This window comes from Perognathus longimembris, chromosome 12, assembly GCF_023159225.1.
Source record: "Perognathus longimembris pacificus isolate PPM17 chromosome 12, ASM2315922v1, whole genome shotgun sequence".
Classification (NCBI taxonomy): Eukaryota; Metazoa; Chordata; class Mammalia; order Rodentia; family Heteromyidae; genus Perognathus; species Perognathus longimembris.
The window spans coordinates 13151106-13283205 of record NC_063172.1 but is presented as its reverse complement, the minus strand read 5'-3'; the positions used below and the strand labels follow the sequence as shown (position 1 = coordinate 13283205).

The 132100-nt window shown below is 41.0% G+C and overlaps 3 protein-coding genes across 5 annotated transcripts; 1 reads left to right on the top strand and 2 right to left on the bottom strand.

Moving 5' to 3' along the window:
* Window positions 1–5299: 5299 nt before the first annotated feature.
* Window positions 5300–26746, bottom strand: Zhx1 (zinc fingers and homeoboxes 1). Its single transcript, XM_048358716.1, is given in 6 exon segments — window positions 5300–7033; window positions 10561–11528; window positions 11530–11852; window positions 11985–13555; window positions 19296–19406; window positions 26299–26746. Coding segments are annotated over 3 exon segments (2694 nt in total). The 5' UTR covers window positions 13393–13555; window positions 19296–19406; window positions 26299–26746; the 3' UTR covers window positions 5300–7033; window positions 10561–10565.
* A 19707-nt stretch (window positions 26747–46453) lies between these two features.
* Window positions 46454–93667, bottom strand: Atad2 (ATPase family AAA domain containing 2). 3 transcript variants are annotated; one of them, XM_048358780.1, is made up of 28 exons: window positions 93385–93667; window positions 88645–88793; window positions 85492–85538; window positions 83904–84066; window positions 83576–83678; window positions 83254–83341; window positions 81440–81598; window positions 80437–80554; window positions 76386–76493; window positions 74980–75088; window positions 74419–74534; window positions 73816–73990; window positions 72806–72894; window positions 71276–71435; window positions 70445–70535; window positions 69171–69485; window positions 68714–68846; window positions 68224–68410; window positions 67124–67309; window positions 59381–59516; window positions 56163–56359; window positions 55046–55205; window positions 53608–53730; window positions 53344–53487; window positions 52322–52714; window positions 51090–51223; window positions 48156–48284; window positions 46454–47143 (listed from the first exon to the last, which is right to left on the bottom strand). In XM_048358780.1, the coding sequence occupies exons 1-28, from the start codon at window positions 93556–93558 to the stop codon at window positions 47099–47101; spliced, it is 4131 nt and encodes a 1376-aa protein (XP_048214737.1). In that variant the 5' UTR covers window positions 93559–93667; the 3' UTR covers window positions 46454–47098. The 3 variants fall into 3 exon arrangements, with proteins under 3 accessions (XP_048214737.1, XP_048214738.1, XP_048214739.1); XM_048358781.1 differs by having other exon boundaries at window positions 83597–83678; XM_048358782.1 differs by lacking the exon at window positions 93385–93667 and adding an exon at window positions 92761–92894 and having other exon boundaries at window positions 46456–47143.
* A 15351-nt stretch (window positions 93668–109018) lies between these two features.
* Window positions 109019–124373, top strand: Ntaq1 (N-terminal glutamine amidase 1). Its single transcript, XM_048358948.1, has 6 exons — window positions 109019–109210; window positions 115463–115562; window positions 116050–116100; window positions 118469–118617; window positions 119354–119478; window positions 123726–124373. The coding sequence occupies exons 1-6, from the start codon at window positions 109104–109106 to the stop codon at window positions 123833–123835; spliced, it is 642 nt and encodes a 213-aa protein (XP_048214905.1). The 5' UTR covers window positions 109019–109103; the 3' UTR covers window positions 123836–124373.
* The last annotated feature ends 7727 nt before the right edge of the window (window positions 124374–132100 follow it).

Sequence of the window (132100 nt, the reverse complement as noted above, 5' to 3'; positions counted from 1 at the left end):
TTCAAAGCCGGGTAAGCATTTTAGTTTTTGTGCCTGTACTGAGGCTTTGAACTCAGGGCCTGGGAGATGTCCTTGAGCTTTGTCACTTGGCTGCTTGAGCCACAGCTCCACTTGTGGCTTCTCCGTGGTTGATGGGAGATGAGCCGCATGGACTTTTCCTGCGCAGGTTGGCTTCGAACCGTGATCCTCAGATCTCAGCCTCCTGAGTAGCTGGGGATTGCAAGCCTGAGCCGCGCGCGCCTGGCAGCATTTTATTTTATTTTTCATTTTTTGTCATAACAACGACCTTCTGAAAGGCACGACCATTCCTGCTTTGCAAATGAAGATACTGGGCTAAGAGGTTAAATGACCTCCCCTTCCCCCCACCCCCCCCCCGCCCCCCAATCCCCAAGCAGTTATCACGTGACTGCAGAGCTGGGAAATACCAGAGTTGGAGTCTGGAAGAAGAGACCTGGCGCCTGTAACAGGAACCAGACTCACACATGCAATTATAAAACATAAGACATGGAAATTTAGGGGCTTGATCAGGGAGGATTCCTTCTGCCTGGAGGAAAACATCAGATCTCAAAATTGTAGGATTGATATTAACTGGAATTTTTAGACTTTAAAGGCATTCCTTGCCTCTAGAAAGTAAGAGATGGTGGACAAAATACTGTCCACAATACAGTATTATTGGACCATATTTCACATTAGGTCATAGTTTCCCCCTCATTTTACTATTTTTTCCTGACCCCCATCAGGTCTCAAGCCACCTCTTTCAAGATTCCTGAAGAGGGGCTGGGAATATGGCCTAGTGGTAGAGTGAGCGCCTCGTATACATGAAGCCCTGGGTTCGATTCCTTAGCACCACATATACAGATAAAAGCCAGAAGTGTTGCTGTGGCTCAAGTGGCAGAGTGCTGGCCTTGAGCAAAAAGAAGCCAGGGACAATGCTCAGGCCCTCAGTTCAAGGTCCAGGACTGGCAACAAAAACAAAACAAATAAACAAAAAGTCAGACTGATCTTGGAATTTCCACCCTCTCTCACTCCAAGGTCTTCTTTCTTTTCTTTTTTGCCAGTTCAGGACCTGAGCACTGTCCCTGGCTTCTTTTGGGTGAGGGCTACACTCTGCCACCTGAGCCACAGCGCCCCTTCTGGCCGTTTTCCATATATGTGGTGCTGGGGAATCGAACCAAGAGCTTCATGTGTAGGAGGCAAGCACTCTTGCCACTAGGCCATATTCCCAGCCCCAAGCCTATTTCTTTAGGCTTTATTATTTAGTGCTGGTGCTGGGGCTTGAACTCAGAGCCTGGGTGCTGTTCCTTAAGCTTAATTTTATTATTATTATTATTATTATTATTATTATTATTATTGTGATGTCTAGAGGGGCTGCAGTTACATAGTCAGGTAATGAGAACATTTCTTTTAGGACTGTATCACCTCCTCCCTCACTCTCTCCCAGTTTTCCCTCCCATCCCCTCCCCCCAACAATTGTATAGCTCATTTTCTACATGGCATCTAGTAAATACCACTCCTGCATTTGTTCACCCTTTGTCCTTCCATTTCTGTACCACCCCCCCAAAAAAAAGACAAAAGAACAAGCAAGACAAGAGAAAAACAGCAACAAAGAAAAATCATCTATTCCCATTTCCTGGAGCCCTTAAGCTTCCTTGCTTAAGGTTAGTACCCTACCAGCTGAGTCACACCTTCACTTATGGCTTTTTGAAGGTTAATTGGAGATAAGAGTCTCTAGGATTTGTCTGCCTGGTCTGGTTCTGAACCTCAGTTCTCCAATCTCAGCCTCCTGAGTAGCTAGGGGTTCAAGCATGAGCCACTAGCACCCAGCTTAGACAAGGATGCTAAGGCTCATTTGATGCGGGGTAGTGGGGAAAGATAGTTACTTCAACAGAGGTAACACATGTGGAATTATGAAGTTGGATTCCTACCGTGTGTTACATACAAAAACAACTTGAACAACCTAAAAACCTACAGACAGGAACAGAAAAAGAAAAGGGAAATACTCAGGGAACTCTTCCAGATTTTGGATTTGGCAATGACTTCTTAGATATGACATCAAAAGCATAAGCAAGAAGAAAAATAAATTAGATCTCAGCAAATTAGTGTTTTGTGTACCAAAGGATATTATCAAGAAAGCAAAAATATACAACCAATTTTCACTGCTCACAGTGATTGTCACAGAGCGGCTCTGTGAACACTGAATTCAAAAATAATAAATATGCCCAGAGCTATTCTGGGTAGCCTCTGATCACCATATTTTTCCATCAGCCAATCAATGTATAACCTTGTTTTGTGTTTCTGTATAAAGTTAACATATACTGTTGATTAATTAACATAATGCTTGTGGCCAACAGCACTATGTAACCCCTATCTGACATCTATTTTCTGAATATGATGCATAATAGACTTCTTGTATTTAGGAACACTAAATAGCACTTCAGCACAATTTGGGATGAAATCACCAGCAAGAAGCACAACTACAGAAAACATGATATGAAGACAATGGCATAGCATGGAAGCCGGAACAAGAAAGGCAGAGATCATGGCCCACGCCTGGAATCCTAGCTACTCAGGAGGCTGAGATTTGAGGCTTGTGGTTCGAAGCCAGCCAGAGAAGGAAAGTCCCCATGAGATTCTTATCTCCAATTAACCACAAGAAAACCAGAAGTGGCACTGTGACTCAAGTGGTAGAATGTTAGCCTTGAGCTGAAGAGCTCAGAGACAGCACCCAGGCCCAGAGTTCAAGCCCCATGACTGACAAAAAAAAAAAATAATAATAAGAAAAAGAAAAAAGAAAAGAAAAAGGCAGAGCGTCACTGGGCCTGACCACAGCCAGATAGTGCATATTGGCAAATTTGGCCATTTTGCCCAAGGGCAGGAATGACTCAGATGGCCAAGAGCAATAACATAAGGATGAGTAATGTACAGTAATGTAGCACATCTGAAATATTAGACAGGCGCTGGTGGATCATGACTGTAGTCCTAGTTACTCAAGATGCTAAGATCTGAGGATCGCTGTTCAAAGCCAACCAGGGCAGGAAAGTCTGTGAGACTCTTATCTCCAATTAACCACCAGAAAACTGAAGTGGCATTGTGGCTCAAAGTAGCAGAGTGCTACCCTTGATAAAAAATGCTCAGGGACAGTGCTCAGGCCCTGAGTTCAAGCCCCCAGACCAACAATGATAACAAAAAAGGAATAGGCGAATTCATAAACACAGAATATAGGCTAGAGGCCACAAAAAAGTTTAACAAGAAGGAAAATTTGCATATGCAGAATCAAAAAATAATGATTATATTCACAAGTCATCTGATAAATCTGTAATATTCCAAATATATAAAATACTCCTAAAACTCAACAAGACGCAGAGGATGTGAACAAACACTTCTAAAAAAAAAAAAAAAGACTGACAAATGGTCAGTAACCACCTGAAAAGATGAAGGAAGAAATAAAAATCAAAAACCATCGTGAGCTGGGCGCCACTGGCTCACACCTGTAATCCTAGCCACTCAGGAGGCTGAGATATGCAGATTATGGTTCAACGCCAGCCCAGGCAGGAAAGAAATGTCCATGGCATTCTTATCTCCACATAACTACCAAAAAGCCAGAAGTGGAGATGTGGCTCAAGTAGTAGAGTGCTAGCCTGGAGCACAAAAGCTCTGGTGACAAACCCCAAGACAAGAGCATACACACATATGCACACACACACACACACAATGAAATACCACCTTCACTTACTTAGGAGGCTATTTTTGCCTCCCACGTTGTTGATCTACACTATATTATAACTATTTAAAACAGAAAATATAAGGTTTGGACAAGGATGTGAAAAAACTATACATTGCTGGTGAAATGCAAAATGTTGACGCTGCAACACTGTGGCAGTTTAGTGAAACTTCAAAATGTTCCACATAGGGGTTGGGAATATGGCCTAGTGGCAAGAGTGCTTGCCTGGTATACAGGAAGCCCTGGGTTCAATTCCCCAGCACCACATACATAGAAAAAAGCCGGAAGTGGTGCTGTGGCTCAAGTGGTAGAGTGCTAGCCTTGAGCAAAAAGAAGCCAGGGACAGTGCTCAGGCCCTGAGTCCAAGGCCCAGGACTGGCCAAAAAAAAAAAAAACAAAAAAAAAAAGTTCCACATAGAATTACCATACGACTCAAGAGTTCCACTCCCTGGGCTGGGAATATGGCCTAGTGGCAAGAGTGCTTGCCTCATATACATGAAGCCCTGGGTTCGATTCCCCAGCACCACATATATAGAAAACAGCCAGAAGTGGCATTGTGGCTCAAGTGGCAGAGTGCTAGCCTTGAGCAAAGAGAAGCCAGGGTCAGTGCTCAGGCCCTGAGTCCAAGGCCCAGGACTGGCAAAAAAAAAAAAAAAAAAAAAAGAGTTCCACTCCTATATATATCCAAAAGAACTGAAAACATGGGCTACATAGATAACTACATGTCTCTGAATATTGCTGCAGCAATATTCATAGTAAGGTGGAAACACGCTGAGTGTGGATGGATAAACAAAATGTGGTCTCTCTCCCTTCCCTCATATATATATATATATAAATAAATTCATATACATATATGTGTATATATATTTATGGATGGATGAATTTGAAAGCATTTGTGCTAAGTAAGATACAAGTAGGACAAATACTATTTGATCCCACTTATTTGAAATATCAATAACAGGCATATTCATAGAGACAAAAAGCAGATTCAAGTTTTGCAGGAGCTAAAGGAAATGGGGAGTTATTGCTTCATGGACACAATTTTCTGTTTGGGGTGTTGCAACTTTTTGAAAAGTGATGGTTGTGCAACATTGTGAATATAATTTAAAGCCATTAAACTGTACACATTTTTGGTGAGTGCTGGTCCTGGGGCTTGAACACTGTCCCTGAGCTATTTTGCTCACAGCTAGAGCTCTACCACTTTAGCCACAGCCCCGCTTCTAGTTTTTTGGTGGCTAGTTAAAGAGTCCCACAGACTTTCTTGCCTAGGCTGGCTTTGAACCACATCTTCACATCACAGGCTCCTGAGTTGTGAGGATTACAAGCACAGGTTACTAGCGCCCTGCTTAAATAGCACACTTTTCAAAATGGGTGTGACTGCCAATTCCATGTATATTTTACCACCATTTTTAAAAAATTGACTCAGTTAAAGATGAAAACAAATCACTGAAAACTACTTATCACTGCTTTTATTTTGTATTCAAGGTCACAGTCAACCAGGAGAGAAAGGTTCTGTTGCTCTGTCAAATAAATATATTTAAAGCTAGCGAACATCAGAGCAGAATTTCATCAAGCCTATAAAAGTGATGGGAAATCTTATTAATAGTTGTTTACAGCTATACAGTTAACATAGTACAAGGGAAACATAATATAAATATATTCAAAGGTTTCATTTCTAATACTTGACATTTCAAATTTTGAAAACATTAAAATTACTGCCAAACAAAATTCAGACCATATCAGCAATGGTTTAAAAAAGGGAGCAATTTAATCATTATAATACAGAGTGCTTTAAGAAGTTTTGAATATATAAAAGAAAAAAACAGTTTAGTGCATTCGATTGTTACAGTCTTTACATTGCTTCTTTTAAAAAAGTTCCCAGTAGTATGAAAAAAGCCACCCACAAAGCCAGCTGTCTGAGGGACGAATCAGCTAAATTGCAGCATTTGGAGTTACTAATAAAGCTATAGTTAAAAAATAAAAAGTTTATAGAAATGAAAGCAGCATGCATATTCAAGGCTTTTTCATAACATTTTCATTAGCTGACAACATTTAGCCAAGAGCTTAATGTTTATTACTCATTAAATTAGATAAACTGGCCAAGCCCACTACAGGTGATCATTCAGAAATACATTTTTTAAAATTCAAAGCTAATTAAACTGAACATTTCCTCTATGAAGAAAGCCCATTTTGAAAAGTGGTCCTATGAAAAGAAATGGTCCTTCTCAGCACGAATGAACAGCACTGGTCTTTCCAGAGTTTGTAAGTTCCTGTGAACCTTCAGCCTCTTGAGATGGCAAGAGTTAACAGCACTCTCTTCATTTCTAAGTAAGAAGCTAACTTTTAACTCAATGGGATCAGTTTATAATTTTTTTCCTCTAATCACTGAAATTGTTACAGAAGGTGGAATTCCACTAAAAGGTAATTCTTGAAAATTCTGATCCGATGCCTGTATGAACATTTCTGACTTCCATATGATTGTAAAACAAAACAAATCCCACTAAGTATATTTCACTACATGATTCTTTTTCACATTTTTTTGGCATGGTATTTCACTGTATTCAACTTACACCAGTTTCTTTTCCCTCTTCGGCATTATTTTTAGCTCAGTACAAAGCAAATTAGCATCTAATGAAAAAAGTCACATATTCTAAGTAGAAACAGTGGTATCCATAAGTGTGTTTAATGAAAGAGCTAATCATTAAGGGCCAGTGATACCACAAATCTTCCTCATTCAGGATGTGTATATTTTTACACTTGAAAAATTTTAAGCCCTTGTACCTTTTAGTTTTGCTTGGTGTAGAGAATAATAAATGATTTACAGAAATAAATCAGTGTTTTTTTTCTCTCCCATTTCCAAGTAACTTTTACTCTGTAAAATGTTTGGTCACTCAAAGGCTCTAAGTTTAATCACAAACAGAAGAATGCGGGGAGTCCAGCCTGTCGGAACTAGACACAAAGCAGTAAGCTGCACTGAAAATGAAAGGAAGTGCTAGTGGTCATCAACCCCCTTCAGAAAGTCGAAGATTCAGAATGTTTCCATCCTAGCAGAATAAAAATGAACTGTACTAAAATCTGAATTTTTACAAGTTGTTTTTTCATTAGTGTTCTATTTACATTGTAGAACTTCCACCAACTGCAGTAGTTAAACTTTGGCACATTAAGTCCATTTCTTTTGGATATTGGATCCTGTTTTTTCTCAGATTGTGTATGCCTTGAAACATTTTTCAGTGTCACCAAAGATTGAGCCCATTCACAGTAACTCAGACATCTTGAGTTGAAGAATTAATTCTCCTTCAACATTTTAAGCAGCTATAAAAGAAAAACAACATAAAAAGCTGAAACTTTAAAGAAAACTAATTTTTACTTTTTTACTACTTTAAGAGCAAAAATGATTCCAATTGCCAATGACAACACATCCTGTTTTCTTACTGACACTGAGATTACTTACCACATACATCTCTTAAGAGTTCACTAGACTCTGTGTGCAAGATTTGTTTACGGAAACATTTATCACCTTTCTGGAATTGTTTATAAAAATTATTAGTAAGAAATGTATCTTTCATTGTCAGTATCTGTAATTATGAACTTACAAATGTTTCTATGCAAGGCTGGCATGTGCAAAAGATATTATGTGCTAAAGATATATGCATGTCACTTACTACAATAGCTACTTTAGTAAGATTTTGGTAACTTTGTAAAGGGAACCATATTTTAAATGAAGAAAAAAATTTGGAGGGAATCTATGGTGAATTCCCTATAAGTGAAAAATTATTTTATTGCAACAATGACATACTCGTTAATGTTTTATAATTTTAGGCTCTTGTTTAAAAACTTTTAATATTTACCCCTCAAAAAGTACATGAATAAATATACACCATTTGGGGATTTTTAGTAGTGTGTGCTGGAGTTTGGACTAAGGGCCTGTGCTTGCTTGGCAGGGGCTCTGCTGTGGGGAGGAGCCATACTTTCAGACACTGTTTGCATTGGTTATTTTGAGACAAGGCTTCACTTTTGGGCTAGGTACATGTCCAGCCTGTAATCATCCTTATTTTATGCATTCTGACATACCTGGGATGACAGACATGTAGCACCACTCAGCCTCTTCCGTTGAGATAAAAGTCTCACATATGTTTTTCCCCAGGCGGGCCAGGAGCTGCGACCCATCCAATCTCAGCCTCCACATAGCTGGGATGATAGATGTTTGAAATTGCCCAGCAGCTAACTGCTAAGAGGGCACCAGGATTTCTGCCTGGGCTAGCCTGGAATCAGGCTAGGCTACAATACCATTTCTCAAAACCTGAAGCTATACATGATTTTTTTTTTACTGTAATTAGTATCAATAGCAATGTTACTATAAACATAAGAATTATCCACTAAATTTAAAGTTCTAACATACTATATAGAAAAGTTCACCTTCTTTTTTGAAGTTTACAATTCTCTATTAAATCACTGCAGAGGTTGTAACAACAATTCACTGCAGAAACAAATTTGCTGATTTAATCTTGGCTGAGTGTGCATTCTTGTGTTTAGCAATAAAAAAAAAAGGCCTGTTAAAAAATATTTTATGCATCTGGGTCAGAACAAGGCCTGTTCTGAAGCTTGCTGATATGAGGAGGTAGACAACGGATGGGACTTCAGGATAAAGCTGTAAAAAACTGCCTAGCTCTTTGTGACTTACAATGATTATATTATGTTCTATAACCTAGAATGAGATGTATAGTGCTTATTAAAGTAGGTACCTTTTAAATTCATCTGTTTTTCTTCCCTAAGAAGTAAGAATATCACCTAGCACATATTAAAATATCTGTAAATAATTGTTAAAATGAACACGCCAAAGGAAAGATATGGGGGAATTAAGTTGATACTATGTAGAGTAAGAGAACCTAAGAACTGCACAATGGGTTACAGATGTAGGAAGAAGAGGGAATAAGTATGCTTATATGTAATAATCATGGAAGGTCTATTTTTCATTTCCTCCCTTCTTGCTTGAGAACACTGCAATGATTTCTGCTACCCTATGTTATTCGGCCTACAGGCAGATAGACACACGCACACATTTCATGACAACTTCATTGTCTGCAAAACCCTGTGCTTTTATCCTGGAATGTTCCCAAACACAAAACAGAAAAGAATAAAAACCTATTCCAAAATTCAAAAGTATTAAGAACTAAAGTCTTACCTCTAAACCAGTAACAGTTTTACAATTATAGTAATTTTTTTGTGCGCCTATCCTGGGGTTTGAACTTGGCCTAGGTGCTGTCCCTGAGTTTTTATACTCAAGGCCAATGATTTACCTCTTGAGCCACAGCTCCAGTTCTAACTTTTTGGGTAATTTATTGGAGATAAGAGTCTCACAGACTTTCCTGCCTGGGCTAGCATCAAACCACAATCTTCAGATCTCAGCTAGGATTACAGGTGTGAGCCACCAATGCTTGACTACAGCAAAATTTTGATTAATTTATAATGTATTAAGGAACATACTAAAACCTTTCATATTTACTCCATCTTTATTACCACTTTTAAGACTATTCATTTATTTCGTTTAGAGATAGTCTCACTGTGTAGTTCAAACTGGCGTTAACTCACCATCTTCTTGTCTGTAGCTCCAAACTGCTGGGATTTTAAATATGTACCACTACACCTAGCCAGAGATTTATTTTTTTAACCAAATGTAGTATTTGTGCTGGGAACACAATTATTTTATATCAAAGAATGAAAATATATTTTTGTAACAGTTAATGTCATATCTATTATTTGCCTTTTGCCAATTATTTCTGCCTAAGAAGTAATATCTATTGCAGCTTCTCAAACACAGATGCACCTAAGCAAACATGAATTTATAGAGCTTTGGCTTTTAAAAGAAAAAAGATATTGAACAATTTTAATACATAAAGTGCTTTAAACTCTAGCTAAAACTTGAATACTTTTGAGGCAATACAATGAAGAAAAAATATATTCATTTGACCTAGTTTCCTAATATTGAACAATCCTCACCCTGTAGTAAGTCTCCTTCCTTCTGTATACATTTCCCCTTCTTTTTACTTTTAGTTTTTGAATTCTTTCCTTAAATAGAAGAAAAATAAAGCTTTAATAAAGGGAAGGTCACAAGAACTACATTACATTTGCCTTCAGTGGTTTTGTTTTTTGCCAGTCCTTGGGGGGAGGGGGGACTTTAGCTCAGGGCCTGGGCACTATCCCTGAGCTTCTTTACTCAAGGCTAGAGCCACAGTGCCACTTTCCAGCTTTTTCTGTTTATGTGGTACTGAGGAATGGAACCAGTGCTTCATGCATGCTAGGCAAGCACTCTACCACTAAGCCACCTAGCCTTCAGTGTTTAATTCCCTATGTCTTGTCTTACTGGTGGATTACTTTCCTTTGAAACAAACTGAAAATTATTTTACATAAAAAATCATGCCCGTTGCCAGTGGCTCATGCATATAGTCCTATCTACTCAGGAGGTTGAGATCTGAGAATCAAGGTTTGAAGTCAGCCGAGGCAGAAAATTCTGTGGGACTCTGATCTTCAAATAACCATCAAAAATCCAGAAGTGGCTCAAGTGGCTCACCTTCAGCAACAAAACTCAGGGACAGCATCTAGACCCTGATTTCAAGTTCCAGGACTGGCACTTAAAAAAACAAAAAAGCAACATTAATCATTACAGCAACATTAAACTCTATATAATAATCAAACTACACCTGATCATCATTCCATCATTCATAAATGTCTTGGCTGTCCTAATGACATCTAGTCCTTTTATTAAGGAAAAGTGTTTTAGGGAATAAATTATTCTATAAGATACTATACGTGGTTATAACACACTCAAGATGAAAACTTACACACTTCAGTCATCCGACTTAGAAAGTTTCCGCTTCACATGTCGTGGGGGTTCCCAAGTATCACTATCATCTGTTTCTTCTTCATCCTCTTCCTGATCCTCAACAACTTCTTCCTCCTCCTCATTTTCCTCAAATAATTCTAAACCTAACTCGGATCGTCTCTGCCTTTCTGCAAACCACTCTCTAACCTGCTCATAGCCCATGTGCGATCTGTTGACAAGCTCATCCAGGTCTTGCTCATTAAGGAACTTGTGCTTCAGGTAATAATCCTTAAGTATGGCAGTTCCCGTTTTAAATTTTATAAGTGATGGTGCCCGGTCCCAGTTGTTAATTCTTTTGCCGCCTCTGGGTCGCCCCCGGGGTCTTCCTCTACCTCGTCCTTTGGGTCTCCCTCTCCCTCTTTTCCTAAGGGAAGACAGCCCGTTCATCCGGCCTGAACTGGCGCTTTGATAGTAATAGTACCATTTCAGGTTTCCGTTCTTCCAGGCGTAACGGGTGTCGCCAAACCAGCTGACGATGTCCGTCCTGGCGAGTCCGCTTTCTTCAGCCAGCTTGTCGTACTCTTCGGGCGACGGCCACTGCGTCCGGACAAAAGCACTTTTAAGCAGGTGCAACTGCTCGGGGGTCTTCTTGCATATCTTGCCCGTGCTCCCTGACTTGGGGGCGACCGCTTCTTCTTGGGGAGACGTTTCCGCGGGTTCTTCTTTGGAACTACCTGTGTGGCTTTCGTCCGCGTCGACTTTCTCTTCCTTTAAAGCTTTTGATTTCTTCTTCTCTGTGAACCACGCATCGATTTCTCTCCTGGTGAGTTTGGTTTGCGCCCTTAGCCTATTGAGCTCTTCTTCCGTGAGTGTGGGGCTGTTGACGAAGCTGGCCTGGAGGGCCCGGAGCTGTTCCTCGGTTTTCTCTTTGAACTTCTGGGGCGTGAAGTCGGGGAAGGGGTTCCAGGACGGCTTGGGCTGCGGGGGGGGCGGCGGGCGGGGGCTCGGTCGTCTCGTCGCTGGAGTCGATGACGATGGTGGCGGAGGAGGCGTCGCTGGTGAGGTGTGCGCACTGGCTGCTCTTGGAGTTTCTCTGGTTGTACCGCGTGTCGCTAAACCATTTTTTGATCTCCCCTTTGGTCAGGCCTGTTATTTTCATGAGTCTGATGATTTCCGAGTCGTGGGGGAAGTGGCTTTTAAGGTAGCTAACCTTTAACTCTGCCAGTTGCTCTTTCGTCTTTTTGGCCCGCATCCCGAAGGCGTCCGGGTTCGCCAGCCCGGGGGGGTCGGGCTTGGCGCTGGGGGCCGGGGCCGGGGCCGGGGCCGGGGCCGGGGCCGGGGTCGGGGCCGGGGCCGGGGTCGGGGCCGGGACCGGGGCCGGGACCGGGGCCGGGGCCGGGGCCGGGGCCGGGACCGGGGCCGGGGCCGGGGCGGGAGCCGGGGGCAGGGCTGCGCTGGCGGGCTTGGTTTCCGCAGCGGGCTGAGAAGCAGCGGGGATTTGGCTTTTCTGGACGCTCGTTTGATTTGGAACCCCGGCCACCGTCAGGGCAATGGGAGCCGTGACTGGCAGGCTGTTCGTCCCGGCGACCTGGGTGAGGACCAGACCCGGCTGGCCCACTATCTGACACGTCTGTAGGATGGATGGCAGGCCGTTACTCCCGGTGGAGATGTGGGTGGGGATGACAGTGATGGTCTGCGGCACGGTATGCACCGTCCCGTTGAACTGCTTCCTCCTCGCCTCCTCGACTTCTTCGGGGGTCCAACTAACACCGTGCTTTAAGCGCTGGGCTGAAAACCATATCTTGATCTGTTCCTCCGTGTACTTGGCTTGGGCGGAGAGAACTGTAATCTCTGACATGGTTGGGTAAGGGAATTTGTTGTAGGTGTTCAGCAGGAGGGGGTTGTTGTCCAGTGCGGCATTGTAGGCAGGAATGCTATTGACGGGGATTAAGACTTTGGGGATCAGGTTGGAGTTGTGCTGCGCGGACACGGCGGTCAGGACCTGTGACAGCCCGGGGAGGATGGCCGCCGCGGCGGGGGGCACGGCCGCGCTGGCCGCGTGGGCATGCGTTCTGCTCACCACCGAAGGGCTGGTGGTGGATTCTGAAGCTGAGGAGCTTGCATTGTCTACCTTTTCTTCCCTGTCTGGTTTGGTTTCACTTTCTTTCTCCTCGGGAGTGTCTTCAGATGAGTTATGATGGACTGTAATCCGTTTGTTTTCTACCTTATTTTTCATCATTTTCATGATAGGCGTTTTACTGATGGGGATTCCTGAAGAAGAAACGTCTATGGATTCTGCTTGTTCTGCATTTTCTTCTTTAACAAAACTACCATCAAAGGTCAGATCATTTATTGTTTGTTCAAAGATTGTCTGGTTGTTACGTTTCACCATCGTCAACTTGAAATTCTCTTCTCCTGGGTGATATTTCATATTATGTTCAGAAAGTGCATCATACCTTTTGGTAAGAAAATTGCATTCAACACAAACATAAGATGAATTTAGTACTACATTGGGATGTTCTGAATCCACATGAAAAGTAAACATGTTTAGATCTGGAGTTTGGAAACTACAATATTTACATTCATAGCCACCTTCAACTTTCTTATTTTGCTGATTGTCAGAATCCACAGATTCGTGAACTTCTTCATCGCTTGAGATACTCTCTGCTCTGGCATTTTCCACAGGTGTAAGTACAGGAGGGCCTTCATCCAAACCCGATATCAACTCAAGATCTGGATCCTGCTCACTAGCAAGGACCATGCAAGGTGTTGTTGACTTTCGCCTGCTTGCCATTCTGATGTTATAGGGGAATCTCAGTGCTGATTGAAAAGCACTGAGGCTGAAAACCATTCAAGATTCATTTGAAAACAATGGCTTTGAGTTCTTCAAGTTGCTTTTGTTCTCAACAAGTCTCATTAGCAGCTTTTTCATGGTGCAATCAAGTAAAGAGCTTACTGTTGACAGACAAAATACTGTTGAATTGCTGAAATTTTTGAAGCACAACGCCAATCACCTACATTGAAATAAATTTAAAATGAGTGGCAATGATCCTTTAAGCAAATTATGGTTATATTTCACTAATTTAAAGTTGCTGTACAGCTCAGACACAAAGATCTACAGTAAGATAAGAATCAGAAAACAGGGCTGGGAATATGGCCTAGTGGCAGGAGTGCTTGCCCCGTATACATGAAGCCCTGGGTTCGATTCCCCAGCACCACATATGTAGAAAAAGCCAGAAGTGGCGCTGTGACTCAAGTGGCAGAGTGCTAGCCTTGAGCAAAAAGAAGCCAGGGACAGTGCTCAGGCCCTGAGTCCAAGGCCCAGGACTGGAAAAAAAAAAAAAAAAAAAAAGAATCAGAAAACACATTACATAGATGGTTGTCTCCAAACCAACTCCGTGAAGATTTTGTATGGTACTCATGAGTCAGACCCACACTTGTTTGTTTGAATCTTTTAGCTGGCTACTTATTAGAAAGGAAGAGGAAAAGGGCCTACTTTGGCAAGGACAAATATAAATATTATCAATGTAAAATGGCAATCTGCTAATAAGAAAGGATCTTTCAAACCATAAAAGAAGCTACAGGTGCCAAAAAATTATGGTCATTATATATGTAAGAAATTTTATACCTCACTTGTTTTTTTTCCTACTGGTCTGGCTCACTTGCCCAAAAGCAAGTTTAAGTATGGCAAAAATAGTGAAAATGGAAGATGAAAAATCAAAGTGTCAGAAACATTATATTTACTCATTCTGTAGAACACTACTAGAATTTATAAAATGTCTAATCACACCATGTTACTGCTATGGGTCACTGTGCAGAAATAAAGTTCCAGCTCCCTAAAGCATACATAATTGCTTTGACTATCCCACCCCAACCTCAGATTTATGCCTCAACGTTTTCCTTCCTCCTGCATCATTATGTCCTTTCCACATAAGTGATTACTATTCCTGAAACACTCAACCCATTTCCAGAACTTTACTCAGCCCGTTCCTGATGCTAGGTTACTTTGTGCACTTGATGTGATGATCCCTCTATCCACTCTAGAACAAGCATTCTCTTTAACTTGGTCCTGTCACATCTTGTTTATTTTTAGTCTGGGACTTAGCATATTGTAGCAAAGTGATGATACGTTTCCATCCCTACTTCCCTATCATGATACGTTTCCATCCCTACTTCCCCATCTACACTTGTGGTCCCCTTATTAATATTATGTCCCATACATTTTGTTTTTCCAGCAATAGTCTTACTGTGATTCAAAAAAGTCTCCAAAACCACAACTGAGTAAAGCACCTTTATATCTTCAATATAACACTTTCCCACTGAGCTCTTTTTGGCTGGAATCTCATTCATGTCTGTTATCTCCATTGAGTATGAAAAGGCTAGTCAAGTAAGTAATCATTAAATATTGAATTGAACTAATAGGAATAGGAAAATAGTCCTACAAACCCCAACAGGGTCCAGGGACATCATCATAGACCACAATAGCTGAAATTCACCAAGAGACTTTAAATCATTACAAGAACACAAATTTTAATAATGTTGCAATCAAAATGTTTAAAATTTTGAGCAAGAGCCATGGCTCAAGTGGTTGAGCTCTGATGTAGCAAGTGTAAGGCTGAGTTTATACCCGAGCAACATCAAAACTAATTTTTTTTTTTGCCAGTCCTGGGGCTTGAACTCAAGGTCTGGGCACTGTCCCTGTGCTTCTTTTGCTCAAGGCTAGCACTCTACCACTTGAGCCACAGCTCCACTTCTGGCTATTTCTGTGTAGGTAGTACTGAGGAATCGAACCTAAGACTTCAGGTATGCTATGCAAGCACTCTACTGCTAAGCCACATTCTTGGTCCCCATCAAAACTAACTTTTTATGCTAAATCAGTCAACCTTTAAGTGTTTCCAAAGTCTAATCTAAGTCCAAATGAATACAATGAGCAAAAAGTGATCTTATTCATTTCCCGCCAAAATCAACAGTTCTTTTCATTTACTGGCATCTTTCCTAGGTGAAATAAAGCGAAAAGCTTGCTCCACAGATTATGGAGCAAGGGCTAGGAATGTGGCTTAGTGGGAGAGTGCTTGCCTAGCATGCATCCAGAAAAAGCAGGAAGTGGTGCTGTGGCTTAAGTGCTAGCCTTGAGCAAGAAGAAGCTCAGGGACAGAACCCAGGCCTCAAGTTCAAGCCCCAGGACTGGCACCAAACAACAACAACAAAGATTATGGAGCAAAACAAGATCCTTAGGAGAAGAAATGATAGAGTCCATTAAATGAGAGCCACTCTTCAGGAAACAGAGCTGCATACTTGACTTTGTAAACCATAAGATCCCCCTAGAACTACTCAAATGCGTATTATATATCTTTTGACCAATCCAGATAGCAGATGGAAACTTTTACAAAATAAATAGCAGGAAGCTGAAATGTGTTCTGAGTGGGGCGAGAATTAGGGGAAAAGGTGATGAATGGAAAAGGGAATGTTGGACAAATACAAATGTAATACTAAATGTACATATGTGAAAAAGGAAGTGGAAACTTGATGTGACTGCTGGGTAAAGCTTCAGCTGGGACCAGGAGAGGAAGTGATAGGAAGGGTGATTGTGATCAGGATGCACTGTATGTGTAAATGGACATGTTAAATTGTAAACCCTTTGTACAATTTGTAGAAAAAAAGAAATTACTTAGAGGATTAACCCCACCAAAAAAGGCTTCAGCTCAACATAGAGAGCAAGATCTTGTCTCAAAAAAAACAACAACTAACAAACAACTCCCAACAAACAACCTGATTAGCTCATATTTCTGACTGTTTCAACCTCTGCTTACTTCCACAGTCAACTATATAGCTCTGAAAAATACAATTCTTCTTTAGTTCTAAAAACTGTTGGTTTGGTACAATCTATCTTAAGGTTCTCCAGGATTTTCCTGACAAAACTAGAGACAGTATGTTATTTAATATATAAGTAACCAAATGTTACTTTAAAAAATTATATAACTGTAATTAAAAGTCGCAAAACAAGCCAGGTGCCGGTGGCTCACATCTGTAATCCTAGCTACTCAGGAGGCTAAAATCTGAGGATTAGGTTCAAAGCCAGCCCAGCAGGAAAGACTCTTATCTCCAATTAACCACTAGAAAAGAATAAGTGGTACTAAGGCTCAAAGTGGTAGAGTGCTAGCCTTGAGCAAAAGAGGTCAGGAACCATACCGAGGCCACCCAGGCCCTAAATTCAAGCCCTACAATTACAGGCATGAGTCATCAATGCCCAGCTTGAGGGAGTAAGTTTGATTGGAATACATTGTATACATGTATGAAGATGTCACAATGAACACCATCTCCCCCTATAATTAATGTATGTTAACATAAAGAAGCAAGTAATTTTTAAAAATGAGCCTAGCACCAGTGACTCACACCTGTAATCCTAGCTACTTGAAAGGCTGAGATCAGGAGAATCTCAATGAAAGACAGACTTGGCAATAAAGTCCATGAGATTCCATCTCCAAAATAACTAGTAAAAAGCAGATGTGGAGGTGTGGCTCAAGTTCTACAAGAGAAGCAAGTCAAGCTGGGTATGATGCTCTGAGCTCAAACCACAGTCCCAGCGGGGGAAAAATGGGGTCAAATTAAACAAAAGTTTCTATTATGTTTAAGAAAAAGGACAGCTGGGCCCTAGTGGCTCACACCTGTGATTCTAGCTACTCAAAGACTAAGATCTGAGGATCTCAGTTCAAAGTCAGCCCAGGCAGGAAAGTCCATGAGACTCTTTATCTCCAATTACTCAAACAAACAAACAAAAAAAAAGCCAGAAGTGGAGCTGTGGCTCAAGTGGTAGAGCACTAGCCTGGAGCAAAAGAAGGTCAAGGATAGCACCCAGGCTCTGAGTTGAAGCCCCAGGACCAGCACACCACAAAAAGACAGACAGGTATCCTTTACACACTTAAAACCTCTTCACATTTAAGCAAGTGTATTTTTAAAATTGGTCAACTTCTCTAAAAAATTAAAACAAATTTGAGAACAAAAATGTGTACCCAGAACAACTTTTTTTTCCTTTGATGGTCTGGGTGATGTCCCTGAGCTTTTTTATTCAAGGCTAGTGCTCTACTACTTGAGTCACACCTTTATGGCTAGCTTTTGGTAGTTAATTGGAGATAAGAGTCTCAAAGACTTACCTGCTCAAGCTAGGTTTGAACAACAATCCTCAGATCTCAGCCTCCTGAGTCAAAGTATATACGCATGACATGTTTTATATATTACATATATGAATACATATATATTATATACTGGTTATATAAAGACTATTGAGTGTATATTCTAATATAAAAATACTTTGAAAGAAGACAGTAATATTGGTCATACTTTAACTTCTAAGAACTCTCAAGTCTATCAATTTTTTTTTAAATGAAAGTGACTATTTCATTAATGTTAACTACCAATTCTTTTTTAGTTCTCTCTAAAATCATTTCAAGCAACAGTTGGTCTGAGACACAAGTCAAACTACAGTATACAATCTTTTTTCTTTTTGCCAGTTCAGGGGCTTGGAAGGCCTGAGTGCTGTCCCTGGCTTCTTTTTGCTCAAGGCTAGCACTCTGCCACTTGAGCCACAGCGCCACTTCTGGCTGTTTTCTGTATATGTGGTGCTGGGGAATTGAACCCAGGGCTTCATGTATATGAGGCAAGCTCTCTTGCCACTAGGCCATATTCTCAGCCCCCAGTATACAATCTAATACTTCTTTTTTTTGTTTGTTTGTTTATTAATTGAACACAAATTTTTTTTTACTAGGTGTTGTGCAAAAAGGGTACTGTTACATAGTAGGGCAGTGTGTACATTTCTTGTGATATCTTACGTCCTGTTTTTCTATCCCTTCTCTAGGTCAGGTAGACATATATACAATATACACTGTATCAAGAACATATATAGTATTCACAGACTTGGTCTCTACTGTCTCTCCGTCTCCCTTTGTTAACAGTCATATATCAGGGAGATCATGCCCCTTTGTTTTCTGTGTTCTAGGCTTGTCTCGCTCAACATTATTTGTTTGAGTTCTGACCATTTCCCTGCGAATAACAATATTTCACCATTCCTAATCGCTATGTAGTATTCCATTGTGTATAAGTACCATATTTTTTGGATCCATTCGTCTGTGGAGGGGCATCTGGGTTGTTTCCATATTTTGGCTATTGTGAATTGTACAATCTAATTCTTCTTACAAAAGCTGATTAATCAGATAAACATGAACATATATAAAATATAGTCAAATATTTAAATAATAGTATAGTTAATATGAATAAGAGTTTAAATGGAAAGTATTCAATATCCTCATTTTTATAATGATAATTTGTTATTATTAGCAGCCTACATGTTGAGGATCTAGTTTCAGAAACTGTTGATGTAGGCCTTGAAGCTTACTTTTTAGAACTAGGAAAATATTAATACAATTTCTAGCCCAGTCTCAGTGTACTACACGTTCTGTCCTTGGGACCTTCATCTGTCCTGTTTACTCTGTTATCACCATACCCAATAGCATGCCTGACACACGTCAGACTTTGACAAATATTAATTTAAAAATCAATAATCAATATACCAGGTGAAATTTATTAGGAAGCGTGGTAGTTCTTCCTTTGAAAATTGGTCAGTACTCTTGTGGTGGTTAAGGGCTGAAAGTACATTTTTCGACAAGTTTGGAAGAGTTTTCTCATTAACCAGGCAGAGTATCAAGAAAGGTAAAGTGAGCACACTGGACCTGAGGTTTATGAATTGCCTCACACACGTACCTGCCACGGCCTCCTCAGCATTGTGTTCTTTCAAACGGAAGGGCACCCTTCAAGTTAGGTGGTTAGCTCAGGCCATCATTACAATAGGGCCGAGTAGCTTGTACTCTGCGCCTACGACAAAAAAAAAAAAGGATTTTACTATTATCCTCAATATTACTTAAGACTTAGGAAAATTTATAGTTTAAGACTTGAACATATGGGCTGAGAATATGGCCTAGTGGTAGAGTGCTTGCCTCATATACAGGTAACCCTGGGTTCGATTCCTCAGCACCACATATATGGAAAAAGCCAGAAGTGGCGCTGTGGCTCAAGAGGTAGAGTGCTAGCCTTGAGCAAAAAGAAGCCAGGGGCAGTGCTCAGGCCCAGAGTTCAAGTCCCAGGATTGGCTTGAACTTATAAAAATTAATTTAATTTTAGGGATAAAATATTACTTCATAGAAATAAAAAAATCAATATTGAAAGAACAAAATTCAAAACTGCACATTAAAATTTTTACTAATACATGACAATTAAGCAACTATTAAACTGTATTCAATAAAATTTCAAAATGTGAATATATATATAGTTTATAATGTGAAAAAGCCATACTGAAGCTAGCTTTTCTTAATAAAAATTTAAATTTAAGATAACCTAGTCAAACTAAGAGCCAAGAGTAAGAGTACACATGTATGTGTTTGTACATACACCTCCTGGTAATTGTATTAACTGGAATGGAGAGAATTATTAGCCAATAACAACTTCAAAGAATCTAGTACTCTACCCTTTTACATGAAATTACCTAACAGAGTGGCTAGAGTTTGTTTAGTTCTTACTAGATTGCTATTCCCAAACAGCATTACAATCAGTGTGTTGTGAAATACTAGTATTGTATAATCAAAACCTAACAAGTTTTCTCTAAAAATATGATAAATAACTAAAATTATTTGGTTTACCCAGAGTAAGTAAACCATTCAGGAAAGTTTAGTAAAAACTGCACTTGTTTCTCTTATCAGAAGAATAGTAAACAGGGCTTTTAAGGGTAACAGCATTTTTGTTTTCTTGAATCATGGATACTAAATTCAGTGAATGAATGAACAGTAAGGAAGATGATTTTCCCTGCATACCTTACTCTTTTATTACTACTAACATTATATACAAGTTTATAAAGAGCCTTCTTAGGTCATGAAATAATTAAGTATATCAAAACATCTAGGCTGGGTGCCTGTGGTTCATATCTGTAATCCTAGCTATTCAGAAGGCTGAGATTTGAGGATCGAAGTTCTAAGGTAGCCAAGGCAGAAAAGTCCTCAAGACTCTTATCTCCAGTTAACAACCAAAAAAAAAAAAAAAAAAAAAAAAAAGCAAAGGTGGAGCTGTACCTCAAGAGGCTGAGTGAAATAGCTAGAGGCAGTGCCCAGGCCCTGAGTTCAAGCCCCAGGACTAGCAAAAAAAGAAAAAGGAAACAACAAAAAAAAATCTACTAGTGAAATACTTCCTAGTTAAAACTTAAGACTGAATAATTACACTATTTTCATGAAAACCAAAAGAGCCATCTTCCTGGTAGGTCCAGTAGAGATGTTATCTCCGTAGCCTGGGATTCTACGCTTTCATTTCCTGTTCCCTCCTGTAGAGCCACTCCTCAGCTATCCATCTGCAGGATGTAGACTAGAAGATAGGAAGCAGTTGCCAAGAAGGGAGATGATATTCTGAAATGAATTATTAATTTTGTAGGAAATTGCTACCCTATTTCAATCAATGCTTAAATTACATAGCAAATGCAAGATGTTTTACCGAACAAGCATCCCTGGAGAAGAGTTGCTAAAACATGTATAAGCACAGGGCAACTAGACGCACAACAAATGAGTACTTAGGACTTTCCAATGAAAATCCTCTTGGTCTGGTGCTATTTCAGTTGCTGACATTGAGATTCCTTTAGGACATTTCTTCGTAATTCAGAGTATTTTTAAAAATTTTTTTTGTTTTTGTTTTTGGGTTTTTTTTGCCAGTCCTGGGCTTGAACTCAGGGCCCGAGCACTGTCCCTGGCTTCTTTTTGCTCAAGGATAGCACTTCACCACTTGAGCCACAGCGCCACTTCTGGCCATTTTCTATATATGTGGTGCTGGGGAATCGAACCCAGGGCTTCAAAAGTATGTACATTATATAATAAAACAGAACAAGATGTTCTGGCAATAAAGAATCAAGATCCTGTGCTAGGAACAAACCAGATTCAAATTCCAGCACTATCACTTACTACCTGTGCACCTCAGACAGGGGAACGCTCTTCTGTGTCTCAGCCCTCATATGTGAAATGGTACAAGAAACATAGTACTTAGCTCATAAGGTCATTGTGGGGATTGAAAGAAGTAACATAGTTTAAGTTTTTAGAGGGAATATATGAATGTTATATTGTTCTGATCTTAAGGTATAAACTGCAAGTTATATTACAAAGAGAGTCTTTTGTTTGCTGACAAGTTAGAAAACATTTTTTAAATCAAGGTAACAATAAACTAAACTAACACGCTCTGTTTCCCATTTCATACTTCTGAATATATGAAACCATGCTGGATAACAGATATTGGTATTAGTTTAATTAATTCCTACACACACATACACACACACACACACACACACACACACTATGGCTTCAAAATGTATCATTACTATATTTCATAAAATAAGTCACTCACATAAAGAATCCTGTACTGGAAGAAGTTGTTTTCATTCTCTTTTTCACACTCCCAAACAAAATCAATGCCCAGTGAAGCCTTAACAAACGTTTTGAAAATATTGGGCTATAAGAGAATCGATTTAAGAAGTAGAGCTATGGCTCAACTGGTAGAGTGCTAGCCTTGAGCAAAGAAGCTCAGGGACAATGCTCAGGCCCTGAGTTCAAGCTCTAGGACTGGCATAAAAAGAGTAGATTTAGAACAGAACCTAGATGATTTTGAGTAAATGGTTTAGAAATATCAAGACTTTTCAACACAACCAAACAGGCAAAGACCTTTAAAAGAAGGATAAAGGAAGTCAGAAATCCTATGAAAAATACTAAATCCCAAATCTTTAGTGACAGATGGTTGTTTTGATGATAAATATGTATATCATTTAGGCACCATTTTAATGTTTTGTGAAGCTCTGATAATTATTTGTTTTTCACAATCAAATTCTAAAATCAAAAATAAAAGTCCTGCTTTAAAAATGGCTTATTCAGGCCTGGGAATATGGCCTAGTGGCAAGAGTGCTTGCCTTGTATACATGAAGCCCTGGGTTCAATTCCCCCAACACCACATATATAGAAACGGCCAGAAGTAGTGCTGTGGCTCAAGTGGCAGAGTGCTAGCCTTGAGCAAAAAGAAGCCAGGGACAGTGCTTAGCCCCTGAGTTCAAGCCCCAAGGACTGCCAAAAAAATAATAATAAAATAAAAATGGATTATTCTAAATTGGATGTGCCTGTAATCCCAGCACTCAGCAAAGTAAGGCAGGAGAATCTCCCTTTGAGGCCAATCTGGACTACATAGTAAGACCCTATTTCAAAGCAAACAAACAAGAAAGATTTATTCAAGTGCCTTGAATAAATATTCTGAAGCTACTCAAAATCCACCACACTATTTGTTAAGGTCAAAGGTCTATATTATATAACTTTATGTGTGGATGCACATGTACATGTGTATATACATGTATGTATGTATGTATGTATGTATGTATGTATGTATGTATAGGTAAATACCTTTCTGCCTCTTAGGTACATAATGAATTATAGAATAATATATAGAGGCCTGGCGCCAGTGGCTCAACCCATAATTGTAGCTACTCAGAAGGCTGAGATCTAGTAGATCACAGTTTGAAGCCACCCAGGAAATACAAGTCCAGGAAATGTTGTCTCCAATAACCAGCAAAGGCCAGACAAGAGGCATGGTCTAGTGGTAGAGCATTAGTATTAGCAAGAAAGCTGAGGGAGAGCAAGAATTCAAGCCCTAGTACTAGCTCATGTGTGCGCACGCACACACACACACACACACAAACACACACCAATAACAAAACAGGATCTGAAGCAGGGCACCAGTGGCTCATGTCTGTAATCCTAGCTGCTCAGAAGGCTGAGATCTGAGGATCAGAGATCGAAACCAGCCCAACAGGAAAGTTTGTGGGACTTTTACCTCCAATTAACCACCAGAAAACCAGAAGTAGAGCTGTGGCTCAAGTGTAGAACACTAGCCTTGAGGAAAAAGAGCTCAAGGACAGCTCCCAGGCCCCAAGTTCAAGCTCCATGACTAACAGATTAAACAAGACAATGGCAACTTCCATGTTAATACTTTAAAAATAAATTATATAAAAACAGGTCTCAAAAATGTAAGCTCAAATGTATGTCCTGATTATAATATAAATCACCAACTGCAGTCATGCAAATCTGGTTACTAATGATAGAGCAATAAGAATTCAATAACAACAAAAAAAGAATTCAATAACATTAGACTATTGGCTGTTATTCAAGAACAGTATCAATTTTTTAAAGTTTTTATTATAAAACTGCTATACAGAGAGGTTACAGTTTCATACGTTAGGCATTGGATACATTTCTTGTACAGTATCAATTTTTAAAATAAATATAACTTACTTTTGAAATTACATAGGGTTATTATATTTATCTGTTTTTCTTTTGCTTTTCTTTTTTGTCAGTTGAGGAGCTTGAACTCAGGGCCTGGGCACTGTCTCTGATCTCTTTTGCTCAAGACTAGCACTCTAGCACTTGAGCCACAGCTCCACTTCTGGTTTTTGAGTGGTTAATTGGAGATAAGAGTCTCACAGGGACTTTTCTGCCCAGGGTAGCTTTGAATTGTAATCCTCAGATCTCATCCTCCTGAGTAGCTAAGATTATAGGTGTGACCACAGGCACCTAGCACATAGGATTATTTAGGATTTTATATCAAAACCCTTAAAAGTAAATGTATTAGCCAGGCTCTGGTGTTCATATCTGTATTCCTCACTGCTCAGGAGTCTGAGATCCAAAGGACTCGGTTCAAAGCCAGCTAGAGCAGAAAAGTCCATGAGAGTCTATCTCCAAAATAACCAGCAAAAAGCCAGGCTAAAGGTGTGGTACAAGCTGTAAGAACACTAACCAAGCAGGCACACACACTGAGTTCAAATCCTGGTACTGGCACACACACACACACACACAAATACATGTACTTACTAAAATATTGTTGTAATGGCTTTTAAAAACACATAATATTGTTTATACATTATGGAATATTGCATAGCCATAAGAAAGTGAAAGCATGTCATTTGTAGAAAAATGGATGGAATGGGAGGATAGCATACTGAACAAGATAAGATGGGCTCAAAAAACAGGATATGGGCCTAGCACCCACCCATGTCTCATACCTGTGTTTTAAGCTACTCAGAAGACTGAGAATCAAGGATCATGCATGATTAGGGCAGGCCAGGGTAGAAAAGCTTGACAGACTTTATTTCCAATTAGCCAGCAAAATGACAAACTGACAATATGGCTCAAGTGGTAGAGTACTAGAGGTGAATGAAAAAGTCAAGTAAGAAAACTAGACCCCAAGTTCAAGATAGCATATGTTTTCACTCATTTGTGGAAGCTATAACTAAAAGACATAATCACAGACATAAACATATATAGGTATGTGTACACATATGAATAAACATACAATATGTCTACAGAACTACCCAGGAAGAGAAAGGGAAAAAAGCCTTTTGAGGTACACTGTGACTGTATGGGAAAATGGCATGAAGAACCTCAATGAACACTGTTGATCAATAGGGACTGATGGGATGGGGAAAGAGAAACAGGTTCCACTGGGGAGGGAGTGAATGAGGATGAATATGGCAGAAATAGATTATTTGCATGCATGAAAATAGAACAATGAAAACTGTTGAAATTCTATCAGGAAGGGGGAGAGGGTTAGAGAGAGGAATTGAGGTAGTGCCTGATTGGAAAACGTTGTATATATTATGAGGAAACATCAGAATAAAATCCCCCCTCGTATAGCTAATGTATTCTGATAAAAAAATGCAATACTGGCTATTACCACAAACAGTACAGTAAATCATTTCTAACAGTTCCATGAACAAGTGCATTGACCATGACATTAAATTAGAAAATAGCTTAGGGTACAGAACTTCAATGCTGTTAAAATTCCAATAAGCAATCTTTTTAGCACAAATCTACAATGCTGCAGTATAAATAAGAAGGTTATTTCTTCAACCTGAGATCAGTTTAATTATTTTAATAGCATTTTTATTTAAAGTATTAAGCCATAATTTATGGCAAACTAAGCCTCAAATAACACATTTTGTGCTTATCATAAGAGATTATATATCATCACGTCTTTCCACCTGATTGTGAAATGTGATACAAAAGAGAAAAGACTTTCTAAATGAACCAGCACGTCTATGCTATCAATTTTACTAATAAGTAGAAAATGTTATTCCTTTAAAAAAAAAAAGAACATGCAAATCCAGTTAGTTAGCTCAGCTATAAAGAAAATAAAGCAATTACACAGGCACAATTATGTTTTTGGCTTTAGCATACTTGCAAACCATCCGGCACCCATGCCTCCCTGGTTCACCCAGCCTAATCTGTTCAGAATTGAATATAAAACTAGACCGACATGCACTTTGGTGGAACCAGAGAATGGCACATATGCATAACAATGTCCCAAATATGAAGCTCTGAACTAGTTTCTACTTCATCTGTATCTTGTCATTTCCAATGAAGATGCTGAAGCTGTTTTGAAAACGAAGAAGGCTCAAGAAATCTGTATGAATCATAGCTGTCATCGGTTACTAAGTTCTTTTTTTTCTTTTTAATCTTGTTAAATAAAGCATATGGAGAGGTACTTCTACAAAAACAAGATGCTATCATTTTATACTAAAGAGTCAAGAATATGTATTTTTCTTCTCCCTAAAATTAGTCTGTGTAACCTTAAATGCTTAGAGGAAGCAGAGAAAAACTGAGGAAAAATCACTCATGAAAGCTCTTTTTCTTTGATGTTGTGTTACCACATTATTGTCATTGGCAGCTCTCACACTTCTTTTGCTTAAAATCAGGAGCTGGAATTGCTACATTAGAAATCGAAATGATTTATAAATACAGTAAAGCCCTCATCCCTTCCGTTGGAACTAACTCCTGCTAATCCTCACTACCAGTTTAAGAACAATCCACTTAGGAAAATTTTCAGAAACAAAAATGATGCATGTAGCACCGTAACACAAAGACAAGAAATAATGACCAACTCTAACAAATGTCAAGGTTCATTTATGTATGTGTAACACACACACACACACACACACCTACACCTCAATCCAACACAAAGTCACTTTAATTATTGCCTGGAAGCTGCTCAGCCTCCGTATTCCTGAGCCACCGTATATGTCCCCATTTGCCAGATATTTTTCCTATCTTTTCTCCTTTTATTTCCCCCCTCCCACCCATCACGTTAATCTCTAAGAGAATTACTCCTTCCTTTCAAGTTACATGGAATCCCACCTAATCACATCACATCCCAAAGTCTCCATCAGCCTTGCCCCCCCCGCCCCCTCTCTCTGTCTCTCTCTGCCTGTCTCAGTCTGTCTGTCTCTCTCAGCTCATGAGGATATAAAAGTGCTGTCTGCCTTCCTCTCCCATCACCCCCCCCATTCCCAGTTTAATTCGTGGGCCCTGGGGGGTATCTCATTGATGCCTTCCCACAGGCTTGATCCTTCACTAACCTTGGCCCCGGGAATGAACCCGGATCTTTGCCTTCGTGGCGTGTGCTCTTTCCTGACTGTCACTCGTGGAAGGGAGCAGAGACATACTGACACAAAGGACATGAGGTCCCTTCTCTTCAACTTTGGTGTGAACACACCCCGCGGGGGGTGGGGGAAGGAAAGGGCATGGACCCAGTGAGGCTCACTCCCTCTTCTTGTCCTTCATAAGCCAATCATCAGTGGGCTTTTCCTGCTTCCAGTGGGTCCTACCTTTTACTGGATGGCTTCTTTTCGGCCCCAGGGCTCACAGATTCTTCTGGGCGTCCTTCACCAGAACCCCACCACCACCACCACCACCACCACCACACACCCTACCCTCACAACGGTCTACTTGGAAGGGAGAAGACAACATATCCATCTTCACGAACTAACTTCTCCCCTAACGCTCCGGGCTCCTCAAACCGTCGCACAGTTCCTAAGGACTCAACTCGGGAGTCTTTTCCCAAGTGGGGAGACGACCTGGCCCCAAAAATGGGGACACAGCTTTCTCTTTTCCCCGGAACTCGCACCCTAACCCAGTGCGCTCGGCTCCCAGCAGATCTTCCAACCCTGGGGAGGGCGACCCCGCGCGCCGGCCGCACGCCCCCCCAAGTCCCAGGCTCGCACTGTGGCCCGGGACACCCCCCTCCCCAGTCCCGGACGCCGCCCCCAGGGAGGCTGGGCCCTTGGGCCCTTGCCCCCCCCCCCCGCCCTCCACCGCACAACCCCAAGTTGCTCCATCTCCCCGCAAATCAGGGAGCTGAGATTTTCCCCTACCATACCCGCCCCCCCGGCCCGAGGACGCCCAGGAGCCGCGGTCGGTCCCCCCCGCGACCGGACCCCCCTCCCCCGCCACCACCAGGCAGGCCCGGTCAGTCCCCCGCGGACACCCCGCGCCGGGGCCGCCCACCACCCGCCGCCCTGGGCGGGCTCAGCCCCCCCGGGTCCGCGCCCCGCTCGCCTCTCTCGGGCCGAACGCGCCGCGCGCTCGCCGGTCCCAGCCGGCCGCCGGCCTGGGCGCAGGTTCCCACCCGCAGCCCGCCACGCCGGGCCCCTCGCCGCGGAGCCCGCTACCTGCAGGGGCCGCCGCGCCTCTCAGAGACCCGCCGCCGCCATCTTGCATTTCAAACCGACTGCACTTTTTCTGGGAGTCAACTCTGACCTGTGAACCCTAAACCCGGAACCACTCGGCCGGCCTGAGGACGGGCCCTCGGAGCTCCACAAGCCCCCAAAGAGCCTCGGGGACCCAGGGTAAGAGCGTGAGAAGAAGCGAAAGCCCCAGCGGCGGGCCGGGGGCGGACGGGGAGGAGACGCAGACGACCGAGGCGGGTCCTCCACGCGCCCCAACCCCGCGCCGCGCCGCGTCGCGCCGCCCTCCCCACGCCCACACCCCCGCTGCTTCCCGGGGATGCAACCCGGGCCCGCTACCCCGGATCCGCGCGGACGCGGGACGGGATGACGCGCCCCGCCCCCTGTCACCAGAAGCCCCGCCCCTCCAGAAGCCCCGCCCCTAGCCTTGCCGACGGCCCCGCCCCTTGATGCCGGTAGCCCCGCCCGCTGCTGCCCTCAGCCTAGTCCCAGTCGGGCCCGGCTGGAGGAGAGCCTCCCGTGCCCGGCGTTCCGCCCTCCCGCTGTCACCGCCGGGTCGCCGGGGCCGGCCAGCGTGCAGTCTTCCGCTGACACCTCCACCCCCGTTTCAATCAAAAGCTCCGCCTCCCACTGGCGGGACTCCTCCCCGGCCCCGCCCCTCTCTAGGAGCCACACCCACCGCAGACCACGCCCCCGGGCTCATTCGGATGCTGGTCGCCTGCACCCCGCACGCGGACAGTCCCGAGCCCCCGTCCTCTGCAGCTCCACCCCGGATCCGTGCCCCGAGCCGCACCTCCAGACGCGGGCCCTGGAAGTTCAGTTTACCCCCCTCCCCCACTCCGGACAGCCCTGCGAGGCGAAGCCCTGCCCCCTCCCGTCCCTCCGTCCCCGCAAGCCCCTCCCCGGACGGCAGGGCTCTCCGTTCCCGCCGGGGTCCCCAGCGCCCACCCGTCCCGCCGGCGGTGGCAGCCCAGGACCCAGGCGTTCGAAACCCCAGACGGCGTCATCTGCTCTCCCCACTTCCCCTTCCCTTCAGCCCCCACATCACTGTTCAAATGAAAAATGCAAACAAAAGCAAACACACACACACACACACACACACACACACACACACACACACACACACACACACACACACACACACACACACACACACACACACACACACACACACACACACACACACACACACACACACACACACACACACACACACACACACACACACACACACACACACACACACACACACACACACACACACACACACACACACACCCCAGCGACTCGCCCTGCGAACTCCAGGACGCACAGTCAGGGTTCTGGAAGTGTGAGAGTTCTTTGGCGCCTCGGTGATTATTTAATCCCCACCCCCACTCCCGTCTAGAACCTTTGTGCACTGACAGCACTGCTCTCCCCCCACCCTCCCCACCGCATTAATCCTAAAATAGGCAGTGGCTTAAAGCGAAAGCCCAACTGCTGAAATCAATGTTGATTACTAGCATCTTCCAATGCTAGAGCCTGCGTATGCCCACGCCTCATCGCACGAGCCTTCACGCCTCATCATTCGGCCTTCCAACACAAGTTTAACGGCACTTCAGTCTCCTGGAATTAAATGCATCATGTGAGCGATTTATACCATGATTTCAAGAAGCAAATATATTGCTTTCATAACATAGTGCTTTAAAAAAAAAAAAAAAAGGGGGCTGGGGATATAGCCTAGTGGCAAGAGTGCCTGCCTCGGATACACGAGGCCCTAGGTTCGATTCCCCAGCACCACATATACAGAAAACGGCCAGAAGCGGCGCTGTGGCTCAAGTGGCAGAGTGCTAGCCTTGAGCGGGAACAAGCCAGGGACAGTGCTCAGGCCCTGAGTCCAAGGCCCACGACTGGCCAAAAAAAATAATAATAAAAAAAAAGAGGGGAAATTGTTTATAATAAAATATTAGACTAATGTTAATAGAGATTTAAAAGTCAGGGATTCACATTGTAAATAATCTGATCCCCGAAAGAACTATAAGACAGAACTTGTGCCCATAAAATATCTGTATGTCCCCCCCGCCCCCCACGAGTCAGTGTTGTGCCCATCTAGAATCTCTGCTTAGGACTTATTGTGGAGAGAAAAGATTTCAGATACAGAAATCTTCATTCACTTAACCACTAGCTTTTTGAGCACTCTGCCAGGTGCTGTGGGAGAAAAACAGATAGAAAAACATAACGAAAGCTGTCCAGTGTCTTGATACCCAAAAGGGGAATTGTCCTAGAACCCTCCAGGATATCAGAAGCCAGGGATGTTCAAGTCCCATATATAAAATGGTGTAGTATTTGTATATACTTTATATTCATCCTCCTATACACCTTAAATCATCTCTAGGTTATTTGTAATACCTAGTGAAAAGTAAATGAAATGTAAATCACTGGATGAAGAATTGTTTTAGGGAATGACAAGAAAGAAGTGAATACCTGTTTAGTACAAATGAAAAATTTTCCCTGAACATTTTTGATCCACAATTGGTTGGGGTTTTTTTTGTTTGTTTTTTGTTTTGTTTTTTGCCAGTCCTGAGCCTTGCACTCAGGGCCTGAGCACTGTCCCTGGCTTCTTTTTGCTCAAGGCTAGCACTCTAACACTAGAGCCACAGCGCCACTTCTGGCTGTTTTCTAGGTTTTCTATATATGTGGTGCTGGGGAATCGAACCCAGGGTTTCACGTACAGGAGGCAGGCACTGTTGCCACTAGGCCATATTCCCAGCCCCTCCACAATTGGTTGGAATCATCAATATAGAACTAGTGGATCCAGAAGACCAGGCTGTCTTCCTGTCTGCCAGAAGCTTATGGTCTAGTGGTTGCTTAGCCATGAACATGAGAATAAAACTGTATCAAAGATGTATCTGGACTGGGAATGTGGCTAGAGGTAGAATGCTTGCCTAGCATGAAGCCTTAGGTTCCATTCCACATCACCACATAAATGGAAAAAGCCAGAAGTGGCACTGTGGCTCAAGTGGCAGAGTGCTAGCCTTGAGCAAAAAGAAGCCAGGGACAGTGCTCAGGCCCTGAGTTCAAGCTCCAGAACTGGCAAAAAAAAAAAAAGTATCAAAGGAAAAGGTAAGAGATCAAAGGGAAAAACAGTCCTTTTACTGATATGAAAATTTACATTCTTTCTCTTTCAGTGTATTTCTCTGTGTGTATGTGTCTATCTCTCCATGTCTCTGTGTGTTTCTATTTATGTTTCTGTGTGTATGTGCCTCTCTGTCTCCGTCTCTCCCTCCCTCCCCTTCACACTGTCCTCCTTTCTCCTTCTCCTCTCTTCCTTCCTCATATCTGCTATCCTCCCTGCTCCCTCTTCTCTCCCTGTCTTCCTTTTCTAACTCTTTAGCACCAGTGTAAAGACTTCTCTCTGTAAGCTGTCTGTCTGCTTCACTGCCCAAAGCCAGCAACGCAGAATCTTCCCAATTTAGGGTTATACCCACAAGCAGGTCTGTCCAGGAAAACAATTCCAATAGCACAAAGCTGACAACAGTGTCCTGAGCTGAAGTGCTGCCAATTATTTGATGTCCTTGCACAAAGCAAGACTGTTAACATTGCTTAAAAAAAAAAAGGTTGCAGACTTAAGCAATATGTATATATGTTTAGCATAGCAGATTGTGTCAGCCCACATAAATCTGTTTAGAGATCATGCTCACAGAGTAACTTGTTTTTATTAAAGTAAACTCATTTATAAAAATTGTAAATATGATGGATTGTAACAGCTGTGTGGATCCAGAAGTAAGTTTCTGCCCATGGATTGGCATAGTTAGAAGTCTAGTTTTTTTTTTTTAATGCATATGTTTTGCAGTTTGTCATACACAGACTGGTATGAAAACTTCAGTGCAGTTAAGAGAGCGAGTTGTTTAACAGGTTTTAAAAAGCACAGAATTTATTTGGGCCAGATGCTGAGGCTGAGATCTGAGGATCATAGTTTGAAGCTAGCCCAAGTAGGAAAGTCTGTCAGACTCTTATCTCCAATTAACCATGCACGCACGCACACACACACACACACACACACACACACACACACACGCATGCCAGAAACGGAGATGTCGCCCAAGTGGTAGAGCACCAACATTGAGTGAAAAAGCTAAGCAAGCACACTTAGCCCTAAGTTTAAGCTTTACTACTGGCACAGAGAGAGAGAGAGAGAGAGAGAGAGAGAGAGAGAGAGAGAGAGAGAGAGAGAACAGCAGTTTTTGCTCTTCAGGGCCTCTTCCACCTTTGGAACTGTGAAAAAAAATATTTGCAGGAAATGAAGAGCTTTGAGTAAAAAGTTCTAAGTGCCAACATCATCTGAGGAAAGGCTTCCAACAGCATTTTTTTTGGTAGAAATTTCCTTCTGGTATTATTTTTCCCCCCACTTTGTGTGGAAAAGTCCTTCTAAAAATATGATACCATGAAATAGATCAGCCAAAAAAAGACATCAAAGTAAGACACTGTAGATTCTACCTGTAGTTAGGTGAACTTGAGAATGAAGCCCTAGAGGAAAGGGGCCACAATTTTCTCTAATGGCTACTTTAGTGAACAAAAATGTTCTTGCTAAAGCTGGCTCAGATGAACAAACTTTCAAAGTCCATTTCTGGTCAAGTCCTTCCCTATTTCTGTTAGCGCCTGCACTGTGAAAATAATAACATTATTGATAATAACAATAAAAAGATCAATGTTCTTGATACTTGCAAAACACCAACTCCACTGCATTCCTCTCTTCTTTTTATATATCTACTATAGGGGCACATATATAGGACTCAAGGATAAAAACAAAAAAATTAAAAAAAACAACAACAAGAAAAATAGAGACAAGTGACTGGAATAACTTATTTCCCAGTATTGAGTCAAGGAGTAACTTTTGTTTTGGAGGGGAATGCTGGAGATTGAACCCAGGGTCCCAAGCAAACACTTTGCCACTTAAGCTATACTTTTTTTTTTATTGTTTCATATTTCAATTCTGAGATACAGCCATTTGAGCTATCCTCAAATTTACCCTCCTCTTCCTTCCTCCTGAGTAGTTTGAAGAAGCTGGGTTACAGTTTGTGCCTTACCACCCCCAGACAAGAAATAAACTGTTCCATAAGCCTTATATTTTAATTGTAGTGGCCCCTAGGTTGGTTCATTCATTGGTATGTAACTCTATTTTTGCCAAAAAGTTTACTGTATGTGTCAACACTGTGAGGTCTAGAAAACTAGTTTGATTGATTGATTAGAGCTTTAGTCTTAGAACACAACTCTAGGCAACACACAACTAGGAAGCAATACTGAAGTGAGAAAATACAATGATTAACTCTGTTTCAGAGTCCTAAGCAGAGAAATCTAAGTAGTAGTCAAATTTTGGTTATTGTTGTTGTTGGTCTTGGGGCTTGAACTTTGGACTTGGGGGCTGTCCTTGAGCTCTTCAGCTCAAGCTAGTGCTCCACTATTTGAGTCACAGTGCCACTTCCAGTCTTCTAGTGGTTAATTGGATATGAGTCTCAGGGACTTTCCTGCTCTGGCTAGCTTTAAACCATGATCATCAGATCTCAGCCTCCAGAGTAACTAGGGGGGACAGGTGTGAGCCACGGGTGCCCAACTAGTCCTTAAACTTTAATGGTCCTGAAAATTTTGGAAGAACCTAATTTTTATTTCTGTGCTGGGCCTGGGGCTTGAATTCAGAGCCAGGACGCTGTCCCCGAACCTTTGTGTTCAAAGCTAGTGCTCTACCACTTGAGCCACAGAGCCATTTCTAGCTTTTTAGCAATTAATTGGAGGTAAGAGTTTCATGAAGCCAGGCACCAGTGGGTCACACCTGTAATGCTAGCTACTCATAGGCTGAGATCTGAGGATCAGGGTTCAAAGCCAGCCTAAGCAGGAAAGTCTGTAAAATTCTTTTTTTAAATTTATTTATTTATTAATTGAACACAAATTTTTTGACAAGGTGTTGTGCAAAAAGGGTACAGTTACATAGTAGGGCAGTGTGTACATTTCTTGTGCTATCTTACACCCTGTTTTTCTTTGCCTTCCCTAGGTCAGGTAGACATATATACAATACACAATACACAATGTATCAAGAACATATACAGTATCCACATGGCCAAGCCCAAGAAAATTCGCCTAGGGCTTTAAATGTAATGTCCATATTAGACAATATGTCGACAGTAGTCTTATATGAACATACATACATAGCTTTTGGGCTATTGTATTCCACTGAGAGGTCAATTTTTGACCTTTATATGTTGAGTAGTTGTTTGGTTTTAGTTACATACTGTTGGGTCGCTGCCCCAATCCTGTGGGAAATACCATTTGGCAAGCAGTTTTTGGTTTCACAGACCTGGTCTCTACTGTCTCTCCGTCACCCTTTCTTTTTTTTTGGCCAGTCCTGGGCCTTGGACTCAGGGCCTGAGCACTGTCCCTGGCTTCTTTTTGCTCAAGGCTAGCACTCTGCCACTTGAGCCACAGCGCCGCTTCTGGCCGTTTTCTGTATATGTGGTGCTGGGGAATCGAACCCCGGGCCTCGTGTATCCGAGGCAGGCACTCTTGCCACTAGGCCATATCCCCAGCCCTCCGTCACCCTTTGTCAACAGTCATATATCATGCCCCTTTGTTTTCTGTGTTCTAGGCTTGTCTCGCTCAACATTATTTGTTCGAGTTCTGACCATTTCCCTGCGAATACCAATATTTCACCATTCCTAATCGCTATGTAGTATTCCATTGTGCATAGGTACCATATTTTTTGGATCCATTCGTCTGTGGAGGGGCATCTGGGTTGTTTCCATATTTTGGCTATTGTGAATTGTGCCGCGATAAACATGGAAGTACAAATGTCTTTTTGATATCTTGGGGTTTGCTGTTTAGGATAGATGCCTAGGAGTGGTATGGCTTGGTCATAGGGTAGGTCTATATTGAGCTTTTTTTTTTTTTTTTTTTTTTTTTTTTTTGGCCAGTCCTGGGCCTTGGACTCAGGGCCTGAGCACTGTCCCTGGCTTGTTCCCGCTCAAGGCTAGCACTCTGCCACTTGAGCCACAGCGCCGCTTCTGGCCGTTTTCTGTATATGTGGTGCTGGGGAATTGAACCTAGGGCCTCGTGTATCCGAGGCAGGCACTCTTGCCACTAGGCTATATCCCCAGCCCCTATATTGAGCTTTTTGAGAAACCTCCATACTGTTCTCCAAAGTGGTTGTACTAATTTGCACTCCCACCAACAATGGAGAAGGGTTCCTCTTTCCCCGCACCTCCTCCAGCATTTGTTGTTGCCTGAGTTCAGAGTATAGGCCATTCTAACTGGGGTGAGGTGGTATCTCAGGGTTGTTTTTATTTGCATTTCCTTTACTGCCAGGGATGTTGAACATTTCCTCATATGTTTCTTTGCCATTTTTATTTCTTTTCTTGTGAAGTCTCTCTTGAGCTCCTTTGCCCATTTCCTAATTGGTTTATTGGGCTTGGAGGAGCTTAGTTTTTTGAGTTCTCTCTAGATGATAGATATTAGGCCTTTGTCTGTTGCTGTGCTGGTAAAGATCCTTTCCCATATGATTGGCTGTCTTTCTGTTTTGGTGGCTATGTCCTTAGCTGTGCAGAAACTTTAATTTGTAGTAGTCCCATTTGCCAAGTCTCTTCCCTATTTGTTGTGCCCCTGGGACTCTATTCAGGAAGTTCCTTCCTGTGGCTTGGAACTTTATTTTAAAATAGATCCTTCCCACTTCTGAGAGATCAAATTCAGTGAATCTGGATTTGACATGCGCCTGGTAACCTTTCTATAAGTGATCTGCAGACCACTTTCTGAGAAATTCTGATCTGAATTCTTGTTGAATTAACCAAAGGTTACAACCTACAATAAGTTGATATCTCTGAGCAGAGCTATCCATTCTAAAGCATGGGCATCTATACTGGGAAGGAAATTCTACTTAAGTCAGGAAGCACCTTCCTACCTGCTGAAGACCTCTCACTTAATTAACCTCAGTGGCCCGTCTCATTCACCCTCCTACTGTCTTTTGCATACAAAATGGGAAGAAGCTGAAGTTTGGTGAAGTTAATCTGCCCAAAGCAAATAAACTGGGTTTTGATCCACCCTGTCCAATCCTACACTCTCATAAAGATACTTTTTAACAGTTTCTAGGACAATAGGTATTACATTAACCAAACTACAGTGTGGATGGGATCTGAGGACATTCCTGATATTAAAGTTAAGTAGTTACTACTGAAGCTCCAGATCTTCTGCCGCTTGCTAATTCTATCAAACTGCTTTCACTACATAACAAACCCAACGTCAGCAGCTTAAAAGACTACACAGTTGGGCTGGGGATATAGCCTAGTGGCAAGAGTGCCTGCCTCGGATACACGAGGCCCTAGGTTCGATTCCCCAGCACCACATATACAGAAAACGGCCAGAAGCGGCGCTGTGGCTCAAGTGGCAGAGTGCTAGCCTTGAGCGGGAAGAAGCCAGGGACAGTGCTCAGGCCCTGAGTCCAAGGCCCAGGACTGGCCAAAAAAAAAAAAAAAAAAAAGACTACACAGTTCTTGAGCTCACTCACCAGCAAGTTAGCTGGGTCTAGTCATCTGAACCATGGTTGGCTGATCTGAGTTGGACTTGCTCATGCACTTGTGGTTAGCAGGCGGATTGTTTGGGAGCTCCTTGATCCAAGATTTTTTTTTTTTTAATATTTTTTTGGCCAGTCCTGGGCCTTGAACTCAGGGCCTGAGCACTGCTGTCCCTGGCCTCTTCTTGCTCAAGGCTAGCACTCTGCCACTTGAGCCACAGCGCCCCTTCTGGCCGTTTTCCATATATGTGGTGCTGGGGAATCGAACTGAGAGCTTCATGTGTAGGAGGCAAGCACTCTTGCCACTAGGCCATACTCCCAGCCCCCAAGATATTTTTTGTTTGAGGGTCTAGCTGGCCCGTCTAGGATAGACAGTCCCGCTGCAGTGGTCGGTCACAGGGGTAAAACTTCTCAAGTGTCTTTCATCTTCCAGCAGACTAGCCCAGACTCACTTTTATGCAGCCACAGGATTCCAAGAAATCGAGGAGCCATCTTAAAGGCCTCCTGAAGCGCAGAGTTAACATACGTTCATTCCTGCTACAATTCTATTGGCCAAAGCCAGTCATAAAGCTAGCCCAGATTCCTCCTCTGGAGAGCAGCTGCAAAGTACCATTGTTGTCACTGAATTTCCCACACTGTGTCACCAAAGGCAGAACTTTTTTTTAAACCTATCTACATCTACTTTTACTCCTCTGTAAAATGAAGATGATGATAATAGTTGTTGTGTCTGATTTCAAGCATATGGCTTATCTTATATCTTAGAACACATGAACCATGTTAATGCTTGGAGGGTCTCTCCAGCTCCAAATGATACGTTGGCATGGGTGAGCAGTGAGGCTGGGCTGCTTGTTTGTGTTGCCTGGGGGAGGGATGTGGAGACTGATTCTCTCACTCTTGAATTTGTCTATCTCAGCTAACATTCTGTTAGGTGGGAGGTAGAGGTACCTACACAAGTTAGCTCAATTCAGCAGCCAAAGCCACATCTGCCCCTTCAGGAAAGTCTCTTTCTTTCTTCCTTCCTCTCCTCTTCTCCCCCCCGCCCACCCCAGTTTTGGTAGTACTTGGCTTTGAACTTAGGCAGACACTCTACTACCTGAGTCACAGTCCCACCCCTTTGTGCTTTATTTTTTAAGTAGGGTGTCATATTCATACCCAGGCAAGCCTGCACTACAATTCTCTTTTTACTTCCCAAGTAGTAGGATGACAGGTGCACACTACTACATTCAACTTTTCTATTGGTTGAGAAAGGATCTCAACAGCCTATTGCTGTGAACTTCCTAGGTTCTACCTCCTCGGTAACTGGGATTACAGGTGTGAGCTACCATGCCCTCTTCTAACTCCTTTGAGGACTCCTCTAGAATAGTGTTATTGTTTGTATATATGAATGTGGAAGGCTAGGTCTCCAGCTGGTGACATTATTGAGAGGTAGCAGAATTAGGACACTAAATTCATCAATGGTTCAATCCTTTAACACATTCCTAGCTGAGTAGAATATAAGGGCACTGGGACTGGTTGGAGGAAGTAGACTATAGGGTTGTCCAAGAAGACTGAAAGCCATGTTTGAGTCCACAGTCCCTCCACCACACCGTGAAGCCTGTAGTCCATCCTTCTGTGGTAATAAAGGCAAATCAAAGCACTGAGGTAATCTGTATTTAGAGATTTGCTTAAACTGAGACTTAAAGAAGTCTGACAGATTTGTATTATAAACTCTTGTGGGGCGGAGGCAGAGACAAATCTCATGGAACTCCTTGCACACAACCGTCTTCAATCATAATATATATGACTACATATGCACTCAGCAAATATGAATGATCCCAAAGTATCCTAATCATAGTTTGTTAGTGTTGGTTTTTGTCATTTACAGTAATTTAGCTACTATACTGTCACTTTGTTATAAACTGAAAATATAGACTAATTAGCTTGGACTTCCTAGTGAATTAATTTCTCAATTTGTAAGCTAGTCACACACTTCCTTCTCTCCTGTTTCATAGGTGATGAAAGGTATGCAGTTTATAGCAAGATAATATGCTTATATACATAGCCAAAGGTTAAAAACCTTCTTTGTGATTGTGCAGATAGATTTGCAGAATTGTAACAACTTTCTTGGAAAATATCTCAACACTTAAGGGGCAACAAAAAATTATTTTCTTCAGCTTACATGTACAAAGCTATTTTCTTGTACTCTTAGGTATTTCAAATTCTATAACTATAAAAAACAATTTTATAGCTATGAAAGTAATTTGTATCATCTATAAAATGTTTTTTTTTACTACCAAATGAGATTATCACTGAAGAAACTTTTAAAAATAGAGGAAAGAATTGATCTATGTTTTCTTCTTGCTAGCCACTGTTAGCATTTTAGAGTGTTTGCAGATAGCTATTTTTAGATGAAAGAAAATGTTAGGTTATTTTTTCCCCCTTCTTCTGCAGTTATTTGGTCTAATGAATTAGGTAACTGTCTTTTGGGATAGACATTTTCAGCTAGCTGGTATTGTAAGTGATTTCATTTCACACCACAGCTGTGGGGTGAAGGTTCAGAAGAAACCACGGGGTTCATTTCAGTGATGGTGGTAATTTACATTTTCTCCCTCGTAGGGTTGGGTAAGAGTTTGGGAAAAACATTTTCAACAAGGAAACAGAAGACACGTATGCTGTGATCTTAAATATAATAAAAACATGGAAACTGAATGAGGAAACATAATTGCAGAACCTGAGATTGGGGAGCAACTCATTTTCCTTTTAAAATAATGAAAGCAAAAAGCTGCTCTTTATTTTGAAGATTCTGATTTTCCTAAATAATTCACAACAGTAAATAGCTATAATTAGGATTCATCACACGTAATCAGCTTCCAAATTATTTCATGAATACATTATCTGTTGCCGTGAGCCCCTTGTCTTCCTTGCCCCAAGTCGACCTTCAAGTTCAATGGTCTCTGAAACCTGAAGTTCAATGGTCTCTGAAACCAGTGCTTGTAGTTCACAATGTCCACATGCCCAGGGGACCCACGCCTGGCTGTCTTTGCTCCATAAAGTATCTTAGTCCCATATCTTTTGGACATTTAATTCATTTTGATTTGGCATGTGCTGGGAAGGGAGAAGTATTCCAAGAGCCTCTCGCTGCATGTTAAGTGCTGTTCCCTGACTCTAAGCCAGAGCTTGGATGTTGGCAGAGCTAACTGCTCAAAATGCAGTGATTTCATTTCCAACCTTTGCACACTAAGATTACACAGCCCAAACAATTTTTCCACTTAAAGAAAAACTACCAGTATAAAAACACAGCAATGCTGTAAGAAAACCCAAAAAACTTGACAATAGTAAAAGGGTAATGTGACCACAATAACTATGGAAGGAATTAGTGGTGGTTTGTGAGGTTCAGTAACTGAGAAAGAGAACTGCCACTAAAGCAGTTGATCTATGTCTCCTTCATTTTTTTATATAGGGAGCAAGGATCATAGGTTGGGCTCCCCTCAAGTATACTCTGAGTAAGTGGTGGTAACTGTACCTGCAGGGCACGGGGAGGCGGGAGAACCCCGGGGGAATCCAAACATAGCTTCGGCTTCAATGGAGAATCTACAGTGCAGAACACAGCTTAACAGTGCTATTCAACCCTCATCTCTGTCCAGCAGGCAGCAGTTCACAGGGGTGGGGACCCAAATCTTTGCAGCCTACCTTCAGATAAAGCACATTAGCGCCTCAGGTGGCAGGCTGCAGGGGCTTGCAGATGACCATTGGTCCCCAGTGAACCTGGAATGCCAAATGGCCAAGAGGAAGGCAGCTAGCTACAATGTCTGCTTGAGATGTGGTGAAGGTTTCACAGACCCAGCTTGAATGCTACTTCCACCACGTAAGCTATAGTTCCTTTATTTGTAAAATGCAAATACCACTAGAAGCTTGCTACTAGATCATTTGGAAGGAGTAAATGAGATATGGTACGTCCATGAGAGGAAGAGTGCTGCATGTATGTTAAGATGTGGGCTCAAGTCAGTTGTATGCTTTTGTTCCCTTATGACAGAGGAGGCCTGGGTTGGCCGTGGGATGCACACTTCATTACAATGTGACTCTCAGACTTGTCATGTCTATAGTACCCAGTCCTGGCCTCTCGACAGTTAGGGTAGACATCAGAAGGCCCGTCTTTTTTGTGTGAAGACACTTTGAAATTTAGATGAGATAATCACTGTGCCCAGGTGATCTGGCTTGACTGAATCACACCAATGGCAACTATTTTAGGAACTCCTGCCAGGGTTCTCTTCCATTGATTTTTGGTTTTCCCAACTACCCATGAGGTAATTCACATCCTCGCAAAAATGTGCTTTTCTATTACTTGCAACCTAAGATTCTTAGCCAAATAAGACCCAGTTGGTTCTTAACAATTAAATGGATAGCTGGTACCTTTTCATCACTATTTATGCATAAATATAGTCCTTTCTTGGTGTTTAGTACTTGTTCCCAGAGCCAGTAAATAGTAGAATCCCCAACCTTGTAGTCTTTTCTGCAATCTTTTTTCTAGGAAAGCTAAGATGAATTTCAGTATCACTAGAATGCTCAACATGTAACAAAATGTAAACTACAAGCAGCCCAAACCAAAAGCTTATTCTTTCATAGCTTTGTTATCAACTATCTAGCTGGGACCCTATCCAGATAGGAATTGTGGGTATGAAATAAGATGCTTTACCAGGGTGGGTAGTCTAGCCTAGAGGCTGGACTGGTGGATTCAGCTTATTGCTCCTAAACCTGAGAGTTAGGGGCCTATTGCTCTGGGCTTTAGAAGCCAGACTCACAATTCTGGTTCTCAGGTTGGTGCCTTACTGCCCTGGACTTTAATCACCAGCAGCATAGTAATTGTGAGCCTGAGACATCAGGGAAGACTTCCAGGACCATAGCCTGAAAAATTCGGAGGGGAGAAAACACATTACATTTAAAATGCTGCCACATTTCCTGTTGGTATATTGTCCTTTATGTGTGCAGTACTGGGGCTTGAACTCAGAGCTTCGTGTGATATCCCAGCCTTTTGGCTTATGGCTGGTATTCTACTATTTGAAGCACACCTCCAGTTCCTTTTTTGTTGATTAATTAGAGACCAGTTGAACCATGATCCTCAGATGTCAGTTTCCTGAGAATAGACATGAACCACTGGCTAAGACCATATTATTGACTAGCATTGTTTTCAGTGGATTTTGCAACAAACTACCACATAGCCAGTGGTTTCTAACAGAAAATCATTATCTCAATAGTTCGAGGGCAGAGGCCTAAAATCATTATTAGGCCCCAATCAGAGCAATTCCAGGGCTAAACTCCCCTGGAGGAGCCAGGAGACACGCTTCTTCATTTCTGATGGCTTCTGGCTGGCATTTTTGGGCTTGGGGACACAGTGTTAATCTGTTTTCCCCGCTTTCTGTGTAGAATCTTCCTCTGCCTGCTTCTTATAAAGGTCCATGTGATTGCATTTAGGATCTGCAAGAATAATCCAGAGTGACCTCCCAACTCAACATCCTCAATCTTATCTAAAAGGACCTCCCCCCTTTGGTTGCATTATGAAACACCCACAGGTTTCTGGGATTAGAAAAGAGGGTCATTCTTGAGCCCACTACAAAGGCTACGTGTAAAACCAAGTATATTTCCTGCTGCTTTCTCAGCATGCCTATACTGCCAGAAGCCCAAATATTCCCAACTGTATTCAACGTAAAACTGAAAACGGCAACTTTCCTCTATTACTGTCACTGTCCCTGGGGATCCCCAGGAACCTATCTTCAAGGCTGGAATCATCTCAATGTGTACTGCATTCCAAAGTGGGTCTAAGTAAGCTTTCCTTTGGAAAAGAAAAGAGCCTTTATTCGCCTACCTCTGACTTTCCAGCCCTTTACTTCACTAGACCTTCCAAAGAAAGCTCTTTTCAAGTAACATTTGACCATAAACTTGCGTGCTCAAGCATCCAATGGCTCCGCGTTAGCTTTCACTTGCTATAAGTACCAGATGTGGAGTAAGGTTTCTAGAGATCTCAAAATATCAAAAATACTATATCTTGTATGAAGGAACGTTCAACATTTCTGGCCATAAAAGGAACGCAAATTGAAACAACATTGGGATTTCACCTCACCCCAGTTAGAATGGCCATTATCGAGAAAACTCAATAACAGATTCTAGGGGTGACATGGTGAAAGGGAATACTACTACATTATTGGTGAAAACGTAAACTCGTTCAACCATTCTGGAAAGCAACATGGAACTTAGTCAAAAGACTAAACATAGGGGCTGGGAATGTGGTTTAGCAGTGGAGTGATTCCTCAAGCAAGCACAACATAAACAGAAAGAGCCAGAAGCAGTGCTGTGGTTCAAGTGGTAGTGTTAGCCCTGAGCAAAAGAAGCCAAGGACAGCGCTCAGGGAAAAAAAAAAAAAAAAGCTTCTGTATGACCCAGCAATTACACTCCTGGGTATTTATCCAATTGACCACAAGCCAGGCCACACTAAAGCAACCAGCACAACCATGTTCCATTGCAGCATTACCATATCCAAGATATGGAATCAAGCCATATGCCCCTCAGTGGATGAATGGATCAAGAAGTGGAATATATACACAGTGGAATTCCATGCTTCCATATCGTCCCATTCATAAGGAAGTAAAAAAGACTGAAAAAATTATATCAAGTGAAGTCAGACCAAAGAAATGTAAGTTGCCTGGTTTCTCTCAGTTGTAGTAATCAGAATGTGTTTATAAACATACAAGTAAACACAATGGGTAGTAAAAGTAAAAAAAATTACACTTGGACATGATAAATAGGACTCCAAACATTCACAGAGACCAAAGGAAGATAGTCTCAGTAGAGAACCACAAAGGCTCAATAAGTATGTGCATATAATCATATAAAATGTTTATTATGTAAATGTTTATTATTACCAACTCCAAGAAATGGAAACGAGGTATATTTTTTGTTGTTTCCCCCCCCCTGTTGTTTATTTCTGTACTTTTGGTATGTAAGTTTATCTGTTTGTGGGAGGGTAAAGGGGAACACAGAAATGGTGGGACAAAGGGTGAACTAAAGCAGCAGTGATACCCAGTAAACACTGTTGGAAATGAACTATACAACTTGTGAGGGAAGGCGGTTAGGAGGGAAAAAAATTGGAGAAAGTGAAATGTATGCATTACTTGACTTATGTAACTGCAACTCCTCTGTACATCACCTTTACAGTAAAAATTAAAAAGAAAAAAATGGGCTGGGAATTTCAGGACCTACTGGTAGAGTGCTTGCCTCATATAATACACGCAGCCTTGGGTTCGATTCCCCAGTACCACATATATAGAAAAAGCCAGAAGTAGCACTGTAGCTCAAGTGGTAGAGTGCTAGCTTTGAGCAAAAAGAAGCCAGGGACAGTGCTCAGGCCCTGAGTCCAAGCTTCAGGACTGGCAAAAAAAAAAAAAAGTAAAAAATACAAAAAAAAAAAAAAAGTAGCATAAGTGGTAGAGGGTTTGCCTAGCATGTGCAAAGCTCATGGATATAAATGTCTGTCCTTATGTCTGTAACACACTGCTTTGATTAGTGTAGCTTTGTGGCTAATTTTCAAAATGAGGGTATGGCCACTTGGAGTTTATCTCTGTTTCCTGGCTGCCATGGGCAAGCAGCTTCTCGTCCTCCTGTTTGTTTCTGCCTTGCCACAAGTCTTAAGTGTGGAGTCAGCCAGCTACGGTCTGAAACCTCTTGAAATCTTTATTTTTATTCTGTCATAACAAGAGAAAGCATTACAAATGGAATGGTGTGTTTATAATTTACTTTTGTTCATTGCTAATGTATAAAAATATCACGTTTTGGGGCTGGGGATATGGCTTAGTGGCAAGAGTGCCTGCCTCATAAACGTGAGGCCCTGGGTTCGATTCCCCAGCACCACATATACAGAAAATGGCCAGAAGTGGCGCTGTGGCTCAAGTGGCAGAGTGCTAGCCTTGAGCAAAAAGAAGCCAGGGACAGTGCTCAGGCCCCTGAGTCCAAGCCCCAGGACTGGCCAAAAAAAAAAAAAAAAAATCACGTTTTATGTGCTTTACTTTTTATACTGCAGCAAAATGACTTAAATACCATAAAAAAGTCAAGCATATATAAAATGTGGTACATAATGGCTCTGGGTAGGTTGTGTGTGCATGTATGTGAATATTTTCCCTCACATTGGCCCTGGGGCTTGAACTCTGGGCCTGGGCAGTGTCCCTGAACTTCTATGCTCAAGGCTGGCTCTCTACCACTTGTATCACAGCTCTAGTTCTGGCTTTTTGTGGTTTACTGGAGATAGGAGTCTCACAGACTTTCCTGTTTGGGGTGGCTTTGAATTGCGATCCTCAGATCCCAGCCTCCTGAATAGTTAGGATTAGACATGAGCCACCAGTGCCGGGCCAAGGTACATTCTTAGTGATCTTTTATGTATGAGATCATGTAATTTGTGATCAAAGATATTTTTACTTTCTTTCCAATTTGGATGACTTTTAGCTAAAAATGGAAGAAAAATCTTCTAACTTTGTAATTTCAACATGTTTTACAAACTACAGACATATATAGATACATCCTTTTCAGAATTTATAGACAGTGTGATTGATACAGAGAGTAAGAAGCACTTTGGTCTCTGTAGTTAAAGAACATGTACCGTTGAAAACATTCAAGCATCAATAGCAATTTATTTTATTGAGGCAGGGTTTTACTATGTTGCCCAGTCTGATCTCAAATTACAGGATTTAATGAATCTTCCTGTGTCAGCTTCCTGAACAGCTGGGACTATAGGATGTACCACATCTGGCAGATCAACAGCATTGTAAATTATGCATATATTATACGCATGAACAGCTGTTATACTTGATCTTTACTGTAATCGTCAATATATTTTCTAAAACTGAAGAAATAAATTTGAGACTTCATATCTGTTTTATTACACAAGCTATACATACAAAATGAAATACTTATGATCAAAGATTCATTTGAATCTCAAAAATAACCTATAATTAACTTCAATAAGTGAATATGCATGTTTATCTCCAGCAACATACACATACTTCAATGTTTGCAGTGATTAGCAATACTTATGGATTACGCGATACAGCATTTATTAATTAAGGTATCCAAAGTACTAGGTTTTAGGAAGTTTTAAGTATCTAGATAAAAAAAAAAAGACATCTTAATTCAAACTGTAGCATTTTGGGTGAGGGTGTAGCTCAGTGGTAGAGGTCATGTGTAACATACATGAGAACATAGACCCAATCCCTATCACCTTCCCCACCCCCAATACCTCAACTTCTTTTATTTAGTGTTCTCTGTTCTCCTCAGTTTCCAATAGAAGCTATTTTCAAAATTAACACTAGAATTCCCACCCCCCTCCTAACAAGAGTATGTATGGAAGTGAATGATTTAAGCTTTAAAAAAGTAGTGTATTTTTTGGCATCAGCAGTTTAAAAATTCACACATACCTGTGTACAAAAAATATAAGCTAAACACAATTTTGGAAAGACAAGTCTTCAAATTTAAAATGTTTGCTTATTAAAATGGTTAACAAGACAGTTGTTAATATTTTTTGTAGATACAATTATAAAAGGCAGACATTTAAACTTTTTTTTTCTTTCTTTCTGGTCCTGGGGCTTGGCCTGGGTACTGTCCCTGAGCTTCTTTTTGTTCAAGATTACTGCTCTATCACTTAAGCCACAGTGCCCCTTCTGGCTTTTTCTGAGTAGTTTATTAGAGGTAAGAATGTCATGGACTTTACTGCTCTGGCTGGCTTTGAACTGTGATACTCAGCTCTCAGCCTCCTGAGTGGCTAGGATTATAGTTGTGAGCCACTGGAGTCTGGCTCAAAATCTTGATTAACCCAAATTATAGTGACAAAAATGCTTTTCTAAAAATATTCTAATAATCAAGTATAGAACTATGATACAGCAGCCCTTTTACTAGTCATGACTTGAATTCTGGTTTTTAAGTGGACAGGGAAGGGAAATGAAAGGCAGATTGGACAGAGTATTGAAGAAAAGACGACAAAGAGGATAGCAAAGTTACAATAACCTATGTTGAGTTCCCTTTCTTTTTTTGTAGTTGTGGAATCAAATCCAGGGCTTTACACATGCTAGGTAACTGCTCTACAATAAGCTACACCCTCAGCCCAAACCTGTTTAGGAAGGGTAAAATCAAGTGCTTAATACAAAAAATTTTTCATGTTGCTAATTATCCTTAAGTGACAAAACATTTGCTATCCAAATAGCTTTATTAGAACTGGTCAAACTTCAACTATTACTGTTATTACAATTCAAACAAACTTCCAATATTTGTCAATTATTTTACATATGTACATAAATATCAGAAGAGTTTAAATATTTTTGTTTTACTATTTTAAGTTTTTCTGGAAGATGCAGGATTTTATCTTGCATCAGTTACGTGGACTTGTCCGAAGTAAATTAAATACGAGCTGAATATAAAAAGTACTTGCTAGTTACAATGACATCATGATCTGGAACAACTGAAGTTTTTTATCTCTTGCTCCATTTTCTATATAAAGGGTGGGGGAAAAAATAGTAAGTTTCAACACTAGAAAAGCAAAAACAAAATAATCTCGTTGCTATTAAAAGAAATTAACTCTCCTAAAGCTACCAACATCTAGGTAAATTAATCAATTTTACTGGTCACTTATATATTAATATTGGAGCCTGGGAATATGGCCTAGTGGTAAAGTGCTTGCCTAGTATATATTAATATTTTATGCTTTACAACCAACAGCTTTACACCCGTATATTATACGCTGTATGTATCTTGTTCTAGTAGGTATATAGCAAACACAATTTTACACTTTGCAGACACTGGTAAAATGCATATATAACATCATCTAATACAAACTTTAAACATTAATATTCTAGTACTATCTATAAGGATTAAAAACAGGTAGGTGTATCTCAGAAGGCTAATTATCTTCATTAAAACATACAAAATAAAGAATTCCCAGGAGCTGAGAGTACCAGTGACCCATGCTTCTAATCTTCATTATTTAGGAAGTTGAAATCTAAGGATCACAGTTCAAAAACCAACTGAAGAACACAAATCTGAGAGATTCTCATCTCCAAGTAAGCACCAAAAACCTCAGAAGTGGAGGTTTGGTTCAAATGATAGAGCACCAGCTTTGAGTAGAAAAGGTCAAGCAAGAATTGAGGCCTTCAGTTCAAGAGACCCTACTGTCTCACTGAAACTGCAGTTCCATTGTTCATCATAAAGACAAACCCATGAAGATTTAAACTTAAAACAGTAGCTAGAAATAATTCATAACCCATGTATTAAAATGGCATTTAAATTCCTTTTTTATGATTTGAGATATGGTCTCATTATGTAGTACTGGCTGAACTTAAACTCACTATGTAGTCCAGAGAGCCTAGAATTCACAATCCTCCTGCTTCAGCCTCCCAAGTGCTGAGACTAAACCTGGCTTCTAAACTTTTCATAATCAGTTAAATAAGTTTCTGCTTTCTTATACAAAAAGAACATTTAAAAATAATTCAACTCAGTAATTTACCTGAATAAGTGTGGTTTTATCATAGTCCTCGCGATGCTGATAAATACACTGGCTGAGAACTGCATATAAATTTTCCAGTTGAAATATATTGTATTTTTCACTTTTCTTAACAACAGTCTTTAAAATATCCTAAAAAAAAACATGAGTGTTTCACATGTAAGATAAAATTCTGTGAGACAAGGCATTTAATTCTGAAAGTTTTGGAAAGTGGCATCATTGTAAAAGACAGAGAATACACAAAAGCATTTGAGGAGATGTGGCAGCTCCTGACACTTAGCTACACTTAACTTCATCATCATTCTGTGACCCTGGCCTTTGCATTGTGTAAACTTCATTCTCAAAACTACCGCTGAGGAGGATGCGAATTTCAGTTCTATCCAAAATGTCCACAAATTTAAAAATAACTTCAAGTTAGGTTAATAGTGTACTTAATGGCAGTATAGACACATTACAATCAAGTCCTCATAAAACTAAAAATAACACCAGGCACCGTTGGTTCACGCCTGTGATCCTAGCTACTCAGGAGGCTAAGAGCTGAAGATCATAGTTCAAAACCAGCCCAGGCAGGAAAGTCTTTGAGACTCTTATCTCTCATAAACTACTCAGACAATGCCAAAAGTGGTGCTGTGGGCTCAAGTGGTAAAGCACTATTAGCTAAGAGGCGCTCAGGGACAGAGCCCAGGCCCTGAGTTCAAGCCCCAGGACTTGCCAAAAAACAAACAAACAAAACCCCCAAAAAGCCACACACAAAAAACACTAAAAATAAATACTACATAAATGCTATGTTACTTGTCACTTTGGTATTCCTTTTATAAAACAGACTTCTGGTTAGTGTTCCTTTTTTTCTGAACACTAAAAATCATATAACTATATTTTTACAATTATTCAAATGTGGCCCTCTCAGGATGTGTCATCACAATGAAGAAAACCACATAAGATGGGTGCACGTAACAGTCATGAAAACAGGTGAGAAACCCATGATTTATATACATTAAGAAGTATAGGTCAGGGCTGGGGATATAGCCTAGTGGCAAGAGTGCCTGCCTCGGATACACGAGGCCCTAGGTTTGATTCCCCAGCACCACATATACAGAAAATGGCCAGAAGCGGCGCTGTGGCTCAAGTGGCAGAGTGCTAGCCTTGAGCGGGAAGAAGCCAGGGACAGTGCTCAGGCCCTGAGTCCAAGGCCCAGGACTGGCCAAAAAAAAAAAGAAGTATAGGTCAACAAATACATTAGTTCTCTCCAATAATTACCTTTATATAAATGTAAATTAATCTTCTCATAAAAGGTCATTATTGGGCTGGGAATGTGGCTTAGTGGTAGAGTGCTTGCCTAGCACACATGAAACCCTGGGTTCGATTCCTCAGTATCACATAAACAGAAAAAGCCAGAAGTGGCACTGTGGCAAGAGGTACAGTGCTGGCCTTGAACAAAAAGAAGCCAGGGACAGTGCTCAGGCCCTGAGTTCAAGCCTCAGGACTGGCAAAAAAAGGCATTATTTATTGCATGTCTAATAGATATACTAAACTATTATACAGCCTCTGTTTTGTCAGTTATAATACTTGAGGAAAGTAAAAAGCTGAAGTAATCTGAATAAAGTGCTATACCTGTATAGTGAGTAGAATAAAACTGGAAAATGCATAAGTGATTAATAAGGCAATTAATTGCTATACTTACCTCCTCAAAACATGAAGTAAATAAAGTTTCTCTTTTTATGGTCATGAGATTTTAATTTCACATTTTTTAATGTTAATTTTTTTCAAGCTGGGTACCTGTCATCTTAAGTTTTACTCAGGAGGCTGAGATCTGAGGATTAAAGTTCAAAGCCAGCCTGGGCAGACAAATCCATGAGAGACTATTGTCTACAATTAACAAGCAAAGCCAGAATGAGGCGTGACTTAAGTAGTAAGAATAAGTAGTAGTAGTAGTAGTAGTAGTAGTAAGCTTTAACAGAAAAAGCTAAGCAAGAGTGTGAGGTCCTGAAATCAAGCCACAGTACTGGCACAAACAGAAACAAAATTTAGGACAAACAAAGCAACTTGGAATCTTGAACTGGATCCTAGAATAGGAGGAAAAAACCAATACGAGTGCAGGAGAAAGACAGAGAGAAAAGAAAAATTTCCAGATGGACAAGATGTTTGTTACCTGCAGACTTACCAAGTACTTACACAGGAGAGAGTTCCTTCTATAATGTTAAAACTTATTATTTTTTTAATCTAGAGAAATAACTTCCTTTGCGATATCATTCTATATACTAAATCCAAACATTTTCAGACTTGAAATGTGGCTAAGATAAAACAGCTAAATTAGAATTGGGATGCAACTCTTTCTAGGGTGAAGTTAAAGGATAATACATCAGTTTTATTTCAAGTATGTTAAAGCAACTACTACACACATCCAAGGTGTTAGATGTGGAGGTGAAGACTGCTGCTGAGGAGTATAAAGGTGGGCATTCCAGAGTCAGCATCATCACCTTTACTGAGGTGATGATTAACCAGAAAACACAGTAGAGAAAAGGGTAAAGAAAAATCTGAGAAACTCATAAGCATGTATGGAGACAAGGATGCTTTAAGGAGATGGCATCAAGGGAAGAGAGTTATCCATACTGTAAAATGCTATCTGTTAGGATGCTATTTTATTTGAATAGTGAGGAAGAAAACCAAGTGGAGGGGAATGAACAGGGAAAGAGAAATGCCAAGAAATCTGGCAGTGCATCATAATTGCTTAGCTATTTTCCTTCTGGTTCTTCCCACAGATTCTCAGATATAATTCCTAATTTGGGACACAGGAAGAAGAGCAATAAAGGGAAACTAAGAGGAAGCAAAATTTTAGTTTCTCTTGTCCTTCCTATGTAGCCATTCTGTCACTAGTTCACAATCCAGTGTTTGGGAATTAACAGTATGTATAGAAGTATATGATTTCAATTTACATACCTGTAACTGTTCATGGTCCACAACAAGTGAGGGTGTAGGCTGAGAGAGAATTGCTAAAGCCTTTTCAACACTGATGAGCCGCTGCTGTTCTACCTGGGACTGTCTAGCTCGAGTCATTCGCAGAAGACACATTTCTAGAATGGAAAAGAGACAAATATTAGGCATATTAAATAACAAAGAATTTCACTAAAAACTAATTCTGGGTTAATCTTTAAAACATTGAAAAGTATTTCACAAATTGAGTATTTCAGGAGGGTCCTTCATATATTTGACTGCCTTGGGCACAATCCTAGAAGTTTATTCTATTTTATTTTTGGGGGGAGGGGGATCATGGGGCTTGAACTCCAGGCCTGGGCGTTGTCCCTGAGCTCTACAGCTCAAGGGTAGCACCCTACCACTTGAGCCAGTGCTACTTCTGTTTTTTTTTCTGTTCATGTGGTATCAAGGAATTGAACCCAGGGTTTCATGTATGCTAGGCAAGCATTCTACCACTAACCTACATTCCCAACCCACCAATCTTACTTTATATGACTAAATGTTTAGCTTTCCCACAAATCAAAAACAAAATCTAAAAAAGGTTAGAACCAACATAATTCGAAATAGAAAATGTGGGGAGTAGGACCATAGCAGTTAATACTAACAGATTTATTCAACAGCAAAGAATAAAAGAACAAACAAGATGCACACTGGTGACTCGTGCCTGTAATCCTAGCTACTCTGAGGCTGAGAGCCCAGGACCAAGGTCTGAAGCCATTCCAGGTGGGAAAGCCCATGAGATTTTTATCCCCATTTAATTAGCAAGAAGCTGGAAGTGGAGTTGTGGCTCAAATGATAGAGCACTGATCTGAGCACAAAAGCTCAGGGACAGCGCCCAGAGTTCGAGCCCCAGAACCAGAACACAAAAAAATAACAAACAAAAGGAGGAGTTGTTTTGATATCACTGAGCAAAAATTACAGGAAACTGCTTGTTTTGCTTAAAAAAAAAAGTGTCTTGCAGGCTTTTAAAGTTATTCAGTCACATTCTGGGCTATCTACGCTTTAAACTCCCTGCTTTTTGCTGGTTATTTTGGAGATGGGAGTCTACAATGATCTTTTCTGCTCAAGGCAGGCCCAGAACCATGATCTTCCAGATTTCTGCACACTACTGAGTCAGGATTACAAAAATGAACCACCAGCATTTTTAAACTGGTGGTTTAAAAATGAACCATCAACATTTTTAAACTGACCCTCACCTTTTGCTTCACTTTCCTCAGAAATGTCTATCATTTGACAGCTAGCAGCATCTCCATTGCAAGCAATCTTATCTTTTCTCAATTCTGTACATGCTGTAGTTTTCTTAGATTCTTCAAGTTCATTCTCATTATTACAATTACTGGGACTCTTATTTCTCAAGTCAATTTTGCCTTTGGAGATATTTTGCTGCTTCTCATTTTCTTCTACTGAAGACTCCCCTGTATTCCCAGGTTCAAGGTCTGCACTCGTATCTTGGATTTCCTCTGTGTCACTCTCCACTTGCTCATGGGCAGCATTTTGGCTATCATCCTTTGCCTGTGAAATTCTCCTCCGCTTTCTTTTGGTGCCCACATGCCACTTTGACTTTCTGTGAATTTTTCTCTTAAACTGAGCTAAAAAAAAAAAAGAGCGAGAGAGAAACAAGGATATCCAACAAATCTCTAAATTCTTAAAAGTCAGAGAAAAAAGCTCATAGTAAGGATGAAGAGGTTGAGAAAACACAAGCATCTTTGTATGGGTGGAATATAGAACTACAAAATAATATGAGAAGATGAGGATGGCCTGAATTCCAAGGCAGGAGGAAGAATAACAAAGACAAATAGCATTGTTGAATGTTTATGTACTTGCCAAAACAAACTGTAAAAGAGGGTCATCAGATTATTTATAATTTAGGTGGAAGTAATAGGAATCCAGTCAAATTTCAAACATCTACAGTAGAATTACATCCACAATGGGATCAGACAGACAGACACAGACACACACACACTGGGGTAAAGTAGACAAAAATAACTTTTTACAAGCAGTATACAGATTTAGTTTTAGTTTCTGATTGGCACACAGCTCAGGGACAGTGCCCAAGCCCTGAGTTCAAGTCAGGACTGACAGAAAAGAAAATAATGTACAGTTGTTTCAGTCTTAGCAAAATGTTATTCATTTTTTAAAAAGGGAGGGAGAGAGTACTGGCATTAGAAGAGAACGAAGGTTATGGTTTTATAAATGAAAATTATTCAAGAGTATTTACCAGGAGTGCTGCAAGCAACGGGAATACGAGGTATCTTTGGCTTTTCATTCTGCTCCAGATCTGACTTTTTGTCTCCAACAGGCAGAGTACTGTGCTTTGGCATCACATGGTAGTAAGATGGGGCATACTTGGAGGAGCTACAACCTTATAAACATGCAGTATTTCAAAAAGGATGTCCAGATTTCAAAATTACATGAAGGATTAAAAAGGATTCCATACATTACATATGAATCCTACTTTTCTAGGGCCAAGTCATTTTCCTACCTCTTTTCTTTCTAGATTCCTGAATTTCTTCACAAAGCTGCTCAAAGTCTTCATCAAGTTCTTCTTTAATTATTGCATAGGCTGTATCTCTTAAAGCACAGGCTCTATGCCTAATAAGGCGGTCTGAGAAATGAATAAGCAAATACAATTCTTAATCTTTACCCTTTTATTATTTACCTATAAAAATGGTCTCAATTTTGTGGGCTAAGAAAGTAGCCCAATTTGTTATAATTCCCTTTTACTTTTACCACAGTAGTACAGTTATTAGAATTGTGTTCTGCTTTTGGTACAAGTCTAATTCTTTGGCTATAATCAATGTGAGATTATACACTTACAGTTTTAGTGCTGTACCCTATTCAATCCCTTTGAAATATCAGAAACAGGAGTGTAGCTCAGTGAGCTTTCCAATTATTTAACAGAACTCTTAGTAGTTCCTTATTCTAACCAACCTAACTTATGAGCACCAACAACCAGAAATCTGGAAAGATATCTCCAATTGCCTGGGTACTGTCTCTGAGCCGAGTTGCGCTCAGCCACTTGAACCACAGCTCTACTTCTGGCTTTTTTAGGGGGGTTGGGAGGGGGAGGGAAAAGAGTCTCATGAACTTTCCTGCCTGGACTGGCTTTTTGAACAGCAATCCTCAGATCTCAGCCTCCTAAGTAGGTAGGATTAAAAGTGTGAGCCACCAGCACGTGGCTGATTTTTTTTTTCTTTGTTCCAGTCCTGGGAATTGAACTCAGGGCCTGGGAACTGGCCTTGATTCTTTTGCTTAAAGCTAGTACTCTACTCTACCACTAGAGCCACAGCGCCACTTCTGGCTTCTGTTTATGTGGTTCCGAGGAATCAAACCCAGGGCTTCATGTATTCTAGGCAAGCAATCTACCACTAAGCCACATTCCCAGCTCCCCTCCCCCTTTAAATCACTAGTATTAGCAAGTATTATGCAATATAACTTTTGTTTGTATACTGGAATTTGAACTCAGAGCTTTCCATCTGCTAGACAAGTACTCTACTGAGTTGCACTTCCAACTTTACAATATCACTTTTGTAATAACTGCAATAGTCTTAACTAAGAAAATCTTTTAAAGTTTGTGTTTCATTAGTGTTTCTTTCCACTTTGTAAAAGAGCACTGACATGCTAAGTAAGCAAATGGTCTTGTGCCTCATTGCAGAATGAATCACATAATTATCAATATACAGTACAGATGAAGCTCCCAAATTTGAATACGCTTTTAAGTATAAAATTTAAAAGTTGTGAGTGAAAATACTGCATTCAAAATCTGCCTTTGCCCTTTTGTGGCAGTATGACTTTGAGTGAGGTTTTTAACCTTGGAAAGGTTGTTGTGAGCATTAAATGGCATGAGCAATGTAATGTATCTGTAATATAGCACTTATATAAAAACACCAGCAACAGAAGCAAAATACATTAATGCTCACCTCCAGGATCTCTATCTGGATTGTATTCTAAAGCGTTACTACAGATTAGATCAATATCTCTCAAATAGTCTTTCACAGTCAGATACTTGTGTAGATCAATTTTACTAATCATAGATGAAAGGTCCATTGGCTCCTTTATCACAGTGACATAATCTGGAACCTAAAATTCAAACAAGTGACCAGATCACTAAATTAATATTAGCATTAAAAAATGTTCTTCAAGTTTCTTCCAAGAAATACAAGGAATAAAAAATAAGAAATAAGACTACTTTATAAATATAAAACTTTTGGCTCTATCAAAATCAGCTTGTTTTACATTTACACCTTTCCCTGTGCAGCTAATTTTCCATTAACATCTTTTGAAGAACTTTTTTTTTTTTTGCCAGTCCTGGGCCTTGGACTTAGGGCCTGAGCACTGTCCCTGGCTTCTTTTTGCTCAAGGCTAGCACTCTGCTACTTGAGCCACAGCGCCACTTCTGGCCATTTTCTGTATATGTGGTACCAAGGAATCAAACCTAGAGCTTCATGTATATGAGGCAAGCACTCTTGCCTCTAGGCCACAATCCCAGCCCGTGAAAGACATCTTTTGAAATGCTTTTCCTCATTTAAATGCCATCTATCCATCACTCTCAACTTAAGAGACAAGAACAGACTTTCTATCATGCACCAGGTCACATGCCTACAATCTCCCTAGAAAGTTGAGGCAAAGCAAGAGGATCCTTCATCAGAGGTGAGCCTGAGCTCCAGGGCATGTTCCAGAACAGTCTGTGCTACATTCCAAGTCCCTGACTCTGGCTAAATGCCAACTGTGCAGGTCACAGTATTGGCACATGCAGTACTGGCACATGGCATTAAGACATTCTCAATTTTACCTTTAGAATGTTTGGGTTGGGTGGAAAAAGGCTAACTGTCTATTTTCTCAGTAGGAATATATATATATATATATATATATATATATATATATACTCAATAGCTCTTCAAGTCTTGACATTAGTGAACATGAATTCAACACAAACTTTCCATATAGAAAACAAGTTCATAGTATGAACTACTCAAATATTCTGATTCTGAAGGATTATGGCTTAGAACACACGTATGCCAAAGATTAAATCAATACCTCATCGGGGTCAACAGGCTTAGTAAATGCTCGGAATCGTTTGTCAATGGCAAGCCTGTGTGTGACATTTCTTAAGAAAATCCTCAGTTCTCTAAATGTATCTTCTTCTTGCTCTTCTAGTCGTTTTAGTTCTTCTTCAGTCAGTGGTTTTGGTTCAGGTGGTGGTGCTACTGGGAGTACCTCTAAGGCCTGCAAAACTTTACATAAAGATTTTTAGTTAAATTCTGGTAAACTCTCAGGGTAATGTTTGTATCTGCCAGGAATTCAAGACTATAAAAGCATCATTGTTTTTTTCTACTACCGAATAAATATTTTCCAGAAAGTGACTGATAATTTGGAATGCTAATTCCTCCAAGTCATATACCTCTGGTACATTGTTTTTTTGGACGGTCCTGGGGCTTGAACTCATGGCTTGGGCACTATCTTTTGTTGGTTCAAAGTGGCAAGAGTGTTAGCATTGAGATAAAGAGCTCAGGGACAGTGCACAGGGCCTGAGTTCAAGCCCTATGACCAACCCCCCAGCTCCCCACAAAAAACAATAGAACCTCAATGCAATCCCTAAAGAATCTCAATAACCCAGTGAAGAAATGGGTAAAGGAGGCAAAAAGAGACTTCTCAGTAGTAAGAATTACCAATAAACACACGAGGAACATCTCTGGCTATAAAGGAAATGCAAGTTTAAAAGTGTTGAAATGTCATCTCACCCCATTAAGAATGGCCATCATCAAGAACATGAACAAGTGCTGGCAGGGGTGTGGGAAGAGGAATCCTATTATACTGTTGGTGGGAAGTTTCTTTTGTTCAAGGCTAGCACTCTACCACGTGAGCCACAGTGCCACTTCTGGCTTTTTCTGTTTATGTGGTAGTAAGGAATTGAATCCAGGGCCTTCATGCGTGGTAGGCAAGCACTCTACCACTAAGGCACATTCCCAGCCCCCTCTGGTACATTTTAAGATTAGAACCTAGTAAAAAAAAAAAATTTTTTTTTTAGGTCAGAGACCATTACTTGAACTCAGTACCTGATGGTTTTGCTCAATGGCTAGTGCCCTACCAACTGAGCCACACCTCCAACTCCAAAAAACTTTTAATTGTATCTGAGTATTATAACTACAAGAAAGCAAGCTCTTTACTGGTTTTTGAACTAGTGATAAATTTCAAATAGTTTAATTTTCTTTAGATGGATATCTTGAGTACTGAGTTTAAAAAGGATAATAGATCTGCACCAAGAAGGTGACAATTTATCAAGGGAGTTCTAAGACATTAAATACATCATTTTCAAGATCAGTAGTATGAAAAAGTTATGTAGAAATTTACACAAAAATGAAGGATATAAGCTAGATACAGGTGTCTCATGCCTATAATCCTAGCTACTTAGGTAGCTGAGATCTCAAGACTAGTTCAAAAACCAGGCAAGGCAGGAAAGCTTGTGAGATTCTAATTTCCAATTAACTAAGTGATAAGAGCACTAGTCTTGAATGAACAACCCATGGGAGAGCATGAAGCAGGGCTCAAGCCTGGTTCAAGCACTAGCAAATGCCTGTATGCACATAACACGTATGTATACACACACACGGGGGAGGGGGGGAGAGGGAGGGGGGAGAGAGAGAGAGGAGAGAGAGAGAGAGAGAGAGAGAGAGAGAGAGAGAGAGAGAGAGAGAGAGAGAGAGAGAGAGAGAGAGAGAGAGAGAGAGAAAATGAGCTTAAGGGTAGACTGGGGCTATCCCACCAAATACTTGGTGTGCCTCATGAACTTCAATATAAGTGGTGGCTCACACCTATAATCCTAGCTACACAAGAGGATGAGATCTAAGGTCTAGGTTTGAAGCCAGCCCAGGCAGGAAAGTTGGTGAGACTCTTATCTCCAAATAGCCACTCAAAACCCTAAGTGGTGTCATAGTTCAAAGTGGTAGAGTGTTAGTATTGAAATAAAGAGATCAGGGACAGTGCACAGGTCCTGAGCTCAAGCCCCATGACCAATCCCCCAACACCCCACAAAAATAGAACCTCAATGCAACCCCTAATGAAACAATAACCCAAGAAATGGGTAAAGGAGGTAAACAGAGACTTTTCAGAAGAATGATCAATAAACACATGAGGAAATATTCAACATCTCTGGCTATAAAGGAAATGCAAGTTTAAAAGTGCTGAAATTTCAACTTAACTCATTAAGAATGGCCATCATCAAGAACATGAACAAGTGCTGGCAGGGATGTGGAGAAAAGGAATCCTAAAGTTATAGAAACAGCCCAGATGCCATTCAATAGACAATAGATCTACAAAATGTGGTATATGTATACATGTTTTTTTTTTTTTGGGGGGGGGTGTTATCAAGAGGGGGATGGCATATGAATAGAGATAATAAGGGTGGGTGAATGTAGCCAATATTCAATGTACATATATGAAAATGGAGCCATGAAGATGGAGGGAATATGTAGGGTTAGCATAGAGAACAATGGAAGGAATGACACTGATCAAAATGCATTGTATTTAGAAACAGATTTGGTGAATTGAAACCCTTTTGTACAACTACTTAAATAAAATATATTTAAAAATGAAAAAACATCATTTTAACAGGAAGAATGGATTTTTTTTTTAAAGCAGCTGATAAACCAACTGTATGATTGAAGTTTTGAGCTCATGATATCTGACATTTTAATCTCTCTTTTTTATTATGGCTTGGATACTTAGTGGCTCATGCCTGTTACTTTAGTTCCTCATTAGGCTGAGTTTTAAGGATTATGGTTAAAAGCCAGCCTAGGCACGCTTTGAAGTCCTTGAAACTCTTATCTCCAATTAACCACCAGAAAGCTAGAAGTGGAGTTATGGCTCAAGTGGCAAAGTGCTTGCTTTGAACAAAAAGCTCAGCAAAGCCAGGTTCCAGTGGCTCACATCTACCATCCTAGCTACTCAGGAGGCTGAGATCTGAGGATCATGGATGGAATCCTAGGTAGGAAAGTCCTTGAGACTTGTATCTCCAATTAACTATTAGATAACTGGAAGTGGCGCTGTGGCTCAAAGTGGTAAAGTGGTAGTTGTAAATGCACAAGTTCAGGGACAGTATCCAGACCCTGAGGTTCAAGCCCCATGACTGACAAAAAAAATTAAAAAAGAATGGTCAGTGACAGCCCCCAGACCTGGGGTTCAAGCTTTAGAATGGGCATATACATGCATGTGTGCATACATACACTTTATTATTAGCTTTTAGAAAGGCGACTAACCTGCTTTCTTTTTCGATATAGGAGCCTTGGCAGCTTGTTTGAGAATTAAATCTTCAAAAAACTTTGTTCTTTCTTCTTTACCTGGTAACTGGACATGAAAAACCTCTCCATAATCATGGATGAACAATTCTTGTACCTTAAGGAAAACAAATGAAAAACATACCATATATACCTATATGTAGTATTACACATATGGGGATATCAACCATTTAGTGGAACAGATTAATGAAAAATTTAACATAAAGTAACGTGGTTTGCCTTAGTATACTGAAAATGTCTGCTGTAATACCCAATAGGACAGTTCAGAAATCCTAGTTTCTCTGAATATGTATTTGATGGGTTATTATTTTTTTTTTACCATTTATACTGACATCATGAAAAGTTGGTTTTATATATCAAATAATTATTTTAAGTCAACAAACCAGGTATTAAAAAAATAATAATAAAGCAACAGTTTTCTTAATCTTTTAAAGCATTCTGAATTTATGAATAAACTATGTGTGTAACGGGTAAATAACAACACAGGGTCTTCCTAAAGACTCAAGAATGACTGGCATGGGGGCTGGGAACATGGCCTAGTGGCAAGAGTGCTTGCCTCATATACATGAAGACCTGGGTTTGATTCCTCAGCACCACATATATAGAAAAGGCCAGAAGTGGCGCTGTGACTCAAGTGGTAGAGTGCTAGCCTTGAACGAAGAGGCCAGGGACAGTGCTCAGACCCTGAGTTCAAGCTCCAAGACTGGCAAAAAAAAAAAAAAAAAAAGAATGACTGACATGGAGAACACAGAGGCATGGTCTCCTAGATATATGACTGTTTCGGGGGGGGGCAAGGGGGGACAGTAGAAACCAGGTCTGCAAGTAACAAACTTCTTTTCAAATGTATTTTCATATGTTTGGATCAGCGACTTTATATTATCTATCTAAAACAAACATAAAAAGATCTAGGATAGACCCATCAGTGGATCACAATAGCTCAACAGCTGTGTACACATGATCATATAAGATGAGGATAAGCAAAAAGAACTCCAAGAGAAGGACACAGGAGGATTCTATTGTTTAATGTTCTAGGTGAGTTTCCTTTGGCATACCCTACGTGGTTACTATATATGATTTTGGTACACTGGATATTGCATATATGCCTACCTGAACTAGGGAAGGGAAAGAAAAATGAGGGTGTAACAGATCACAAGAAATGTACTCACTACATTATGTAACTGTACCCCATTTGCACAACACCTTGTCAATAAAATTTAATTAGTAATAAAAAAAAGAATGACTGGCATGATTATATTGTATTTGAAGGGTTTGGGGATGTTGGTGGCTAAGGCCTTTAATTTTAGCTACTCAAGAGACAGAACTGAGGATGGCAGGAAAAGTCCATGAGATTCTTACCTTCAAGTAACCACCACAAAGCCAGAGGAGCAGCTGTGGCTTAAGTGCTAAAGCAACAGCTTTGAGCAGAGAAAGCTAAGGGACAGTGCACAGACTCCAATTTCCAGCCCCAGCACACACGTGCATGCACATGGATTCTAACAAATGTCATATCATAGAAGAAATGTTTAATGTAAAGAAGGTTGTGTCAGAGTGGAAATAAAAATGAACAAACAAAGAGTATTCAAAAACACAGATTTGTCACTACAAAGAGATACCAGAGAGAAGCTCTATATGCTATGTGGGAAATAAGAGATTAAGAAATGAGATCATCAAACTAAACTGAACTTTCTTATTAAGAGAGTCTGAGCTAACAAAAAAATTGTTTACAAAATGTTTCAAAATAAGTGGCATAACCACATACAGGAAAGGCTATAAAGAAGTTTCTAGAAAAGCTTTTGCAAAGTAAAAAGTCACTAGAATGATGAGACAGACAGCCTAAAGAATGGGAGAAAATCTTTGCTAGCTACTCATTTGATAAGGAATTGCTAACTAGAATATAGAAAGGCCTCAAAACACAAAATTCCAAGAATCAACAATTCATAAATTAAACAATAAACCAACAATAAATGGGCCAATAAAATGATCAGACACTTCTCAAAAAAGTATGGTCAATAGACACACAAAGAAATGTTCAATATTGCTGGCTATAAAGAGCATCTGTGGTACTAGGGTTTGAACTTAAGAGCCTCATGCTCTCTTTTGCATTCTACCATGCTTCTAGTTCTGCTCTTTCCAGAGAGGATCTAACAGTCTCCCCCCCATCCCACCCCCCAGTCCTGGGGCTTGAACTCAGGGCCCTAGCACTGTCCTTGGGCTTCTTTTGCTCAAGGCTAGCACTCTACCACTTGAGCCGCAGCACCATTTCTGGCTTTTTCTGTTTATATGGTACTGGAGAATCAAACCCTGAGCTTTGTGCAAGCTAGGCAAGCACTACTACTATGCCACATTCTCAGCCCTGTAACAGATACTTTTAAAGAGATGGTCTAACAGATTTTTCTTGGCTCCTTGACTATAGGGCTTGGGGGGAAGGAAGAAACCCTTATACACTGTGTGTAGTGAGGTAAACTTGTGCAAACACTATGGAAATCAACATAAAGGTTCCTTTTTTGTGGCCAGTCCTGGGCCTTGGACTCAGGGCCTGAGCACTGTCCCTGGCTTCTTTTTGCTCAAGGCTAGCACTCTGCCACTTGAGCGGCGCGAGGCCCTAGGTTCGATTCCCCAGCACCACATATACAGAAAACGGCCAGAAGCGGCGCTGTGGCTCAAGTGGCAGAGTGCTAGCCTTGAGCGGGAAGAAGCCAGGGACAGTGCTCAGGCCCTGAGTCTAAGGCCCAGGACTGGCCAAAAAAAAAAAAAAAAAAAGATCTACCTACCATATGATCCACTTTTGAGAATGTATCTGAAGGAATGTAAGACATATCCTGTTTATTGCAGCATTATTCACTATAGTAAAGACATGGAATCAAAGTGCCCAACTGATGAACTGATAAATAACATATGGTATCCAGGAATAATGGAGTGGTTTTTCAACCACAAAGAATGCATTTTTTATTTTTTTGCAGTCCTGGGGCATAAACTCAGGGCCTGAGGAGGACTGTCCCTGGCTTCTTTTTGCTCAAGGCTAGCACCCTGCCAACTTGAGCCACAGCGCCACCTCTAGCCTTTTCTATATATGTGGTGCTGAGGAATCAAACCTAGAGCTTTATGTATATGAGGCAAGCACTAGGCAAGAGTCGCAGTCCCAGAATGAAATTATTTCATCTGCATGAAAACGGATACATTTGGAGATCATGTTAAGCAAAACCAGCTAGGTTCAGATGGGCAAATATAACATATTTTCTCACATGTATAGAATTTTAAGCCTAACATATGTATTTCTAGGATTGTATGAAGGAGGATAACAAAGGAAGAGGAGACAAGAGAAAATAATGGGTAATGAATATTGAAGAACATGTGTCATATGTATGAAGATGGCATAATGTAATCCACTAAAACTGTTTAACAAAGAGGTAGATAGCAATAGAGGAAGTTAATCTGGTCACCTTTGTACAATTTTTCTTTTAAAGAACTAGATAATTAAGACTAGAAACGTAACCACTACATTCAAAAGCTAGAAACGCAGCCACTACACTCAAAGGCTATAATATACACTCAGTGATCATTTCTCCTTGCTTATTAAACTTTCAAGTTTCACTATCAATTATTTAAACAAAGCCTGGTCCCTTGATAACCTCTTGGCCTCATTTCTTCTCACCCTGCCTCTCTCACAAACTGCACTAGCAACTCTGGCCTTGCAGATTCAGTACTGTCTCAGGGCCTCTGACCAGGGACTTTCTTTTAGTTAGATATTCAGGTAATCAAACAGTATACTACCTTACTTTTTTAGGTCCAATTTTTGTGTGTGTCAGAATTGAGGCTTGGAACTCTGTGCCTCAACTTGTCACTTAATGTTTTCTTCATGGCTGGTACTCTACCACTTGAATCTCTTGGACTGGCTATTGGGACTGGTTCTGTTTTGTTTTGAACTTTGATCTTAGTCTTTTGAGAAGCTGGGAATATAGGTATGAGCCATTAGTGCCCAGCCAGTTTTTAACTTTTTTTTTTGGTCCAGAGTATCTTATCAGTGAGATCATACTTGATTCTATTTAACACTGTGACCCCTACTTTGATTGTAGTAAAAGTTCATAACCAGGTTTTTCCCCAGGACAAATAATTTTTTATTTAGTTATTTATTTTTGGTCGGTCGTGGGGCTTGAACTTGGGAGCTGGGTGCTGTCCCTGGGCTCTTTCACTCAAGGCTACTGCTCTACCACTTTGAACCACAGCACCACTTCTGGTTTTCTGGTGGTTAATTGGAGATAAAAGTCTCATAGACTTTCCCTCTTGGACTGGCTTCAAACAGTGATCCTCATATCTCAGCCTCATGAATAGCTAGGATTACAGGTGTGAACCACCAGCACCCTGGCACAAGTATTTTTTAATACATTTCTGTCTCCCCTTAAAGTAAGTACACGATTTACAACCATGCCTAAGAGTACTAAAAAGGTATTTCTTTAACTAGTTAGTACCCAAATCTTTCTAATGCTCTAAAATTACAAACCAATTTTTTTGAGCATATGAAAAATAACACTTGATGAATTCTTTAAAAGAAAATATATGAGGGCTGAGGAGATGGCCTAGTAGCAAGAGTGCTTGCCTCATATACATGAAGCCCTGGGTTCAATTCCCCAGCACCAACTATACAGAAAATGGCCAAAAGTGGCGCTGTGGCTCAAGTGGCAGAGTGCTAACCTTGAGCCAAAAAGAAGCCAGGGACAGTGCTCAGGCCCTGAGTCCAAGCCCCAGGACTGGCAAAAAAAAAAAGAAAAGAAAATACACAAGCTGAGAATAGCCATGTGCCTGTAGGCCTAGCTACTTGGGAGGTCAAGGTAGATGGCTCAAGCTCAGGAGATTGGAGTTGGGCTGGCTTGAACAACATAGCAAAACCTTACCTTTTAAAAGATTAATTAAAATGAAAACAAGAGAAAACTCCCATCATTAAAAAAAAAAAACAGAAGTAGAGAAAAAGTTTATGACTTCATAAACTGTACTGTGTAATCTGCTAGGACAAAAAGATTAATAACAAATGGTAAGCAGTGAAAAAATAAAGCAAGGAATGGAAATTTAAGTGATGTGTACAAGATCTGTTGTTGTAACTGAGAAAGGGTGATTAAGAAAAGACCTCTGAGGGCTGGGAATGTGGCTTAGTGGTAGAGTGCTTGCCTAGCATGCATGAAGCCCTGGGTTCAATTCCTCATTACCACATAAACAGAAAAGGCTGGAAGTGGTGCTATGGCTCAAGGGGTAGAGCGTTAGACTTGAGCAAAAAGCAGCTCAGGGACAGTGCTCAGGCCCTGAGTTCAAGGCTCAGGACTGGCAAAAACAAACAAACAAAAAAAAACTCCAAACCTCTGAGATGGTATTTGATCAGAAAAATAAAGGACCACACCAGAGAATAATAAAGAGTATCCCAAGCAGAAAAAGCATGAATGCTATCTTACTATCAGTAGTTTTTATACTATATAAGTACTCGAGTATATTCAAAATTGTAAATGTAAGCTGGGCACCAATGACTTATTCCTGTACTCCTAGCTACTCAGGAGGCTGAGATTTGAGGATTATGGTTTGAAGTTAGCCAGGGTAGAAAAGTTTCTAAGACTCTTACCTCCAATTAGCCACCCAAAAGCCAGAAATGGACCTGTGGCTGAAGTGTTAGGGTGCTAGCCTTTAATACAGAAGCTCAGGACACAGTGTCCAGACCCTGAGTTCCAGCCCCAGGACCAAAATGAAAATGAAAGTGTATGCTTTTTCATCAGCTTAAAGCTAAAATCTATGTAATAATGTTTATAAAGACTAAAAAAACAAGGATGCTCACTGTAGCAGCTCAGAAAAATATATGGAAAACAGCCAATACCTACCAATAAGGACTTGGTTTAAGAAATTACAATACATCAAGACAATGAAAGAGGCATTCTGTACTTAAATGGAGACTTAAGTACTGAAAAATATGCAAGTTTTGGGGAGGTTGCTGCTAGAACCCCAGACCCCTTATAGTGGTAGGCATGTGATCTATCACCAAGCAATATTCACAGCCAGAAGACATACTAATAAGCGAACAAAGCACAACAGTATACGTTTGATGAAAGAAACAATTCATACATTTTCTTTACTACACACCTATCATCCCACCCTAGAAGCACATATGCCAATTAGCAATAGTATATCTGATAAGAAACTTTTCCTGGCAGTTGTGCTGGCAGCTCATGTCTGTAATTCCAGCTACTCAGAAAACTGAGGTCTGAGGATTATGGTTCAAAAATTGCTTGGTCAGAAAAATCTGAGACTCTTATTTCCAATAAATCAGCAAAAAGCTAGAACTAGAGGGTGGCTCAAGTGGTAGAATACCAACCACAAGCAAAGCAAAAAAAAAAAAAAAAGGCTGAGCAAGAATGAAAGCCTGAATCTATCCTAAACAGCAAACCCCAAGATATCAAAAAGATATTTGTACTTCCATGTTTATCGCGGCACAATTCACAATAGCCAAAATATGGAAACAACCCAGATGCCCCTCCACAGACGAATGGATCCAAAAAATATGGTACTTATACACAATGGAATACTACATAGCGATTAGGAATGGTGAAATATTGTTATTCGCAGGGAAATGGTCAGAACTCGAACAAATAATGTTGAGCGAGACAAGCCTAGAACACAGAAAACAAAGGGGCATGATCTCCCTGATATATGACTGTTAACAAAGGGAGACGGAGAGACAGTAGAGACCAAGTCTGTGAAACCAAAAACTGCTTGTCAAATAGTATTCCCCACAGGATTGGGGCAGCGACCCAACAGTATGTAACTAAAACCAAACAATTACTCAACATATAAAGGTCAAAAATTGACCTCTCAGGGGAATACAATAGCTCAAAAGCTATGTATGTACGTTCATATAAGACTACTGTTGACATATTGTCTAATATCGACATTACATTTAAAGCCCTAGGCGAACTTTCTTGGGTGTGGCCACATGGCTACTGTATATGTTCTTGATACATTGTATATTGTATATGTCTACCTGACCTAGGGAAGGCAAAGAAAAACAGGGTGTAAGATAGCACAAGAAATGTACACACTGCCCTACTATGTAACTGTACCCTTTTTGCACAACACCTTGTCAAAAAATTTGTGTTCAATTAAATTAAAAAAAAAAAAAAAAGAATGAAAGCCTGAGTGTGAGCTCCAGTGCTGGCAGGGGGAGGGGCAGGCATTTTCTTATCACTGCTAACATCTCACTTGTAGCAGTTGAAATTTTACAGTAAGTTGTTACTTTAATACAAATAACTTTTTTTCCTATTCGTGACTTTTCTTTTTTTTTTTGGCCAGTCCTGGGGCTTGAACTTGTCCTGAGCACTGTCCCTGGCTTCTTTTTGATCAAGGTTAGCACTATGTCAACTTGAGCCACAGCGCCACTTCCGGCCTTTCTGTATATGTGGTGCTGAGGAATTGAACCCAGGGCTTCATGTATTCAAGGCAAGCACTCTTGCCACTAGGAAATATTCCCAACCCCTATTTATGACTGTTTTTGAGACAGGGTTTCACAATATACCCTAAGCGGGACTAGAATTCACGATGCAGCTACAGATGACCTCAAATTTATAATTTTCTAGTCCTTGATTCTCAAGTGCTGGGATTATAGTTATATACTACCATGTGTGGCCTTAGCAACTCTTTTTAAAGGACAATAATTCTTCCTCCCCCACGAATTACCTCTTCTGGCAGAGCAGAATGGGGTTTGTCAGAAGTTGCAAGTAGTAAAACTGGAGCAAATGAAGGAATATTCTGCAATAATGCAGTAAATGTGGCTTTGAGAGTTAGTCCAACTATATCCCACCACAAATGGATGTGTGGAATGTACACAATGCTTGGTGCTGTTCTCTTTGCTTCACGAATCATCTATATAAAGTACAAGAGAAAGACATCAGAGTACATTGGTATTACTTGCTCCAGTAGTCTGGAAAAAAAAAGTTTTAACTTTCTACAATTATAATATAAAACCCTTAATTTTAAAAATAATTCTTCCCCCTAAATCTAATAAGCTTGTTTTTAAGTGTTTAATTTGCTTTTGGAAAAACAAATGCTTCAAGCAGCTAGAAAACAGCTTAAGAACTATAGGAAAGTATTCCATTATGGCTAATTAAACAAATCAAATCAATCTTTAAAAAAGTTTATATTGCTGCCTATAATCCTAGCTATTCAGAAGGCTGAGATCTGAGGAACACAGTTCAAAGCCAGCCAGGCAGAAAAGTCTGGTGAGACTCATCTTCAATTAACCACTCAAAACCTGAAACTGGCCCTGTGGCTCAAAGTGGTAGAGTGCTATCCTTGGGCAAAAGAGTTCGGGGACAGTGCCCAGGTTCTGAGTTCAAACTCCATGACGGACAAAAAATAAAATAAAATAAAATAAAAATTAAGTATAAATTCTGCAACAGTAACAGTAACAGTAACATCTGCAACAAAACATCTGAGTACTCAATAAGGAGCAGTTCTTCTTTAAAGTACTTTACTCGTTTAATTATCTCTATCTTGCAAATGAGGAAAATGAGACACAGTGATTTAATAACCCCCTTAAGGTCACAGATATCAGGCAGACATGGGGTTTAAACCTACACTCTTTAATGACTTGGCAATTATGCACAGTTCTTTCTTGTAGCAGAATTATGCAGTTATTATGCATAATTAACTTTTAACTTTGTCAACCAACTCAGAAATACTTTTAATAAGGCAATGCAAAGAGCAATGTAATTCAAGTCTTTTGTCTCCGGAAGACTACTTTAGCTTATGGCTTATTTAACAAACCACAAATTTACCTGGGCACATGTTTCTTCAGGGGATATGGCACTGACTCCAAAAAGAACAGGGATGTCTAATGTATACACAGTAAATTTTTCCAAAGCATGGATAACAGCAGGTGCCAAGTGTGACCCCTGCCCAAATCCTGGTTCCCCGACTATCAGCATTCTTGGACGAAAAGACATAGGTTGGTAGCAGGCATTTCTGAAAGAATAATAGGCTATGTCTCAGAATATCAGTTTAAATGTTTTCACTAACTTACCAATTAAGAATCTCCTTAAGTCTTACCTATATAATAAGCCAATGATAACATCTTTCAATAGTTTCTGGTAACTATCTCCATAGATTTTTAGAACTACTTTTGTATAGTGACAAATGCAATTACACATTTTTGATCTTTTAAATGAAAAACCAGACTGGTTAAGTACCTTTAGCCTTGTCAACCAAATCACACTTATTTTAGTGAATTCACACACCAAAATACTCACTTCCACAAAAAAAACATACCTATTCAAATGAAGAAAATTAAAATTGTCTTTGGCCTTATTATAGGATTTTTGAGAAAGTCCATTTTCATATACTGATGGAACGTCGTCATCGCTGTATGCCAGGTCACTTTCTAGCAACGGACAAGAAACACCTACAGAATGGAAGATTGTGTTTGTAACTTTTCATTATACATATCAGGAAGTATTTCACTGAAATATCTTTTAAGAAATAAAAAATACTTGTATAGTTTCGATTATCAAGTAAAAATAAGTGTATCTCAAACCTGAAATACCAAAGTGTGAAGTAACTTTCCTTCAAAGGACTCACATAAATATAACTTTGTTTTTTAGTCATAATTAAACAAATACTGATGTTTAACAAGTGTTAATTCAATGTTTCTCTGAAAGGAGCAGCATAAAAAAATCAGATTTACTGTTTATGCAAACTAACTTCTAGTGGTGAAACCAGTTTATACCTGAGTCTAATGTTTTATCTGCTCCAATTCCGGCATGTGGAAATACTCTCTGTAGGGCCTCTAAGATCTTGTGGACAGTACTGTGCAGGAGAGGTTTCACGATGGCAGAGAGAGCCTGCCCAGGTGATGTCACAGCTCTCTGGGAGGCTGGTATCATCTTTTGCATGGCTACCTCAAAATCCTTAGCTGAGATATTAATTGAAGAGAGGTCCAACTGTAGCTTCTCACTAGTGGTATAGATCTGTGGGTAGCGTCGACGTAGAGCACATAAAGCAGCTTCAGCACACACTGACTTAATATCTGCACCACAGTATCCTATCCAAAGCACCCAGAAGACAAAAACAAAAGTCAATATACTAAAATCTCAAATAACAGTCATGATTAAAAAATTTAACTCAGCAGTAAAATATTTAGGAGAAGACTGAAATGTCTTTAGGCAGAAAGCTTATATAGTGGTAATACCCATCATCAAATCAATCAACTTGAGTGAAATATGCAAGCAAGAATGGTATAAGGGTTAAGAGCAAGAGTTTTCAAATTAGACTAAGTCCAACTTCTAGTTTGTCATTTACTATTTAATCTTTGAGAAAGAGTCTTGTATGTATTCCTTCATCTGAAAATAATGCTAATCCACAGGATTACTGTGAAAACTGCATGGAATTACATAGGAAATTTAAGATAACTCAAGAAATATAATTGGTCAGTAAAGGATGGTTATTATTACTGTCAATATTGCTCTTTAATTTGCCCAATGGCTAATATGTCAAAATAGGTATTAAATATACAGACTTTGCTGTTAAAGAGATGTTACAAATAAAGAGGTACAAAACAATCTGTTATCTTTACATCTCTAAATCAATCTACCTATCTATAGGAGAGATCTTTTGGGGTTTTTTTTGGTGATAGTACTGGAACATGAACTCACACTTCGAGCCACACCACGAGGTCCAGCCTTTTGCTGGTTAGAGAGAAGTTTCTTGGATTTGTCCCAGGCTAGCTTCAAACTGCCACCCTCAGATCTCAGCCTCTTAAGTAGTAAGGATTACAGGCATGAGCCACTGACACCTGACTCTCTTCTGACAAGGTTTCACTATGTAGTTTAGGCTGGCCATGAACTTGTGATCCTCCTGCTTTGTGTCCCCAGTGCAGAGATTACATGCCATAATGTCTGGCCAACACTGTATCTTCCTAAACATGATTTTGCAAGACTACAACTTATTCTATCCTTGAAAGGACTATAACATTTCTTTTAACTGCATAAAACAATTGTTTACCAACACAGTTTTCGGCTAGTTCTTCTAGAAACATGTCCAGTGGTTTGGGATTCCAATCCCTTGTGTGAATCTTTAGAATCTCTTTCCGAGCCTATGAATAAAAACAATTTCAACTTTTTGTACCTAACAATAAGGTATTATTCAAATTATTGTAATTTCAACTAAACTACTTTAGATTATCTAAAAATTTTAATTAATACTTATGTAAACAGAAGTGTGACATAATGAAATTGAGAGAAAACAAGATGTATCTGGAATTAAGAAATTTCCCTTTTAAAAAGGTTTATATTCATAGCATCCAAGTGATCATCATAAATACAAATAGAAAAATTTACTGCTGAAATATTCACAATAGATCATATCAATTATTATGAAAGAATATTAACAGCTCAACCCAAATTTTCTTTTAAGGTTTTCAAAAACTTTGCACTGCTTTAACATAACTGGTTAGAATTATATGATAGGTTTCAGGAAAATGTCAAACCTGACAAAATGGCAGTAGTTCATTAAAGCCATGGATGCAAAACCAACAACATGGCAAGGCTGTTCTTAAATGAATTTAAAGGGAGGCTGGGAATATGGCTTAATGGTAGAGTACTTGCCTACCATGCAGAGGCCCTGGGTTCAAGGGTTCAATTCCTCAGTACCACGCAAACAAAAAACAAATAAAATTATTTTTTAATTTTAATGAATTTTAAGAGTAATTTTAGGGAGCATCATACTTGAAAAAATTAACCCTATTTGAGTCAAGGATTTTCAAATTTTCATTGTTACTGACTTATTAAAGATACAGAGCAACGTAGTAAAAATGTGAATGTTGCTAATTCTTACATCTTTATCAGGGAGGCTAAAAAGAAATTCTCTGTCAAAGCGTCCAGGCCTCCGTAAAGCAGGGTCTATGGAATCTAATCTGTTGGTAGCACCAATGACCACAACTTCACCTCTGCTGTCCAAACCATCCATGAGAGCTAACAGGGTGGAAACAATGGAACTAAAAGTAAAAAAAAAAGATTAGTACTGTGAACATAGATTATATCATTCAGTAATATGATAAATATATCAGTGTATCATTCAGTAATATGCACCAGATATGGCGATAAGTGCCCAGAGATTGGCATTGTGATCTGAGGGCACCAGGGCAAAAAATAAGAACACATCTTAACAAACTAGGATGGGGAGTAGATAGCTGTAATCTCAGCTATGTAGGAAGCATAGGTAGGAGAATTGAGGTCCCAGGCCAATCCCATGCAAAAGTGTAAGGTCCTACCTAAAAATTAAAGCCAAAAATATCCGAGCACAGGCTGGGCACTGCTGGCTTATACCTATATTCCTAGCTTACAAAGGTGGCTGAGATCTGAGGCTTGTGGTTCAAAACCAGCCCAGGTAGAAAAGTCCTGAAGATTCTCCAATTAACTGGCAAAAAGCCAGAACCAGGAGTGGTTCAAGTGGTAGAGAGCACTGGCTCTGAAAAAAGATGAGTGAGAATGAGAAGTACTAAATTCAAGCCCTGGTAACAAAAGTATAAAATTGAGAAAGAAAATTTATTTAAGTCTCATTTTCTGCATATCAATAAAGGTTGGAGCAAGAGATATCTGGCTGTGCTTTTGCACTACTATGACACACTCATATTCCTCACCACAGATGTATTCTTACCATTGGCCTGCCTCACTCATTTTATGTGTCTTACCTCAACTGGCTCGTGGGTATTAGTTTGTGCCATGATGAAGTCTTTTGTAACCAGCACTTAAAAACTATTTAGGGACTAGGGGCCAGTGGCTCATGTCTGTAATCCTAGCTACTAAGAAGGCTGAGATCTGCAGATCGCAGTTCAAAGCCAGCCCAAGCAGGAAAGTCCATGAGACTATTATCTCTAATTAGCCATCAGAAAACCAGAGTGGTACTGTGGCTCAAGTGGAAGAGAGCTAGCCTTGAGCCAAAGAGCTCAGGGAGAGAGCCCAGGCCCAGAGTTCAAATCCCAAAACCACCACTACCACCACCACCAACAAACCTATTTAGGAACATCCCAATTCTCAGAACAGGTTCACTTTTGCTTTCAGGTATTATTATTATTTTAGGGTTTTATTACTAAAAGGGAAAACTGGGGGCTGGGAATATGGCTTAGTGGCAAGAGTGCTTGCCTCATATACATGAAGCCCTGGGTTCGAATCCTCAGCACCACATATATAGAAAACAGCCAGAAGTGGTGCTACGGCTCAAGTGACAGAGTGCTAGCCTTGAGCAAAAAGAAGCCCAAAGCCCAGGACTGGCAAAAAATAAAATAAAATAAAATGGAAAACTATTATTTGTAACACGATTATTTAAAATGGCATATCAAGTACTAAAATGATAATCAAATGTCACCTGTGAATTTGATCTTGCCTACTTGACCGTACTGGTGCCAGGCCATCTATTTCATCGAAGAAAATAATTGACGGGCGCATTTGATAGGCCTAAAAAGCAGGTCCAATGGTTACATGTTATCATAAAAATCCAAATATGTCAATTTAACTCAAACGCATTTAATCTATTTCAGTCAAACTTGCTTATCAGAATGTAATATATATATATGCCACTGCAATCTACTTTCATTCAAATTTACTCACTGGGAACTCACTCATAATATATAACTTTTACAACTTATAAACTTAAACCTAAATTCCAAGAAATATGTTTTCAGGACTTAGAATAAATCATAGTAACAGTTACTTTTCTTTGAATTTTTAACTGGACCCTCCCAAAGCCCATACTCCACCGGTTATATACTTTAGATTTTTCACTACTAGTAACTAGGACACACACAAAAATATCTAGGAAAGACTTAACAGAGACTAGAGATAGTTTCTCTTTATCAGAATGGAAAACCATTATTAACAAAATGCCATACTTTTGGGTTTCCCCCCAGTCTATCTGATAAAAACAAAATAATAAGAACCTCACAGAGATCCTAAAACAACTTTAAAGGTATTTTCAACAGAGTGTTACAGCAGAGCAGAATGTGTTATTTCACAATATGCTGTCAATACAATCTGCATGTGAAACTGAAAGCCAGTCTAGGGCAGAACTACATTCAGTCATTCAGAATTATGTCTCAAAATGGAGACATAATTCATTACTACTGCTTTGAAGTAACTACTCTCAACTAGACATGCATGAGACCTAAGACTAAAGAACTCAGATTCATTATTCTTTTTCCATTTTACTATCAAGCTGTTCATTATTTCCCAGAATTATCTTGACATATAAAATAGAACAATAATTTAGAAAGATTATGTAAATGGTACAATTTTCAACTTATTTCAATGAAAAGTGACAAAATGAAAAATGTATCTAATCCTTACACTTACATGTGCACAGATTAGAGAACATCATACCTGATCAAATAGCAATCGTAGTTGTCTTTCGGATTCCCCTACCCATTTACTCAGACAGTCAGCTCCTTTCCTCATAAAAAATGCAACTCTTTTATCCCCTTGACTGCACTCATTGGCAAGTGCTCTAGCAACCAGAGTTTTTCCAGTTCCAGGTGGACCATAAAAAAGGCAACCTCTGTAAAAGAATGTTACACATTTCAATTAAAAAGTATAAAATCAAGTGAGGTACCACTCACACCTGTAATCCTAACTATTGAGGACTTGAGATGCAAGGATCCCAGTTCAAAGTCAGCCTTGGGCAGGAAAATCGGTGAGACTCTTATTGGCAATAAACTACTCAGAAATAGCCCAAAGTGGTGCTGTGGCTCAAGAGGTAAAGAGCTAGCCTTGAACACAAAGAGGCTCAGGGATAGCACCTAGGTCCTGAGTTCGAGCCCTAAGACTGAAAAGGAAGCTAAGGGACAGCCAGAGGTACTAACTTCTACCTCTAGTACTAGCACATTTTCATACACATACAAAGCTAATCAGTGAAGGTGTAAGAACATCTATAGCATAGTAGCATAGCGCAGATTGTGGCTAAAAGTAAATAGATAGCTGGATTACCTTGGGGGTTGAATTTTGAATTTTTCAAAGACTTCTGGATAGAGTAATGGAAACACTACCATCTCTTTTAGAGCTGCAATATGGCTAGAGAGGCCACCAACACTATCAAATCGTACCTGGTAATAGAAGAAAATATTGACAATTTTAGATTTTAGAGTAAAAATTCAAGTACTATCCTATTTTTTAAAATACTAATTCATACATAGTCAATTGATACAGTTTTTTTAGTTGTGGTCCCAAGATCTTTTGTTTTTTTAATTTATGTAGAGAGCTGGGTATGTGGCTTAGTGGTACAGTGTTTGCCCAGCATGCACGAAGCCCTGCGTTCAATTCCTTAGCACCACATGAACAGAAAAAGCCAGAAGTGGCGCTGTGGCTCAATAGGCAGAGTGCTAGCCTTGAGCAAAAAGAAGCCAGGGACAGCACTCAGGCCCTGAGTCCAAGCCCCAGGACTGCCCCGCCCCCCCAAAAAAATTAAGTACAGATCAAAGTTTCAGGTAAGAAATAGTTGGCTCCTTTTTAACTTTAAAGCTAAAGTAAAACGAAAAAAACACTACTCACAGAAGAATCCAGTTGCATTGGATCGACATCAGCAAGGCTTGCTCCAATTTTCATTCGGTCTTTATAAATTCCTCTTACTTCATCTTTCCGAAAATTTAATGGGAGGCACCTATTTAAAAATATTTTACAGTTTAGAGGGAGACATCTATTTAAAAAAAAAAAAAACACTTTACAAACAGATATCCAGTCTGAAATAACACTTCACTAATACTAAAACTGCTCTTTTGTAATTCACAAAAACTTATCAGAAAAGGAAATTAAAGGACAGATCTAGTTTTGTTAAGCAAAAAGAATGTCACCCTGGCTGGTGCCAGTGGGTCATGCCTGACATCGTAGCTATCAAGAGGCTGAGATCTGTATACATTGTGTATTGTATACATGTCTACCTGACCTAGGGAAGGGAAAGAAAAACAGGGTGTAAGATATCACAAGAAATGTACACACTGCCCTACTATGTAACTGTACCCTTTTTGCACAACTTGTCAAAAAATGTGTGTTCAATTAATAAATAAATTAAATTTAAAAAAAAAAGAGGCTGAGATCTAGAGGATTATAGTTGGAAGCCGGTCTAAGGAGAAATGTCCAATGCCCTATTTCAAAACTGGGGCTGGGAATATGGCCTAGTGGTAAAGTGCTCGCCTCATATACATGAAGCCCTGGGTTCGATTCCTCAGCACCACATACTGTGGCTCCAGAGGTAGAGTGCTAGCCTTGAGCAAAAAGAAGCCAGGGACAGTGCTCAGGCCCTGAGTCCACACCCTAGGACTGGAAACAAAAATCAAATAAAACCAGCAAAAAGCCAGGCTGGAGGGATAGCTCAAGTACTAGACTGTCAGCTGAATAAATGAGCCAACCAAATGTGAGGTCCTGAGTTCCAACCCTATTAACTTTCCTGCCTCCCCAAATTGCATGTTAGATCATTGTTTTACTAATTAAAAAAAACCCAAAAAACCAAAAAACATTTAACTTTGGGACAATTCTGAGATTATGTATTTCAATTTCCTTATTTTCTTCATAGGCTTGAAACATATGTATTTAAACCCAAAGCTCTACTCTTAGCATTATAAAGTAATTCAGAAAGTACCAATATACATTAGAATGGTCATAACTCACACAGAGTATTTACTATCTGTCAGATGGTGTGCTGAAGGTGTTTCACATATATTAAGTTATTAAATTCTCAAATCACACTATCATGTCTCTCAGCAAAACAGTACATCCACCAGAGTTTATATCTTCTCAATTAAGAATATATCACTAGTTTCCTAGTAATATATGGCTTGTTCATTTCATAAGTGAAAAAATTAAGGCTGCTTTCTATTTGCTCACCATCTCCTTCCTCAACCCCTTGCAAAAAACAACAAAAAACACTGGTAGTTTTAAAAAGTCACCAATGTGGTAGTTACCTATTGATAGCTCTATTGCAGCTCTTCTTTCTTCGTCTCTCAAACTGTTGCTCATCTTCAGAAGAGGAAGATGAAGTGGAGTCACTACTGTGAATGGCATGCCTTCGCCTAAAAGGGAAATTGAAATAATGATGAGGCCATTGAAAAAAAAAAAAGAGATAACACAAAACCATCCAAAAAGGCTCATCACAAAATTTAGTATATTTGCTTTGTTGGATGAATCTTTTGAAGATAATAAAAGATATAGCCAACTAAGAGGAAGGGACTGAAAGGCAGGATGGTAAGCAGAGCTGACTATAAAATGCCATTAAGAGAGAGTTCAGGGCTGGGAACTTGGCCTACTGGTAAATTGCTTGCCTCTTATACATGAAGCCTTAGGTTCGATTTCTCAGTACCACATACATGGAAAAAGCCAGAAGTGGCACTGTGGCTCAAGTGCTAGCCTTGAGCAAAAAGAAGCCAGGGGCAGTGTTCAGGCCCTGAGTTCAAGCACCAGGACTGGCAAAAAAAAAAAAAGAGAGAGAGAGAGAGAGAGAAGAAGGGAGGGAGGGAGAGAAAGAGATCACACAGTGACTTCTTAGTTTTGATGTAACCACTTATTCTCAAAAAGAAAGGGAAGTATTAGGATCTTCAGGGCTGCAACTTGAAACAGTATTTTTTTCCCATTATGCTATATATAATTTCACATTAAGGAGGAAATCATCCACTTTGAAATGTTAATTTTAAAAGAAAATAAGTTTGTTTTTGTGTATTAGGAAGGTTTAAAAATGCTGGTAGCCTGTGAGGTGGTAAAACACTTGCCTAGTATCTATGAAGAGCCTCTGGGTTCAATCCCCAGTGCAGCCAAATTGCAAAGAATAAGATGATCTTTTATGTCCTCAACTGTAAATTTACAACTCCGTCACTTCACACTATATGTGGATGAGTTACCAAACGCATGAACAAATTCTTAAGCTACTCAGTGACAGAAAATAAAACACCAAACTGGGTGCTGGTGGCTCACATCTGTAATCCTAGCTACTCAAGAGGCTGAGATCTGAGGATCATGGTTCAAAACCAGCCTGGGCAGGAAATTCTGATCTCCAACTAACCACCAGAAAACCAGAAGTGGTACTGTGGCTCAAGTGGTAGAGAGCTAGCCTTGAGCTGAAGAGCTCAAGGACCAGCCCCCAGGCCAGAATTCAAGCCCCATGACTGATTAAAAAAAAAAAAAGAAAAAAAGAACAAGTACTACAATCTCTCTCTCTCTCTCTCTCTCACACACACACACACAGACAGCTTTAAGGAGAGTTGACATAGAAAAAAAAATACAGCCATCTGGTTGGAAAGACTTAATTATTCTATTGCCTTGGAGTCTAGAAATTTTGTGCCAGAGCAAAATCATGTTTAAGTAGGTATTTCTAAAACAAAAAAGTTCACAATCTATTATCTGCATGATGTGTGTCCAGAATCTCTTTTCTAAAAAATTCTGTAAGTCAGTCTATTACTTCCTTATTTAGCAGGGGGGAAAAAAACCATACCCGAAACTGATACAAGGTAATTTATGACCTTTGTCTATCCCGTTGACTATGATTATTACTGTTTTACTACAAAACTAACGTATTTGACAATGTACAGTACAAGCTTAAGCAACTATGACAGCCTGTAACTAAAATTATCTATAATATTAGTTTGAAGACTAACTTATTTAATACGTATACTGTAGCTCTAAAGCATTCAGAGATGGAGGTATGGCTCAAATGATAAAATGCTTGCTTGGCAAGTGTAATCCCTGGGTTTAAATCTTAGTACGGACAAAACAATTATTTGGGTTAAACAGCCATCCTTTCCCTGGTGCTACATATTAAACCCAGAGTTTTGTGCCTGCTAGCTAAGTGTTCTAGCACTGAACTACATCTACTGTGAATCAGAATCAGTGGCGAAAGGGTGTGAAAGTTGGAGATGCTGGAAGTAAAAAGGGACAGATATTTCTCAAGTGGTACATCTAAAACTGAGATGCATCTTCAGGCCACAGAGCCATCTGTTCATGAGTTCACTGAGGCCACAGAAGGAGGGGAAGCTATGCCTGCACCCCTCCCAGAGCCCCAAAGCCAGGATCCGCCAGCTCTGTCCTTGAATACTTCACTAGAATATAAAGTATTGAAAACTCTTCTGAATTAATGAGGAAGAAATAGATTCTTGTTTATATAGGAGTACAACTTTGATGGCTGAGTGGTGTTTAGGTTGAACAAGACAAAACCTGATAGTAGACAATTGTCCATGTACACTGCTGCCTGACAGCATAAGGGATTTGACACTACCGAGCTGCAAAAGCACTCTGGCAACCTGGAGTTGTTCTGAAACAAATTTTTAGACTTGAACGTTAGAGAGTGCAAATGGATTTTAGGGTTTGTGCTGCTGGATCAACAGAAGCTAGACAGAAGAAACATAATATTCTCCCAAATACTTTTTTTCTTTTTGCTAGTCCTGGGGCTTGAACTTATGGCCTGGCCTGGGTTCAGTCCCTGAGCCTCTCTCTCTCTGCTCAAGGCTAGTATTCTACCACTTGAGCCACCACTAGTGGTTTTTCCTGAGTAGTTTCCTGGTGCCTGGCCCAAAGAAATTTTTAGAATAAGAACAGTAAAAATCAGTGGGAGTAGGTACTGGACAGTATTTTGTAATATTATTTCTAAAGGTTCCAAATGTCAACATCAGATAAGCCTTACAGTTGTTATGACCTTGTTGGGTTTTTTTTTAATGACCTTTATGTCTTCTAGCCAGTTTCCTTTCCTTTGTCAGATGTAACAAAAATATGGAGCCCTTAGCTAGGCACCAGTGGCTCACACTTGGAATCCCAGCTACTCAGGAGGCTGAGGATCACAGTTCACAGCCAGCCTGGATAGGAAAGAGGCACTGTGACTCAAGTGGTAGAGTGCTAGCCTTGAGCTGAAGGGACAGCACCCAGTCCTAGAGCTCAAGACCCACGAGTGACCAAAAACAAATAAATAAATTGAATAAATGGCATACTTCTCTCAGTCATGATACTCGTAAGTATAGCATGCAAAGCTCAACAAAGCTGTTACCAAACAAAAAAATAAGTTTATACAGGTCAAAAAGATCAATAATTCAAATGTGACCCAGGACAGCTTAAATCTCTTAAACAATGCTTAAATACATTTAATGCCAGAATCCTCCCTCTAGTAGTGTGAGATTGAGGGCAAAAATATGCCTTCCTCATTTTTACATTCATTGGCTCATCAGCTGGAAGTACTCAATCATTTAATAACTGGAGGGGCAAAAACTCCTGCACCAAGGAACAACTACTCTGCATGAGCTATTTTTCACAGGAAGTCTAGACACAGGAACCAAATATGGAAACTTATGGACACCGAAGAATTCCCAAGCACAAATGTTTCCTAAAATGAGAGAAGAAAATTATACTATGGATCCAGAAAAGATGTTCAGTCATGATAAGTCTACAACCTAAATAACTTAAAACGCTTGATATGGTAGAAAAATGTCTGTGGTAGCATGTAAAAAAAAGACAACCGATACCCTATGTCAAAATGTTTAAAATAAAACAATTTACGGGCTGGGGATATAGCCTAGTGGCAAGAGTGCCTGCCTCGGTATACCCGAGGCCCTAGGTTCGATTCCCCAGCACCACATATACAGAAAACGGCCAGAAGCGGCGCTGTGGCTCAAGTGGCAGAGTGCTAGCCTTGAGCAGGAAGAAGCCAGGGACAGTGCTAACCCTGAGTCCAAGGCCCAGGACTGGCCAAAAAAAACCAAAAAAAAAAAACAATTTACGTAAAATGCTTTCAACTATCTTATTCAAGTTGGAAAAAATGGGGGGAAAATCTATTTTACTAGTCACTAACACTTCCTTATTAGTGAAAGCGAAAATTAAAGAGAAAAAAAGTGATTAGAATACTAACAAGATAAAGTGAAGAGATCCAATACAAAATTCTAGAATTCTAACCTAACATACTCAATCCAAAGACTCTAGAATCTTAATCTAAGTTAGCCATAACTATGTTATCATAAATCAATCACCATTTCAGAACCAAACCTGTTCTTTCGTTTACAATAAGGACTTCTTGGTCCTGAAGAAGACAATCGGTATCTTGGTCTTGCAGGAGACGCAGAGCCACTATAAAATATGTTGGGCTTTTTCTGGTGACGAGGTTCTAAAATAATAAAAACACACATAACATAGGAAAATATGTATATAACGACTGCTCTTTGTCTAAATACTTATAAAGGTGCTGCTTTCCACAAAATTATTAGCTACTACTATAGTATAATTTACTGTTTATGTCTTATAACATTTGTCATCAGAGTTGAAAATATTCACAGAACAGACACCAAATGACCAATACACACTGTCCATAAACAATCACTGTGATTATATATATATATAAATAGGTGATTATCAGCCCTGCATGATAAAGCTCATAAGTCAAAGTATAATGTTAGCAAATCAAAAGCAGTCCTATCTTTATACAAATTGACAAAAGCACTCAAGAAGACATTACGTATAGTGGCTCATACTTGTAACTATAGCTACACAAGGGGGCTGAGGTTTGAGGTTAATCGAGGCAAAAAAGTTAGCAAGACTCATATCAATCAGCACAGTATGGTGGTACTTAACTGTAAATTCAGATATGCAGGCTGTAAGTGGAAGGATATCACTGACAGTGGCCCTGGGCAAAAAGCCAACACCCTACCTGAAAAGTAACTAAAAGCACAACATAAAAGAAACTGGAGTATGGTTCAAGTGGCACTGAAGTCTAGCAATCATAAGCCCTGTGATCAAACCCAAGTACTACCAAAAAAAAATTCAAGAAAGCTGTAAATCTAAAATATACTTCAAAATAGGTCAATATTTATTTAGTTCAAGGCTAGTTCTCTGAAAGAAATAACTTCCTGCAAATTTAGGACCATTTAAGACAACAATACAAATACTTAGCAAAATGAAAACAAAAAAAAAAATACTAAAAACAAAACAAAGAGGGACAATAAAGATAAAAATATGCAAAAATTCACCAACAAAAAATACCTAAAGTACTTACTTTCCAATGGAGACTGGTAGTACACAGTTGTTTTTCTCTGTCTAAGATAATATCGTTTCTGATTATCTTCCTCTTCTCCATCTTCTTCATCATCCTCTTCATCCTCTTCATCATCTTCACCATCTTCATCTTCTTGGTCTTCACCCTCTTCAGATGATTCTGAAAAATTAAGAAACCCTTCTAGTCAGGCACTTCTAGTGGGTCACGCCTGTAATCCTAGATACTTGGGAGGCTGAGATTAGGAAGATTGAATTAGGGAGCCAGCTTGACCAGAAAAGTTAGCTCATGAAACTTGTGAATCCATAGCTCAACTAGGTAGGTGGCACAAGATTGCCATCCTGCAGCTCTGTGGGAGGCTGAGATTGGATCGAGCCTGGTTTGAGGCAGTTAAAGTGGAAAGGGCTCTTTTCTCAATTGACAGCGAACTGCAGTGACGTGCATATGTCATCTTAGCTAGGTGCAAAGCCTAGGAAAGTTGGATAATGCTCCAGGCATGTAGCAGGACACAAGATCCTAACTCAAAAATAAAGGTATTGAGACACAGCTCAGCATTAGTCTCTCTAGCAAGCACAACGCCTTGAGTTTAAACTCCAGCACTGTCAAAATTAAACACTTCAAAAGGATACCAAACAAAATAATTTTTAACACAAGACACAAAGAATAACTCCCTTTTCAATTTATCTACTACTTAAACGAGTCATATAAAGAACTTGTTCTTCTGAAACATCAAGTGAAGTTTATGTTTATTTTTGTTAGTCCTGGGGCTTGGGACTCAGGGCCTGAGCACTGTACGTGGCTGCTTTCTGCTCAACGCTAGCACTCTACCTCTTGAGCCACAGCGCCACTTCTGGCATTTTCTTTGTATTTGGTACTGAGGAATTGGACTCAGGGCTTTATGCATGCTAGGCAAGCACTCTACCACTAAGCCACATTCCCAGCCCTACGTGAAGATTTTTTAAAACTGAAGTAAAATTACAGAATTAAAAACTAGAGGAAGGAAAAAAGAGAAAGACATTTACAGGCTATTATTAGTAAGCAGGAATTAAGGTTTACAATGCTGTCGGAATCTCAGTATAGGTAACTACACTGATGCTTCCAAATTAGTTAATATAAGGACATGTCTTAAGATCTCATTTAGCTATTGCCTTTTAAAAACTTGTTTGAGCTGGGTGCCATTGGCTCACACCTGTAATCCCAGTTAGTCAGGAGGCTAAGATCTGAGGATCACAGTTCGAAACCAACCCAGGCAGGAAAGTTCATGAGACACTTATCTCCAATTAACCACCAGAAAACTGGAACTAGAGTATGGCTCAAAGTGGTAGAGTGCACCGAGGCCCTGAGTTCAAGCCCCACAACCAAAACAATGTACAAACAACCTAATTTAACATTCCATATAGACTTCCTGATTTTAGCTACTTATGATAATGGCAAAACATCATTTTTAAGTATATTTTAAAAAGTGGTTCTCAAGAAAAAATAGACTTATGCTAGTAAGTCTTAAATGGGAGAACAAAACTTCAGTCCCATTTCAACTGAAATGCACAAAATATTTTCTATCATATGTGTAGATAGATATACAATAGATATATGCAGGTTAGCCAATGTTATTTGCTTTTGAGTTGCTGAATACAGTGACTTTCTCAAACAAAATACATTACCCAACTTTCCTCTGTCTTCATTTCTTTTAAATCATGGCCAGTCATGTTATAACAAACTGCTAAAAGTGTCATAGCTTCTGAATAAGAAGGCTATGTCCTACTAAATAAAAAGCACTTAAAATGCAGAAAACAAAACGAGAAAGAAAAAAGACTAACCTACACTGCCTTCCTGGTTATCAGTTGTTTCCTCGTCAGCTCGTTGAATACCTTTCTGTTTTCCTCTTGTATACACATTAAGATTGGCCTACAAATATTTACATAAAAATCCATTAATATTCACAATATATTAATTTAAAAATTCATTAATAACATTCAATCTTTCTTAAAATGGAAGTATAGCAACAAACTCATAATTCTAGCCAAAATTAGTCACTAATCAAACAAATGCTGATAAAGTTATGAGTAATTTAACCACAAATGGACTATATTCTATGGGAAACAAGCAAATTATTATCGCCTATTCAAAGAATATATTTACTTCTTCTGCTTGACTAAACACCTTCAACTCTTCAAGTCCTTTCATTCGCTGTCTTCGCATCTTCTTCATGTCATCCATTTTTTGAAGTACAGCTTCAGCAGTGCTTTAAAAATATAAGAATACTCCATTAAGAAACAATGTGTACAATTTTCTTTCCAATAATTTAAATATTAAGATGCGATTATTACAAATGTCTGTAATAACCATTCTCTTTTATACTTTATACCAATTCAATGTTTGACACTCTACAGGATGGTCCACCAACAAAACAGTAAAAAAATCTGTTTCAAACAAATCATTTTGATTGATCTAAGGAAATTTTACTTACTTTGTTATAAGTTTGTCAAACAGCACAGACTGGTTCACAGAACTGTAACGACTTCGAATCCTACAACTGCGTCGAACTTCAACATCTCCATTCTCATGCAAACACTCTGTAGTTTGAACAATGTCTCTAGTTCTCATTGACTGAGTAACTGCAATCACTTTGTCTTTACAATATACACAGAAAAATAAAGACTTGAAATAATACAAAACAACTTGAAAATGAACAATCGAATAGCTACCATTTTCAAGTAACATTATATAGTACCTCAAAATTATCTTTCTTTAAAGCATGAGAAGATATAGTTACAACATACATCTAAGATATGACCTCCTACTACTTTTCACTGCTAAGCAAGATATGCAATACAAATACATGTAACCCAAATGATAAAAATATTCTGGGGTACCCCAAACTAGACACAATTCAAACCCATTTAAAAAAAAAAAGGAATAATGCCATGAGTTTGTGGTATATAAAGCAATTCTAGCATTAAGGAGGCTGAGAAAGGAGGACTTTGAGCCAATTACAGGCCAATCTGTGCTATACAGTAAGACCTCAAAAAAGAAAAAAAAGATAATAAAGGGGTAAGCATACTGTGACATATCCATAACATAGTTTATGATTCTACACTGCATAAAACTATAGAAAATGCAAACTATCATATAGTGAGAGAAAGCATATTGGTAATTTCTTGTGGGGTACAGGGAATCTTTAAAAGCCATGAGGAGGGCTTGGGGATTTAGCTCAGAGAAAGAGCACAGGCCTGCCAAGTGCAAGGCCCTGAGTTTGGTCCTCAGCTTTGGAGAAAACAAAAAAAGTCACGAGGAGCTGGGCCCTGGTGGCTCACACCTATAACCCTAGCTACTCAGGAGGCTGACACATGAGAATTGAGGTTTGAAGCCAGCCTGTGCAGCAAAGTCCTTGAGATTCTTATCTCCAATAAACTACCCAGAAAAGGGAGTGTTGCTAGGGCTCAAGTGGTAGAGTGCTAGCCTTGAGCACAAAGAGGCTCAGAGTCAGTGCCCATAACAAGAGTTCAAGGCCCAGGACCGGCAAAAAAAAAAAAGCCATGAGGGATTGGGCCAGGCATTAGTGGCTCATGACTAAAATCCTAGGTACTCAGGAGACTGAGATCTGATAGAAGTGTGAAGCCAGTTCAGGCAGAAAAGTCTGTGATGCTCTTATCTCCAATTAACCAGCAAAAAGCCTCAAGTAGAAATCTGGCTTAGGTAGTAGCAAAGCAAAAAAAAAAAAGGAAGGACAGAAAGAAAGGAAGGAGAGGAAGGAAGAATAGAGGAGAGAGGAAAGAAAGGGAAGGGATGAGACGGGAGGGGACAAGCAAAGAAATGTTTGGGTAATAGTCATTTTCACTATCACACTGTGATGAAAGCTTCATGTATACACATTTCAAAACCTAACAAAACATACATTTTAAATATGAATAGGTAGGTTAACATATGCACTTCAAATCCATAAACAATAGTAATGTAATTAAAAATTGGGTATTTTTATACTCTGAAAATCACCAAAAAAAAAAAAACCCAAACAAAGAACAACAACAACCTTATGGGCTATTAATATTACTTACCTTCTTTGCCTTTTTTTTTCTTACCAGCTTGCTGTCTGGCCAACTGCCTATATGAAGAAAATAATTTAAAGTAACTGAAATTGCCAGGCACTGGTAGCTCATGCTTGTAATCCTAGATACTCACGACAGTCCTAGAGGATCCCGGTTTAAAGTCAAAACAGGTAGAAAAAATTCTGAGACTCCATATCTGATTAGATAACCAGCAAAAAGCTGGTCTGAAGGTGTGGCTCAAGTGGTACAGTGTCATCCATGAGCAATTAAGCCAAGTGAGTGGTTGAGGGCCTAAGTTTAAGTAGTATTTACCAGAGCCATATGTGCATGCAAACCACCATAGTGAAATCTCTTGGTACAATTAATTCACACTTTACAAAGAAACAAGTAGGGGCTAGGAATATGGTCTTGTGGTAGAGTACTTGCCTCCTATACATGAAGCCCTGGGTTCAATTCCTCAGCACAACATATATAGAAAAAGCCAGAAGTGGCACTGTGTCTCAAGTGGCAGAGTGCTAGCCTTGATCAAAATGAAGCCAGGGACAGTGCTCAGGCCCTGAGTTCAAGCCCCAGGACTGGCCAAAAAAAAAAAAAAAAAAAGGTGACAGGAAAGCAAAATAGGCTCAAAGTGGGAACAGGCTGGAGCACCAATAAAGAACACAAAAACAGGCTGGAGCACCAATAAAGAACACAAATATGGTCCAGGTAGTTTACTTGCATGTATGAAAATAGAATAAAGAAATTTATCTGAACTGTTTTAAGGGGGAGTGAAATGGAGAATAAAAGGAGTTAGGTAGATCAGGATACGTTGTTTCTGTGTAAGGAAATCTCACAATGAAAATCCTCTAATAAAAAAACTTGGAAATGAACTATAGAATTTGTGGGTAGGAATGGGAGGGAAAAACTGGAAGAGAGCAAAGAAAGGGCATTGTCCAAAAAGAAGTATACTAATTACGTGACTTCTGTAACTGTAACCTCTCTGTACATCACCTTTATAATAGTAATAAAAAAAAGTAAAGAAAAAAAAAAAGCTTGGAAAAGCGGAGATCTGATCCCACAAATATGGTCCAGATAGTTTACATGCATGTATGAAAATAGAATAAACTTACTGAAACTGTTTTAATGGGGGTGAAACAGAATAGAATAAAGGGAGTGAGGTTGATCAGAATACTCTCTGTGTTTGGAAATGTCACAATGAAATCCCTCTAATAAAAAAATATATACATATAAGCTGAGATCAGATCCCAGTTTGAGGCCATTCCAGGTAGACAAATTATTTCCAATTAAATCATCTCCCATTAACCAGCTCAAGTGGCAGAATGGCAGCTATTATAGGGAGATGATAGAAGAAGAAAGCTGAGGGGCTGGGGATATAGCCTAGTGGCAAGAGTGCCTGCCTCGGGAGGCCCTAGGTTCGATTCCCCAGCACCACATATACAGAAAACGGCCAGAAGCGGCGCTGTGGCTCAAGAGGCAGAGTGCTAGCCTTGAGCAAGAAGAAGCCAGGGACAGTGTTCAGGCCCTGAGTCCAAGGCCCAGGACTGGCCAAAAAAAAAAAAAAAAAGCTGAGCAAGGAGTATGAAGCCACAAATTAAAGCTGTAGTGCCAGCACCAAAAAATAGATAAAAATAATCCATATGTACACACACAAAAAAACATAAGGCTAATTAGATAGCAGGGGGAGAAAAAAAACTAACCCAGAACTCAGAAATGTAATGAACATAACTTCACTTTATCTAGAAAATATACCTTACAAAAATAAGAACCAGGCCTAGAGCTGATGGCTCACGCCTCTAATTCTGACGATCCAGAAGGCTGAGATCTGAGGAGTGTGGTTCAAAGTCAGCCCAGGCAGAAAAGTCCCTGTAAGACTTCACTAAGTAACCTCTCAAAGTGGCTCAAAGTACTAGCCTTGAGCAAAAAAGAGCTCAGGGACAGCCCACAGGCCTAGGTCAAGCCTCATGACCCATTTAAAAAAACCACATAAAATAAACAAAAACCTTGTGGGTTTTTCGGGGTGCCTATACTAGGGCTTTGCACTCTTCACTTGGCCTTTTTGCTCAAGGCTAGCAAGCTTGAGACACATTTCTATTCCCAGCTTTTCTATGGTTAATTAGAGATAAGTCTCTCAAATCTGTCTGGGCTGGCTACAAGCCTTGACTCTCAAATCTCAGTCTCTCAAGTAGCTAGGATTATAGGTACGAATGACCAGCAACTACTAAGAACCAAATTCTATGTAAGAGTTGTAGGATTCTTGTTTTCTAAGTCATTACCTATAATTCACTAAAGAGAAGACAATGTAAAAACAAGTACTTCGGGGCTGGGGATATAGCCTAGTGGCAAGAGTGCCTGCCTCGGATACACGAGGCCCTAGGTTCGATTCCCCAGCACCACATATACAGAAAACAGCCAGAAGCGGCGCTGTGGCTCAAGTGGCAGAGTGCTAGCCTTGAGCGGGAAGAAGCCAGGGACAGTGCTCAGGCCCTGAGTCCAAGGCCCAAGACTGGCCAAAAAAAACAAAAAAACAAGTACTTCACCAAATTTTATTCTAATTAGGGCACCATTCATGTTAATGGGCCAAAATGAGGGTTAACCAAACTCCAGTTCCATGAAGGTGAGCAAATTACTTAACCAGCTAATATTGATTCCTACCGCATCAAGATGGGACTTAGGCCACCTGTCAGAGTTCTGGAGAAAAGCAATTTAAATGTGTACAAAGTATCTAGTTCCATTAGGCTAATTAAGAGCACATTCTATTCCCTTTGTGAAAACTGCTTTACAAGCCCAATAAATACAAAGAAATTCACAAATGACTCAGAATTAACAAAGAATGTGATAGCAATCTGAAATACAACTACTATTTTGAACAAATGCTTTGAATAGACAATGAAGTAGAACCACATTAGTACAAACAAGTTGCAGACCTCAAAACTTTCCTTTTGAAGAACTGATACTGCTTCAACCTTTTCAGCTCTACTCATATGTACTACAAATAAACATGATTGTGTATGTAATTCAATTTAGTAACATTTATTGAAATGGCAATTTTATTTCAAATAAGTTAAAATTTTACAACACTGAAATCTTGATAATCAGTGAAAAATACATTAAAAATTAAACACAAAAATTAAATATAAACTCTTAATTCTGAGTTAGCATTACCTTGTAAAATGCCTGCCATGGGTATACTTGTCCGTTATTTCCATATTTTTATCAAAACCAGAGTCTGAAGAAGTCTGTGCATTTTTTCTCAAAGACCTTAAAGAACGTGTCTGGTGGTAGGTTTCAACTTCCTTAACTGAAGACCCATCCTTCAAGAAAAATTAAGAAAGACAGATATCTAAGTTTTTCTTCAGCTAATCCCCCCCCATAACTCCCTATAAGTTTTCCAATTTTGAGTTAATAATAATTTTTTAGTACAGATCATCTTGCATTTCCCCAAGAAACAGTTGATATCCAAAATATGTCATGATACACAAATGCTAGTAATGTCTATGAAATAGCTGTAATAAGTAGTATAGAATGACATTTTTAATCCCTGATATCCCACTATCCCATAATCAGACTGGCTTTTACTCAATCTGCTTCACTTTGTTTGGGGCAAAATAACTGATTAGTTCACAAGAAAAATAAGGTTACTTATACCAAGAGGATTTGTCTAAAATTTAGCTGGGCATTCCATAAAATATTAAACGATTTCACCTCTTTTATCCATGTACCAGAACCTCTCTTCTTGCTTGCCTTTTTCTTTTTTTTTTGGTCTGTCATGGGGCTTGAACTCAGTGCTCTTCAGCTCAGGGCTAGCGCTCTAACACTTCGAGCCACAGTGTCACTTCTGGTTTTCTGGTGGCTAACTGGAAATAAGACGCTCACAGACGGGGGCTGGGAATATGGCCTAGTGGCAAGAGCGCTTGCCTTGTATACATGAAGCCCTGGGTTCAATTCCCCAGCACCACATATACAGAAAATGGCCAGAAGTGGCGCTGTGGCTCAAGTGGCAGAGTGCTAGCCTTGAGCAAAAAAGAAGCCAGGGACAGTGCTCAGGCCCTGAGTCCAAGGCCCAGGACTGGCAAAAAAAAAAAGGTCTCATAGGCTTTGAACTGTGATCCTCATATCTCAGCCTCCTGAGTAGCTAGGATTACAGGCCCGTGCCCAGCTTTGCTTGGCCTTTTCAAGGTTGGAACTCAAAGCACTTGAGTCATGCCCCCAGTTCCAGCTTTAATTGGAGGTAAGAGTCTCTCCTTGAGCTGGGATCCTCCTGAGTAGCTAGGGTTACAGGGGTGAACCACCAGCACCCTGAGCAAGATATATAATTTTTTTAAACAAATACCTGTATCTCCTACCAGTATTCTGTATTTTAAGGGAATATATTTCTCAGATTCTCAACTTGCACATTCTTTTTCATTTCCCCCATTCAAACTCGGGAATGCATCAGGGCATTAAAAATCTTCACAAAAACAAAGAAGGTTGGGACATAGCTAAAACAGTAGTGTGTCTGTGGAGGAAGTACAAGGCCCAAGTTCAAATCTCACCCAGTACAACAACAAAAGCTAGAGAAAAATATGGATGTAAGGTATTAGGAAACTAAATGACTAAGCAATATGTCAAGTCATTTCACTAGTGAAAAGGTGAAGACCTAGCTGAGATTTGAGGATCATTGTTCAAAGCCAGACCATGTAGAAAAGTAGGAGGCTCCAATTAAGCACCAAGAAGTTGGACATGGAGGTGTGGCTCAAGTGGTAGAGCACTACTTTTGAGCAAAAAGGCTCAAGGACAGCGCCCAGACACAGTACCCAGGACAGAAACACAAGCACAGGCATAGGCGTACGTGTGCGCACATACACAATATTGTGATCACTCAATAAAATAAAAGGGATTTACTATAATGACCCAGCCTATTATGATATCACTTGTAGATATATATATATATATATATATATAAATCCAAAGAAGAGAAAGCAGCTAAGTTCACAGCACAATAATATTCCCAATAGCCAGAATCTCACAAACCTGGTGCAGACTAATAAAACATACAAAATATATATATGGGCTGGGAATATGGTCTAGTGGTAAAGTGCTCACCTCGTATACATGAAGCCCTGGGTTCAATTCCTCAGCACCACATATATAGAAAAAGCTGGAAGTGGCGCTGTGGCTCAAGTGGTAGAGTGCTAGCCTTGAGCAAAAAAAAGCCAAGGACAGTGCCCAGGCCCTGAGTTCAAGCCCCAAGACTGGCAAAAACAAAACAAAACAAAAACACATGCTGCAACATCATTGGACTTTGGAGATACTGGATTAAGTCATAAAAATATAAACATCACAAGATTGCTCCTAAAAGAGATTACTGAATAACCAAATGCAGAGGAAAGAAGTACAATAGTACTTGCCAAGGTCTGGGGGAAAGAATAACAGGGAGTCACACTGTTCAATGTTTTAGAAGATTACAAGTTTTAGAAATTGACAGCAGTGATCATTACAGAACAATGCTAATTTACTTAATGCTACAGAATTGTACTTAGAACAGCAAATGTATGTCATGTCTACTTTGCTATAATCAGAAAGTAAATATTCCAGGGGATAACAAAGATTTTCCATAGGAAAGAAGAAAGGGAAGACTATAAAATTGAGAAAAGATTCCTTAGAAACCTAGAAGTTACTACTCTTTTAAGTGGCATGAAAGAATTATTGATTTGCATTGAGTGGCTGAAGTACATCCTCCCTAAATAAGGACTAAGCAGCAAAATAAAAAACCCAAAAGGGGCCTGGGAATATGGCCTAGAGGCAAGAGTGCTTGCCTCCTATACATGAAGCCCTAGGTTCAATTCCTCAGCAACACATATACAGAAAAGGCCAGAAGTGGCGCTGTGGCTCAAGTGGCAGAGTGCTAGCCTTGAGCAAAAAGAAGCCAGGGACAGTCAGGCCCTGAAGCCAAGCACTGGGACTGGCAATAAATAAATAAATAAAATAAAGAAAAACAAACAAAAAAAACCCCAAAAGGCTCTCCTCAACAGTGAATAGAGAAAAATGTTTCTTGAGAGTTCTCACTATAGAAATGGCAACAAGTATCAATAAACTCTCAAAAACTACTGATAGAACATTTTTGAACCCAAGATATATTAAATTATGGTTATGTTCATTACACAATATATCATTATCTAAATGTCTTTGTTATTGTTTTGCCAGTCCTGGGTCTTGAACTCAGGGCCTAAGCACTGTCCTTGGCTTCTTTTTGATCAAGGCTAGCACTCTGCCACTTGAGCCACAGTGCTACTTCTGGCCGTTTTCTGTACATGTGGTACTGAGGAATCGAACCCTGGGCTTCATATATATGAGAGAAGCACTCTTGCCACTAGTCCATATTCCCAGCCCCACAATATATCATTATGAACATATATGATCTAGCATCATCCTGAAAACAGTATCCAATAAACTATTGAATTTGATTTTTCTGAACACAGGTTAAGAGATCAAGTAACCTGAGAAAGGCTTATAGCTTTCCCCAGATCACTGTCATCTGATTGACAAAAAGTGAGAAAATTAGCTATCATTTTAATTCATAGCCACATTTCAATGATCCAAAAGATTATAGTTTAACTCATTTTCCATGAAGGAAGAATATAAACCAACACAGGGTATCTAAGAGAAACTAACTTTGGATGGAGATCTTTTTATTTTATTTTTTGACAATCCTGGGGTGTGGACTCAGGGCCTGAGCACAACTGTCCCTGACCTCTTTTTGCTCAAGGCTAGCACTCTACCACTTGAGCCACAGCGTCACTTCTGGCCATTTTCTATATATGTGGTGCTGGGGAATAGAACCCTGGGCTTCATGTATACAAGACAAGCACTCTTGCCACTAGGCCATATCCCCAGCCCTGGATGGAGATCTTTATACAAGACCTTAATACAAGAATCTGAACCTGTCTATGCTCTGTCACCAAGATGCCTCCCCTTAGCCTCTTATTCAACTTCCACTCGTGCCCAGCCTCTCCAACAATTTCTGAACGCTGTGCCCAACCAACATCTAAGCCTTTCAGCAGTGAGGCTGTGAGTAGTAGGTAGATGGTAGTCTTTCTCCCTCAGCCGTTAGTTCTGTGTATGGAAAATCCCACCCGTAGGCGAGATCTGATCGAAGCATTTCTTTCCGGAGGACTCCACACCTCTGCAAACTTCCCCTATAGACAGTGTACACTGTAGTGTAAAGTAGTTAACAGAAAAATCGAGACGTGGGGGCGACTGATGGACGTGCCAATTTTAGATCTACCACGTACTGGTTACCTTTTGGAGTCTGTTTCAGAGATACCGTCAGGAAGCCTTCTCAAAGGCCTACTACGAAGCCTCAAAGAAGGGAGGGTTCAGGAAACGCTGAGCCTCTTCCTGACACATTATGCAACCTGGTTGGTAACAGGCGCTGCGCTCCCATGACGGAGCCCCTTTGGGATCGTGTAAGTGAAAGTTATACCCTCAGTCCCCGTGGTCTCTCCAACGCTCAGCTCGCTGGCAGAGAAGGCAGTCAGGCAAACAGGGTGGTGGCACCTCACAGACCCGGGGGGAGCCTCGGGCCGGAGCCGAGCCGCGGAGGAGGAGGGGTGGGGGGGTGGGGCAGCCCAAACATCCACGGCGCGGCCCCAACACAGCTGAGCGCTGGCGGGCTTCGGCTTCCTCTTGCGTAAAGAAAAGTAGGAGGTGACCAAGTACTCAGTCCTCTCCCGCCGGCGCCACCGCCGCCGCCCGACCCACAGCCCCTCCATCTTACCCGCCCGTCCCCGACCGCACTCCTCCCTGCACATGCGCCGCACGCGCCAATTCTCCCCGGGTCCAGTCAATCCCCGGCCCCCAGTCCCCTCTCCCTCCCCCCGTCCCAGGGTCCCGGGGGGGTCCCCGCTCCAGCCCGGTACTCACGCCCGCTGCGGCGACGGCGGCAGTGACGGCGGATTTCTCCGCGGCGGTGGCCGAGCGGAGCCGCCTTCGTCTGCTAAAGTCCAGGCTGAGGAACTCGCTGGACAGGTCTAAAGAGTCCGTGGCCGAGGAGGCCGAGTGGTTGTGCAGTTCCATGCTGCTGCGGAGAACCACCATGGTGTCGGGCTGCAGGTTCGGACGGCCGCGAACCGAGAGCTCGAACACCAGTGACTCCGGCGCTTCCGCGCTTCAAATTCTGGCGCCACAAGCCCCGCGGCTGGCGGTCTTGGTGTGGGAGCCTGGAATCCCTCCGCCACAGGCCCCGCCCACTCCCCCCCCCCCCCCCACTTCAGACGGACAGGCTCAAAACTCTCCTCCGATCTGAAGAGCAAAAGAGACCGTGCCGAAGTGAACAGGAACACACGCACGCGGACGGGGTCAAGGAGCTGAGTAGATCTTGGGCGACGAACGCCGATTTTCTTTTTCCTTATAGAGTTCCGGCTCGCTTCACTCGGCGGAGGGAGATGGCGGGAGCGTTGCGAAGTTCTGTTTGGAATTTTGGCGCGTGGACGCAAAGGGCGGGGCACGGAAGGGGCGGGACGAGAAAGGGGAGGGGGGAAAAGGAGGGAGAAGAGCTGCCCGCTCTGATTGGCTGGCGGCTCTTCCCTGTTTCCCTCCTCTCCTCCCCGCACCTGCGTGCATTTTCCCGCCATCCAGGATTCAAATACAAAATGTCTTGCCCTTGACTCTAGGGAAAATAAAGCACTCAGGCCTTCGGCTTCGCGCTTTAGGAGGGTTTTTGTTGTTGCTTTTGATGGCTTAACTACAATTAGCTTACTTTCAGAAAAAAAAAAAAGAAAAGAAAGCAAAGTGCCGGGTGCTGGTGGCTCAAGTCTGTAATCCTAGCGACTCAGGAGGCTGAGGATGGGGGATTCAAAGACAGCCCGAAGCAGCAAAGTCTGTGAGACTCTTAGCTCCAATTAACTACCTGAAAACTAGAAGTAGAGCTCTGTGTGTGTGTGTGTGTGTGTGTGTGTGTGTGTGTGTGTCAGAGCCCTAGCCTTGAGCAAGAGACGCTCTGGGACAGAGCCCAGGCCCAGAGTTCAAGCCCCAGAACCTGCAATACACACACACACACATCACAAAAACAAAGTGAGCTCAAAGGGAACCAATAAAGCACACGATAGTTAATGCTGCAGTTTCTGCTCGCCCAGATCAGTTTCTGATCTTGAAAGACTTATTCACACCTGTTGAGATCCCAATTTCCTCATCTGAGACCTAGTAATTATTACACTTCCTTACCGTGCCCACACTTGCTGAATGCTAGATGACAGGGTCCTAGACTAGAATGAAACAGACAAGAACATGCCAGAAGATCAGAATGGGAGAGGAAGCCTAGTCAAGCAGAAACAAAAGCTACTTATTGATTTGGGCAAAGTACAGTTTATTAGTTCAACATGTGTTAAATATTTATTTAGCATCTATCATGGGCTAGGCATTATTCTAAGCCTTGGAGTGCTGCTTAATTGTGTGCAGCAAAGATGAAAGAGAACAAAAAATACCTAATAGAACATAAACTCTGTTGGAAAGAGAATGTAAATATGCTAAGTTCAGTTAATAAGCTTCTTTGAAAGTAGCATTTAGCTGGCACCAGTGGCTCATGCCTGTAATCCTAGCTACTCAAGAGTGTGAGATTTGAGAATTGCTGTTGGATGCCAGCCTGGACAAGAAAAGCCTGTGAGACTCTTATCTCAGATCAACCACTGACAAGAGATGAACCTGTTGCTTAAGTGGTAGAACATTAGCTTTGGGTGTGTGTGTGTGGGGGGGTGAAATACAGAGAAAGAGGAGGCAGAGGACAGACTCAAACAATTTTCTCACTTATTCTCTCATAACATTTTTAAACATTAAAAATTACTGGGCCTGGTATGGTGGCTCTCATCTGAAATTCTAGCTACTTGGGAGGCAGAGATCAGTAGTGGCAAAAGGTTCGAGAGATTCTGTCCCCCATCTCTGCCAATAAAAGCTGAGTATAGTAGCACCTGCTTGTCTTCCCAGCTATGTGAGAAGTATAGATAGGAGGACCATAGTCCAGGCAGCAAAGGCACTGATTTCAAACCCTAATATGTCCTCCTGCAAAATGTAAATACAGATATCCACATTTCTCTTTCAGAGAGAGATACCTAGATAACCATATCTATCTCGACTCTATATCTATATGTATATATCATACTGGCTTTAGCCTTAGGTTGAATGTGACTGCCAAAAAGATATGCCCAAATATAAATCACAGTACCTGTGAATATGATCTGATTTTGAAAAGGACTAGTTGCGAATGTAATCAAGACCTTGAGATAAGATTATCCTGGTTTAGAATAAGCCCTGAATCCAATGACTGGTGTTCTTATAGAGAAAGGTGAAATATTTCACATACACAGACTTATAGTAGTTGGATACAGATAGTCAGATGGGTCATCTTAGCCACTCAGAGGCTGAGATCTTAGACTTTTGGTTTGAAGCCAGCCTGTACATACAAATACCAGAAACTCATCTCCAATTACCCAACAAACATCTGGAACTGAAGGTGTGGCTCAAGTGGTAGAGTGTCAGCCAAGAGCAAAAGAGCCAATCAAGGGCATGAAGTCCAGAGTTGAAGCCTTAGAGCCAGCATAAACCAGAGGGGGGTGGGGCAGTGAAAGTAACAATACGAAGATAAAGGCAGAGATTGCAGTCATGTGCTCATAAACCAAGAAATATCACCAATACTACCACAATCACAGAAACTAGGACAAAAGTATAGTTCCTCAGAAACATCAGAAGGAACTAACCTGGCCCATTGAACTGTGAGAGGAAAAAATTGTTTTCGTTTATTTACTTACTTATATATTCAGGCAATCCTAGGGCTTGAACTCTGGGCCTGCACTCTGTTCCTGAGCCTCTTTGTGTTTAAGGTTAGCACTCTACCTCTTTTTTTTTTTTTTTGGCCAGTCCTAGGCCGTGAACTCAGGGCCTGAGCACTGTCCCTGGCTTCTTTTTTGCTCAAGGCTAGCACTCTGCCACTTGAGCCACAGCGCCACTTCTGGCCATTTTCTGTATATGTGGTGCTGAGGAATCGAGCCCAGGGCCTCATGTATAGGAGGCAAGCACTCTTGCCACTAGGCCATATTCCCAGCCCCAGCACTCTACTTCTTGAGCCACAGCCACTTCCTGCTTTTTCTGTGTATGTGGTACTGAGGTATTGAACCCAGGGCTTCATGCATGCTAGGCAAGCACTCTACCACTAAGCCACACATTCCCAGCCCCGCTTCTTGCTTTTTCTGAGCAGTTTTTTCTGAGTCTCATGGACTTTCCTGCCCAGTCTGGTTTTGAACTACAACCCTCAGATCTCAGCCTCCTGAGTAGCTAGGATTACAGGCATAGGCCACCAGTGGCAGCAGGCAAAAACAAAACAAAACAAAAAACACAGCCAGCTTGTGGAAGTCTGTCTGGTAATCCTAAGAAAAGGAAACAATTGGTATAGTATGGGCCTTTTTCTAGTCGTTGCTATTCAGAATGAAAATGACTTCTTTAGAATGAGAAGAAGCACTAGAACCAAAAGGGGCTTTTGCCTACAACCCCTGGCTGATTCAGAAAACATCCTGGTATTCTCACTTTCTGTGGGACAGAAATGAGGCTTAGCTAAGAGCTAATCATAACTCCATTACCTCACTTGGGATGAGGTCATAGGTAAGCCCCTTTCTGCATTTGGTAGCAATGTTAGAAAGTAAACATCAGTTTGAACAGGAATTTCTTGCAGAGGTTGTAACGGGACCTTAGTGAAATCTGATGCCTGAACAAATTGATTTCTCACAAAAGAGGAAAAACCACTAGTCTCAAGGAGGTAGAAGAGGTCATAGTTAATGTTGGCTAGTTTTAGCCAACTTAAATTTACTTACTTGAAAAATAAGGGAAGGTATTTTTTTTGTGCTTTTTTTTTTAGGCTTTTATTTCTGTTTCTGTTTCTTTTTCTTTTTTTGCTAGTCTTAGGGCTTGAACTCAAGGCCAGGGCACTGTCCCTGAGCTTCTTTTGCTCAAGACTAGCACTCTACCACTTGAGCCACAGTACCCCTTCCAGCCTTTTCTGTTTATGTGGTACTGAGAAATCGAATCCAGGGCTTCATACATGCTAACTAGGCAAGCACTCTATCATTAAGCCACATTCCCAGCCCACCTGTTCCCTTTTTTAAAAAATGGTGCTGGGAATTGAACCCAGGGCCTCACATAAACTAGGCAACCATCCAACTATTGCGCTCCATTCTTAGGTCTCTTTTCTGCATTTAAGCAGAAACCTTTCCTGGGAGACTTTCTTTCTTTCTTTCTTTTTTTTTTTTTGTCAGTCCTGGGGCTTGAACTCAGGGCCTGAGCACTGTCCCTGGCTTCTTTTTGGTCAAAGCTAGCACTCTGCACTTGAGCCACAGCGCCAATTCTGGCCATTATCTACATATGTGGTGCTGGGGAATTGAACCCAGGGCTTCATGTATGGAAGGCAAGCACTCTTGCCACTAGGCCATATTCCCAGCCCTCTTTCTTTTTCTTTCTTTCTTTCTTTCTTTCTTTCTTTCCTTCTTTTTCTTTTCTTTTCTTTATTTTTATTTTTTTGCCACTCCTGGGCCTTGGACTCAGGGCCTGAGCACCATCCCTGGCTTCTTTTTGCTCAAAGCTAGCCCTCTACCACTTGAGCCACAGCGCCACTTCTGGCTGCTTTCTATATATGTGGTGCTGGGGAATCGAACCCAGGGCTTCATGTATATGAGGAAAGCACTCTTGCTACTAGGCCATATTCCCAGCCCCTGGGAGACTTTCTTTATATTCACTTATTTGTTTTTTATGCTGGTATTGGAGCTTGAACTCAGGGCCTTGAACTCTTACTCAGCTTTCTCACTTGAACCACATCTCCAGCCAGACATCTGCTGTTTACTTGTAAACAGTCTTAATTAAAGACTGTTCTGTCTAGGCTGATTTTGAACCGTGGTCCTCCAGGTCTCAGCCTCCTGAGTAGCCAGGATGACAGTTATGAGCCACCTGTGCCCAGCTGGGAGATTGTCTTTTTGGGTGGATTTCAGTTATATAGGGCCTAGCCTTTTCTTACAGAAGTCCTTCGAAGGCATTTTCTTCATTTTACTGGTAATCTTACAACTAGGGATCAGGCCTGTTATTTTTGGCTCAGTCATAGGAGACATTTATTGCCTCTTGAAGGAGTAGCCTAAAGATGTAGGGATAGCCTGCCTGTGGCTCATGCCTGTAATCCTAGCTACTCAGGAGGCTGAGATCTGAGGATCGGACAGAGCCAGCCTGGGCAGAAAAGTCCCCATGAGACTCTTATCTCTAATTAACCACTCAAAAATCGGAAGTGGCACTGTGGCTCAAATGGTAGAGCACTACCCTTGAGCACAAAGAGGCTTGGGGACACTGCCCAGACCCTGAGTTCAAGCCCCAGAATCAGCTAAAAATAAAAAAAGATGTAGGGATAGAGATTATTCATGGTGGCAAAATAGAGTGTACAGAGGTAATGATATTAATAGTGGCATATTAACTAGATTATTCTTAGATTCTAGGAACATTATTTCAGTATAACTGAGAGAGTAGTTAGGACCTAGGATCCCTGGACAGTATCTTGTCCCAGCAAATTAAAACCAGATTTAAAAAAAAGAGTAATTGTTATTGAAATCACTTTGTATAACTACTTAAAGATAATTTTTAAATGAAGTAAACAAAAGACATCATTTCAGAACATCTTACCTCTCTCTATGCCTATCTTTTTCTAGGAATTAGCAACCAATCAGAATGTTAGTGTTACCTTCCAAAACACCTAATTATAATAGAAGCAACCAATCAGAACATAGCTCAGGGTATAAGAATTCTAGACTCAGCAACAGAGGCATAGAAAATCACTTGGGTGGCAACTAATGAAGACAACACACAATGGACAGACAGAGTAGCCAGATACCTTTGAGCAAGATACTTTTCTTCTAGAAAAAGTTCTACTGTCCCTCTACTGTCCTGGATGTTGTTGCCTGAGTCAGCTTGGATCATGATCTTCCTATTATGCCTCTGGAGTAGCTAGGATGACAGACAGGTACCACCATGCCCAGCTTTTTATTGATTTAGGTAGGGTCACATAAACATTTTGCCAGGCCTGTCCTGGAACCACAATCCTCTTGATCTCCACCTCCTAAGTATCTAGGATCACAAGCATGAACCATAGTGACTGGCTTGGAAATTATCTCTTTAACGAAATACTAGTGAAATAAATAGTAGTGGAAATAGTAATGAAATAGTAGTGAAATAGTAGTGGAAATAGTAGTGAAATAAGTGCAAATTAAAATCACCATGGGAGAACTGGGAATGTGGCTTACTGGTGGAGGGCTTGCTTTGCATGCAGGAAGTCCTGGGTTTGATTCCTCAGCACCACATAAACAGAAAGAGCAAGAAGTGGCGCTGTGGCTCAAGAGGTAGAGTGCTAGCCCTGAGCAAAAAGAAGCCAGGGACAGTGCTCAGGCCCTGAGACCAAGACCCAGGACTGGCAACACACACACACACACACACACACACACACACACACACACACACACAAAAAAAACCTATAAACTCACCATGGGAACTTGGAGTATTAGTTAGTTTGTCTTGCCTTTTTTGTTTTTAAATAAAAATCTTTAATGCAGAATTAAGTAATGGAGGGCTGGGGATATGGCCTAGTGGCAAGAGTGCTTGCCTCGTATACATGAGGCCCTGGGTTCAATTCCCCAGCACCACCTATACAGAAAACGGCCAGAAGTGGCGCTGTGGCTCAAGTGGCAGAGTGCTAGCCTTGAGCAAAAAGAAGCCAGGGACAGTGCCCAGGCCCTGAGTCCAAGCCCCAGGACTGGCCAAAACAAAACAAAACAAACAAACAAAAAACAACAGAATTAAGTAATGGATACATTTCTTGAAGTATTAAGACTCCTAGATAAGGTTGAAAATTTTTGGTTCAATAATGTCACTTTCAGGACTCCATCCTAAAGTAGGCCTAGGTGTGAACCAAGATTAATATGCAGTTGGATATAGTGGCTTAAGCTTGTAAACCTAGCTACTTGGAAGGCGGGTATAGGGGAGTCATGGTTCAAGGCCTAATCAGGCATAAAAATTTTGGAGATTTCATCTTAACCAATGGCTGGATGATGTAGTGGTGTATGCCTGTCATTCCAACAACAAAGGGAAGCCCAAATAGATGGATCACAGTTCAGATTATCCTGGGCTTAAAGCAAGAACTTATTGAAAAAAAATAACCAATAGAAACTGGAGACCGGTGGCTAACACCTGTAATCCTAGCTACTTGTGTGTCTGAGATCTTAGGATTGCCCCTTGATGCCAGCCTAGGTAGAAAATTCTGTGAGATTCTTATCTCTAACTGGCAAAAAAGCGGGAATTAGAGGCATGGCTCATGAAGTAGAGTTCCAGCCTTGAGTGAAAAAGCCAAGTGAGAGCTTGAGGCCCTAAGTTCAAGTCCTATTACTGGAACAACAACAACAAAAAATATAAAAGTAGGTTGACAGAGGGGTTCAAGGGTATAATACCTGCTTAATACGAGCTGGGAAACAGAAAGGGAGTCAGAGGGACCCTGTAAAACATATAGCCCTGGAGGAAAAACCCCCAGGGACTCTCCTGAAGTTTCCAAAACTTGCTAAAACAGTGCCACTAAGCTGTGTCATCAAACCTTCATTCAATGCATGAGCCCTTTTTTGGGGGGAAGGGGGGACACTTCATATCCAAATTGTAACAATACAGAATTTGAAAACAAAGTAAATATCCAACCTCAGGGGAAAATTAAGTAAACAATAGTTTACCTAAGGTCAGCAACTTAGGTTAATAATGACACCGTTTTTATAAGTATTTTAATTTTTAACCTTTCTTACATGTAAAAACATACAAGCAGCCATGGAAGTTGTTGGGTAGAGTCATGATCTGGGATTGCTAGAAGGAAAAGAAGGCTTGTCTTTCTACTGAGGTTAGTAGTCCTGGGAAATATGAACTTGGGAATTTGGGGCTGTCAGTACTTCCTCTGCCATTGGGAGCTGTGCAAAGCTGACCTCAGTGTGAATCCAAGCATGGAGAAGCAGAGAGAGACATAATGAGAGAGGCATGTATGCATATACTTGGTCCTGGCCCTGATCTCTTGAGATCCTGCTGCCCTACTGTAGTTGCCCATTAGATTTCAGCATCCTTCTTGTTAGAGGATGCCATTCCCACCTCTCTGCCTTGACTTTGAACTTCACGGTCTTGAGGAATACAGGGCAAGCTCGCTGCTTTGGGTGAATTAGGATGTACTGTGCTCTCCTGGAGGGTTAGACAGAAGGGCCAATGGAGAGATGAATGCGGTTGAAGTACTTCATAGGGGTGTATGGAAACAGAACAATGAAACCACTGAAATTGTTTTAAGAAAACGAGGAGGGATAAAGAAAAATGATTGATAAGGAAATGTCCCAATGAAACCCCTTTCATGGGCATAACACATGCTAATGAAAAATCTTTTATAAAAAAAGATATGCTTGAAAAGACCTAAGATGGGGCTTCGTTGTGAAACTATGTTTATCTGTACCTGCATCTGCAGGGGTAAGGGACTTGTAAACCAGAAAGATCTCATGTAAATATCTTTCACTGCTTGATTCCCTTGCTGAGATGGTTTTGCAATGTAGGTGAAGCCTGGATTTGCTCATTATGTGTAGCCTAAGGAAAAGGGTGCGCAACTTCCCTTGGCTGACTACCTTAATTTCTACCCTCATGGGGCCCCTAATAATACTTTTGCTTGTGCTTACTATTGGGCCCTGTATAATTAACAAACTTATTGCCTTTGTAAAAGATAGAGTTAATGCTGTTTAATTAATGGCATTGCGGGCCCAATACCAACCTGTATGCTAAGGTAAAGAAACATCTTATAAACCAACTCAAAGGAACCCATGATTGGTTTCCAAGGCTCATAAAAGAAATGGGGGAAAATGAAAAGACCTAAGTGACTCCATCTTAAAAATCTAAGCTTGCTGTCCCCTAAATCAGGAGGTTTACACAGAAAGCCTGCACAAAACATTTTTTGAGAAAAACTGCTGAATGTCTCAAACGGAGCATGTATGTGTTAGATATAAACAGAGATTGAAGTTTAACTTTGGGAACACGGTTTAGCCCTCTGCTAACAAAGTTTAACTATAGCCCTCTGCCAACAGAGTTAACTATGGCCCTCTGCTAACAAAGTTAACTATAGATCAAATTAGCCTATTTCCCTCTGCTTGCTTAGTGTGATGTATTGCTAGTCAAACATATGTCTGACTGTGTGGAAGTTTCCCCAGATTGCTTAAGAGTTGTTTGCTTCATGATATAAAAAGACTGCTAGATTGTGACTCGGGGCCTCTGAGCGTCATCAGCGGAGGTCCCAGCTAGCTCGCAATAAACGCCTCTTTGCTGTTTACATCGGTCTTGGTCTCTGGTGGTCTTTTCGGGGGTCCTGAACTCGAGCAAAACAATGCTCTGAGCCATAATCCTTTTCTAATAATCACCTAATTCCTCAAAAAAAAATTCTAAAAATAAATAAATAAATAAATAAATTCTACAAGGGTTTATGCCAGTCATCATTTACTTATTTGTTTACTTTGTGGTCTTGGGGATTGAATTTCATCCTTGCTAGGCAAGTGCTTTACCACTTAAATCATGTCCTCAGTCCTTTTTCTTTTCCTGTTTTTGTTTTTTTTTAACTCCTTGCTTTGAAATTTTATCCCCTCCCCCCCCCTTTTTTTTGCCAGTCCTGGGGCTTGAACTTAGGGGTCTGGGCACTGTCTCTGAACTTCTTTTTGCTCAAGGCTAGCACTTTACCACTTAAGCCACAGTGCTACTTCTACCTTTTTCTGTTTATGTGGTTCTGAGGAATCGAACCCAGGGCTTCATGCATGTGGCAAGCACTCTACCACTAAGCCACATTCCCAGCCATTCTGCCCTTTTAAAAAAATCAAGTGTTTTTCTTTTTTGTTTTATTGTTATTGTAAAGGTGATTTACAGAGGAGTTGACAGTTATATAAGTTAGGTAATGAGTATATTTCTTTTTTTTTTTTTTTTGGCCAGTCCTGGGCCTTGGACTCAGGGCCTGAGCACTGTCCCTGGCTTCTTCCTGCTCAAGGCTAGCACTCTGCCACTTAAGCCACAGCGCCGCTTCTGGCCGTTTTCTGTATATGTGGTGCTGGGGAATCGAACCTAGGGCCTCGTGTATCCGAGGCAGGCACTCTTGCCACTAGGCTATATCCCCAGCCCCTACTGGTTGTTTTTTAGAAAGCGTTTCCAGCTAACTTTGGGCAGACAGACCTGGAACTTGAGTCCTTCTATGTCTCTGTCCAAGTAGCTAAGATTTCAGGAGGGCACCTCCATATCTATCTTATTCATTTATCCTCCACTTTAAAAAGAAATAATAAATTATGCTGGGCACTGGAGGCTCACCCTTGTAATCTTGGCTACTCAGGTGACTGAGATCTGAGGATCATGGCTCAAAGCCAGTGTGGGCAGGGAAGTCTATGATACTCTTCAATTACTCACAAAAATTTAGAAGTAGAGGCGTAGCTCAAGTGGTAGAGTGCTAGCCTTGAGCCAAAAAACTAAGGGACAGCTGGGTGTCAGTGGCTCACTCCTGTAATCCTATCTACTCAGGAAGCTGAGATCTTAGGATCACAGTTCAAAGCTAGCCCGGGGAAGGAAAGTCCATGAGGCTCTTATCTGGAGGTAACTGGAAGTGGTGCTGCGGCTCAAAGTGGTAGAGCAAAAGCTCAGAGAGAGCACTGGAGCCGTGAGTTCAAGCCCTGTGACTACCACTACCACCACCAAAACCCCACAAAAAACAAAAAAACTAAGGGGCAGTGCTTAAGCCCTGAGTTTAAGCCTGAGTACTGGTACAAAGACATATAAACACAGAGACAGACAGACAGACAGACAGACAAACAGATACACATCATCATCATCATCATCATCAACAAAAACAACAACTACAAATGATCGTGGGAAAAGACATCACACTCATTTTAGAATATATATATATATATATATTCCTGTTTGTGAAACTGAAGACAGCAAGTAGTCCTTTGTTAAATGTCTTTTCTCTAAACCCTTGCTCTTCAACCCCCTAATTTCATTGGATACTGACTTTTTCATGTGCATCTCTTGTTTCTCCCTAATCCAGATCATTGGCATTTGTAGGTCACAATCTGATTTAAGTTAGTTTGCTTGATATGGGGTCTCCATAAGTAGCTCAGCCTGGTAACCTTTTTTTTTTTTTTTTGCCAGTCCTGGGCCTTGGACTCAGGGCCTGAGCACTGTCCCTGGCTTCTTCCCGCTCAAGGCTAGCACTCTGCCACTTGAGCCACAGCGCCACTTCTGGCCGTTTTCTGTATATGTGGTGCTGGGGAATCGAACCCAGGGCCTCATGTATACGAAGCAAGCGCTCTTGCCACTAGGCCATATCCCCAGCCCCTCTTTTTTTTTTTTAATGTAGCACTTTGAATAGTTTTTATTTTATAGCTATAGTAAGTAGGTCAGAAATCCTGTAATATTTCTCTGACAACTTTCTTAATGATAATCATCAAATCTCAGTGATGCTTACAAAAAAATAAGAGTGTTTTTCCTAGAAAGGAGATATATTAATCCCTTTATTTTTGCTTTTTAAATTTTTTTTTAAGGATTGTTAATATCCTGAAAGAATGAAGAGCAATGTGATCCAGAGCATTATTCTGGCTACTTAGATCTCAGAGTACAGTCCAATGCAATGGATTTTTCTATACAAAACCAATGATATTATCAAGCAAACAACTAATTAAACATAAAGACTATAAGTATAACCTTTTGTCATCTTACTTAGTTTGAACTAATCAAGTTACTAACTAAACTTCTGAAGGTAAATAAGGCTTTTGTTGTCTTTTAAATACTAGTACTAAGCCTGTAGTTATTAATGTCACTTTGATAACAGGTAAGTTTTTTTTAAAATAAGCTTTGGGGCTGGGGATATAGCCTAGTGGCAAGAGTGCCTGCCTCGGATACACGAGGCCCTAGGTTCAATTCCCCAGCACCACATATACAGAAAACGGCCAGAAGCGGCGCTGTGGCTCAAGTGGCGGAGTGCTAGCCTTGAGCGGGAAGAAGCCAGGGACAGTGCTCAGGCCCTGAGTCCAAGGCCCAGGACTGGCCAAAAAAAAAAAAAGCTTTGTTTCTTGTAAGTTTTCCTGCAGTCTTTCTCCTTTTTGTTTTTTTTTTGCCAGCCCTGGGTTTGGACTCAGGGCCTGAGCACTGTCCCTGGCTTCTTTTTGCTCAAGGCTAGCACTTTGCCACTTGAGCCACAGTGCCACTTCTGGCCGTTTTCTGTATATGTGGTGCTGGGGAATCGAACCCAGGGCTTCATGTATACCAGGCAAGCACTCTTGCCACTATCAGCCTGGTAACTTCTGATCCTTCTGCCTCATCCTCCCTAGTGCTGGGATAACAGGCATACACCAGCAGGCCTGGATCAGAATCTGGTTCTTAACGCCTCCTACTTCTCTAATTCCATATCCTTTGATAGTCTCTAGTATAGAATTACATGTATTTTTTATGATCTATTTTTTTCCAATTTTAAAAATAACTACTGCTGATAAGAAAAAGTTTAGAAGCATAATGAATGTACAGTATGGTAGACATTGCTGGCTTTCTCAACATTTCATTCTCCCTTTTTTCCTTGAGACTCAAATTAGCTAAACTTCCCCCCCCCCCAAAAAAAAAAGAAAGTTCTATGTTTTCCATTCTTCCTAACCCCTGAGTGGGATCTTGTCAGAATCATGTGGCCAGTGGGATGTGAGCAGAAGTGATGTAAAAGTTTTGCATAAATTTCTCCCTCTTCTCTCTCTCCAGCTTTTGCTGGACTGAATGCAAACAGCAGATATGCCATTGTCAACCATGCCAACCAGGGCAAGATTCAGTATGGCCTTACTACAAAATACTAGGAGCCTGGCGTTGTAAAGATGCCATATCAGCACTGATGTTTATGCTCAGGCTATTAATACATTCATATCTCATTTATGTCACTATTTTTTTGTTTCTTTATTACAGCAACCTCATCTGTAGCCTACTCACCCCCAATTCATTCAAGAAAGAATTATACCAGTCACAATGCCTGTATTCTGCTCACAGAGCTCTATAATGAAAATGATCCTAATTGTAAAACTAAGCAGTTGTCAGTTTTATGGAGTACTGAGCACTCTTGGCACACACAGTGAAATCTCTGTCTTACAGGACTTGACCAACAAATATGGCTTTTAGGAACATATGGCTAAAAAGATGATTTAGGATGGCCTTAGCCTCCTATTATAATGCCTGCCCAACAGGGATGGGAGGGGGTAAGTGGGAGAAAAAAGCAAAGGAAGGGGTAACATTGTCCAAAAGAGAAATGTATATATTAACTTCAATTGTGAAACGGTAGGCCCTCTGTACAATGCCTCAATAATAACAATAAAATTATTAACAAAAAATTCCTGCCCAAGAAAGGTAAACACTGCCAGGAGAATTTCCTATTGGTTCTTGCCAACACCTAATGATAGAGTCCTGTTTCTTAGAAAATTTATTTAAAATTGCGTAGAAGTGTCCCTGTGCATCTTCTATAATCCAGGAATATCTCTTAAGGAACCTAGAACCATTCTTTTAAATGTAGTCATCAGATAGGGCCTCATTTTTCAGCCTCTGTAGGCCGATTATTTCAGAAATCGTGGTGGCTAATGTTATTAGGTGCCAGCACTTATTCTCAGTGCTTTAAATATACACATTCATTGCTTGTAGCAATCCTAGTGAGGTAGGTTGTATGATCATTAGATACATTTTATTGATGAAAATGAGGCACAAGGGTGTGATGTAACTCTACCCAAGGCCACACAGCTAGTAAGTGGTAGAGTCTACTTGGTTTGGCCCCCAAGTCCTATAGTAGCTTGAGACCAACCATAAAATCAGAAAGGACAGTAGATTAAACAGAGAAAGTTAAAAAGAATTACCATAATGAGCCAGAGCTAGTGGCTCAGTGGTGTTAAGATTCTTTCCTTCCTTCCTTCCTTCCTTCCTTCCTTCCTTCCTTCCTTCCTTCCTTCCTTCCTTCCTTCCTTCCTTCCTTCCTTCCTTTTTAATTTTTGCCAGCCCTGGGGCTTGAACTCAGGGCCTGGGCGCTGTCCCTGAGCTTGTTCTGCTCAAGGCTAGCACTCTACCACTTGAGCCACAGCACAACTTCTGGCTTATTCCGTTTATGTGGTGTTGAAGAATCAAAGCCAAGGCTTCATGCATGTTAGCAAGCCCTCTACTGCTAAGCCACATTCCCAGCCATGAGATTCTTAACAACAATGAAAAGCTTAAAAAACAAAACAAAAAACAACAGAGCAAAGTCCACTTCCTTGCCTAGGCAGAGAGTGAGTTTTTAATCTCAAAAGAACCAGAGCAGCTGGGAATATGGCCTAGAGGCAAGAGTGCTTGCCTCATATACATGAAGCCCTGGGTTCAATTCCCCAGCACTACATATACAGTAAACGTCCAGAAGTGGCGCTGTGGCTCAAGTGGCAGTGTGCTAGACTTGAGCAAAAAGGAAGCCAGGAATGGTGCTCAGGCCCTGAGTTCAAGCCCCAGGACTGGCAACTAAATAAATAAGTTAAAAAAAAAAAAAGGACCAGAGCACAAATGGGCTGGAGTTGCGGTTCATTGGTAGAACACCTGCTTAGTATGCATTACGCCTAGAGTTTCATACCTGGTACTTTGGTACTGCCAACTCCCCCACTCCCCCCCAAAAAATTGACCATGACAAAAGGATAACTTAGTTTATCCAAAGGCTAAGGAAGAGTACTCAAGGAAGGAAAAACTTGAGCCGAGTTCATACTCCCTTGATCAAGGGTGTATTTGGACATAGATGAGTCTTTAACAACCTGACTGTTGGTGGTCTAATTGTTTTATAAAACAATGGAAGAACTGCCGTTTTTATAACGGGCAGCTATGTGTTCATTGCAAGCACAGACAGTTCAAAAGGTTATGAAGTGTCAAGTCAAAGTTCTCAATATCATTTATTCCCTTTCAGAATGCCAGCAAACAAATGATCAACGCAAAAGTTTTAAAACATTTTTCCCCCCTTACTATATCAAGAGTTTGATAGTTCCGACCCGATATATACAGAACTCCAAATTAAAAAAAAAAGTTTAAAAATAGCGAGATTTGGAGTGCGATCCCTAATGCACTTCTACTTGGACTCAGCAACCTCTTTCCTCTTTCCCGGGCTCCCGCAGCTTCTCTTATTTTAGTGTCTCATCTGGTTTTTCCATCCCGGGCGAAGGCCATTGACCCGCAATTACCCTCCCGTCACGATGGCCACACCCCGACCACGCCCCCAAACCTCACGTGGCCCAGTTCTGCCGGCTCAGGCTCCGCCCACGCAGGACCACGCCACTTCAGCGCCCAGGCTCCGCCCACCGAGAACTGGCACCGCCCCCTCAAAAGCTCCACGCACTCCATCCTCAAGGCGCCGCTCGCCCCGCCCAGTTCCCGCCCACCATGTCCTGGGCCCCGCCACCCGGAAACTGCCTCCGCTGTCCCAGGCTCCGCCCACTCTGCCCCTTGAACCGGCGTCTACCGTGGCCGGTTGGCTAACTTCTTCCCGCCGGTGGCGTCGGTGAGCTCCCCTGGGCCGGGCCATGGAGGGGGGCGGCCCCACCAGTGCCGCCGCCGCCGCTGCCGCTGCCGCGCGCTACCAGCCGGTCTGCCCCGCGCGGGAGGCCTGTGTCTACAGCAGCTGCTATTGGTGAGGATGCGGGCGCGGGCGCAGGGGGCCGGCCCGGCGCGCGGGCCGCGGAGCACCGCCTCCTCCAGGCCCGTTTCCCAGGCCTGCTTTGGCGATTTGTGGGATGGAGGAGCGCGGGCTCGAGCCTGGGCTCCGCAGTTGGGCGTGGGCTGCGGGCCGCGGGCTGCGAGCCGGCCATGGAGCGGGGCCGGCGGTGGTGCGCTCCCGGCCTCCGCCTGGCGCTTTTCGGCTGGACTTGCTTGGCAGGTCCCAGGGCTTGGAGGCGGGGAAGGTGAATTGGGGGGGGGGGAGGGCGAGGGTGAGCGCAGGAAACCTTAGTCACTGCAGGACCTTGTGTGCTTTCCGACTGGCGAGCCGATCTATTTAAATTTGGAAGAAATCGGAGACACCAGAGAGTTTGTTTTGAATCTATTAAATTGGGACGACATCGGAGATACCAGAGCGTGTGTTAATTTCCCCAAGGTCGCTCAGCTTTTAGCCAGGAGTCCAGTTCCGGCCCTCCTGGCACCAGATGCGGTGGTTACCCGAGGTCTGCGCAGCTTTCTCGTTTCTTGTATCAGGCTGCAGAAGGATTCCGGCAAGGAGAGAGTTTATTAAGAACTGTAAAAGTTTGGGCTGGGAAGGTGGCTTAGTGGTAGAGTGCTTGCCTTGCATGCATGAAGCCCTGGGTTCGATTCCTCAGTACTGCATGAACAGAAAAAGCTGGAAGTGGTGCAGTGGCTCAAGTGGTAGAGTGCTAGCCTTGAGCAAAAAGAATCCAGGGATCGTGCTCAGGCCCTCAGTTCCAGCCCCAAGACTGGCGAAACACACACACAACACAACACAACACACACACACACACACACACACAGAATTGTAAAAAGTTTATTAAGAGAAAGAAAAATATGTCCCCACAGAGGAGAGCAGGTCATCTCATAGAGATCTATGATCGATTTCTTTGGGTTTTTTGTTTTGTTGGCATTTAAGGGGAAGTTTCTAAGATTCCAGTCCAAGCACTGCCTTCTTGCTGTAAATTGACAGTTGGTTTGTGCTAGGTCCTTACTTCACTGATGTTCCAGAAGCAACCATGAGAAGCTTACTGGGGGTTAAGACCTGAGGGAGAATCATGGTTCACAGCTAGGCCAAGTAGGAGAGTTGAGAGACTTTTATCTCCGATTACCCACCAAGAAGCCAGAAGTGCATCTGTGGCTCAAGTGATAGAGCTTTATCCTTGAGTGGAAAAAGCTAAGGGATATAGTGTCCAGGCCCTGAGTTCAATCCACAGTATGGGCACCCTCCCCGCCTCTCCTCCCAGTACAGTGTGGTGATAATAACATTTATCAGTGAAAGGGCAATTTGATGTCAGAGTGACTGATTTTTGACTGGAACTTGTTTTGCTGATTATAGTGGTTGGTTGGGTTCCTGTTCCTTTCTTAAACATCCTGGGTTTTTTAAAAATCTCTTTTCTTTTTCTTTTTTGGTCCGTTTGGTTGCCATCTGTTTGACCAGGGTCAGAAGGTTGCCTTTTAACGTAGATCCTGCCAGATGGCCTCCTTTGAAGTCCTTTGCTTATACATTCCCGTGAAAAGTTAAATCTTAGGAGACTTTTGGTGCCAGCAATGTGTTTTCTCCCAGGCACATCACGGCTGTCCTTGTCAGCTATGATGGACTTGGCCCCAGGAACTTGGGACATTTTTAATTTATAGCAAATAAAAGTTAGAAGGGCTAAGCTCTTGTGGCTCATGCCTGTAATTCTGGCTACTCAGGAGGGTGAGAACTGAGGATTGCAGTTCGAAGCCAGCCGGGGCAGAAAAGTCCATGAGACGCTTATCTCCAGTTAACCACCAGAAAACTGGAAGTGGCTCTATGGCTGAAAGTGGTAGAGCACTATCCTTGAGTGAAAAAGCTCAGGGACAGCTGCCAGGCCCTGAGTTCAAGCTCCATGACTGACCACAAAAAGTTATAAGACCTATCAAGGAGAGGTCTGAGTGGGAAATTTTCTAAACCTAGTGGTGACTCATGCCTATAATTCTACCTTTTCAGGAGTCTGAACATTGAGGGTCAAAGCTAGCCCAGGAACTCAATTCTCAGAGACTCTATCTTCAGTGAACCACCAAAACGCTGGAAGTGGAGGTGTGGCTGAAGTGGTAGAGCATCAGCCGTGAGCTGGGTGAAAGCAGAGTGAGTGAGGTCCTGAGTTCAAGTACTGGTACAGGTCAAAAACAAACAGACAAGTGGTCAGATCTTAAGGATCTTACATTTTGGTGGGGGGGGGAAAGCAGACAAATGAACCATGTTTGATGGTGTAAGGTCATTAGATAATAGGGCAGAGAGAAAAGATGGTAACATTCTTTTCCTATAAGGATACTTAAGGAAGAAATTACTAATGTGGTACCAATGAACAGAGATCTGAAGAGAAAGGATGGGAGCTTTGTGGATATTAGAGGAAGGTCCAGCAGTAAAACAGATGTAGAGACTTTGAGAAGGAAGTATACTGTGAACACGGTACCCTGGTTTGCCTGATGTCCTTGCAGACCTTGCTGTTCTATGGTTCCTAGGAGAAATAAGCTAAGGCTCTGAATTCAGACTTGATTGCTGTTTTGTGGATGCTTGATTCATTTTTCCCACAATGCCATCAATCTTTAGCTAGAGACTCGCCACCTTTCAACAAATCTCAAATTTTCATTTTATCACTTAAAAGTAAGCACATTAACTTTTGGTTTTGGGGAGCACATTTGTATTTATTTATTTGTCAGTACAGAGTATAAGTTCAGGACCTTGACCCTGCTATAAGCAGGTACTCTACAGCTTGAGTCATGTCCCCAGTCATTTTTGCTTGCTTGCTTTTCTTTTCTTTTTCTTTTTTCTTTTCTTATATGCTGGTCCTGGACCTTGAACTCAGGGACTGGGCATCATCTCTGAACTTTTGTGCTCAAGGCTAGCACTTTCTCACTTTAGCCATAGCTCTACATCTGGCTTTTGATGATTAATTGGAGACATAAGTCACATGGACTTACCTGCTGGGGTTGCCTTCAAACCTCCACCTTTAGATCTCAGCCTCATGAATAGCTAGTATTACAGGCTCTAGCCACCAGCACCAGGTTATTTTATTTATTTATTTATCTATCTATCTATCTATCTATCTATTTATTTATTTATTTATTGCCAGTCCTGGGGCTTGGACTCAGGGCCTGAACACTGTCCCTGGCTTCTTTTTGCTCAAGGCTAGCACTCTACCACTTGAGCCACAGCACCACTTCTGGCCATTTTCTATATATGTGGTGCTGGGGAATTGAACCCAGGGCTTCATGTATACAAGGCAAGCACTCTTGCCACTAGGCCATATTCCCAGCCCTTTACTTTTTTTTTTTTTTTTGCCTGTCCTAGACCGTGAACTCAGGGCTTGAGCACTGTCCCTGGCTTCTTTTTTGCTCAAGGCTAGCACTCTGCCACTTGAGCCACAGCGCCACTTCTGACCATTTTCTGTATATGTGGTGCTGAGGAATCAAACCCAGGGCCTCATGTATATGAGGCAAGCACTCTTGCCACTAGGCCATATTCCCAGCCCCCCTTTACTTATTTTTTGAACAGGGTTTTGTGGAGTTCCCCCCCCCCCCCCAGGTTGACTTGAACTGTAATCCTATTTATTGAGATGGGATCTCATAAACTTTTTGCCCTGGGTGACCTCAAGCTGTGGTCCTCCCCATCATTACGCTAGTAGTTGGGATTAATAAGAATAAGTCACTGTGCCTGGGACCATTTGCTTTACTTTGGAAGCATATCTTCACAAAATTAAGTTCAGGGAAACACAACAGATTTCACAATGATTCACACACCACGGAATGATAACCGTTATGGCCTGCAAACTTATCAGCTGAGCTGCACAGTGCATGCATGCATATCTGTTCTTGAAATTAATTTTCTGCTTGGTCAGAACCATGTGCAGTAGACCCACGAATAAGGCGGTCTTACCTTCAGCAGAGAAGCTGGCACGTTTGGAGGGAGTGAGCTGATGCACAAATAGCAGATGATTTTGACTGGGCATGGTGGCTTGTGTCTGTGTTCTCAGCTCCTCTGTGGGGGAGCTAGGGAGGATCAAGGTTGGAGGGCAGTCTGTACAAAAAGTTGATGAAACCCCGCTGGAACAAATAACCTGGGTGTGATGATATGTGCTTATCATCCCAGCGATGCAGGAGAGCATAGACAGAATTGTGTCAAAGGCTGGCCCTGCACAAGACATGAGAATCTTTTTCTTTTCTTCCTGATCCTTTCCTGGGGCTTAAACTCAGAGCTCAGGTGCTGCTCCTAAGCCTCTTTGTGCTCAAGGCTAGTTGCTCTGCCACTTGAGCCACAGCACCACTTCTGGCTCTTTCTGTTTATGTGGTACTAAGGAATTGAACGCAGGGCTTTGTGTATGCTAGGCAAGCACTCTAGCACTAAGCCACATTCCCAGCCCATCTTTTGTTTTTTGATGCCAATACTGGGCTTGAACTCAGGGCCTGTAGCTTTTGCACTCCTGGCTGGTGCTCTACCACTTGAACCATAGCTTTACTTCCAACTTTTTTGGTGGTTAATTGGACGTAAGAGTCTCACAGACTGTGAACTGTGATTCTCAGCTCTCAGCCTCTTGAGTAGCTAGGGGTATAGGCATGAGCAACAAGGCACCAGACTCCTTTCTGCTTTCTGTATGGATCTTCTGAAGCCTTCTAGAAGATTTTATGTTTGGACCTATATGCCTCTTCTCTGTAAGCTTGAATTTACCAGATCTTCCAAGCATGTACTTAGCACAGTGTTTCATAGGCTCTTGATGATGCTTACATGAAATTCTCTAGAAACTTTTATAGACCAGACAGGCAAATATTTTCTCAAAATTAGATTTTGATATCTCTTACTTTTTGGAAGGCCTTGGGGGAAATCCCAGAACTTCCTCTAGAATATTACATAACATTTCCTGATCTTTGTATTCAGGAGCCTTCTTCCCAAAACATCCATCCTGCCTGCTGAGGTGAGCAGGGAGCCAATGTTAATAACCCAAGGCTTATTAACCCAGTAAACCAATGTTTATTGACTATCTACCATATTCTTTGAGATTGTACATTTTACAGAGGAGATAGCAGAAGCTCAGAGTTGTCAGGAAGTTCAGAATATCTTATCTTCTTTGTTTGTGGCCCACTTGGAATTTCTTCTGTGTCTCAAGTCTTTCCCAAAGATTCTAGTGTCTTGGTATAGCATTCTGCCTCTAATCTGTCTTCCTCCACAAGAACTACCTAGGAGCTGTGTGTGTCTAGAGAGGTCTGTGCTCATGGTGCAGGTCAGCTGACAGGTTGGGGAGATTTTTTTTTTCTTTTTTCGCCAGTGCTGGAGCTTGAACTTAGGGCCTGAGTGCTGTCCTGGCTTCTTTTTGCTCAAGGCTAGCACTCTGCTTCTTGAGCCACAGTGCCCCTTCTTGCTTTTCCTATATATGTGGTGCTGAGGAATCCAACACAGGGCTTCATGTATATAAGGTAAGCATTCTACCACTAGGCCATATTCCCAGCCCTGAGGAGATGTTTTAAAGGAGACTCTTGCTAGCCAGTTCATTGGATAAGAAGGTGTTTCAGGTCATTCCCAATGATTTTTGTGTGTGTGTGTAGGGATCATATTGTGATCTGAACAGAGGGCCTTTTGCTAGGCAGATGCCCTACTACTTGTGCTAGGGCCTACAGTTACTATTATATTTTTTAAAATGTCATCCTTTAAAAAAATTTTTTTTGGTGCTAGTCTTGGAGCCTGCCTTCCCTTCCTTCCTTCCTTCCTTCCTTCCTTCCTTCCTTCCTTCCTTCCTTCCTTCCTTCCTTTCCTTCCTTCCTTCCTTCCTTCCTTCCTTCCTTCCTTCCTTCCTTCCTTCCTTCCTTCCTTCCTTCCTTCCTTCCTTCCTTCCTTCCTTCCTTTCTTTCTTTCTTTCTTTCTTTCTTTCTTTCTTTCTTTCTTTCTTTCTTTCTTTCTTTCTTTCTTTCTTTCTTTCTTTCTTTCTTTCCCCCTCAAGGTAGTGCTCTGCCACTTGAGCCACACCTCTACTTCTGGCTTTTTTGGGGCAGTTAGTTGGTGATAAGAGTCCTGTGGGCTTTCCTTCAGAGACTGACTTTCAGCTGTGATCTTCAGATCTCAGCTTCTTGAGTAGCTAGGATTACTGGTGTGAGCCACTAGTGTCCTGCAAAAGATCATCACTCTTCTGTTCAAACTTTGAAAGACAGAATATTTACTTTTAGTTATATTAACAATTTTTTATTTCAGTGAGGAAAATATTTGGAAGCTCTGTGAATACATCAAAACTCATGAACGGTGTCCTTTACAAGAGTGCTATGCTGTCTTCATATCAAATGAGAGGAAGATGGTAAGTTGGTAAGTGATTGATTGTAGGAAGAAAATGAGACAGGGATGCAGCTCTGTGGTACAGTGCTTACCTAGCATGGATGAGGCCGTGGATTCAATCCCTAGCACTGCAGAAAACAAAAATAACAACACAAACCTCAAGTAAGGAAGATTTAGGATGACCTTAGAAGCTACATATATCATGGATTTAGTATTGTTTTAAAATGTTCTCTGAAAACTAGTAACGTGACCAAGGGTGCTGATACGTACCTGTAATCCCAGCTGCTCGGGAGGCAGAGATCAGGAGGATTGTGGTCTGAGCTTTTGTGTTAACAGTACTTACTTACACTTGGAAGGATTTAGATTTGTTCTTATATAGTCTTTCATTGTAATTGTTGGTTGCTCAGAAATAGTTTTTCTCGTGTGTGTGTGTGTGTGTGTGTGTGTGTGGCTGTGCAGAATCTACAAGTAGTTTAAGTGACACTCATGGATATTGCTGTATTTTGTAGATTCCTATCTGGAAACAGCAAGCGAGACCTGGGAATGGACCTGTGATCTGGGTAAGACAGCCACTCCAGGAGCCTCTGCTGCCTTCTTCCTCGTGACCCCAGGGTGTTCTGTGAGCTCTGCTAAAACAGACTTGAGGACTGGGAGGAAATGCCTATGAAAATTAGTAGTATGTGGATCTTTTTGAGATTACGTGTATTTCATATAAGGTAGAATGTATATAAATATATGTATACATATGTGTGTATATACTTTTTTCATTCTTGTAGCTGTAGTTTAACAGCAATCTTTCATAATAAGGATTATTTACTTAGAAACAAAAGTAAAAACATAAAAACAGAACTATAAAGCTAGGCGCCAGTGGCTCAAGCCTGTAATCCTAGCTACTTGGGAGGCTGATATCTGAGGATTGCAGTTTTGAAGTTGGCCAAGACTGGAAAGTTCGTGAGACTCTTATCTCCAATTAACCACCAAAAAGCTGGAGGTAGAGAACATGGCTCAAGTAGAGCACTAGCCTTGAGTGAAAAATCCAAGGGACAACACCCAGGCCTTGCCTTGAAGCCCTAGTACCAGCACAAGCAAAAAGCCAGAAACAAAGGAACTATATAATGAGTTGAAGATATTTTCTGGCAGGGAGTGGGAAAGATTAGAAAAAGTATCTTGGAGGAGAAAGGCCTGGATCTGGAGTAGGTAAGGACACAGGGCAAAGGTCACAGTGATGGAGGAAGCAGGCCCAGTGGAGGGAAAGAGGCCATTAGAGGGGCAGCGGCTCCTAGTTCGTTTATCCAGAGGAAGAGGACTACAGGGAGTACAGTCTGTTGTTAGTGCTATTTCTACTTTCAAAAGACGGGGCTGCAGCTCCGGAAGCATACCGGCTCTGAGCATGCAGCCTTCTAGTCTCAGTTTCTTGCCTTTTTCCACAGGGAAAATAGGCTCAAGGGAAAATACTTTTGCAAAGTGTTTTATAAATGCAGAGGTGCTATAGCACGTGAGGTGGTGATACAGAGGTGGTCAGATTTAGAAGCTGTTTTGGTGTGCCCTGTGAGCAGTTTTTTCCAGACGGACTGAAGTACCAGCCTGCACGCACATTCCTTGATAATCCTGAGATCTTTTGGGCCCTTGGCTGGTGGTGGCAGTTTCTTGTGTCTGGGAAGAGTGACAAGTGGCATCTACATCCCCTTGAGCTGGCGTGGAAGCTGTTGTTATCCTTCCCCCCTTCATGAATGGGCTGAGAGGCTACACATGAAAGCCAAACAAGTTGGTTGACTTTTTAATTGTTTGTGCCATTCCTGGGGCTTGAACTCGGGCCTGCGTTCTGTCCCTGAGCTTTTGTGCTCAAGCCTAGCACTCTACCACTTGAGCTACAGCTCCACTTTTTTTGGCTTTATTTTTTTGGTAGCTAATTGAAGATGAGAGTCTCATATGTTTTCTGCCTGAGCTGGCTTTGAACCATGATTCTCAGATCTTAGCTTCCTAAGAGGCCAGGATTACAGGTGTGAGCCACTGGCTCCCTGCTCTATTTTGAATTTTGAAAAAAAGATTTAATTGAAAAAGTATACAAACTAGAAACCAACGTTCTCTCTCCATACTAACTTCAAGAAGTTCCCTTTGTTAATAATTTGGAGGGTTAGTAAGCTTTCTGCCAACATAACACTATTGGAGATCAGTCAACTTAGAAGAAAGCCTCTCCCTTTCCACACTGGGATTTGAACTCCACTTTGTGCTTGTTAGGTAGGCACTCTGCTACTTAGCCATTTTTTGGTTTGGCTGTTTTTCAGTTAGGGTTTTTCTCCTGAGTTGGGCTTGAACCTCTTACCTTCCATGTAGCTAAGTCTATAGGAATGTACCACCACTGTCTTTATTTGTTGAGTTCTCACTGACTTTTCCTGGGCTGGCCTCAGACAATGATGCCATTTTCCTCAGAAGTTACTATTTCTGGTGGCTGCATAGTATCCTGTCATATGTCTTATAGCTTATTTTTAATATTCTAATTTTAATTTTTGTATCATTTTTGTACCATTTCATCTCATAATAGACTTTGGGTTGTTTCAGAATTTTTACCACTATTAATGCTTCACAAATTTTCTGTGTGTGTGTATGTGTGTGTGTGTGTATGTGTGTGTGTGTCTGTACCTTTATATCCTTATGGCCAACTATTTTTTCTGTAAGATAGTTTCCTAGAGGTAAAATGGTTGGGTCAAAGGATGCCTATTTAACACATATATATGAACATTCCGTTATTTGTTTAGCTGTTTCCCTATCACTGCACGTTGGTCTGTTGTTAGGGTCTTGTGTTTGTTTCCTTTTACTTTCCTAAGGAGGGCTTCCAGCTGGTTTTGGATCACATTTGTACCTTGATCCTGAACCATGGAAATCACTCTCCTAGAGTAGCTGTGTTAACATGAGCGATTTCCCTTTCAGGATTACCATGTTGTTTTGCTTCATGAGTCAAGTGGAGGACAGAGCTTCATTTATGATCTGGATACCCTCTTGCCATTTCCCTGCCCATTTCACACTTACGTAGAGGATGCTCTTAAGTCTGATGATGACATTCACCCACAGTTTAGGAGGTAAGGGAATCCAGTCATGATTTCTTGGTTTTCTGCGTAAGACCTTTATGATTTCCTACTTTTTTTTTTTAACCTTTGCATTTGCTTTGTACTGTTCACTTATCCTGGCCTCAGCACTGATTGTATATTTTTTTTCCTTGAGGACCAAGAAGTTGGGGATTTCTCCCACACCCTTGTTTTTGTGTGTGTGTGTGTGTGTGTGTGTGTGTGTGTGTGTGTGTGTGTGAGAGAGAGAGAGAGAGAGAGACAGAGAGAGAGAGAGAGGGGTGTGACTCATGCTGTCAAAATTGACGGCTATGAAAGCAACATTGGAAGATTCTACCCACTGCCCTGCTGCATTACTGAGTAAATGAAGGCAACAGATCTGTTTCTGTATCTTTGTTGCTTTTTGGATTTCATTTTCCATGGCTTCTTTTTTTTTTTTTTGGCCAGTCCTGGGGCTTGGACTCAGGGCCTGAGCACTGTCCCTGGCTTCTTCTTGCTCAAGGCTAGCGCTCTGCCACTTGAGCCACAGCGCCACTTCTGGCCATTTTCTGTATATGTGGTGCTGGGGAATTGAACCCAGGGCCTCATGTATACGAGGCAAGCACTCTTGCCACTAGGCCATATCCCCAGCCCCAATGGCTTCTTAATAGATAACAAGGCCATAAAAATGTACGAGTGGTTTTGTGCCTGTCATAGAGAATTAGTGCGTATAAAAACTAAGTTAGATAAGCATGTATTGATTTACCTGCAGGAAATTTAGAGTGATCTGTGCAGATTCTTACTTGAAGAACTTTGCCTCTGACCGATCTCACATGAAAGACTCCAGCGGGAACTGGAGGGAGCCTCCTCCACTCTATCCATGCATTGAAACAGAAGGTGAGAGGTGCCTTCTTGGGGTTTCTCTCCCATCACTAGTAAACCAGCCATCTGGACAGTCAAGGTCAAGAGGGAGGGCTAGATCTGCGTGTTTCTTAGATTCAGATACTGAGGCATAGAGAATAGGACTGCAGGGCCTAAGAACTCCACAGAGGAAAGGAGTTGAGCAGTAGGCCCATGGCCCTAGCACATGTTCTGCATATTAGAAGTACTGCTAGGAAGTGGGGCTGTGGCTCAAAGTGGTAAGAAGTACCGCTGGGACATAGAGCATCTTGTTAAGGTGACAGAAATTTCCATTGCATCCTTATGATGTGGGAGATGTCATTTCGGTGACCTTGTAATAAATCTGTGTTTGAGGGGGATGAGAGTCAACAGGTTTTATTATATCACTAGTTCATTACACACTTATAGGCCGCCATCCAATTGATAATTGCCTGAGATTTAAGAAGATGCAGCCCTATTTCTGTTGCCTGGCACTCATACACATCTACAGCATTATTTATGATTCTAAGCCATTCACAACCTTCCACTTTATTGGTGAGATCATCCTGGCACATTCCTGTACAGTCATTAGTGAAGTACTCTGGAAGCTAAGAAGGATTCTGGGAAATTAGTAGCAGTAGTGTTTGTTAATAATTCATCAAGGTAGAGCTGTTTGAAGGGAGTGAACATTGAAAAGAGTATTCAGACTGAGGTTGAAGGCTCTCTGAAAAGCTCTTACTATATAATTCAAATAAATTAGGTGAGATTGCTTCTGGTATACTATCTGCTTCCGCCCTCGTAATTAGAACTAGGAAAGCACCTGCCTTTGGAGAAGACTTCTTGGGCCTACCTCATCGTTTCAGGTGACTTACTATACAGAGCCTGGTTTGGGTAGTGTTATATTAGCTGTAACTCATTTTTATTTTAGACAACGTAAGAGCTGCCTGGCAAATGACAGGCATTTAGTAAGCATGACCTTATTAGCCCATTTGCCGCTTCTTCATGGATGTTTGTTTTTCTGCTTTGATGGTATTCAGGTTGAACACCAGGCTTTGTCTTTTCTATACAGATGCTCTACTACTGTGTCATGCCTCCGACCCTTATGTGCTGGTCTTTCATGTCTCAACGTGCATGTAGACCAAGAGGCTTCTATTTCAGCTTCCTGCTGTAGCTACGTGCTGCCCATTGTGAGAGCTGCTTCTGTTGAGATAGAGTCTCATGAACTTTTGTCTAGACTGGTCTGGAACTTCATTCCTCCCGCTCTCTGCCTCCCTCAAAGCTAGGATGATAAACACACAACTTCACATGTAGTTATTGGTTGAGATGAGGTCTTGCCCAGTTGGGTAAAAACTGGTTGAGATGAAATCCTGCCCAGTGGGGCAAATTTTCCCATGACTGTCTCAATCTCAGCCTTCTAAGTTTCTAGAATTTCAGGCTTGAAGCACATGTCTGGTTTAGTCCTTTGCTTTTGATGAATGTTCATGGGGTACTCTTTTGGCTAGCCTCTTAACATACAATTAATTTGTCATTGTTACCCAGTGAGTCTGGTTTTGTTTGTTTGTTTTTGCCAGAAGTGGAGTTTGAACTCAGATTCTTGCCCTTATAGGCTGGTGTTCTACTGCCCCTAGACTGAGGCCAGTTTTATCTTCATCATAGGATAAATGAGTAAAATGATGAGCATGTGGTTAAGCCTTGTAGGTAATGGTATACAGGTGGAGGTGACAGGTCAGGTCACTTTGCTGGAGGAGAGATTTCTGATGGGTGCAGTCCTTTTTGGCTTTATATTTATGTAGCTAAAGTTCATCACAGGCTTCCTGAACTTGACTGAATCTATACTAAAGTGTGGCATACAGGTGTTGACTTCTCAGGAGGTTTAACCAGATTGTAATGTTCTGGCATGTGGTAAATTGACTACCTCAAACGATTTATTTATTCATTTTGGCCAGTCCTGGAGCTTTATTTATTTACTTATTTATTTTGGCCCAATCCTGGACTGGGGGCCTGAGCACTGTCCCTGGCTTCTTTTTGCTCAGTGCTACAACTCTACTACTTGAGCCACAGCGCCACTTCCACCCTTTACTGTTTATGTGATACTGAGAAATTGAACCCAGGGCTTTATTCATGCAAGGCAAGCACTCTACCACTAAGTCACATTCCCAGCCCAAACTCTGTCATTTATTCAAGGAATATGTTAGAAGTTCAGATAAATGTGAATTATTCTTAGTGTTGTTTTACAAAAAATAAAGGCTTAAAAAGAAAAAAAAGTGTTCAAGAAACAGATTTTAAGTGGATGTCTAACCATTTTGTACAGTGAATAACCACTTGAAGTTAGGAATGAAAGGAAGGTAGGCAGGTTCTGCTGGAGGATGGTTTCTGGTGGGAGGGGCAGGGTGAAGGGTGAGAGTGAATGTGATTGAAGCACTTCATATACACTTGGGAAATCAGAACCATAAACCTGTAGATGATGGAGAGGACGATGGAGAGGGTGAATTTGACTAAGGTATATTGTCTACATATATGGAAAATATCACAGTGAAATCCCCACTGTAAAACTATATATACTAATAAAAATGTTAGAAACGCCCCTCCCCCATGCATTAATAATCACAACTTTATTCAGTTTCATTCAGTGGGTGGAAATAAAACTATGGTCACTTTAAAGGGTTTTCAAAACTTTTTATTTTTAAGCCAGGTGCTGGTGGCTTATGCCTGTAATCCTTGCAACTCAGGAGGCTGAGTGAGATCTGAGAATTGCAGTTTGAAGCCAGAATGGTCAGAAAAGTCCGTGAGACCCCTATCTCCAGTAAATGACACAGAAAAAGTTGGAAGTGGCACTGTGACTCAAGTGGTAGAGCACTAGCCTTGAGCAAAAAGATCAGGGACAGTGTACGGGCCCAGAGTTTAAGCCTCAGGACCAACACACACACAAAAACATTATTTTAATTTTAGTTGATATAAATATGTGTGTGCAGGTAGCTTAGTTGTATGCTGACTTAACTAAATTCCTTTGGTATTTGCCCAGGAGTGCTATAGCAAGTTCTATTTTTAGTTTTTGAGGAACCTTGATACTAATTTCCCCAGTAGCTGTACAAATTTATATTCCTTCCAACTGTGTGTAAAGGTTCCTCCTCTCTTCTCCTATTCTCACTAGCATTTGTTACTTTTTGTTTTTTTTTGTAACTTCCATTTTGATTGGGATGCGAGAATCTCAGTGTAGTTTTGATTTGCATTTCCTTTATTTCAAGAATGTTTAACATTTCTTCCAGTGTGCTTGTTTTGAGACCTCTCTATTCAGGTAATTTGTCCATTTATTAACTGGATTGTTTGTTCTTTTGGTGTTTTAAGTTCTGAATCTTCATGTGTTCTGAATGTTATTGCTTTAAATAAATAGCTGGCAAATATTTCCCACTGGGTAGGTTTCCTTTTTATTCTGGTGATTGTTTCCTTTGCTGTGTAGAAGCTTTTTAACTTGATATAATCTCATTTATTTTTACTTCCTGAGAAGCTGGAATCTTGTTCAGAAAGGTGTTCCCTGTGTCTATGTCTTCAAGGGTTTTTTTTTCTCTTCTGTTTTCCCCTAGCAGTTTCAAAGCTTGAGGTCTTGGATCTATTTTTGAGTTAATTATTATTCAGGATGAGAGACAAGGATCTAGTTTCAGTTGTCTACATGTGGTTATCCAGTTTTCCCAACACTATTTGTTGTACAGATTGTCTTTTCTGTCACATATGTTTTGGTGACTTTGTCAAAAACCCGATTGTCTGTAGATGTGTTTTTTGGTTCTTCTATTCTATTGGTCTTAGGGCAGTTTTTCAGCCCAGTACCATTGCAGTTTGTTTCTATGGCTCTGTATGTGTTATCTGAATTCAGGTATTATGATACTTCCAGTATTGCTGTTTTTACTCAAGATTGTTTTGACTATTTGTGATCTTTTTGTACTTTCAAATAAATTTTGGAATTCACTGTTCTGTTTCCATGAAAAATGACATTGGAATCAGCAGAAATAGTGTGGTGAAAACGACTGTACAACCACAAGCAATGTACAGATTCAGTGTAATCCCTATGAAAATGACAATATCAGTGGGTGTGTGATGTTTTGTCATGATTAGATTGACATGCATTTGAAGCAAGAATCTCAAATGATCTTGAATCCCTATCTGTTTGAATAATTTCCCATTCTCTTATTTTCCTGGATTTTTTTTTTTTTTTTTTGCTGTTCACCCCAGATTGTGTTTTCAGCAGACATTTCTTTCATATGTTTTTCCAGACTCCAAAATGAACCTGGACGATTTCATCAGCATGGATCCTGATGTGGGATGGGGAGCTGTCTATACACTATCAGAATTTGTACATCGGTTTAGCAGTAAAAACTGCTAAGCTTGACATCAGGACATGGAACTGTGGAGAAATTCTAGAACACGACGAGCCATCCATTCATTTAGGACAGCACAATTATGGAACAGTTGGCTTGGAGTTAAGTTCTTCTCTCTTAATTCAATTGGGTAGAAACATGAATGGATGTAAATATAAATGAAGGAAATGAAACCTTTCCTTTGGAACTGGAGATCTACTACTGAGTTACCCCTAGCCAAAAAAGGCCTTAGGTTCAGTTCTTATAATTATAATGATGCCTTTAGTATTTATTTTTGTGATCCAGATCATAAAAACAAGTCTTTCCTTTTGATGATGTCAGGTTATAGTATGTAATTGTTAAACATTCCTGTAGCTCATTTGTTAGAATGTGATGGTCTTATTGAGGTAGAAGTATGGATGTGGAGCCTTTTGTCTTTTCTGGATGCTTCCTGTGTTTCTTGCTACACTGTAAGCAACTCTTGGCAGGGCTATGAATGGTGGCTCTGTGATTCTCTAATGCCCACAAGAGATGCCCCTAGGGCTGGGGATATGGCCTAGTGGCAAGAGTGCTTGCCTCTAATACATGAAGCCCTGGGTTCGATTTCCCAGCACCACATATACAGAAAACTGCCAGAAGTGGCGCTGTGGCTCAAGTGGCAGAGTGCCAGCCTTGAGCAAAAAGAAGCCAGGGACAGTGCTCAGGCCCTGAGTCCAAGGCCCAGGACTGGCAAAAAAAAAAAAAAAAAGAGATGCCCATAAAACATTTCTAGAGACAGCGCTGCTGCTTGGAAAGGGACAATATTGTAGGCTGAATCAGCAATAAGTATTAGTCATTTTGGACTATCATGGTTTAAAGAAATCTTTGCAGTTCTCTTGGGCTGAGTGTTATTTATATATGGTTTTAAATAAAATTGACTTAAAATTAATTTTGCTTTGAAGATGTTTTTCTTTTGTGATTAAAATTAGAGCCTTGAACATGGACATGCTAGGCAAGAGTTTTACCATTGAGCTATATCCTCAGCTCTTTATGTCCATCTTGACATGAAACACATAAGAATATTGCTCATAGATGGAGATGTATGGGTTGCTGTAAAATACATTGATCACATTTACCTTCTTGAGGATGTCTTGGAAATCTGGCTTCACCCTTACCATTCCAAATAAAAGACATTTGGCTTCAGCCTGGTATTAGGGTATCAGGCTCTTAATCATGTTTTTATGGACCTGGTGTATAGCAAAAACCTTATTTTCTAATTTGGTCCTTCTAACCAGAATGTCCAGGTATTTTTTTCATAGATGAAAAAAAGAAAAAGTTTCTACTTGTTAAGAAAATTCTACTTATTCAGCAACTTTCATTTCACATGAGTCCTCAGCCCTGAGCCGTGGGGGGAAGAACTACAGTCAGCTACTCAAGAGTCAAAGGAATGCTACTTTCCCTGCTCAGCTAACAAGGAAGATTCTGGAAGTAAATGAACTTCTTACTGTGTAAGAATACAGGTCCACGCTCTCAAGTTCTTTGGTGACTTCAAGCTAAATATGGACCCCACACTTAGATATCTTCATTGAATTTCAGATGGTTCTTTAAAAAGTTCGTGGCTGTCAGGAAGAAGATAAATTTTGTCAGGCTGCACAACAGAAGTACTTTATCCTGAGCAAGAAGTATCAAGAGAGATCAAAGGACTGTAATGTGATGTACAAATCACATTTTGGGGGGCCTATTTTATGAGCATGTTTTCAATCTGGTATTCCAAATTATGTTCAGTACAGATAGATCAGATAGTGTCTATGTGGATGTTTGGAAGTCCCCAACTACCTTGCCTTGAAATGGAAAAACTATTACTTTTAGTTAGTGGAGATTTTATAGTTTTAAGCCTGCTAAAATCTCCATGATCATAATCTTGACTTGTTAGAAGCAATAGAAGACAGCTGTTACTTTATTTACTTATTTGTTTTTCTCCCCAGCACTCCTAAAATGCCCTCAGGAATTCTTCGAGAGTTTCATGGAAGTCCTGTTGGCCTCAGGGTACATTGATGTCTCTCACAGAGCATGTGACCTTGGGAAAACCACTTGACCCCTCTCATGGTTAGCTCAGCTAAGAAAGAATGATTTTGAAGTATACATGTGATTATGGAAGAGAAGACAGTGAGAAATATATATATGCATGCCTAGTGTGTACTGTGTGCCCTTTTGAGCTCTTTGTGTACATGAGTGCATTTAGTCCTCAAAACAACAGTGTAGGCTTGCTATTGGTTGACTCAGCTGAGAAAGAAAGATTTTTTTTTTTGGGGGGGGGGGGCCAGTCCTGGGCCTTGGACTCAGGGCCTGAGCACTGTCCCTGGCTTCCTTTTGCTCAAGGCTAGCACTCTGACACTTGAGCCACAGCACCACTTCTGGCCGTTTTCTATATATGTGGTGCTGGAGAATTGAACCCAGGGCTTCATGTATACGAGGCAAGCACTCTTGCCACTGGCCATATCCCCAGCCTGGGAATGATTTTGAGATTTATGTGTGATTATGGAAGAGAAGAGAGAGAGAAAGATATATAGAGTGAATATGTATTGCATGCTTAGTATGTTTATGTGTATGAACTCATTTAATCCTTAAAACAACAGTGCAGGCTTGCTACTTTTATTGTCCCCATGTAACAGTTTTGTTTTTGTTTTTTTTTTTAAAACAAGGCACAGCCAGGCACTGGTGGTTCATGACTAATCCTAGCTACTCAGGAGGATGAGATCTGAAAAATTGTGATTCAAAGCCAGCCTGGGCAGTAAAGTCCATGAGAATCTCATCTCCAGTTAACTACCCAAAAGCTGGGAATGGAGCTATGGTTCAAGTGGTAGATCACTAGCTTTGAGCACAAAAGCTTAGGGACAGTGCCCTCAGTTCAAGTCCCAGGACCAGCACAAAAAACAAATAAATATCAAGACACAGCCAGGTGTCAGTGGCTCATTCCTGGGCAGGCCCCAAGTAGGGAAGAGTTTATACAGCTGATGATGAGAGGAGGTAGAGCTGGTGGATAAATGCTTTAGCTTTCTTGCTCTTCAGATGGTAAAACTCCTAGTTGGGTGTTATACCATCTCTCAGTGGGGGTGGATCCCCAGCTGCTCAGCTATGTCATTCTCCCTGAGTACCTGCTCAGTTACCTGGTTGGCTTCCTTACTCACCTGACCCCTACTGGTGCTTCCTAGGATTACTTCCCCGGTTAACTACTCACATCTAGTCCCTACTTAGAGAAGTTTTATACTTGCATGTAGCAAGTCTAGAATGTTGGCATAAACCTCCTTAGCACAAATCATGTCATTTTGTGCTTAACCATATTTGGTATCTTTCATAATGCCACCCTAGGTTGTTTCATATCTCTGACTTCCTTGTCAGACAGGAACTGTGGCCTTGATGAGTCTATACAAAAGACTAACTTCTTAAGGAGCTATGGATAGGTGAGGAGGTTGAAGAGGCAGCTAGTGTATGAAATTAAAGTGTAAAAAGAATCCAGCCAGCTCATGCTTTTAATCCTAACTACTAGCCAGGCACTGGTGGCTCATACCTGTAATCCTAGCTACTCAGGAGGCTGAGATCTGAGGATCACAGTTCGAAGCCAGCCCAGTCAGGAAAGTCTGTGAGACTTATTTCAAATTAACCACCAGAAAACTGGAGGTGGAGCTGTGGCTCAAAGTAGTAGAGAACTAGTCTTGAGCAACAGAGCTCAGGGACAGTACCCAGGCCCTGAGTTCAAGCCCCACAACTACCACCACCTTTTTCAAAATCCTAACTATTTAGGAGGCTGAGGTCTCAAGGGTGGCACTTTGAAACTAGTCTGAGCAGAAAAGTCTGAAAGATTGCATCTCCAAAATAACCTGCAAAAAGCAGGACTAGCGCCAGATGCTGGTAGCTCATGCCTGTAATCTTAGATACTCAGAGGGCTGAAGTCTGGAAGATTATGGTTTGATTTCAGGCTAGCCAGGCCAGAGAATTCCATGAGGCTCCATCTCCAATTAACTAGTAAAATGCTGGACTAGAGACATGGCTTAAGTGGTAGGGTACTAGCTGTGGCAAGGGAGTGGCCTCTCTTGGAAGCCAAGGTAGAGAGAGTGTCAAAGACAGTAAATGTGGGGGGCTCAGGGAAGAAGAAAAGCATTGAAGGAGTACTTGAGAGTTCTAGTAAAATAGTGACAAAACTCTTTCGGTGTGGGTATACTTGAAGAGGGGAGGGTTGCTTACATTTTTTTTCACATTAGATTCATCATTTTAACTTTGTAGAACATGTGACGGATTGTCACCAGAGTAATATCTGTAAATCAAAACGGTTGTTTTAGAGGTGATACACAGTGAGGTTTCCTGGAGGTTTCTTAGGTCTGGAAATAAGTACATTTCCTTTTGTGTAGTGTCATCTGTTTGAAGGGAGAGTTTTTTTTAAACTTAATTTTATTGGTAAAGGTGATGTACAGAGGGGCTACAGTTACATAAGTAAGGTAATGAGTCAAACATTGTTACCCCTCCCTTGTATTCTCCCACTTTTCCTTACTCTGACTCCCTTCCCTCCCAAGTTGTAAAGTTCATTTCCAACATAGTGTCGTGTGAGTATGACTGTTGCATTGGTTTACCCTTCGTCCTTTGTCTCACTATTTTGTTATTCTTCTTTCCTTCCCCAAATCAGATAAATGTATATACAAGACCCAGGATACCAAAATAAAAAACAGTGACAACAGGGGATAAACCAGAGGGAAAAACAGGGAAAGAAAAAAGAAATAACTTCACATAGTACATTAAAAAATGAACAGAAAAACTCTCTTGTTTCCATATCTTAGAGTTCATTTTGATTAGCATCATTTTATATGGTCATATGTACATAGGCTACTGAGCTACTGTGATCCTTTGCTAGGACTATCCTAGACAGATACTAATTAATACAAATGAGGAAAACCATGGAGTCTATGTTTCTTGGAGTCTGGCTTACTTCACTTAATATTTTTTCCCAAGTCTTTCCATTTCCTTACAAATGGAGCAATATTATTCTTTTTCATGGAAGCATAGAATTCCTTTGTGTATATATACCACATTTTCTTGTTCCATTCATCCACCGAGAGGCATCTGGGTTGGTTCCGTATCTTAGCTATGGTAAATAATGTTGCAATGAACATAGTTGTGCTAGTATCTTTAGTGTGGCCTTGCTTGTAATCATTTGGGGAGCTCTGTGTTTAATCTTTTGAGGAACTGGAGGGAGATTTTTTAAAAAAATGAGTTTAAATTAATTATTGAGGGATGAGGGTGGAGATTTCATTGTCACATTTCCAGTCTTGTTCACAGTGTATCCCAGTCAGTCTTACCAACACTATCACTCTCCCTTCTCTCCTCTCAAAACAGTCTTAGCAGCTTTCATTGTCCCATTTTCATAGTTACAAATAATCTATTTCAATCTTATTCAACCTCTTCCATCCTCCCTGTTAGCTGAACCTTTGGAAAGAAGAAGCTTTGATCTCTACAAGGCACTAGAGTGTTCAGAATAATCAATGAACACTTACTAAACTCTGACCATGTGTCGAGCTCCATGCTTAGTCTTGGTCTATATTACCTCATTTAATCCTTTTAGGGCCTCTTTGATCTAGGTTCTGGTGTCATGCTTCCTTCACTGAACAATGAGTTCAGAGAGGTTACCCAGCTAAAAAGCAGCCTAGGATATCCAGTCCAGGCCTGTGTACCTCCAAAGCTCATGTCCTCCACAGCAAGATTAAAGGCACACCGAACCCACCGCATCCCAGTTCTGTTCCTGCCTCTCCATTCCCCATCCAGGCTTCCCTTCACTGAGATTCAGCTTTTGATACCATGGACTTCAAACTGAGGAACAGGAATTATGCCATTGGTTAGGGGTTGGGAGTAGATGTATTTTTTACTTTTTGGAGCCAAGGTCTCACTGTATGGAGTTTCAGGCTAGTCAGGACTGGAACTTCAGCTTGAGTTCTTGGATTACAGGCATGTACTACTGTGCTTGGTTTAAATATGACATTTTCATCACCTTCTCTGAAAGTGCTTTTCTCCCCGTGGATATATCTCCACAAATGCACTTTTGCTCTCTTGGTACACCAGGGGGAGCACCTAGCACAGCAACGAGAATGTTGGAGAGGTGATGAGTCTTCTTGCTCTTGGTAGAAAACACTCTTAATCTTGCTTGTTCATTAGTAAATAAATTCTTTTTATTTAAATTTTTTTCTTTTGCCAAATGATTTGAAAGTGAATTGTGCATTTTGAAACTTCACCAATAAACAAAACTAGCCCGGTACTGGTGTTCATTCTTGTAATCCTGATTATGTGGGAGGCTGAGATCTGAGGATCGTGATTCAAAGCCAACAACAGGCAGGAAATTTCCTTGAGACTTTTATCTGTCTCCAATTAACTATGAAAAAAAGTCAGAAACGGAGCTGTGGCTCAAGCGGTAGAGCGTTAGCATTGAGAGAAAAAAAAAACCCTCAAGAGACAGTGGAATGAGTGGAAAGCAGGTGAAAAAAATACAGCAGAGGAGACCAACAGCTGCACTAGCCATTGATGAAAGTGAACTACGCAACTCAAGGGCGGTGATGGAGTGTGGGGGGAGGGAGTCAGAGAGACAGGGAACAGAAGATACTAAGCAAAAGGAAACAAATGTGCGTATCACCCAATCTGGAAGAAATAATTTTATTGTTAATGTTCATAGAATGATGGTGTTCATCATTGTGAAGGTTAAAATATGTGCTGTGAAATTAGGTAGTTACTTAATCTCAGTAAAGAAAAAAAAGTTTTTCTATTCTCTCATTTTCACTTGTCCACACCCTCCCTTCCCAAAGCAATCTCACCAAGCTGTATTGTTCCATTTTCACATGTGTGCATACAGCACTTTGACCACAGTTGCCCTCCCCATTTGCTACCTTCTCTCCCAGTAGTACTCCCATACCCAGACAAGCCTTGTTTTCATTTCTTTTTCTTTTTTTTTGCCAATCCTGGGGCTTGGACTCAGGGCCTGAGCACTGTCCCTGGCTTCTTCTTGCTTAAGGCTAGCACTCTGCCACTTGAGCCACAGCGCCACTTCTGGCCATTTTCTGTATATGTGGTGCTGGGGAATCGAGCCCAGGGCCTCATGTATACGAGGCAAGCACTCTTGCCACTAGGCCATGTCCCCAGCCCAATATATACTTTTTCAAATGAATGAATTATAGAAATGAAAACAAGGGGGCTTGCCACTAGGCCATATCCCCAGCCCAATATATACTTTTTCAAATGAATGAATTATAGAAATGAAAACAAGGGGGCTTGCCTCATATACATGAGGCCCTGGGTTCGATTCCCCAGCACCACATATACAGAAAATGGCCAGAAGTGGTGCTGTGGCTCAAGTGGCAGAGTGCTAGCCTTGAGCAAGAAGAAGCCAGGGACAGTGCTCAGGCCCTGAGTCCAAGCCCCAGGACTGGCCAAAAAAAAAAAAAAAAAAAAAGAAAAAGTATATATTATTCAAAAGGTTTTGCCATAGCATTTCACATACACATGTACAGTTCTTTAATTAAGTTGATCCTCTCACTTTCCCTTTCCTGTTGTCTTATAGCCCATTATTCTTCAGCTCTTAGTGAGTTGCATTTTGCCATCTTCATTCACCAATGCTCTGTATTGCCTTGGTATTGTTCACTCTCTAACATTTTCTTTTCCTCCCTTCTAATCTCAAGAAATCCCACAATTAACACAATCTATTCATGCATTTATTGTGTCTATGTACATCTGTGTTTCTATGTCCATCTTGTGTGTCTATCTGCGTCTATGTATGTGAATGTCTATCTTTGATCCTCTATGTATTCATGTACATGTTTAGCTTTGAGGCTCATTTCTTTCTTTTTAAGGGAGATGGCTATGAGCCATGTCTTCACAATGATATTTAAACCCCCCCCCCCCGGGGAAATGGCATTAACTTTATCCAGGAGCATATATTAGAAAAAAAAAAGTTCTCTAATTCTGTCCCTGAAATACAGTTTCACAGGACTTAATGGAAAAACTAAAAACAAAAGCACAAAACAAAAATTCTGTTTCCAAGTAATCATTTGGTGGACAAAGGTAGAAACCTACAATCTTTCCTCTACCACAGCATTTCATATTTAAACCTGCTATTTTTAACCTGATGGTAGGACTCACAGCTAATGCTTATGAGGTCTGTGTCTAGACAGCTGAGAAAAACAGGAAATGAGTTACATTGTCATAGCTTCAGAGAATTTTAACTAATGTCTTTTAGCTCCAAGCTGGGCTTGCATTAAACAAACATTCCTTCTCTCCAGAGG

Excerpts from the sequence above, each read along its gene's own strand:
- Atad2 (XM_048358780.1), bottom strand. The coding sequence starts at position 93,558 with ATGGTGGTTCTCCGCAGCAGCATGGAACTGCACAACCACTCGGCCTCC. Across the intron at positions 84,067-85,491 it reads GAAAAAAAAAGGCAAAGAAG|ACAAAGTGATTGCAGTTACT; the intron begins GTAAGTAATATT and ends TATATTGTAAAG. Across the intron at positions 68,411-68,713 it reads AATTTTCTTCATTTGAATAG|AAATGCCTGCTACCAACCTA; the intron begins GTATGTTTTTTT and ends TTATTCTTTCAG.
- Ntaq1 (XM_048358948.1), top strand. The coding sequence starts at position 109,104 with ATGGAGGGGGGCGGCCCCACCAGTGCCGCCGCCGCCGCTGCCGCTGCC. Across the intron at positions 116,101-118,468 it reads GGAATGGACCTGTGATCTGG|GATTACCATGTTGTTTTGCT; the intron begins GTAAGACAGCCA and ends TTTCCCTTTCAG. Across the intron at positions 119,479-123,725 it reads TCCATGCATTGAAACAGAAG|ACTCCAAAATGAACCTGGAC; the intron begins GTGAGAGGTGCC and ends ATGTTTTTCCAG.